Source organism: Anoplophora glabripennis, unplaced genomic scaffold (assembly GCF_000390285.2).
Source record: "Anoplophora glabripennis isolate ALB-LARVAE unplaced genomic scaffold, Agla_2.0 scaffold172, whole genome shotgun sequence".
In the NCBI taxonomy this organism is placed as follows: domain Eukaryota; kingdom Metazoa; phylum Arthropoda; class Insecta; order Coleoptera; family Cerambycidae; genus Anoplophora; species Anoplophora glabripennis.
In genome coordinates, this window is record NW_019416503.1 from 622,870 (window position 1) to 726,204 (window position 103,335).

General features: G+C 31.5%; 4 protein-coding genes and 2 long non-coding RNA genes across 10 annotated transcripts in view; 2 read left to right on the top strand and 4 right to left on the bottom strand.

Annotated features, from left to right (window-relative positions):
* LOC108905251 (trehalase-like) overlaps nt 1-7,609 on the bottom strand; it is an 8,897-nt gene extending 1,288 nt beyond the window's left edge. Inside the window, exon 1 of the mRNA XM_018708052.1 lies at nt 6,704-7,609. Coding sequence (XP_018563568.1) covers nt 6,704-7,609 — 906 coding nt within the window. The remainder of the gene's footprint in view (nt 1-6,703) is intronic.
* Nucleotides 7,610-12,569: 4,960 nt separating this feature from the next.
* On the bottom strand, nt 12,570-13,497 carry LOC108905258 (transcription factor MafK-like). The gene is made up of 2 exons (XM_018708058.2): nt 13,322-13,497; nt 12,570-13,255 (listed from the first exon to the last, which is right to left on the bottom strand). The coding sequence occupies exons 1-2, from the start codon at nt 13,352-13,354 to the stop codon at nt 12,890-12,892; spliced, it is 399 nt and encodes a 132-aa protein (XP_018563574.1). The 5' UTR covers nt 13,355-13,497; the 3' UTR covers nt 12,570-12,889.
* A 1,508-nt stretch (nt 13,498-15,005) lies between these two features.
* LOC108905265 (trehalase-like) lies at nt 15,006-76,901 on the bottom strand. 3 transcript variants are annotated; one of them, XM_018708069.1, is made up of 3 exons: nt 76,755-76,901; nt 21,547-22,498; nt 15,006-16,833 (listed from the first exon to the last, which is right to left on the bottom strand). In XM_018708069.1, exons 2-3 carry the CDS (start codon nt 22,450-22,452, stop codon nt 16,069-16,071), a joined length of 1,671 nt encoding a protein of 556 aa, XP_018563585.1. In that variant the 5' UTR covers nt 22,453-22,498; nt 76,755-76,901; the 3' UTR covers nt 15,006-16,068. The 3 variants fall into 3 exon arrangements, with proteins under 3 accessions (XP_018563585.1, XP_018563583.1, XP_018563584.1); XM_018708067.1 differs by lacking the exon at nt 76,755-76,901 and adding an exon at nt 25,447-25,531 and having other exon boundaries at nt 21,547-22,500; XM_018708068.1 differs by lacking the exon at nt 76,755-76,901 and adding an exon at nt 25,443-25,486.
* On the bottom strand, nt 33,883-69,478 carry LOC108905264 (trehalase). 3 transcript variants are annotated; one of them, XM_018708064.1, is made up of 3 exons: nt 69,377-69,478; nt 41,114-42,065; nt 33,883-34,679 (listed from the first exon to the last, which is right to left on the bottom strand). In XM_018708064.1, exons 2-3 carry the CDS (start codon nt 42,017-42,019, stop codon nt 33,888-33,890), a joined length of 1,698 nt encoding a protein of 565 aa, XP_018563580.1. In that variant the 5' UTR covers nt 42,020-42,065; nt 69,377-69,478; the 3' UTR covers nt 33,883-33,887. The 3 variants fall into 3 exon arrangements, with proteins under 3 accessions (XP_018563580.1, XP_018563581.1, XP_018563582.1); XM_018708065.1 differs by lacking the exon at nt 69,377-69,478 and adding an exon at nt 57,395-57,568; XM_018708066.1 differs by lacking the exon at nt 69,377-69,478 and adding an exon at nt 49,880-49,900.
* Nucleotides 48,444-49,542, top strand: LOC108905267. The gene is made up of 3 exons (XR_001964263.2): nt 48,444-48,775; nt 48,843-49,052; nt 49,114-49,542. It is a non-coding gene; the product is annotated as an uncharacterized LOC108905267 (long non-coding RNA).
* Nucleotides 76,902-81,885: 4,984 nt separating the features above from the next.
* LOC108905268 lies at nt 81,886-87,442 on the top strand. The gene is made up of 3 exons (XR_001964264.2): nt 81,886-82,974; nt 83,463-83,540; nt 87,343-87,442. It is a non-coding gene; the product is annotated as an uncharacterized LOC108905268 (long non-coding RNA).
* The last annotated feature ends 15,893 nt before the right edge of the window (nt 87,443-103,335 follow it).

Sequence of the window (103,335 nt, forward strand, 5' to 3'; positions counted from 1 at the left end):
TATATATATATATGATTTTCAAAAAGCTTTTGATCAAATGATCTATTTGATCAAAAGCTTTGCTATTAAAATTAGAAAGGTTTGGTTTTTCTAATACTTTATTGAAACTATTTTCATCTTACTTGTCAGACAGAGCAAGTTATGGTTAGGTACCAAAACTTTTCTTCCGATGCATTTTTTCCAACGTCAGGTGTGCCCCAGGTTTCTAACTTGGGGCCGCTATTATTTTTATTCTTTATTAACGATCTTCCGGATATGGTTTCTTGTGAATGTTTGCTTTTTGCTGATGACTTTAAATTGTTTTCTAATATTAACTCCCTCTCTGACTGGCTTCACCTGCAGCAATGCATAAATTACATGACGACGTGGTGTAACTTAAATCATCTCAATCTCAATATCTCAAAATGTAAGAGCATGACTTATACACGTAAAACTAATTTTATTAGTCATGATTATTTTATTAGTGATCATGCCATCAGTCGAGTGGAGTGCTATAAAGATCTTGGAATAACTTTTCACAGTACGTTTACTTTTTCTGAACACATTAATAATATAGTATCTAGTGCCTTTAAAACTTACGGTTTTCTGTATAGGAATTGCAGGGACTTTTCTAATATTCGAACGCTCGAGTCTCTATTTGTACCCTCGTTAGGTCTAAACTTTAATACGGTTCCATTATATGGTATACTATCTACGAAGTTCATCGTCAGAGATTGGAATCTGTTCAACGACAGTTTCTAAAATTTCTTTGTTTTCATCAAGATGGTTTTTATCCACCTCGAGGATGCAGTCATCCAGATCTACTAAATAGATTCAATTTTGATTCGTTGGAGATTCGTCGTGATATTTCTTTGATGCGTTTTCTGTATAATCTCCTGCATGGTAAAATTGCCCAGCTCTTGTGTGTAAAATTAATTTTATTGTACCTCGGGCTAACAGAAGACAACATGAAACCTTTTATTGTTCTTCCCCCAAATCTAACATCTTAGTCAAAAGCCCTATCTCCTGTATTTGTGATTTATATAATAAGGTCGCGGCAAATTGTGATATATTTTACGATAGTCTGAATAGTATGTGGGAACTTGTTCGTTAAATTAGCCTTAATCATATTTTGTGTCTTTTTTCTTCTTTCTTTGAATGTATTTAATATTGCATTACATATTTACAGTTATTGTAATTTTTATATCGGACAGTACTTGTATGTAGGTACATTATTATTAGTGTTTTTTATTCCTGTAATTGGGTATTTCCTGTAGGAATAAAGATTATTATTATGAACGGGGTAATCCAAGAATACCCGGTAAAATCCACTTAAACAATGAAGCGGAATTTAATACTACCCAAAATACATGTTGTAGATGGTTTTGCACAATACACAGATTGATGTGGTATACACAGATTTCTCCAAGGTTTTTGACACCTTTAGTCATAACATACTGTTTGTCAAATTTCTCCACCTCATTAGTATAATTTTTTAGAACATACTTAATAGATATGTAGGTCTTATTACATCGTACATGGTGGGTTTGAGTCTCGGCCTTTCTTAGCAGTATCAGAAGTTCCGCAAGGGTCATATCTTGGACCTCTCTTGTTTTGCTTTTTATTGACGGACTCATGAATGGTCTTGATTGTCATAGGCTGCTTTATGCAGATGACCTTAAAATTTATTGTAATATATAGGGTGTTTATTAAGTATTTGTACAAACTTTTAAGGGTGAATCTTCGATTAATTTTAAAAAAAGTTCATATGAACATGGACCCGGAACGGCTTGATTATTGATACTATTTGGACCCCCTGTTCCAAATAGTATTTTGATTATGTTTTTTTTTTCAATAACATGGCAATTTGACGAAATTCGGGCAACTGGGATGAGAAACTCAATTATTTACCTACTTAGTTTTTTTTGTTTAATGTTAAGAGGGCGCCACACAGTGTTGTACTTGGATTTAAACAACCACAACGTACCTATTCTTCTTTCAATTTTACATACAAAAGGTATATACTCTTAGTATTTGTGGCTGAAAGCAGCCGTTTTGTAAAAAACGGGTTTAAAGTTAAACTTGCTTTGGAATTTTGTATGTTGAATCATTTTTGAAAAAACAAGTGAAAAAATGTGACATTTATTGATTTTATTGCGATGTGACAATTTTCAATCATTTAAAAGACTAAACTACTTCTACAAATAAGTTAACAACATTTATAATAATTGCTGAAAATGACCGCCGCCTACTGCAACGCATGCATTAATTCGCCTTAACATTGATTGACGAAGTCTTTCGAATATACCTGGTGTCTGATTAATAATGGCACACGATTCAAATATCCTGTTTCTTAGATCTTGTTCATTTTGGACTGGAATTTTGTAATCTAGTGACTTCAAGTGACCCCATAGAAAATAATCCAAAGGATTCAAATCTAGTGAACTGGGAGGCCAGGCTTACGGTTCTGCTCTTCCTATCTAACGGTTAGGGTAATTCGCGTCCAGAAATTGACGTGCAACCAAACTAAAGTGCGGCTGTGCTCCATCGTACATCCACCACATCTTGTTTCTAATTTCTAAATCAACTTCTTCTAAATGTTCAGGAAGCTCGTGTTCCAAAAACTTTTTTGCCAGTAAGTCTTTGTGAAAGAATGCAAGGTCCAATAAGATGATCACCGATAATTCCAACCTAAATATTTAGAGAAAATTGTACTTGAAAATGATTTTCTATGATAGCATTGGCATTATCCTCAGCCCAGATATGGTTATTGTGAAAGTTAATGATGGCATTTCGAGAGAACGAAGCTTCATCTATGAAAAGCACATGTTTTAAAAAATCCGGGGTTCTTAATAATCTATTACGCAACCAAATGCATAAATCTGCTTTGACGAAAAAATCTCTAGGTACTAGAATCTGCACACGTTGCATGTGATAAGGATAAGGTTGTTGAGATCTTAAAATTTGCCACACAATACAGTAACGGTTGCAGATACGAAAAAAACATAAGTTTCTCAACAAAACTGAAAATTTAATTTGTATTTTAGAATCTACCAGCGGCGCACCGCACGAAAGTTCAGGGACATGCCCAAAGATATAAGCCCTACAGCGTAACCTATATTCCAAATTTGAGCTAAATATCTCTAAAAATTGTAAAAGCTATAGAGAAAAAAATATATATAAAATTTTAACACCCTGTAGATCGGTAACGAAGCGTTTGCGAACATATGTTTATATGAATTTTTAGTCACGAAATAAGCCAAAGAATTGCCCCCTCCAGTATGTACAGGATTAGTCATTATAATCTGACAACTTATTGTAAGTTTATTATTGAAATTACAAAAAAGTTTTTAATACAAAAGTTTTAGCTTTTTTATGAATTTTTATAATACAGTATTAGAAAAAAAAATTGAATAATGGAAATCACCAAATTAAAGAAAAAAAAATTAATGGAACACCCTATACAGGGTGTATCTAAATAACACGGAAAAAATTCAAGGGGCGATTCTCCGATGAAAATTAATAGGGGTCTTTGGTATAAAATTTTTTGAAAAAACCCTCCCCTGAAAAGTTACGCCCCTCCTAAAATTACAAAAAAAAATTGTTTTTCTTTTTTATCTTCCACGTACATCAAGCTAAAGAAACCAAACTTGGTGAACATTATCTGTCAATAAAACTACACTTTTTGAATTTTTTTCAACCCTGAACTATTTTTGTAAGGGGTTGAAATAATCAACCCCTATGACATTTTTTCTTATAATTTTTTTTTCGATAAAATTTTTTCCTTTTAAAAAATATGTCTAAAAAACCCCATTCATTTACTAACTTTTTGATCTCTTCAAGTTTCTTCGAAAAGTTAAGGATTTATGACAAAAAAAAATAAATGTATTGTAATGTATTTTTAAAAAGATGAGCTGTTTAACGCGAGTGTATTTTGCCGAAAGATCTAGTGGCCTGTTCTTTACAATGGAATCCGTAGAAACAAATGTCAATGTCATTTATTGTTACTGTTTCTTACTATTTCACAAGTTTCATGATTTTGTGTAGAAAATATTAGTTAATAAACCGAAAATATGGTTAACTATTCGAATTTAGAAATGGCAGATATGCATTTTACATATGGGTATGCTAACGGTAATGCATTGGAAGCGCAAAGACTTTATGCTGAACAGTACCCAGAGCGTAGATTACCCCACCATACTACGTTCACAAATATTCACCAACGCTTGCGGGAACTTGGAAAATTTGAAAAGAGAAGTCATGACTGTGGCCGTAGCCGAGAAGTTAGAACTGAAGCTGTCGATGAAGCCGTACTTAATTTAATTGAGGAATCCCCAGAAACTAGTACCAGGAAAATAGCTCGTGTCCTAAATGTAAGCCATTCGGTAGTTTTTAGAATTTTAAAAGAACAACAGTTATATCCCTATCATCTCCAACGGGTGCAGTCGTTACTGATTCGAGATTTTTTACCACGTGTGGTTTTTTGTCAATGGCTTATTAATATGATCGGCCAAGCGCCGCAGTTCTTAAGAAATATTTTATTTACTGACGAGGCGAATTTCTCAAGAGACTGTATTAGAAATTTTCGTAACAATCATATTTGGGCTGAGGAAAATCCTCATGACTTTTTTGAAGGAAATCATCAGTATCAATTTTCATTAAATGTGTGGCTCGGAATTATCGACGATCATTTAATTGGTCCCTATTTTCTTCCACGACGATTAGATGGTGACTCATATTGTCATCTTCTCGAAGAATTACCTATTATTCTTGAAGAAGTTCCCATTCAAATTAGGCAACGTTTATGGTTTATGCACGACGGTGCACCAGCCCACTTTAGTATACGTGCAAGACGTCACTTGGATGAGGTGTATGCCAATCGATGGATAGGTCGAGGAGGATATGTAAATTGGCCAGCCCGCTCCCCTGACCTTAATCCTTTGGATTTTTGCATATGGGGATATCTGAAATCTTTGATCTACTCAAGGCCAGTTGAAGATATCAATGATTTGCGAAACCGCATTGTAGCAGGGTGTGAAACGATAAAAAATTCACCAGGAATATTTGAACGCATACGCAATTCTATGAGAACAAGAGTAGATGCTTGTATTGAAGCTGAAGGCAATCATTTTCAACATTTTTTGTAGATTGTATTGTCAATATCCGACAGATTTTTATTTTTTGTTACTGTTATAACATTATTCATCATTTGTTCACTTTTAGTCTAAGTTCCAAACTTCTTAGCCTAGTAGAATCATAGGTCAACTATTTGGTTGAGTGTTTTTTAATAAAATGTTATTTAATATGACAATAAATGACATTGACATTTGTTTCTACGGATTCCATTGTAAAGAACAGGCCACTAGATCTTTCGGCAAAATACACTCGCGTTAAACAGCTCATCTTTTTAAAAATACATTACAATACATTTATTTTTTTTTGTCATAAATCCTTAACTTTTCGAAGAAACTTGAAGAGATCAAAAAGTTAGTAAATGAATGGGGTTTTTTAGACATATTTTTTAAAAGGAAAAAATTTTATCGAAAAAAAAATTATAAGAAAAAATGTCATAGGGGTTGATTATTTCAACCCCTTACAAAAATAGTTCAGGGTTGAAAAAAATTCAAAAAGTGTAGTTTTATTGACAGATAATGTTCACCAAGTTTGGTTTCTTTAGCTTGATGTACGTGGAAGATAAAAAAGAAAAACAATTTTTTTTTGTAATTTTAGGAGGGGCGTAACTTTTCAGGGGAGGGTTTTTTCAAAAAATTTTATACCAAAGACCCCTATTAATTTTCATCGGAGAATCGCCCCTTGAATTTTTTCGGTGTTATTTAGATACACCCTGTATATTTGTTCATACTTAGCTTCGTTAAATGTTTCTCTTTTCAAAAATATATAATATGATAGTGTTTGATTTATGACTTTTCGACATATTTCAGTTTAAAACTATTTTTGATAAAACAGAAGAGAAAATGTCTGACGGATCGCAGTGGCTATGAACGAGGCACGCGGAACAAACAAATGACTAATAGACGTTTATTTATCGTCATTAATTTATTTCTAGTAAAATAGTTTATTATAGGAAGTAAATTAATGATGATAAATAAACTTCTGTCAAAGTCATTTGTTTGGTCCGCGTGCCTCGTCCGTAGCCACTGCCGTCCGTCAGACATAAATTTCCCTCCTGTTTTTTCAAAAATAGTTTTCAACTGAAATATGTCGAAAAGTTCTGAATCAAACAGTAACATATTATATATTTTTGAGAAGAAAAAAATTTAACTAAGCTAAGTATGCACTAATTGTACATTAAAACAATTTTTTTCTTTAATTTAGTGATTTCCGTTATTCAATTGTTTTTTCTAACACTGTATTATAAAAATTCATAAAACTTTTGTATTAAAAACTTTTTTGTAATTTCAATAATAAACTCACAATAAGTTGTCAGATTATAGTGACTAACCCTGAACATGATATTTAGGAACACCCTGTATATTTAAACATTGTGAAATGTTTAGAAAATATTTATTTGAATCAATCTGGACTTTCTGATAACGTTTTCAAACTGTTGGTTATGTATAGTCTCAAGAGTACCTACTTTAAGAACATTTCTAAAACGTTTAAAACATGTTTCAAAATGTTTTGAAAATATTATTTTTGTCATTTTAAAAACATTTTAAAAATAATTCTCTGTGTGGGACAGTTTTGTATCACCTTATATTACCTGTTTAGACTGTTGGTGGAATACCCTACAAGTTTCTAGATCTTCATAATACGATTCTGGGCGGGGCGTTCCGCTACGACATCCATAATGAGCCAAAGTGTAATTAACACCATTTTTTACCACAGACACGGTTCTGTTAGCCAACCACCAGCTCAATTCTCTATCGAGCACCTGTACGTTTGTTCGTAGCCATTTAAGATCGTTCGTGGCGTCGATGTATAAACTAACCATTAAAGTCAAAAGAGGAGGTTGAGATCGGTTAAGGTAGTACACTCTGCTTCCATTCGCAACGAAACCGTATCTCTTCACTAGCGACAGAAGATTTTCCAACATTCCTCGAGCGGTGCTTTTCATTTCGCATATGAGAAGGCCTTTGATTATCCAGTACGAATCCCAGTAGTATATTTCTCGGTAACGACCTCCAGGGATTATGAATCCGTTTGGTACGGAGATGAAGGAATGTCTGTCTGGATTGTCAATAACGTCTTGTCTCACTTTTCTCCCTAAAGTTGGCCAAATGCCTATGAGGTTTTGGGTAAAATTTTTCACCTTTTCATCTTTGATTAACTTCAAGAAAGCAGGTTTGTTTTTGTAATCAGGTGGAGTCCATGGTTCAAGCTCACCTTCCAAGACAAAATTATTATTCACGAATTTTCTTATATTTTCTTTAGTTGGATTATTTTTGGTTTCTTGTTTGAGTTTTTTGAAGTTCTTCAAGGTTGTGGTAGACGGATTGATTTGCCTCATGTCGACAAAGGTTTTTGAATCATCAAAAATTCGAGCTCGCTGCACCGTGTCTAGCAGATCTCCCTGACAGTAGATTAGGCTATCACATGTTTGTTGAGTCGTGCAAAGAACCAGTTGGCAATTTAATATGCAGGCTAACACGAAAGTAAGAGCTTGCATATTTGAATCTCTGCTGTTATGTGATAACTGATAATTTTTTATAAGTAGGAATTTAATTGTACGACCTACGTATAAATATTAAATACATTGTAGGTACCTACACTGAGAGAACGAAGTAGAGGAGGCTCAGTAGAGATGGCGTATGTATATTTTTTTTTTTCATGATAATAATGTAAAAAGTATAAGATAATTCGGGAACAAAAATTTAAGGGTATCGTCATCTTTTTGTCTGCGCTATTGAAATTTTTGTAGAAATGTAGCATTTTCTAAAAAAGCAGTATTCTCTTGTCGATATTACACAGTCTTCAAGAAAACGGCAAAACAAAATTTTAAAACTTTTCTGCAAAGGAGAAACAACGCTTAACTAGTAGAAATAAAAATATACACAATGGCTTAAACCAATGCGGCAACTATTGAGTGTTCATTAAATTGCTCTGTCTCCTATACCATCTGACGCGTGCACTGTAGATTACATAAAACCGGCTTTTATTTACCTGATAACTTAATAAACTCTTTTAGTGTGACGTCACATATTTGCAACCTGCAACAAATTGTCATAGTTGAAATTGTTCAGACCGAATCTGAAATTCGTATACTATTTACATAGATATTATAAAAGTAAACAACTTCAAATTAATGTATTTCTACAAGGATTTACAATAGTAGTTAAGAACAACCAATGCGCGTTTCATAAAATTATTCCAAATGCGCATTGTCGTAAAGAATAGCCTCATACACAGGTGACATCTTGGTGATAAGTCTGTCATCATTATCTTTTGTTTAATCTTAGTATTTTTATTGTTTTTCTTGGTGCTATGCTGTGTCAGTGAGTTTATCGAGTTTATTTTCTTCAAGTGGTTTATTTATAGACGGGCTCTTAACCAAAACCAAACTTTTATTGAATGATATCCTGTTGCGAGGCTACTTCGCTTACATGAAATTATCTTTAATGCCCATGCTCAGTAACATTGATGTAATTTTTATCTATTAATTACCATAAACGTCAATATTGTTCTATAAATTTAAATATATAAATAAGTTTGTCACTTTTGGTCTGAAACTTCTTAAATATTTCTAATATTGCCAGAATATCGCGATATTTAAGATCATGGCAAAGAAGACATTTTTTTGGCACTTATCTCTAAAGTACCGAAGGTTGAAAATCGATCTAGTCAAAATATTGAGAAATTCTTCATGACAATGTGTACTATGCTGATGGGGTTGCCTCTATTATTTGGCGTATGTGACGTCACTACTAAAAAGGTCTATTGTAGGTACCGATCCAAAGATATTCGGATCTTATATCCCAGGGATATTCCAAAAAGTATATAAGTACGCTATTAAATTAATAATGGTGTATCCTCTGTATGCTACAAAATAAAATACCCGGTATATACGAAATGGTACGCCCCAAGAGATATACGCCATGAATAGGACATACACTAAGGAAATATCCTGCGGATAACTAGTGCTATTTAGATCGTTGTCTCTGTATGCTAAGATTTATCCATCTGCTCGAATATTCCACCAGACTTTATCACCAGTGGATAATTTGGTAAAAATGTTGTTGACTGTAGAAGATCTAAATCTGTTATAACTTCCAAACCCGCGGATGACATTTAATTTTAGGCAGCATTCAACCTTTTCAGGGGTGAGACAGGATTTCTGAGGGACAAAATTTTCAATTTTCATAATAACCATGTTTGTACTGAACAGAACATACATGGTGTTATAGAAACCAGACGTCATGCATGCATCAAAGCTTTGGTTTAGATGTTTGGATTGGTGCTGTGAAGGATATGTTGTATTTATATTTTTTAATGGTGTTATCTCCATTATTTGAAGACGTATCATTGGATGTTAAGTGTGGTTTATGTTTCACACGTGATTGGTACTCTTCATTTCTCATTATTTGTTCAAGAGTACCTAAATGAAACTTACAATGTATCGGACACGGTGGACCAGTAGTGTAAGGCCTGTATAACATGCAAGGAAGACAGATTGAACACCTCTAATAATGTGTATTTTTCATGGAATAAAAATATTAATCTCTGCTATTCTGTTTACCAAACCATTTTCACCAAATTTTCAACACCCGGTATGAAACAATTTCATAGGAACCCTTTTTTCATCTCAAGCAAGGAGGAGGACATTTCAAATGTGAACTACCGACAATTTGTATAAATATACGTTCTATTGAAAAAGGATATGAGTACTTCTTTTAGTTTCCCCTGCTCGTTAAGTTCAAGTACTGTAATGTAGAAATTCGAGTGGCATAGGGATACTGCTAAAAAAGATGATTGACGACACCTCTATTCTATCTCCGACTCTAAATTATGACATTTATTATCTCCAAGTTTTATCGAGTAGTCTCCTTATCAAATTTGAATTTATGTAGTCAACACGTTTGGAAAATATAGTGTTTTTTTTTTTCAAATAATTGTAACTCCCTGTATCTCAAAAATTAAGTTTTTTCTTAGTTGGATTATTTTGCTTTTAGAGTTTTTACCCTTTTACACCCCTTATATATAATACAACACAAAGAGAATATATTTTCACGTAGTCCAGTAAAATGTGTCCTCTTAGTGTAAATAATAACTAATAATGGGTATAGATTAAAATATTACTCATATTATTTTTAGTGGTAATAAAATATTTGTTACATTTAATTCGAATATTGCTATCGTATCGGCAGAAATGTTCATATATTTTATTGCCATTTCATAAGATAGGCAACCAGAAATTCAGCACAAAAATCCTCTTTAAATGAAAATTATTCCTTGTAAAGACTAAATTGTCTTCTGATATTTTTGGGAGTAAAATATTGTATAAGGGTACGTTTTTATATAGATTTTTTTCGAAAATTGTGTCCTTGAGGATCTTATTTACATTTTCAACCAACTTATTTATAAATAACTTGGACATCTGGAAAATAATTTCCATAGCATTATTCAAATCCCACCTTTCCCAAGGAAGAGTTTTAAGGGGTGGTAACACACTTCATTAAAAAATTATTTATTTCATTTATATTCATAATCAAAATATTTGTTTTATTTTGTCACTCCTACACAAAAACAAAATATTTGAATTGTTACCAAAAGTAAACAAGGAAAATAAATATGTATACTTTATACTTTAAACAGAGAAGCTAAAAGTATATATATTATATCCAGAAAACGGGGGCCAATCATTGTTGACCTGATTTTGTGAAAATAATACGAATTTATAAAAAATTTTCCTCCTTATAGATTTACTAGCTCTTGAGCATTGAAAATCAATTTTTTTAGTTAAATTGAATGCTCCAGTGATGGCTCATAAAATTGATCATATTTTGATGATGCATGGGATCCAGCAATGTTTAAGGGATGGTTTTATCATCATAGGAGTTTTATTTTTACAAATTTAAATTTTCCTTATTTACATTCTCATTCAATATTTTATATTTCAACATTGACAATGTAAGTTTAGAGAAATTAAAAATTTTGAGGAAAATTTAAAAACGTCTGTACCTATCTCTGTTGTATAGGAAAAACCATCTTCGAGATTTCAGGGTAAACAACCTCAAATTTTTTCTGAGCAATTTTTTTTTTAATTTTTTCATTGTGAAATTTCTTTGTGGGTCTAAAAATCATTCTCTAAAAAATGATATTTTCCACGCTTCATTACAAAATACGACATTTTCATTACACTCGCTGCCATTCTAATACTTTATCCACATTTAGTTAGAAATCAAAAATGTATGACAAAAAAATGATTTTTAACAAAAAGAAAAAATGAGAGACTGCTCTCATATTCTTTCGCCTTTTTTCAGTGATATCCATTACTGTGTGGTGGACAGTCACATAAATAGTTTTTAATGCTCACCTTTGAGAGCTATATAGAAAATTGTGACATCATTTGCACAAGATCTGTGCAAGTCAAAGATTGTGCACAATTTTCTGACCACCCTGTACATACATCTATAGTTCCCAATCTTATGCTCTCCAAAATAATTTCTGATGAGTTTTTTCTTATGAAAAATTATAATTATTAATAAATGAAAAACAGTGGTCATAATAAAATGTGGGCCCATACCATTACTTAGACTATTTCTACATCTACATATAGAACTTTCATAAAAAATTTTTGGAAGAATAAATGAAATTATGACATCTCAGAAAGGGTTACATAACTAATACATTTACTTGAATATTATTTTTTCCGTAATCAACCGATACAAAACGGTAGTTTTTTATTTTTTCCACAATTTTCATAATTTATAGTTACAGCATTACGAAGTTTGAAGAGAATGTATCAAATTAAAATTTAAGTATAACCAAACCTAATTTAATTTTGAGAAATATGAAAAAAAGTTTGTATGTATCGATCAAGAAAAAAATATATTTTGTACATACAAGTGCAACCCTTATTTCAATTTTTTTATTTTGCCAATTCCATTCGAAATTTTTTCGTGATATTCTCTGTGGGAACATAGAAATTGTCATCTTAAGAACGGTATAGGTGGTATAGGTCCCTTGCTCAACAAAATATGATTATACTCGACGGCCAAAATTATAGATAGTGATTCATCGCTAGCTCTTGGACTAGTAAGGGGGATGAAGCGTGCCGGGAACAAAAATCCATTGGCGTGTCTGTGTAAAAGGCAACAAGATATAGAAAATATTGAAAAAAACATAATAAAACATAACATCTAATATTTTTTACGGTTTGCTATAACCGGCACTTTGATCAATTTTAATTATTACAGCATTTTAAAACGTCCCAGTTGTGCTTTACACCCACTAAAAAAGCATTTCCCTATTCCCTACCAAGTGCAAAAGACAGAGATAAAATATAGATCGATGTTCAGTGTAACTCAGTCCATACACGATTATAGATTGTACCGATGTGCATGGCGAGTGGCACAAAGATAAATAATATTGAACCATATAGAAATCATTTTATATTTTATACGCATTATGGTAATAGTGTTTTTATATTATGTACAAGTCATTCTTTATAATTTCGGCCGCCGAGTATAGGTACTTTAATTTTCACGAGTCGCCACTGCTGAAAAAGTATTATCTACTTTTCCCCACTTCACTCTTTAAAATTATCCAAATACGGTTTAGAAGAAATTGCAATTTATCATGACTTAGAAAATCTCCTCTAAATACTTGGAGCAATTAGACATCAGAAACATATTTACTAAAACTTTTTATAATTAAATGTAATTACTGCTTTCTCTTTAAAACAAGTGACAGTACAGTATAATACTAAAGAAAAAATGCATCGGAGATATTATAAGTGTTCTAATTCTCGTGGAATGGGAATTTTATTAGCAGTAGCAAACCGCTTCAGCGCTTCATATCGACTTTTAATTCCTGTCATTTCGTCTCTCATTTGATGAAGTTCTTCCTGCATAATTTCCATGTCTCTCCATTCTTGTGATTTCTCAGTTTCCAGCTCATCTTTTTGTTCTATTCTTTTAATTCGACAAGATGCAGCATATCCCCTATTCTTTAATGTTCGTCTCCTTTGTTTTGTTCGTACTATTTCTTCTCTGGAGAGTCCCCGCAATTTCAGCTGTCTATTTAAATCTCTCACCGAAATACTAACCAATTCGTCATCAGAGATGTCATGCAAAGGTGATGGGGATAAAGGAGCCTTAAAAATTGAAATGTGAGACTTGGTCTTTGCCTTTTTTAAGATATGGTAACTGTAAGTACTTACAAGTTTCCCATTCTTTTTGGTTTCCTGCGGCATTTTAATTTTTTTTAATTCCCGTCAAATGTTTAAATATTCCAAGTATGTGCAGCATTTATCCAACCTTTCATTAAATTTTTGCAAGTCATGCTAGAATCTAGAATAAAAAAATAGATATCAGGAGCCAGGAGCCATAACCACAAAGTCTTAATAACAAAGGAGAATTTAACAGATATTGGCCAACAATATTTTACGTGGCGTCTCCTAGTGGTTGTATGGACAATTAAAATAACCTTGGAAATATGTTACCGGCCGATATCAAACAAAAAATGATGTCAGTTGCTGGTTACATGTGCAGTTTGGTTAAATTAAAAAAAGGATCAATTATATTTAACGGACTAATTGCATTAGTAGACAGGTTTTTTATTCACGGTATACTAAGTTTCAGCTGCTAAATTTTTAAATTGATTAAAAAATATATGGAATGAAAAATCAGTGAAATTCAAATTTATTTTCGTATAAACTCTTATTTACATATTTACATGTTTAATATCTTTGGTTAAAATGAAAATTAAAAAAATGCAACTTTATTGGGAATTAAATTCAAATATTTATTCAAATGAGATGCTTTAACTCTTAAAATGTAGTAGTAATAAATAGTAAAGTAAAATAATAAAGTAATAATATAATAGTAATTTTTTTAAAATTATTATAGACATGTTTGAAATTTTTATTATAAATGAAATTACCGAACCTAATTATAAACTCTACATAAAGACCTTATTGGCTAATCTCAACAACCCAAATAACCAAAACTAGGCACTTCTCAGTTGAAGTTATGGTCCATTGGAGTGATATACTCTGCATTTAAGATATCGTATTGCATTAATTTAACTGATATAAACTATAATAGTTGATTTAATTTGGGAACGTCATACAGATGCTGCTTGGAAGTGAATAGGCAACATTTCAGGGTAGCTATATTGAACTGAAATAAGCATATTCATTATAACTACTTTACTTTCTTAAGAACTTATAGGCCTTAAAAAAAATATATACGTTTACATACAGAGTGTATCACGAAGAGGGCCCAGTAGGATTATCTCAAAAAGGAGTCAAAATTGAAATCTAAAGTATACAGGGTTTATCAAAAAGATCTTTTCAATGAAGACAGTCTCGCACTTCCGGTTATACCAGAAGTCATCATCAACTCTGTTACCAGTTAATGGACAATAGATTATTTGCTAAGCTTTCTCTGAAATCATGTATTTTAGAGACATGCAATATGCATGAAAATTTAAAAATCCTACGCAATAAGCCGAAGAAAATAAATTATTTTTTTGAAGGGTGGAAAATTTTGAAGGAAGCAATATTGTGCCTATAAAGGTAACCTATACTAAATTGGTTTATTTTCATTCAAAGAAGCTAACCTTTAATTATGCTCATTCGCTTTAGAATACCGTGTATATTATTGCATTCCTCAATTATTTATCAATTTTAAAACAAGTGTAATACAGATAATAGGAAGTAAACAATAGTAAGGAAATTATTGATATCAGGTAGTCAGAGACTTACCTTACCTTACGTGGATAGGTGATGTAGTCCACACAAAATATATCTATTAATTAGGTAAATAAGCAAATAGTGGAAAATAAATATATATATTTATTTATAGATAAAAGATTTACTTAACAATATACTCTTTATTTTTTTACGTTTACATTGGTATAACTTGTTTTGCCTATCTATAAGCGTATTCTTCGATCTACTTGACTAGAATATTTAACAACTAACAATTCTAAAAACAAAAAGGATTTATATTTCTTCCAGTAAGCTTCTATAGATATATTTCATAATTTTTTACTCTATCTAATGGAGTGTATAAGGTAATAATTTATAGGAGGAAAATAGCAAGTATCTCAGTTCAGTTAGTGTCTAACATTGTATCTAACAATATGTACGCAGATATCTCACCACTTGATAATAAAAGTTTTTTTGGTACTTGGCAATTATAGAATTGTATTAAGCAAGAAGTAGGTACTTAATGAGTGATTGTGACAATTATCCAATTTAAATGCTTGTTTTCGTTAACATTTTATCAATAAAATAAATATAAAATAAAATAGTTTTTGTCATTCATATACACAAGTATGGCGATTAAGTTTTAATGCGCTAGACACCAAGTGTCTAACATATTACTTTTATGCACACACGTTTGGCTATATCTGCCTTCTTATTATTGATAGATACATTTATGAAAATATGACTGTAAGAAAACGTTGTATTCAACCGTGTGAACCTGTAAGGTCTTTAGTTTAATAAATAATTCTAAATCTACTTGAGATTTCAGTTAAAACTTTTAAAATTGTTGTGTACCATGAGCTGCTGAAATAATAGATGTTTAGATCCATATCTACCCGTAGTTACTATGTGCATGTATCTCAAGAAAATATTCAGTGATTTTGCTGAAATACATCATGTAAGTCATTTTGGAAATGATATATGGAGATCTTGGAAACTGTTATGAGATGGAAAAGTAGTTCAAGAACATTTTATACCATTTTGGCACACAAACAGTGTTTACACACTAGCCTTAACTTTTTGAAGAGACTTAATTTCCTTCAGTTTTCGAGATCCCAGTACATTTATGAACAAGATGATCCACCCTGTATATTAATAAATTAAATTTACAATTAAGCTAAATACTAGTTTTTTATGAATATTTGCAGCCATTCGAAGTATAATTTCTTAGGCAGACAAATTAAAATCTATTTTTAGCACCTCCTATAGAAAATATCTATAATAGACAGTGCCACGCCATTCGTCCATCCAAATCCATCCTGGACGTTATATTCCCCACCTTCGCCGTATCTGCCCGAATTAATAGTGTCATATTTCTCATACATCTTCTTGCTGTTGATGTAGCCTATGATATTAGCGTCTACCCACCGTTTCGCGAAGTTCTCAGAGATCTTCAACGCCTCCGAGTCGCCGGTATTTTTGAGACCTAGGATGACCATCTCCTGTAGAGGGGGCCAGGCATTCGGCATGTCCCACTGCTCTCCGCCCTGCTTCAGAGATGTTGGTATGCCTCCTTGATACTCGTTGATTCCTTGATCCACGAAGTACTTGGCCGCCCTAGATCCGTACTTCTTACGGAAAGCAGTGTCATAGCAGTCGCAGTAGAGAGGGGCGAAGTTGCTAGGGAAGAACAGTTTTCTGGGCTTGGAGAGGACAGTGTCGTAGTCATGCCATATTCCGTCTTCCTTATCGTACAGGACTCGTTCTATTGATTTTTGCCAGGAGGAGGATTTTTTTTGCCACTCGTAGGATTTTTTGTCGTTTCCGATTCGGGTGTACAGTTGGGCCATGACTTTGAATGCTTTGCAGAGGTAGGAGTTGAGGTCCACGGGGACGACTCGTCTTGTTTGGATGCCGGTGAGGTTGGTGTTGGTTCCGCTTTCGGCGTCGAAGAACCATCTTGTTGAGAAGTCCCAGCCACTCTCGGCGCCGCTCTTGATGTCCTTATAGCAGTTTTCCTGAAAAGGAAAGAAAAAAAATAAGTACCTAATTGTTAAAATGATTTATGTGCCGATTGCATTAAAAGTGCGGAAATTATAGTTATTTTAGGCACAATAACCGTAAAAACTAATTCGTTGTTGCATGAACGGCTAGATTAAAAATACGCACCTACAAATCGTATAAAGGACTATTAGTCCAAGCATTATTGAGAAATGCTTACAGAAATTATTACCTGGACAAAAAAAATATGGCCGTATAGAAAATTAAATTTTAAATCGAGTTTTTTGTTCTTTAAACTCGATCCAAAATAGCGAACACGGTTTAAAAAAATCGTAAAGTTGCAAAAAACGGTTTTTCTAAAATAACTAAAAAAATATAGCACCGATTGAAGATCTATCGATTAATTTTTTGCAAGTATCGATTGCTTTGTTACTTTTCGAGATATATCAAAAAAACCGTTAAAAATATTCTCCTCCTCTTGTATAACTCATTTACATCTACGTTCCCATACTTACTATTTACTGCAAGCATAGCCCGCGGCAAGCCAAAAAAGTACATTTTTGAAAAATTTAAAAATATTAATTATTTTTCGAGATATATCGATTTTTTGAAAAAAAGGTGCTCTCGAAAATTGGCTAGTTCTTCTCAGCGGAAAGCCCTACAGTAACGATTTTGGTTTATTTTCTTCGTAAACAGTCATACTATCATGCTGTTAAAAAATATTGACTATTTTATTAATTTTAAGGATCAAAAAATGACTGAAAAAGTTGCACTTTTTTTTTGGGTATGTTTTTTTCAAATAATTATTTCAATTTTTATTTTATGCAAATACTACCTTCTGGAGCCGAGATAATTTTTTATAAAAAAAAAATTGAGGACGCAATTAACATTTTACAGCGATGCGCTTGATGGAGGTTAATATTGAATACTTATATTTTTTGGAATTTATCATCACTTTAATAATTAATAATATTACAGTATTTTTAGTGTAATAGCTTATTTTTTTTGCTTCATTAATCATACTGACGTTGTACTTGTTGCTGGCTTTTTAACAATTACTTCGTCATTTCAATAATTAATTAATTTTGATAAGTTTAAAGAATTTAATTTATTTACAAAAATATTTAATAATTATACAACTATGTATAAAATATCTATAAAATTATTACAATGAAAACTAACAAGTATCCTATACAGGGTCGGAAATTTCCCACGGTTCATCGGCCGTTACGTGAGAGCGATAAAGAAAGTCATAGAAATCCGTGCGATAGAGAATTATGGCTATAATGAAGGCGTCTAATAATCACCGCCCATTTCGCCCTTCTACAAATAAGATCCACTTCTTATTTGTGGAATGGCGAAATGGGCGGTGACTATTAGATGCTTTCATTATAGCCATCTTTCTCTATCGCACGGATTTCTACGACTTGCTTTATCGCTCTTACGTAACGGCCGATGAACCATGGGGACTTTCCGACCCTGTATAGATAAAATTATTTATCGAATAAAATTCTTCTTTTCTTTGTCGGATTGTCTTTTGATTCATTTTCTTGTTCGTCGTCCATATTTTCGTGAAGAAGTATAATAAAAGTAAAATATATATATATATATATATAAGTTAAATAAAAACTAAATATTTACGGGACTATTTTGCTTCTAAGGCGAAAATGACTATAATATTCGTGTTTAGCTACCCCAGATTAAGTACAAAAGAATTTTTGTATGTGGTCCAGAAGCCGAAGATTTTGCAAGCGCGAGCCATTTTGACTGCATGTCATCAGTTTTCAGAGCGAGCGCGCGCCGCTTCCCCCTACTCCTCCGTTCGGTCCAGCTGACGTACTTGCACGCTTCAGTTTATTAATCAATTACTAATACTAAAAATCAAGTAAACATCCTATTTTTTTTTTTGAAAATATAAATATTCAATATTAATCTCCATCAAGCATCGCTGTAAAATGTTAATTGCGTCCTCATTTTTTTTTTAAATAAAAAATTATCTCGGCTTCAGAAGGTCGTAGAAAAACATTTTTTTTTAATTCGTGAAAAAATGTCAGCAGTTTCTTTCTTTAAAAGTAGTTTTCATAAAATAAAAATTGAAATAGTTATTTGAAAAAATAACATACCCAAAAAAAGTGCAACTTTTTCAAAGTCATTTTTTGATCCTTAAAATTAATAAAATCGTCAACATTTTTAAACAGCATGATAATATGACTCTTTACGAAGAAAATAAACCGAAAATCGTCACTGTAGGATTATCCGCTGAGAAGATCTAGCCAATTTTCGAGAGCGCCTTTTTTTCAAAAAATCGATATATCTCAAAAAATAATTAATATTGTTAAATTTTTCAAAAATGTACTTTTTTGGCTTGCCGCGGGCTATGCTTGCAGTAAATAGCAAGTATGGGAACGTAGATGTAAACGAGTTATAGAAGAAGAGAAAAAAGAAGATTTTTAACGTATTTTCGATATATCTCGAAAAGTAACAAAACAATCGATACTTACAAAAAATTAATCGATAGATCTTTTTAGAACCTACAACTTTCTCATTTAAAATTTTTCAATCGGTGTTATATTTTTTAGTTATTTTAGAAAAACCGTTATTTGCAAATTTGCAATTTTTTTTAACCATGTTCGCCATTTTGGATCGAGTTTGAAGAACAAGAAACTCAATTTAAAATTTAATTTTCTATACGGTCATATTTTTTTGTACAGGTAATAATTTCTGCAAATTTAACATTAATACGTGACAGAATGCTTGGCGTGTTTTTTAAAAAAAGAATACTGTTACAAGAAAAGTGTCCTTTACTTATCTTGTAGAAAAGCAAATCATATGAAACAATTGAGTTTTTAGTCGAAGTATTTCATAATAAACGCTGTGATATACAGGTACAAAAATACAATCTTAGACATTTTTCTACATTAACGGCTTATTTCTTTATAAAAGAGACTAATAGAATTTTCTAATTTTGCGTCGTAGTAATATTTGCTGTTGCCTGTGCAGGCATAAAGAACAAGGTTCATAAATTATGCGTTTGTGATCCTCGAATTTGTCTTGTTTATATGGTGATCTGCAGTCATAGTTGCAGGAGTTTTAAAGTTGAAGAGTTATGGTGGTTGGAAGTTTTCAACGATGGCTAAATCTTACGCAAAAGAATTAGTTCAAAACAAAAAAGTGACATCATATCCAATTTTGCATAGAGATATATTTTTTATCTGTTATTATTATTTCAAAATTGTTGTTTTTTGTAACTTTAAACTTTAATTTCCAGTGGAATAAAAAATATAGCCCCGTAATAACTGATTGTTTATTTATAAATAAAAATAATATATTTTTTGCAAAACTGTCATTAAAAATGACATTTTTTAAAAACGCTATTAGCCTGTAATACTTGCTTATATCTACGTTGTTCTTGATTTGCAAACTAGCTTTTATCATAGAGAAATTAGACCATTGTCCATCCATTTTTTTAGCAACAGAATTTACAATATTTATGAACAGCTTCAATTGTAGTTACTAATAAACGTTAAACAACTTGAAACTGTTTTACTTAGTTACCCTACATCCAGTACCTGACATGATATACAGGATCGGAAAGTCGTTACGTGAGAGCGCTAAAGCAAGTCATAAAAATCCGTGCGATAGACAAGGATGGTTACATTGAAGACGTTTCATAATCTGAAACCTCTAACCCGAAACGGGCGGTGACTATTCAGATTATGAAACGTCTTCACTATAGCCATCCTTGTTTATCGCACGGATTTCTTTACTTTACTTTATCGCTCTCATGTAAAGGCAGATGGACCACGTGGATTTTTTAGCCCTGTATACACTTTATTGGCACATATAATTATTATTGATACGAACGGGTGGCTCACAACAGTGCCAACGCGTCCAACACGTAAGCGATAGATCGGGAATTCAAACCCACAGACGGCATTTTTTTTAACAGTTTTACTAAATATTGTTCGTGGACTCGCTACTCTCGTTCCGCAAGATTTCCCACCCACAAAATAAAATGTCTCTTTTAACACTTGTATTATAAATTCTTACTATTAGTTAATAAATAACATTTAATTTGCATTTATCTTATTTTTTTGAATCCAGTGCCTGACATCCCCGTAACATTTTTATACGTGCGCCTGTGTTTGTATTCTTCACTACAAAATTAAATTTTAGAGATTTTCTGTCAATGTAAAATATTGATATCTGTCATGAACTTCGATTAAAATAGATAAAACTGGAAGAGTTGATTGGATACAGTACTTATATTTGAAAATTTCGTTTTCTCGTTTGCAGGAGTGAATCTATGTATAAAAATAAGAATAATGTTTATATGAACATACTTCTTAAAAAGCTTTCCCAGGGTAAGTACTACAGCGGTTCAAGAAATGTAAAAATAGACTGTTATTTGGGAAACTTTTTTAACAGACATAAAACACTTAGGAACTAAGTTCTAATGAAATTTTTTCTTATTTTTTAATAAATATAAATATAAAAACGAAATTTTCGAATACCCTATATTTGATTTCAATCAACGCTGAAGATTTCACAAAAGATAAAATTTCTGATTTAGATTTTTTTTAAAACAGACGTAAGTATAATAATGTTAAAAGTTATGTGAAAAACAGGTGAGTTTTGTACACACGTTTATTTAAGAAAGTCAGTTTATTTTAAATTAAACCTGCTCCTTGTACAATGTACAAAGCAAAAAATTAAAGTATTCGACATACCTTATCAACCTGATCTTCGAATGACAAACAAGTACTAATATCCTCGAAATACGATTCGGGTCTTGGAGTACCGCTTTCGGACGCATAATGAGCCAAAGTATAATTGACACCGTCTTTTTCTACGTCGATTACCCTATTGCTAAGCCACCACTTCAACTCTTTTTCCACCACGTCGATATACTGCCTCAGCCAGTGGACGTCGTTAGTATTTTCTATGTACAAACCAACCATTAGCGCTAGAAGAGGTGGCTGTGATCGGTTTAAGTAATACACTCTGCTACCATTAGGAATAAATCCGTACCTTTCTACGAGCGAAAGGAAATTCTCTAACATACCACGAGCTGTGTCAGTCATTTCGCTTAGCAGCAACCCTTTGATGATCCAGTAGGAATCCCAGTAATACACCTCTTGAAACCGGCCCCCAGGTACAATAAAACCGTTTGGTAGAGGGATCAGGGAGTACTTGTCAGGGTCCTCGTTAACCTCACTCTTTACTTTCCTGCCTAGATCCAGCCATATACTGACCAACATCTTCGCGAAGTGCCTGACGACGAGGTCGTCTATAGACTTCAAAAAGGCGGGGTTGCTTTTGAAATCAGGAGGCGTCCAATCCTCCAATTCTCCTTTGCTGACAAAATTTTCTTCTACGAATGTTTCCACTTCTTCTTTAGTCGGCTTGTTGTTGGTATTGTTCATCAATTTCTCGAAATTATCAAGAGTTTTGTTCGCTGAGTTGACTTGGCTCATGTCCACGAAGGTCTTAGAGTCTCTGAATATTTGGAATCTTTGAACTGTGTCCAGCAGGTCTCCTTGGCAGTATACGGGGCTGTCGCACGATTGGAGAGTCTCTGGTTTGGCAATGCCGTAGCTGAACAGAGCTACCAATACTATTGTTAATCGTTTCATGGCTGACTAGTGAATGAACGATGAGGTATCTTCGTTTATTTATAACCTGAAAAGCGTCAAATTAAATTACTATTTTTTTAATAAACGTGGTTACCTACATTAATAATTTAGCTTTAACCACAAAGAGTCGATGTATATTCAAAATAATATGTAAGTAATAACATCAAGTGGAAAAGCCTATGATAAGTTGCAGTTTACAGTTGAAATGAAAAAATAGATGCTTATCAAAAATGAGGAAAGCTAGGAAAAGTATATCGAGGAAATCATACGTTGCAAAGAGGAAAAGCATATAAAGTAAAAATAAATTTTCAGTTTATATATAGGGTGTTTAATAGATAATCTAAAATATACCAAGAGGTGGTATTAAAAAGTTTTATATTAACATTATTAATATATCTTCAAAAACCAGTAATGTGTGTGTAGGTAATTATTTAAAGAAATATTTGAACGCCATTTGCAATCTTCGCTTATTACCTGACATAATACAGGTATGTCTCTTAACATTTTTCCATTTAAAGCTTCTGGAGACAAATATCATTTGTTAGTCTAATCGCTTAAAGTTTGAGAAAAATGAAGTACTCCATTATTGAGCAATAGAAAAAAAGAAGAAAAAATAACGCCCAGTATTTCGGAAGGAGGCAGTTAATATGGGCTTTTTTCATAAAGTAATATGAAAAATTACCATCTGAAATATAAGCTTAGGAAACACCATGAAATGTATTTTCATTGATTTTTTAACAAAAGTATGTCTGCTTATTCACGTTTTTTAATATTTCTGTTTTTTATGTATTAACAATGTTTCCAAAGGATTATTAAATTTATTGTCAACTACTTTTACGCAGCACTGTAGAAAATTGAAATAAAATTTGACATTTTTAGGACACATGTTCATAGAACAAAAAAAGTCACATTTTGACATGTACAACCCACCATTTCATTTTTTACCATCAATCTTGGGACATCCTATGTAACGTTATTTGATGAGAATTTAGCAACACTTTTAGAACCAGAAATTAGTTTAATTCAATTAATACAAGTTGGTGGCTATGGCATTCAACTTTTCGACATGTCCCAGGTATTTTAAAAAGTTTATTTCATTGTCTTCGTTTCTGTTAGTTGGACATCATCAGAAGACTTATTTCCCATTTATATAGGTGAAGATTTCTTTTTGCTTTAAATAACAATTATAATAAGAAAAAGCAGTTATAAATAATTGCTAAATGGTCAACGTCATGTTTTCTAAAAATGTGCTTTAATTGGTTTAAAAACAATTGTCCATGGTTGTTTAGGTATGTATGTATTTATTTGTTATAAATTACTAAAAAATGTTTCTCCTCTGTATTCCATTCTATTAAAACAATAAATATTTATATTTTACTTCACTTCATTTTTGAATAACATGTCTTCATTATTAATAATTTGTAATTTCATTAAGTAATTATTTTATATACAGGGTGGTCCCAAGGGAATTGGCCAAAATTCATGGATAGATTCCCCAAACCAAAATATTGCGATTTAGCCGAACTTACCTTAGTCTAAAAGTTGATAGTTAAAGAGATACAGGGTGTTAAATGTAAAATATTATTTCAGTTTTTTTTCATTTATTCCTAAACAACACAAAATGTTGGGGTTTGGAGTTATTTGGGTAGAGGAATTGAAATCTGTTCACATTTTGGTTAAAGTTCATAGAGGGCGCTAGCTGCAGTAGATTGAATGTGTTAAAAACGACATAACTTTTTTGTACTTGGAGGTAATCATCTTTGGTATCAAATTCTTATTCTCCAACTTTTTTTACACAAAAAAGCTATACTTTATAAAAGTATCTCGCACCGTTTTCGAGATATTTGACTTTGAAACTTCCACTGTTGTTGCATTAAATTACAATGAAGTACCTACAGGTATTATTAATTGAGCGGTAAAGTTTCTTAAGTAGGATTTGGACGAAAATCAAATAATTGACGTTTTATACTTGCCTTTTGTCATTTGTATCCTCATTTCTATTAAGTATTATTCGTACCTAATTAAAATTACATCTTAGCTTACAATTTAAATTGTATACTCGTATACATAAATGTGAGATAGAATGCCGAGATTTTCGTTTTTGGAGTTACATGAAATCAGTTGTTTATGGAGAAACTATAAACACCTAAGACGAACTTTAGCAGCAGGTTTTAAATGCTGCAAAGTAATTTCGCATTAATGTTTTAGGTTTTATACTTAAAAATAAGACATTCTTTTAATAAGCGCATTGATAAATGTATTGAAGTTAGAGGTGGATATATTAAGCAATTATTGTCAAAAAGGCATATTTTTTACTAATGTTTACTATTTTACTGTTCATTACATTTTTTAATTCTAAATAAATCCTTGTTTTAGACATTTCTAAATTATTTTAATTATTTCAACTATTAGCATTGGAAGTTGCAAAGCCAAATATCTCGGAAATGGTGTGAGACAGCTACTTTCATAAAGTTTACCTTTTTTATATAAAAAAGTTGGAAAATAAGAATTTGATACCAAAGATTAGATACTTTAAAGTACAAAAAAGTTATTTCGCTTTCAACATATTCAATCTACGGCAGCTGGCGCCCTCTATGAAGTATAGCCAAAATGAAAACAAATTTCAATTACTCTACCCAAAGAACCCCAAACCCCAAAATTTTGTGTAGCTATTTGCATTTATTAAGAAATAAATGGAAATAAACTAAAATAATATTTTACATTTACTAAGCTAAGTTCGGCTAAATCGCAATATTTTTGCTTCGAGAATCTACCCATGAATTTTGGCGCATTACCTCGGGACCACCCTGTATTTTTTTAGATATACCTAATAAAAAAATTCATAAATCCCCTGATCAGGAATGACACGTCTATTTAAAACAAGGTTTTGACATTTTATATTAAAAACCACACCCAAGAATAAATCTTATTAAAAAACAAAAAAAGACAACAATACCCTAAAAAGAAGACAAATTATTTAAACTTCTCACCTTTTTTTTTTTTAATTCGTACAAACGCACAAACTTGACTACCATATCGCACCTGTACTCAACACTTTTATAAGCAATTTTTAATATTGCACCACAATTTCGTTAGGCTAATGGAAATTCTTCTGACGTATTTAAAGTTTTACATATCCTCCCGCATTTAGGTTGATAAGATGCGATATGAAAATGATGGCAAGTGGATATATACCTCTGTTACGTCATGAAAGTATCCAGTGGTAAAAATAGCTATAATAAATGGAATCTCTGCAACACTTGGTATGCTGTTTCGCAATAGATAACCGATATTTGAAGAAAACTTCTACACGAATTCACTATACTCGTTGGTTTTTAACATATTAGAACAGTAGGTACAACGTTTTTTTTTTGGTATGTGAAGCGAAATTATGTTCACACAGTTCACAGAGTGATTCAGGTTTAAATTAACAAACTTCGAGACTAGATGCAACTTTAAAAAATAGTCTGAAAGCAGATATACTATTAAGATTTAAAAAAATAATGTTGATTAATTCACCCTCTAATAAATAAAAACTTTTTCATTTTTCAGCTGAATTAATATCATGCATTATGTATTTACTAAACTTAAATAAATAAATAATACTTTTATGTTTACATAAAATTACATAATTATACTCAGTTGTATTCCTGAAAACTGTGCCGCGTCAGAAGTAGTATGAGACACACCCATTGATATTGTTTACGCAATTGGATTTCTCCTGAATTGATAAAGCAACTTTTTAAGGTAATTGCGGTTTTCCTTGGTTTTCAAGAAATTGTTACGTAAATTACTATCAAATTGGTCGTGATTTGTCGATGAATACATTTTTACGCAAATTTTTTCTTTTACTGAACTCTGGATGCAATAATTTTTATTTTGATATCTTCAAGAGCAGATAGATGAAGTGAAAATAAGTTGACTTTTTTATATAAATATGTGTCGAGAACTCAACAGTTTCCGAGATAACAGGGTCTTCGAGTTAAGTGAAAAACATTATACTTTAATAAACCTCTAAAACGAACGACCTAATATTTTTTAAATTGTTTACAGTGTTTTATAATCACATAAAACTTTAGCATAACAAGTAACACAGCAAGCCAATGGTCTGCATAGTCGATATAAGTAGGTATCTAATTAAAAAGACAACAGTTACGCAAGTGTTTAAATTTCAAATGGACCTTTTCCAGTATCTCCAGATATTTTACTAAAAACATTACTCTTGCCATGAATCCAAAATAATAGTTATAATGTAAGTTGGCTGGAGTAGCTACTAATAAATAATTATTAACAAGTTAAGAAAATTGCACAATTGAGGCAAAATAAACAAGACACAACACATATTTTTTTGTCTAACTTGAACACCCTGCGGACCAGATTTCACAGTACTTTTTTACAAAATGGAAGAGTGAGTTCCTTTTGGAAAAAATAGTGGGAGTAGTTTATACAAGGTGTTAACGAAATAAGTACTCAAAATTGGAGAGTTTGTAAAATATGTCGAAATATGATGAAAACCTTAGCAGTTTTTGTCAGTGGCGACCCCTAAGGGAGATACATCCCCTTGAAGGGGTAACTAAGGAAACAGTTTTTATTGCATAACTAAATTAAACAAAAACGGTTTAATATTAAATCGCTAAATTTTGGGGTTGTATTACTATTTATACGCTTAATAACCGGCATAATATACAAATCAAAATTTGCTACAGGGGTGTAAGAAAATGCGGGACCAAGGACCAAATTTTACGATTTTTTTTGTAGGTACGCATTTTTTTTTACTTCCTGAACCGAAATTATGAAAATTTATCATATTTTGCATAAAAAAGGTACTCTTGTTAGATTTTAATAGCATGAGCCGTTTTCTAGTAAAAACCATTTCAATAATTCATTACGTGCTCAAAAATTCCTGCTGAAAATAAATGTATCAAATAGTACCTTTTTATGCAAAATATGATAGATTTTCATAATTTCGGTTCAAAAAGTAGAAAAAAATTGTGAACAAAAAAAAATTGTAAAATCTGCCCCATGATTCGCATATTCTTAGGCCTCTAGCAAATTTTGATTTGTATATTATACCGATTATTAAGCATATAAATAGTAATACAACCCCAAAATTTCGTGATTTAATATTAAACCGTTTTGAAGTTATGAAATAAAAACTGTTTCCTGAGTTACCCCTTCAAGGGGCTGTATCTCCCTTGGGGGCCACCACTGACAAAAATTCAACTAAGGTTTTCATCATATTTCAACATGTTTTACATACTCTCCAATTTGAGTACTTATTTCGTTTATACCTTGTATAAAGTTTTTCTCATTAACGTTACTTTTCCGAGATGCAGGATGTTAAAGTTGTTACTTTCAAAAAGGTTTCCTTAATTATCTTTAAATTGACTAAAGATAAAAATGTCAAAATTAAATGTAAATATGAACTATGTATTGAGAAAACGTCTATATTTTATTCCCAATGGCAGTGGCGTGGATAGGGGTAGTTTGAGGGCTATAGTTGTAGGAAAAATATGTTAAAAATTAAAATGTCACCATGACAATGCGTCAGCACACTCAGCTTCGTCAGTGTTGTTCCAAAAATCAGATTACTGTCCTCTCTCACTCTCCTTATTCGTCAGACCTGGCTCCTTGCGAGTTTTTCTTATTTCTGAAATAAAAATCAGTTCTGAAAGAATACTATTATCAAACTATAGATGATATTAAAGCAAATTCGCCAGACTTTAAAGACTATTTCAAATGAAGATATCCAGAACTACTTCGCGAAATAAAGTTTGGTTATTTTCTGAACAGATCACGTAAAATATTTTTCCAATCACTGACTATTCAAGTCAGTGTGAAATCTCGAAAACAGCTTTTAAGAGAAGTTTCTTGGTGTTAGGATCCAATCCGGGAATTTCACATTGGATTCAGATTCAGTGGGTCAAAACACTATGGTATACACTGGTCTGGTCCACGTCTGTGTTATCTTTCAGAAATCCCATTAAAAAAAAGCGTTTGAGTATTCCTTACTAAGTAATCAAAGATTCCTTACAGTAGTTGTCAAAGCATAATAAGTAACAGCAAAATTATGATCTTTGAATTCGTCGCGCATAGAACCTATGATCTTCAAAATTTGTGCAAAACTGTAATTTTGTAAAGGTTATTTAAAAATAATGTATCTCTTTATTACACAGGCCGATAAAATAAAAAAATGTGTGTTTTTGAGATGTGACCCTACCTATCTGTAGTAAAATTTTCCACTGAATCCGAAAATGATAAAAAAATTTCTGACGTGTGGATTCCCCCCTACACACTCAACTCCCCTCAAAAATTAAAATTAAAAAAATTCAAACTAGCTATCAACCCATCTAACTGTAGTAAAATTTTCCGCTGAATCGAAAATGAAAAATGTCTGAGTTTTGGATTCTCCCATACACACCCTCAATTTCCCCCTAAAAATTTAAAAAATCTAAACTAGCCATTCATTCTGAATTCGAAAATGATAAAAAGACAATTTTCTGACTTAGGGATTCAGAATTTCCACTAATTTATTAATAAAAGATGGAAAATATGTTAATCTATAAAATGCATAAAAAATATAGTTGAACAGAGAAGAGATAACACAGTACTACAAGATAGACATACACGCACATACACACAAAACAGTGCAATTTAAAAGAATTAAAAGAAATTAAAAAAAGATTAATTGAATTAAAAGAAAAGGCGTACAGTTACAGTCCTAAACGTGAGGAGGCGCAATTTCATGACCACCACATTCTCCAGACTTTAACCTGATGGACTTACGTCGGGATACTTGAAATGTTGAGTGTACGCAACTCCAGTACAGTCAAGGAAGGAATTGTTACGAAGAATTAATTTCCATTGTAATAATATTAGACCTATTTCAGAAATGCCTTTTCGTGTACAAACAAATAACATTCGTATACTTAGGAAGTGTGTGAAGGTGAAAAATGCCCATATTGAAAATGTATTTTGATAGTTTTCTTTCTCCCAATTTTTTTTTAACTTACTTTAACTTATTCTTGTTTTGTTTTTCTATTTTGTATTAAGCGTAAAGTGTATTTGTCAAATTGTGTTAGTGAAAGTTACATTAGTACCACAGTAAGATTTCCTAGGCTCTTATTTTAAAAATATGTACGGTTCTAACATAGTAATTATGTTCAATTAAAAATTTAAAACAAAAAATGGTGGAGGCGCCGCTCGATGTGCACTGTGACATAAAATCACAAATATTTCTAAATATTTCTTAAACTGTTAATTTTACCGAGTTGAACCAAGAGAGTATTATGGTTGGCAAATTCTTCAGGGAACTAATTTTTGATACAGGCAGATTGCGATCGTCATCTATGCAAAAATTCTAGGTTGTTAACCATTGGGCATAGTCCGTACCTGGAGTTCTGGGCATAATGAAGTTTCACTTACTACATCAAAAACAAGCTGTACGCATGTGTTATCGATCACCAAATTTGGATCATGCTGAAGTTAATAGTTTAGAGGCTATAAATAAAAATAAGATTTTAAACTTTGAGGGCCCGTAACTTGTTAACGAAGGCCCGTATGGAAAAAATTTATTTGAAGAATTGATATTATTTTGACCTCATCTGTCTGTACTTGATTTTTTTTTATCAAGTACCGGGACACCACGTATATGTTATAAGTGGGGTTCCAGGTAACACTCGCAAAATTTACTGTAAATAAACGATTTTCATTGACTTTTCATCCCTAAAGTCATTACATGTTCTTATTATGAAACCTAGCATTTTATTGCACTGATTACAAATATAATCTATATGTGGAGCAAAACTCATCTTACTGTCCAAGTACACTCCTAAATCTTATACAACGGTAACCCTATGCACTATTTGGTTATTTATAAAATTATTATTATTATTTTGTTAAATTTGCAGCTTTCTCTGAAAAAATGCGTTTTAGAGACATGCAACATGCTGAAGATGAAAATCTAAAAAACTGACGAAGTAATCCGAAGATAATGCATTAATTTTTTGATGGTGGTCAATTATTAAGGAAGTAACCCTGTGCTAAGGTAACCCGTTCTATATTGGTTTATTTTCATTGAAAGAAGCTACCCTTGAATTATCTCATTCACTTTTAAACATCCTGTATATTTCCGTATTCTTTAATTATTTATCAAATTTAAATCACATTTAAGAATAGGAAGTAAAGAATAGTTTAAAACAATTAGGAAATTGATTGTTTATTACTTTTGCATAAAATATTTTTGTCTTTCCTTCATTGATTTCAGGTAGTTAGATACTCACCTTACCTTATGTGGATTAACTATGTAAATAAGCAAATGGTGGAAAATAAGTATATATTTATTCATAGATAGAAGATTTATTTAACAATCTACACTTCACTTATCTTACATTGAAATAGCATGTCTTACCTACCTATAAGCGTATTCTTCCTTCTACTTAACTAAAATATTTAACAACTAATAATTCTAAAAACAAATGAAAGTATATTTTCGACATAATATTTTTTCTATTAAGCTTCTATAGATATATTTCATCATTTCCTTCTTTATCTAATATAATGTAAAGGTAATTTCTAAGAAGAAATTAATATTCCTTAGGTTATATCCATCATAATATCACTTTTGTATTTCATGTATAGAATCCTTAAAATATTTTCGAAAAAATATTGTCTACACACTAAAAAAAGTGATAGTGTTCTATGACATACCTACTACAACGTTGAATTAAATATTTTTTTTTCAAGGAAATATCAAGTTAGGTTTAAGGAACGTTGTTTCAAGTATCTTAATTTTTAATTTATCTGTGTAGGAACTATTAACGATAAAATTAAATTATTATTTACAATAAATGGTAACTGTATTTTAAAAAATCAATTACCGGTATACTTTTGGTAAATTCAAACAAAAATTTTCTATTGGATTATATGATTAGTAAATCATTTTATTTTAATAAATTGAAATTAACAAAAAAGCTATTTTAGATTATTTAGTATCTTCTAGTGAATTTACTGATAATACCTGTTTTTATTTCAATAATACTTACATCTTGTTAAAAGCAATATACCTCAGTTAGTCAATTAGTGTCTAACATGTAACTAAGTACGCAAATTTGTCATCTGATTATAAATTGGATTTTTTTGGTACTTGGTAATTTTAGAATTATTTTAAGCAAGAAGTAAGTACAGAATGATTGTGAGAATTATCCGATTTAAATGCTTGTTCTCACTAACATTCTATCAACGTTCAAAATTGTGAAAATAGACAAGATTACAATAATTCGCATAAAGCTGAAAATTAGTACGAATGTTGGGAACACCATTATAAATGAAATGTGAAAAGTTCCCCATCGATCCCACATCTGCACAAAAATTTATTCAAGGTCAAAGTTCGCAAATATGTTTTTTTTTTTGCATTTTTCATCCAAATGTGTTTTATCAAGAAAATATGAAAAAATTGCAGATCATGCAATTATCTACAAAAATTGTTTTTGTACTTTTTTCCTAAAAATCACCATTTCTGATATAGATAATTTTCAGGAGGGGTAAAACAACAGTTTTTTCAATTGTTTGAAAAACAAGATTTACTTAATTGTGCTAAAGTTTTTAAAGAGAGTAACTGTACTCCACAAGCTGTAATCATCAACGGAATTCGCTTACTTCTTTCTGTGTACATATGGGGTTCCAAGAAAAACTACCTGCTTAGATAAGTTAGTACTTATCTTTTGTAAAAAATAATCGTAACAATAAACGAGTGCAATTAGCTTGTCTTCGCCCAACCTCTGCTTCTGCTCATCAATATCTATTTCGTGTATATTATCAAGTTCAAGTGTGGCTTGGTAATCAACTGGACCCAGAAGACTGGGGTTGGAAGTTAATTGACAATACATTGGAACCAATCCAGACTTTACTCCCACATGCACCGGAAAAACTTCTCAATACCATTTTTTGCAATTGCAAAAAGGAGTGTAGTGCTAAGTGCGGCTGCTAAAAAGTTTGATTGTTTTGTTCATTAGCATGTAACAGTTGTCAAGGCCAGTCGTGCTCCAATGTTGAATCGCCATCAGAAGAGGATTCTTACGATATCAGCGAGGAAACATCTGATGCATCGCTGTTAGAACAATTTACTTGTATGCAGCAGGAAGAAGAAGAAGGAAGAGAAGAAGAAGAAGACATTACACTTGAAGTTCCTTAGATAATTATCAATCAAACGAATAGTTTTCCCCAATTATTCATAATTCACACCGCTTTCATCATTTCCAATAGTACCATTTATTATTTAATACAATATTATTTAATTAAACAGGACCACAATAGAACGTGGAATATGCTTACCGGGGAAACTACGTCAAAAAAAAAACGCGCCAAGTACACTATGTCATAGGTGGCATATGGAGAACACAACTTTTCAACTTTTTGAATCGCTATATCTCAGAAATGGTGATTCTTAAGAAAAAAATGTGTAAGAACTATTTTTATAGATAATTCCATGATCTTGTCTGACTTATTTTTATGATAAAACTTAAAGTTTGGCTAAAAAATGTAAAAATCCCATATTTGCGAACTTTGACCTTGAATTATTTTTTTTGTAAATGTGGGATCGCTGGGGACTTTTCACATTTCATTTATAATGGATTTCCAATATTCGTACCAATTTTCAGCTTTATGCGAATTAATGTAAGCTTACCCCTATTTTTTGAGCTACTCTGACCAACTTATTTGCCATCCATATAGACAAGTACGGGATCAATTTTTAATGTGCTAGGCACTAAGTCTCTAACACATAACTTTTATGCACACACATTTGACCATGTCTTCTTTCATATTATTGATAGATTGATTTATCAAAAAATCACTGTAACCCTATTTAACTGTGTGAACTTTTACAGGGTGTTTAGTTAAATAAATAATTTAGTTCTCCTCCTATTTTTAAAGCTGACAAATTCTACTTGAGATCTCATTTAAGACCTATTTTAAATTTCTCTTGTAAATCCATTTGTTGCTGAAATATGGATCTTTAGATCAGATAATTCATAGCTGCCCGTAGTTATTCTGTGCATTTCATATTTCTACCAAAGAATCTCGAAAAAATATTCAGTGATTTTGCTGAAATACATCGTGTAGGTCATTTTGGGGACTGAGATCTCGGAAACCGTTAGAAAAATATTTCAATAGAGAAAATTTTATACCATTCTGGTACCAATTTATTGGTGTTCGGAGACTAGCTCTAGCTCTTTGGAGAGACTTATTTTCTTTCAATTTCCGAGATACCAGTACATTTATCAACAAAATGATCCACCCCGTGTATTAATAAAAATTAAGTTTGCAGTTAAGCTCAATATTAATTTTAATCATATGTGATCAATGTTGAACTTTTTTATGGATGTTTGCAGCCATTCGAAATATAACTTCTTAGACAGAAAAATTAAAATCCACTTTTAGCGCCTCCTAGCTAATTTATATTTCTCATCATTGACATAAAAAGTATTTATAATAGACAGTGCCACGCCATTCGTCCACCCAAATCCGGCCTGGACTGTGTACTCCCCACCTCCTCCGTATTCGCCAGAATTAATGGCGTCATATTTCTCATACATCTCCTTGTTGCTGATGTAGCCTCTGATATTAGCGTCTACCCACCGTTTGGCGAAGTTCTTAGAGATCTTCAACGCCTCCAAGTTACCGGTATTTTTGAGACCTAGGATGACTATCTCTTGTAGAGGGGGCCAGGCATTCGGCATGTCCCACTGTTCTCCGCTCCGCTCCAGAGATGTTGGTATGCCACCTTGATAGTCGTTGATTCCCTGATCCACGAAGTACTTGGCCGCCCTAGATCCGTATTCGTTACGGAAGGAAGTGTCGTAGCAGTCGCAGTAGAGGGGGGCGAAGTTGCTAGGGAAGAACAGTTTTCTGTGTTGGGAGAGGACAGTGTCGTAGTCGTGCCATATACCGTCCTCCTTATCGTACAGGACTAGTTCTATTGATTTTTGCCAGGAGGAGGACTTTTCTTGCCACTCGTAGGATTTCTTGTCGTTTCCGATTAGGGTGTACAGTTGGGCCATAACTTTGAATGCTTTGCAGAGGTAGGAGTTGAGGTCCACGGGGATGACTCGTCTTGTTTGGATGCCGGTGAGGTTGGTGTTGGTTCCACCTTCGGCGTCGAAGAACCATCTTGTTGAGAAGTCCCAGCCACTCTCGGCGCCGCTTTTGAGGTTTTTGTAACAATTTTCCTGAAAAAAGAGAAAGATAAATTAAGTATCCAATTCCTAAAATTATGTATGTGCCACCTATATTAAAAGTGCTAATAATTTCTCGCAGATTATAGTTATTAAAGATAAAATCAGCCTAAAAATTGCGTGAATGGATAGATTAATAATAATTAAATACAAACGAAGTGAATGGTGTTTAAAAACAGTATCTAATATTTTTACTGGCGTGTTTTACAGTGTTTTAATTTCGATTGTGCAAATTTTCGTGGGATATGGTCATCTTTTTAAAATATTTATAGAAAAGTATATCAATCTTTTGTAAATAAGCGATTCAACGACTGGTGTGCTTCAATAAAAGTGAAGAATGTTATAGGAAATGTGCCATTTCTTATTTTTCAGAAAGGCAAATCATATAAAACAGTGACGTGACCAGATTTGTTTTGACGCTCAGTAAATTTTATTTTCTTAAGTTGGTGTTTCAGAAATTACTAAGGAAAATTACCAACTAGGGACCCTAGATGATATGACAATCCACGGGCGTTCGTAATTTTTGGTGTTTTTTTTATGCCTATTGTTTGTACAATTTTGCAGTGATTACTAGAATGTCTGTGTTTTTCTTCTTTAACGCACGTTTACTTGGTCATTTGTTGATCGAATCCATTAAAAAAATTCAGCGTATAAAGAAAGTCTTCTACTTTACAATGAGCCCAAGTTTATTGCAAATTATTAAATAGAACAGAAAGAATACCGTTTTTTAAAAAAAAAATTTTCGGCTTCTATTGACCGGATCAAGACGCTTTTTTTTAAATGTTTTTTTAAGCACTATTTGATGCAATTGGTTTGAAATCTATATATTAAAAAACCGTCAAGATAAGGACACTAGTTACCGTTTTTTTTTTGGTTTTTTGTTAATGACTTTTTTATTTTAAAACTTAAAAATCTGAAATTTACACAGACGCGAGATAATGTAATTACTCCGGATTGCGAGTATTTGTTGAGCACCCCAACAGTGATCTTTTCCTGTAGTTTCATCCAATTTCAGTCAAAAATACAGAAAATTTTGCACATTTTTTTTACACCGTTAATTTTGCAATGTAAAAAAAAATTTGCGAGCTTTCGCTTCGCAGAATCCTATTCTTTTAGCAAATTTCCTCAGGAATAAAATCGATAAGTATACCTCATGTTGATTAGAGGCTTATTTTTGGAGATATAAGCAATTATTATTATTTTTTTTTTGTTATAAACAATATGACGCTCGACCTCTACAAATACACAAATTCAGGTTTTTTTTTTAATTTTAAGACCATAAAATTCGAGTTAGGCCCGATTTTTGAAATAGGCATGTGTTTGGTCTAATTCGCCTGGATTATAAAGATATTCGACAATAAATAGTTTCGCACTTATCTAGCAAACAGATACTGCGATATACTTAATATACTTTGAATTATGTAAATTTAACATAACGCTAAAGTTAAAAAATAATTAATAATTAAATAATTTAGAAATATTTTTAATATTATAATTTCTTTAGAATGTATTTTTTATCAACATATAAAATCCAGCGCTGGTTAATTTGTGTATTTACAACAAGTGTTGTCAACAAGACTTGTCACAAGACATTAAAGAAACAGCGGTATGTGTCCCTATAAGGTTTTTGTTGTGCAAGAGTTATGTACCTATGTGATCACAACCAACGAGTACGATATTGTAGATGTGATTTATTGAACATTTAAACGACGATAATTCCTTAGATCTGACGTTTTATTCGGATGAAGCATGGGTACATTTATCTGGATATGTAAATATTCAGGTGTATAGAACTCGTACTGCAGAAAATCCACATAATTTTATTGAAATATCGTTACATCCTCAGTCTGGGGTATCAGTGTAACAGTTTCAAGAAAACGGATAAAAAACTTTGTTTATGTTAGCATTGCATGGTAAATTAATTAACCTATAAATTGTATTTAAATATTGAAAAAAAAAATTAATAAAACACTGAAATATTTTATATTTTATTAACATTATTTTCATTATCCTTGAATGAAAATGGGTTACCAAAGAGCCCATAATTTTTAAAGGACAACGTTCAATCAAAGAATACTTTTTCAATATACAGGGTGGGCCACCAGTAACGCCTCGGTCGCTAATGACTAAACGGCAAATGTTACAGGAACCTGTTTAGGTGGGTATGTGTAGGTTGATTACGGCTACATTTTAAAAATATTTTGAAATATACAGGGTGTCCAGGAAAAGCGTACCATATCAAAGTTATGTTTTTTTAAATGGAACACCCTGTATTTTACTGCATTTTTGAAAGCACCGTAAAAAAATAGGTGAACTTTATTAAAGGTTCTGCATACCTAGGACTTACAGTTTGTGAGATATTTCAATTTTAGTGAAAATGCAGGCATAGCGTAGAAATTTAATATTAGCAATAAAAAAATAATTTTAAGGAAGCAGCTTTGGAGGGTCTATTTTAGATCCTTGAAGTTATAAATTGTTATATTTGTCGTCACTTAGTATTATACAGGGTGTTCAAAAAACTGCTGAATACTTCTCTCAACTTTAAACAGCAATAACTTGGTTATTTTAAATGGAACACCCAGTATATTTTTACTTTGGGAGTTGGGAAATTTAAAACTCTTTCAAACTGTGTATAGGTTCCCTATACCTATCTCTAACGGTATTGGAGATATTTGTGCCGTTTCGTTTTTTATCGATTTTTTTTTTAAGATGTATCCACGTGTCTTTATCGAGGTCTTTACTGAATTGGTTTGGGTTCTTCTTGATGACGTCTCTTTAAATATAAGGAGAAAAATGTGAATGCAATTAGATGGCGCACCTGCACATTTTTCATATTCAGTGAGGAATTATATAAATCGATAAATAAGTAATAAATGAGTAGGTAAGAATGGTCCATGTCAGTGGCTACCACAGGTGTCCAAACCTCTCGTAATAGACTTCTTTGTTTCGGGCTGTATAAATATATATCTTGTACACAGTGTTCCACCTACTACTTGCGATGATATGAAGAAAAGGATTAGATATATCACCCCAAATAACTATTCTAAGGAATGTGAGAATATCATTTGAAGATAGAATAAGATGCTGTATTCAAGAGAAAGGTTATCAATTCGAACATCTATTAAAATTTTTCTTTGTTTCTTCTAAAAGTAAAATTTTCTTTAATAAATATTTTTCTTGTTCATAAATAATTCAGTTACTTACTACAAACATATTTATACAAAATTAATAACTTTTTATAATCATTCTGCTTATAAAATAATATTTTTTATTAGAAAACTTTTTTGAATATTTTCATGATAATGATAAAAGGAACTTTTACTTTTAGAAAAAACAAAGAAAAATTTTAATTGATGACGAATTGATAACCATTCTCTTGAATACATCATCTTATTCTATCTTCAAATGATATTCTCACGCAAATGCATCTCTAATCCTTCCCACCAATATCATCGCAAGTAATAGGTGGAACATTGTATACAAGATTTTTTATATAGCTCGCAACAAAGAAGTCCATTACGGTGAGGTCTGGACACCTACGTGGCCACTGACATGCACCATTCCTACTTATCCATTTATTACTAAATTTTCAATTTAAATAATTTCTCACTGAATATGAAAAAATTTGCAGGCGCGCCATCTAATTGCATCCTCATTTTTCTCAATATATTTAAAGCGACGTCATCAAGAACCCAAACCAATTCAGTAATGACCTCGATAAAGACACGTGGATACATCTTACAAAAAAAATCTATAAAAAACGAAACGGCACAAATATCTCCAATACCGTTAGAGATAGGTATAGGGAACCTATACACAGTTTGAAAGAGTTTTAAATTTCACAACTCCCTAAGTAAAAATATACTGGGTGTTCCATTTAAAATAACCAAGTTATTGCTGTTTAAAGTTGAGAGAAGTATTCAGCAGTTTTTTGAACACCCTGTATAATACTAAGCGACGACAAATATAACAATTTATAACTTCAAGGATCTAAAATAGACCCTCCAAAGCTGCTTCCTTAAAATTATTTTTTTATTGCTAATATTAAATTTCTACGCTATGCCTGCATTTTCACTAAAATTGAAATATCTCACAAACTGTAAGTCCTAGGTATGCAGAACCTTTAATAAAGTTCACCTATTTTTTTACGGTGCTTTCAAAAATGCAGTAAAATACAGGGTGTTCCATTTAAAAAAACATAACTTTGATATGGTACGCTTTTCCTGGACACCCTGTATATTTCAAAATATTTTTAAAATGTAGCCGTAATCAACCTACACATACCCACCTAAACAGGTTTCTGTAACATTTGCCGTTTGGTCACTAGCGACCGAGGCGTTACTGGTGGCCCACCCTGTAGAATGGAATAAAAATTCAAAATATTTCAGAAGAGTATGATTATTTTGTAAACAAAAATGTAAAAAATGTTTCTTTTCTATTGAAAAAAAAAAACAAATAGATTTTGCAGATTAAAGTTCAACGTTTGTAAAGAATTGTAATATGTACTTCACTGGATTCTATTTCTACAATTAGGGAATTTTGTGTTAATCATTGACTCTATTGTAAGTTTGGTTATCTAACAGTAGCGATCACGTGGGACTCGAGTATTTATGAAGGCCCTGTAGAATCTTAGACATTTTTCTACATTAACGGTTTATATTTTATAAAAGCCACTAATAGAATTTGATAATTTTACGTTGCAGCAATTTTTGCCATTGCCAACGCATTCATAAAATACAACTTGCATAAATTAAGCATTTGTTATCCTCAAATTTGTCTTGTGTAGATGATCATCTGCAATCATGGTTGCAAGAGGAAACGTTTTAAAATTAAAGAGTTACGGTGCTTGGAAATCTTTAACGGTGGCTAAATCTTACGTAGAAAAATCTGTTCAAAATAAAATGGTGATATCATATCCAATTTTGCACAGAGATAAATGTTTTATCTGTTATTATTATTTCAAAACTGTTATTTTTCGTATCTTTAAACTTTAATTTCCAGTGAAAACAAAAAATATGGCTCCGTAATAATAGATCGTTTATTTATAAACAAGGTAGACATTATTTATAAATAATCTATTTTAGTTAATAAATAACTTTTAATTTGATTCATTCACAATAGACTTGCACTAAAAAATTGTGACTTAGAAATCAATTCTAAAATTACTAAATAATTTTATGGTCTGTGGGTGTTTGCGGGGATATAAAAAGCTGAGATTATTAATATCTGTGTAATATACTATTAATTAAATTTACGATGGTACTATCAAGTATCCCAAGCAACCAATGAGGGAGATGTGAATAATTGACTTAACTGCTATGGATTCTATTAAATTAGTTAAACTCACTGATCTGATATTACTGAATATTAAGGTGTTTTAAGATTATAAAATGTTGGATAAGTGCGTACAAAAAATTCAGGACTGCATTCCTCGGTAAATTTTAAGGAAGGGGGAGGGGGATCTTTCATAAAAAAAAATTCAATTGGATCCTCCCCTAAAAAATTACAGTCCATTAAAGGGGAAAAAATGACGTTACGCAGGGGAAATGAGGCACACAGTATAATTGAAAATAATTATAAATTGTGAGGACACTGTTTTGGTTTAACTTTTATTCGAAACACTTTTATATTACTGTTACCACCTTTATACCGGGTAGAACAGTTTTTATCTTGATAAATGCGATAATAGGTAGACAAAGTGAATATGAATTGACTTTATTACATAAACTTATATGGAAAATTTTCGTTTCCCAGATGTTCGCGAAAAAACATTTGTTGAAACAACTTTAAAGTGATTTGAGCTAGAAATTTAGATGGTATGTGTCTTAATTTATTTAACTATGATATATTACTAGAATAATATGTAAGAAAATGCCACATAGACCGTTATTTTTCGGGATTTCCACTCCTTGACAATCCTGTGCGCCTGTGGTTTACATTCTCTACTACAAAATTCAATTTTATAGATTTTTGTACATGTGAAATTTTGATATTTGCTAAGAACTTCGAATAAAATAGGTTGGAGTTGATTCTGATTTACAGGACTTGCATATAAATAAGAAAAAAGTTTATATATGAATAAGCTTTTTAACATGCTTTCCAGGGTTCAATGACATTTCCGGAAATATAAAATAAAACTCATACATATTTGGAAAAGTTTTTAGACTAGCTTTAGGGATTGTGTTCATACGAATTTTTTTTTATTTTTATGTATAGAATTACTCCTTTAAACGTAAAAGCTAAATTCTTGAATAGTCTTTATATCAGTTAAATCAATGCTGAATGATATGTATTACTCGAAATCCATAATAGATTTCAAAAAATCTCTTAAAACAACGATACGTTTATTTTTTTGTTCTACTTACTCCTGAAGTTATCAAGGTATAAACTGGCACACACAAAGTAAAAAGTTAAAATATTTAACATACCTTATCAGTCTGATCTTCGAATGCCAAACACGTAGTAACATCCTGGAAATAAGATTCGGGTCTTGGAGTACCGCTCTCGGACGCATAATGAGCCAAAGTATACTTGACACCGTCTTTTTCTACGTCGATTACCCTATTGCTAAGCCACCATCTCAACTCTTCTTCCACCACGTCGATATACTGCCTCAACCAGTCGACGTCGTTAGTATTTTCCATGTATAAACCAACCATTAGCGCTAGAAGGGGTGGTTGTGATCGATTTAAGTAGTACACCCTGCTACCATTAGGAATAAATCCGTATCTTTCTATGAGCGAAAGGAAATTTTCTAGCATACCACGAGCTGTGTCAGTCATTTCGCTGAGTAGCAACCCTTTGATGATCCAGTAGGAATCCCAGTAATAAACCTCTTGAAACCGGCCCCCAGGTACAATAAAACCGTTTGGTAGAGGGATCAGGGAGTACCTGTTAGGGTCCTCGCTAACCTCACTCTTTACTTTCCTGCCTAGGTCCAGCCATATACTGACCAAGGTCCTTGCGAAGTCCCTGACGACTAGGTCGTCTACAGACTTTAAAAAGGTGGGGTTGCTGTTGAAATCAGGAGGTGTCCAATCCTCCAGTTCTCCTTTGCTGACAAAATTTTCTTCTACGAATGTTTTCACTTCTTCTTTAGTCGGGTTGTTGTTGGTACTGTTCATAAATTTCTTGAAATTGTCGAGAGTTTTGTTCACCGAGTTGACTTGGCTCATGTCCACGAAGGTCTTGGAATCGCTGAATATTTGGAATGTTTGTACTGTATCTAGCAGGTCTCCTTGACAGTATACGGGGCTGTCGCACGATTGGGGGGTTTCTGATTTGGCATTGCCGTAGCTGAACAGAGCTACCAATACTATTGTTAACCGTTTCATGGCTGACTAGTGAATGAGCGATGCGGTACCTTCGTTTATTTATAACCTGAAAAGCGACAAATTGAATTACTATTTTTTATAAATGTGGTTACCTGTGTTAATAATTTAGTCTTAACCACAAAGAGTCAATTTATGCTCAAGGTATGTAGGGGATAATACCAAGTGGAAAAGCTACAGAGTGATTCTTAATTTTATTAATTATCCTCATTTTTTATATGGGACAAAATTTACCTAATATTGATGAGTTGGCAATATGGTAGCGCATCCCTAAATCATAAATCTGAAAAGTTACAGTTTCCTGTTTATAAAGAGTAATTAAATGAAGTAACTATTTCTTAGCGCGTGCAAAAGTCATCGAAATTGACAACTGTCAGAATGTCACATGTGGTTTATGTATATTTATCGTATTTTTGTATAAAATAAAAAGTTGCTTGGAATTAAATTTTATGTTTAAATATGAAAGCATGGCCTTCTAGTTAACACTCGACATTCTGGGACATTCTAGGACTCTACTTATTTTTTAATACTTTCGGAGAAGTCATTTTATTTAAAAAATATTGCTTTATTGAAAAACAGATACACATGTTTGCATATTAATAATTTATATTGTAGACAGGGGGATCAAAAACCTCAAAAATATTAATCCAACATTTATTTTGAGAACACAGCAGAATCAGTATGTACGCGCCAATACAAAAATATTCTACACGAAGTCCACCAAGTTCAACACACCTCCAATCTTTTTCTAAATGCAGCGTAGATCGAATGTATCATTTCTTCATTTACTTGTGACAACAGCTTCAATTATCCTGCTTTTCAAGAAATCAACATTGTGTTGCACTGGTTCTCTGTACATTCTTTCTTTCAAGAAACCCCAAAGGAAATAATCAAGTGACGACAAGTCAGGGGACCATATCTTCCTATCCACTTCTCTCGAAATTTTCTGTTAAGCCAATTGCTGACTAGAATTGTTGAGTGAGCGGGACGTCCGTCTTGTTGGAAATACGCTTTTTGTCTATATTCCAAATGTTCTTCTTCTAATTCTGGCCAGAAAAACGTGTCTAGCATCTCCAGGTAAATATATTGATTTAAATTTGCTTAAAAAAGTCTGACCCAATTATTCGGTTGAAAGTAATCGCGCACCAAACATTTACTTTTTTGAACCTTTAACTTCTTGAAGTAACTGTAAAGGAAGGATTTTTTGCGACCAAAAACAACAATTTTGCGACGATACCACTCCATTGGTAGAAAAAGTGGTTTCATCGGAAAAAATTATATTTTTGTGAAAATGTCTATCTACCATAATCCTTTCTCCTATCTTTAAACAGAACTCCAAATGATGTGCATCATCACCAACTTTTAGAGTGTGAATTACTTTTGGTTTGAAAGCCTTAAACTTATTTTCTACCAAAATCCTCTGAATATGTGTCTTGCTAACATCGATTTGTTTAGATATCTTCCGTATAGTGACAGTCTCGGGTTTTCTTCTAGCGAATTCAAAACTAGTATTGTGGTTGCATCATCGTCATCGTGTCTCTTTTTTGACCTTTTTACGTTTTTTACATCACCAGTTCAATCAAATTTAACATCTGGATATTTTTCATGAAACAATTCAATTGCTTGGCTATAAGAAATTTTACCGATACCGTAACATTTAACAAAATAAATGCGATACTGTAAAGTAAGCATTATTTGAATAAAATTAAATATCAACACCTAATGTCACACCTAATGTCAAACAATTATTGATAACAATTGCCTTCTACAAATTTATTGGTATTTTGATTATTTCCTTTGGGGCTTCTTGAAAGAAAGAGTGTACAGAGAACCAGTGCAACACAATGTTGATTTCTTGAAAAGCAGGATAATTGAAGCTATTGCCCAAGTAAATGAAGAAATGATACATTCGACCTACACTGCATTTAGAAAAAGATTGAGGTGCGTTGAACTTGGTGGACTTCATGTAGAATAGTTTTGTAATGGCGCGTACATACTGATTCTGCTTTGTTCTCAAAATAAAAGTTAGATTATGTTTTTGAGGTTTTTGATCCTCCTGTATAAAAAATAAATTATTAATATGCAAACCTGTGTATCTGTTTTTCAATAAAGCAATATTTTTTAAATAGAATGGCTTCTCCAAAAGTATTAAAACATAAGTAGAGTCCTAGAATATCCCAGAATGTCGAGTATTAACTAGAAGGCCATGCTTTCATATTTAAACATAAAATGTAATTCCAAGCTACTTTTCCCCATTACTTTTTCACGTAGCGTTAAGATTTAAGGTACTTTACTCTTCACTGTTTTTACCTTTTCCAAATTTTTGAACACTCTGTAGATTAAATTGAACAAATTACTATCTTGCCAAAAATTGTTTAAGTGTTTAATTTTAATCTAGTGTAGATATACCATAAGTTATAATTTTAATAATTATGATTTACCTAAATTAATTTTAATATAGTTAAGTAAATTCTTACTTGTTTATTTATATTTTAACCATGAATAGTTGTTTACTATTTTCCTCTTTGTAATCACTTTGGTTATGACGTTTACAACCTGCACTAATCTTACGTGAATAATAAATAAATATTATACTATTGTACAATATATTTTCCATACTAATGATTACAAACTAATTAATCTACACATTTTAAATAGTCGTCTGTATTATTTAGAAACGTTTATTTGTATGTGAGGATAAAATTATAGCTTTCTTTGATTATTTTTGTAATATTAGTCACATAATCATGATATTCTGTAATTTGACTTGAAAACTAGAGTAATAGTCTTAGTAATATTTATTATCAATATCAATAATGTTGTCAATTACCATAATCTTGTATGCTATAAACTTAAGAAACAATTTAATTTTTTTATCACGGCAGCCATGACAAACTGGGATTCCCGCAACCCATTATTCTTTAACTATAAATGTCATCAATAAATAACCAAAATCGTGTATAAAATTTGGTACCAATATGTCAGTTGGTTTAGAACTTACGTTATTAAAGAAACCCATATAGAAATATCATCTTCAAGCTGCCCGTCATTTGGAATTTTTATTTTAATTCCGACCAAGCAATACCCTGTAGAATAAAGGGACAAACGTAAATAGATATTCAACCTGAGGAAAACCAAAAACAGAAGCACTGTTATTTTAATGTGGTTAATAAAAATCATATGAAAAAATTATTTTAACTGATGGATAATAATCTTATTCCACGTAGTCCGGAACTCTGTACTAAGGTTTCAAGTTTTATTAATCTGATCAACATACAATAGAGGTAGGTAGGAAAATCCAGGTATTGTTTTTGAAACCGAAGTTTTCAATTTATAATTTGACAGGTGCGATAACATCAGTATCATTGATGACTAAACGGGATCTAATTTAGTTGTAAATCACCGATGCAAATAATAATAGAAGTGATTATTAATAACAGCAATTTTGTAATAGTGATCTACAATTTTTTTCATTTTCATTTACATTAGTTTATAAGGCGGTATTTTCGACATAACCTTGATTTATTTTTTTTAGTTACAAATCTTATTGTAACAAGTTGTTACTTGATAAATTAAATTGTTTTGTTATCAAAATATAACTCTAATGTTGCCTGAAATTAGTTATTTGTGGTACATTGCCATCTATGACTAATATTATTAAAATAACCTTTACAGAAGTATATATGTTTTTTTGTCTGCTATTTTTAATTGTACATTTTTTTAATAGGTAAAATAGTTTCATAAGAGCTGCTTTGATTATTTTTTTTACATGTGTAAAAATATCCAAATAAATAGAAGGAAAACAATTAATGTTTAAATATCATATTACTATAATACGAATGATTATTCTGATATGAACAAATTTCTCTTTAACTTTTAAATTTAATTGTTTGTTTGAAGAAAAACAACTTACCGGTTAAATAATAGTCATTGGTGAACTAAACACTATGGATTTTCACTAAATTTTGAATACATTCTGCCATGATTATTTAGATCATAACATATTGTTTTGTAAGATCATTGATTCAAAGTTTTTCTCAAAAGAGGTTAAATTCTAGTGCAGTGTTGTGATAAAATTTAATATCGGTTTTTTCCTAGACTTAACAGACTAATTTATTAAAGAAACTGTTTATCCGTAAAAGTGATTAATTTTAATGGGCATATATTATCGTGGAAGTATTTTTAGATACAATCAAAGATGAAACATAATGAAAATAAGTTGTAGATACAAACACAATTACAGGCGAAGAAAAATGTTTGCTCGATTATTTGTCCCATTTTTTTTTGTTTTTTGTGAATGCTATTTGGCGTTTGTCTGTCTTTTTGTATGTGATATCTACATACTTAATAGTTTCAGAAGTGTTTGTGAATCTATAGTCAGTTGTTATCATAATCATTACGTTTTTTTATGTTTTATTTATACATATTACCATTAAGACGGGAAAAAATATTTTCAGCTCAAGAGAAACTTAACTTTTTGAATAACTTGTGCCTCTCGTATATTGGAACAGGTTTAAAAGTTAAACACGTTTTTAAAAATACATTTATCAGTTTAAATAAATTGGTAACAAATTATTTCTTATAAGATTTAAAATAAAGTCTATATAAATCTTTGTTTAAAAAAAAAACTCGTTCTACTTTCCTTCTGTTATATTTAAGGCTATAAACAAAATATAGAGTTCATAAAGGCGAAGCCCTTTCTGTACCTATATAACTTGGTTTGTAGCAATTTTTTTGCAATTTCTACATTTACATTTAATATCTCCTGAGCAACCCTAACATAAACTTCAAAAACTAATTGAGATTTATAAAGTTACGCTGTCTTAATATTAGTGCATTTGCGTGAAAAAGCTTGAAAGGTACACAGGGGCTCTAGGAAATAAAAAATAATATATTAAAAGAGGAATACTAGCTATATTTAATCCAAGCTGTTCGAAAGTCTTGGTGTGGGCTGTTATCCGCATGAGGTCAATGAAGGATTTTTTCAAATATATGCGAAAATAAGGATATCCCCACCGAAAATAAAATGTCGAATTTATGATGAAAAGAAATGTCAAAGAGGCAGATGTACTGAAGTGCAAAGATTTCAAAGGCATGTAAAATGCTGCAAGTGGCGCCCTCTAATAAGTAACAGCAAAATTATGATCGAATATAAATTCATCGTTTCAAAGAACCTCCTATCCTCAAAATTTGTGCATTATCTGTAATTTTGTGAAGGTTATTTAGAAATAATGAAAATAAAATTTTCCCCTTGACATCCTGTATGTTTCTAAGTATTAACTTTTGGACTAAAGCAAGTTTGGTTAAATCGTAATATTTTAGTGAATAATTATTTCGTTTTGACGCGTTAAAATAGGTTACGACATGCAAAATTAGCACTGGTTAAATAGTATTTTTTATTCAAACATTAATTTTCTCAGCAAATTTTGGAAATGGCTCTTATAAACAGCCAAAAAATCATTCAAAATCATTTAAAATGCTTTGTTAGAGTACCTCAACTGTTGGTATTTGTTCTGATTGTGAGTAAATAAGTGACTTTAGTAAATACCAATAATAAAAGTCAAGTGGATTACGCTCTGGAGATTGAGGTATCATAAATTATAAAATTTGCTAGGTTATCATCAGCATCATCTTGCATAAATCATCCTTGTTGGACTACTCCTAAAGCTATATCTTTTAGTACAATGTTCAATTCATTTTTTAGAAAATTTAGGTAATTTTCTCCGTTTAATATGAGGTAGAAAAAAAACCTTATCACGTGATCAGCAACAATATATTTGCACTGAACTGCTGATGATGCCAGCAGCCTCCTGTAAACTAGATTTTTTTTTGATTCAGAATTAAATAGAGCACACTTAAAAACATAAACTCACAAATGCTTCAATCTTGACTCGTATTCAAAGAATAATCAAGAAAATCACTTTTCTTTTGAAATCTGAAAAATTGTAGCTTGGAATGGGTCCTTTTTAGGACACATGTTCATAGAACAAAAAAGTCACATTTTTACATGTATTTCATTTTTTACCATCAATCCTGGGACACCCTATGTAACAACATTTGGTGAGAATTTAGGAACATTTTTAGAACTGCAACTGTTTTAAAGCAAATACTTAAGATGGCTATGACGTTCAAACTTTTCGACATGTCCCAGGTTTCTCATATTTGTTTCATTGTTTTCGTTGGACATCGTCAGAGAAATTATGTATTCCTATTTCATATACGGTGAAGATTTCGTTTTGGTTCAAATAACAAAGAAAAACAATTATAATTAATTGCTAAATGGTCAATATGATATTTTTCAATGTTTTTCCACATTCCTTTCTATTAAAATAATAAATGTTTACATTTAACGTCACCTAGGCCCAAATTCATAGATCTCACTAAAGTTCCACTCACACTTATCTCATACTCAACTCGTATTCATAAACAATTCTACTTCAATGAGTCACTTAAATCATACTCAAATTGTCCTCACAAATGAGTACTGGGTGAGTGACATATTAGTGATGTTTGACATTTGCTTAAATGTCCCTAATTTATTAATTTTGTGGTTTCATAATAGTATAGCAGTATATTTTACAAACAATTAAGTCAAGGTATTCAATAAAGGATATTCTATACGTGAACGATATATAAATTATAATTATTTTTTTAAAAATTAGTTCTGTTACATACATACATATCCTGTAAGATGGAAGACGATTTTTGGGAATTTTTCAATTATGTTGAAGATGTTGATGGTTTTTTACCTGTACCTAGGTAAGTAACTAAAAGTGTTTACCTATTGTAATTAGCAGTAATACTAATATTTCCATTTTATTTTCAGAATTTTATTGAGAGATAATTCTAATACTTTTGAAAGGTACACTAACAGTGAATTGATACAACGTATTAGATTCTCAAGAGATACTATAGAAACTACAGTACTTCCAATGGTTTATCATAACATTAGAGATGGTGATAATCGTGGACTACCAGTTCCCCTGCATTAAAGTTGTATGTGACATTGCGGTTTTTTGCAACAGGGTCTTATCAGGTATTGATGACTTTTATTATTATTCATATCTTGATTTAAATGTAATTTAATTTCTTTTCAGCAAGTTTATGCTGATGTAGCCACAATCAGTCAGTCCTCGGTCTGCAGAATTGTCCGAGAAATTAGCGAGGAACTTGCAAGAAGTTTACCAAGACTAATTAAATTTCCAGCCCACACGGAAATATTGAAACGACAATTTTTTGAAATTGCGAGGTTTCCTAGATAATTAATTAGACTTTAATGTGATCTTGATTATTTATTATTTAAATGTAACTTATTATGTACCTATATATTTTCAACATTCAAATTCAAAATAAAGAAAAATGTGACATTAGGTTTTCATTGATGTCATTATATTTTTGGTAATATTTGAGTAGCCAACTGTTCCCTTATCTAGTAATTTGTGGTTTGATGCACACTTAAGTTAGTCACTCATTTAGACACATTTCTGAATATCAGAATTGAGAATGAGATGAGGGCACCCTAAGTTGAGTGGAGAATAAGTTTGATATGAGTGAAAGGTTAGTATAGATTTAGGGAAGTCTCTGAATTTGGCCCTTAATTTTTAATAACACAATTTTTTAATCATTTTTCCATTATTAATATATTGATGATTATTATTTGAAATTTCGCTTAGTTAAATATTTTCATATTTTTCTTAGAAGTAATAAAATTTTTAATAATGTTTCTGATCAAGGACGAAACGTTTGTTTAAAAAATGGTTTTGATATTTTATTTTAAAAATCTACTCAATAATAAATCTAAGATAAAAATAGATAATAAGAAATATACCCTGTAAAAAGAAGGTATTTTTTTATACTTTTCACCTTTTTTAAAACATTCACACAAACGCACAAACTTGACTATCGTATCGGACCTGTATTCAATGCTTTTATAAGCAGTTTTTAATATGGGATCGCCATTTCGTTAGGCCAGCGATATCTGGTAATTCACGTGACGTAGGTATTTAAAGTTTTACATATCTTCCCGCATCTAGGTTGATAAGATGCAATATGAAAATGGAGGTAAGTGGATATACCTCTCTTACGTCATGAAAGTATCCCCAAGTGATGCCACTTTAGTATAGAATCAGTGGTAAAAATATAATAACTGGAATCTATGAAACACTTCGTATGTTGTTTTGCAACAGATAACCGATATTCGAAGAAAACGTCTACACGAATTCGTTATACTCGTTGGCCTTTAGGTAACTATAAGAACAGTAGGTACAGCGTTTTCCCGGTATGTGGAGCGAAGTTGTGAAATTTCATATCGTAGTGCTATATTTTTGTAAGTACACAGAGTGATTCGGTTTTAAATGAACAGACCTCGAGACTCGACGCAACTTTCAAAATTAGTGTCGATATATTATACTCTGAAGTCTTTGAAAGAAAATATACTATTGAGGTTTATAAAAATAATGTCATTTAATTGACTCACCACCTAACCAAAGGAACTGTATAAACTCACTAATTCTTGTTTTATGCAAAATAAAAACTAACATTTTTCAGATGAGTCATTATTTATTTACCAAACTTAAATAAATAAATAATACTTTGATGTTTACATAAATCAAAACCACAGTTGTATTTCTGAAAACTGAGCCGCGTCAGAAGTAGTATGAGACACACCCATTAGTATCAGTGTTTATGCAATTAGATTTCTCTTGAAATAATAACGCAACTTTTTAAGGTAGGTAAATGCGGTTTTTCCTGATTTTCAAGAAATTTTTGTATAAATTCCTGTAAATTGTTGTTTTTTAATACACTGGATGTAATAATTTTTATGAACAAGTAAAAATAAGTTGACTTTGTTATACAGTGTGGAACAGTCAAATGGAATAAATTCAGACACGTCGATTTTGGATTCTGAAATGATATCCTGCAATCGTAAATGAAAATGTTTTCTAAGGTTTTCCACATCTGAGGCGTGACCGACCTAACCGCAACCATTATTATTTTTCTTTTTTTCAATAAAATTGGTAAGTTTTTATATCTTCTTTTTAGTTGAAAATGTTGAAAAAGAACACTGAAATTGTTTTTGCTAGCCTGCAAGAACAAAACGCCGTTTTTATATTTTTGTTTATTGTAATAAATTTCATTGAGCAGACCATTAATTTTTGCAACAAATATTAAAACCATAGTATATTTGAATAAGCAATGAAAATACCTTTCAAATGAGGTATCACAAGCTCTTTCTTCTCATTTAAAAATTTAGGGGTTGCAACTGCCACTCGATCGAAGAGGGTTGAATTTGGGGATGAAATTTTTACGTTGCAAGATGTCATTTCAGAATCCACCATGTCTCGGGATTTTTTATAAATGTGCACAATAATAATTGAGATACTGAATTTATTCCATTTGGCTGTTCCATACTCTATAAGCAATTTTTTAAATTATCTATACTACTCCGGTGTTCTATAATCACAAAATTTTACCGTAATACCAGATATTTTACAAAAAGCAGTACTCTTACTTTGCATACAAAATAATAATTTTAATGCAAGTTGTCTAGAATAATAATAATAATGAACGAAATAAGGAGACTTTATTGACACGTTTTTGTAAAGTAAGTTACAAAAAAACTACCTTCACACTTTAGCACAAAAAATCAAAAGTGTTTTTTTAATAAAACATCTGAAGATATTGAAAAATATGCATTTCTTTATTTTAAGCAGTAACGTAGCAATATTTTTTAAAGATTAAGCGTTCGCAGTTGTACGGCAATGACTGGCTATATTATGTTCAAATTTTGCATGATTATAGAATTATGTATGTACAACATTTAAAAGAAAATCAGTTTCGGAGAATTAATCATCTTTTTTCACCTAACATGAACACCCCATATTTCCTGAAGTCTTCTTTTTCTGGATATCGTGCAGCAAATTCTCTACCAGTTCTTGAAATTACTTTGTCACATTGTCCATAAACAACAAACAAATGAAAATATTCCTCATTTGTGTAATTTAAATGATCCCCAGGCATTTTTATTTAAATTTTTGGTAAAAACTATTACTCACACAACAATAGTTTGATATATGTCAAACTGTTTTGATTGATTTTGGAGTGTTTTTGATCGTGGCCAATTTGATAACAGGTCTGATACGAGAAAAAAATACTAAAGAAGGTTTTATATATTTCCTTAGCAAAAGAATATATGCTTCCGAAGCAAGTGCTTGACCAGTGCTAAACTTGTGGACTTTATTTGAAATTAAAAAATGTATGCGATGGAATGCAAATAGGTAGATATATCACACTCACAAAATAAGTTATCAATATCCTTGCAGACACTCTCAACTGTAAATTTTTATTATTAATATTAATGATTAGTGTGTTAAAAAATGCTGATTGATTGTAACATTATATGGAAATGGACACTATCTATTCCTATTACCCAAATGGTAAAAAACGTAACCTTAAAAAAAATAAAATTTAAAATGTAATAGGAGTGTAGCATAACTAGCGCCCTTTATGAAATATTAAAAAAATAATTAGACCAGCGTATTTGGCATCCTTAAAAACGCCAGAATACCAAATTTGATAAAAATATTTCGTACCGTTTGGACATTTTCGTAAAAATTGTATTTAAATTTTATTTTGTGAGGAGATAAACATATGGTTCATAAGACAAAAAATTCTTATTTTTTTGTAGTACAATTACCCCCTGTATTTATGGGAGGTCTTTCTGAAACATCCCACATACTTGCTTCCAATTTTAGTCGAAATTATTCTTCATATCATATTATCTTTAAAATAAACAGATTTGTAGTAATAAAATTTTCATATATGATTTTCAGTTGAATCTAGAATTTTGTACTCACAAAAGAAACATTATTTTATTTTGATGATGAATTACGGTTACGTAAAATAATACCGCTGTTGCATTTTCTGAAAATCGTGCAACGTCAGAAGGAGTGTGGGACACACCCACCAACACACACAGTATTTATGGATTTAGGATTCCCCTGAAAAGATACCACAACTCACTATTTGTGTACATATCTATTTATAGAATGTTTAAATCCCCCAGATTTTAATCAGAACAGATACCCTCAAATGAAATTGTTATTACCAAGTATTGTCGAAGGTAATAATTTCATTTCACGTTTTATATTCTCATGTTTCCTATAAAGTCAACCACAAACCGTAAACTTGTAGTGGTGTCATTTCAAGGTAGATGGAGTGGTACTATTTCGCTCATATATTCTTATGATAAACCGTTCATCAGCAGCTGATGAACATTTTTATTTATCTGACAACTTTGATTGAAACATAAAACTACATTTTTTAAAGTGCTTCTAACTTCTAAACAAAAACGAATCGGATCTATGTTCATATAAAAAAATGAATTGAAATTAACCCAGCTAGGATCTGTCAAAGTTTATCAGAGCTTGTAAAGGACCATGTACACTTTTTTAACTTAACTGTATCCACAAAGAGCAAGTCGTTAAAAATAGACGGTAAGTTTAAGTGAAAATTCGATTTTTGAAATTTCTTTTCAACTTTTGAAACGCATACGTCAATAATTGATTACTAGTCATCGAAATGTACTTGTAAATTGTTTTTGATATTTCGGAGTATGAATTTTAAATACACCATTGTGAATTACACGTGCATGTCGCTAATGTAGCTAATGTATCATAATATTAGTCGATACTATAGCGCCTTATATGACTTAATAGGGTAATTAAGTAAAACGATAATTAAAAACAGGAAACAGCGCAACGTTGCAGGCGGCAAATTTTTATGCAAATAAATATTGTTTACGATAATAGTGTTATCACTAGGTTTACAATTGTTATTTTTAGACCCAGTCTACTTTCTTTGGACTTAGTTATCTACTGGATAATCACCATCAGAGAGTTTCAATCAATATTAGATTGTGTTGTACCATTGTACAAAATGTGGTTTTAGATAAAATACTATTTTTGATATTGCCCAAATGTACCTATAAAGATGATGTAGATAATCTTCGCTGAAACTGATAAAAAAAATCGTTCTTTGAAACTGAATGTAAATAATATTCGTACTTCTCAATCATACGAGTAATTATAGTAACATTTATTATAAGTAGGTAGGTATATATTATTATTCGCGTTTATTTTTTTATATAAAACCTGTGCTATATAATTATTGTATACATATAATATTTTACACAATCATAAAAAATGGTAGACGGACATATTTATAGCTAGCATAATTTTATCAGGTACACCACAAATTGATGGTAGTGGAAATAATTGTAATCTTGTGTCGACTCTTTTTTGGGGGAACGTAGTTTAAGTGATCTTCTAAATGACTATAATTTTAAAAATTCAATTTTGGAATAATTATATTGATTCAAGTTTTTTATTTATGGCAAGTTTTACTTTTTCTATACTTATTTGTTTATGCAAAAATAGTTTCATAAAAATCACTTCGTTTGGGGGAAAAGTTATTCTCCTAATACCAATTAAACAGAAAAAAAATGTGAATATATTAAGATTTTTACAGAATATGTATAAATATTAATGTAATGGTTTTAGTTTTTTCCTGACATTTAGTTTACACAGGTCCAACAAAATCATATACTTTTTAACAGAGTATGATATCCCTGTATTTTGATCCGCTGAAGACGATGGAGCCATCAGGAATGCTCCATCACATCATGAGTTTTCCCTAACCTCAAAAAGTAGCTCAAAATCTCGATTTTTGTTCAAAATGATTTAAGATTTTGAAGTTAGACGTGATAATAGGGTCAGAATAAACACTTTTTATTCGTGCACTTTTTTCTATAAATTGCCTCCTTGTGGAGATACAGCCATTTTAAACCAATTTTGAGCATCCTGAAGGATGCATTTTAGAAAAAAAAAGCAAAAATAAATAGTTTTTATTTTGACTCAATTAACACCCCAATTTTAAAATATCGAAATACTCGGATTTCCGTTTCCTATGTTTTTTTCCTTAGTATTTGTTGGTAGGTATTCCTTCCGTGGATGTACGTAATTTTTTATATCACATAATTTTCTTTATACAGGGTGTTTTTAAATGAAGTAGCAAAAATGGTACCAGTGAATATATAGCCAAAAATATTGAAGTATTGAAGGTGTGACATACCCTCTTCAAAAGTCACATTTTAATTTTTTTCTTTAACATGAGGAATGCTAGAGACACGAAACTTGGTGTGAGCATCCTACTAATAAAGAGAAAACTTTTCAATATCTGTTCGATCATTGGCGTATTTTATAAAGGAGTGTAACAGTCAACCCCATTGCAATATTTTATTAGAAATTTTTTAAATGAAGCAAATTATTTATTAATAAAATATTTATTGGGAAGACTGATTTATTGTGCAACTTTTTTACCTCTAGTAATTTTTCGATAAAACCGAGTAGGCGGATGTCATAACAAATAAATTGTTATTTATCATATTAATAAGTTGACAATTTCTGTCAACCAATAATTAATACATTTGATTAATTTAATATCATAATAATTAAGGCAAATAATATTTATACCAATGACGAATATGTCGACATGCTTCAAGTGTTTTTCGAATCCAGAAAAAATAGTAACGATGTAATAAGATTATACCACCAAAGATATTCAAACCGACCGATTCCTCATAGACAAACATTGGCCTCGGTGGAAAGAAGGCTTCGCGAAACTAGTAAACTTCAGCCCAATCGTGAGGGTGTCGGAAGAAGGCGTAATATCCGAACTGTTGAAACTGAGGAAGCTATACTGGAACATCTAGAACAAGCACAAAACAGGTGTCCAGGCAACTGCAAGTTTCTCACAGTCTTGTGTGGAATGTAGCTCATGAAAATTTGTTATACCCTTTTCACCAACCCGTGCAAGAATTGAATGATCCTGATTTACCTAACCGCGTGGGTTTTTGTCAATGCTACATTAATATTTCCAGGCATGACTTAAATTTCCTAATGAATATACTTTTCACCGATGAAGGAAATTTTCCTAGAGTAGGCGCAGTAAACCTTCATAATGTTTATTCATGGTCGGAAGAAAATACTCATGAAATATTTGTTTTAAGATGTCAACATAATTTCAGTTTAAACATTTGGATGGGAATTGTATGAAATACTCTAGTTAGTAGGTCCTTTTATTCTTCCACACAGGCTTGGAGCGGCCGAGTATCTTAGATTTTTGAACGAAAATCTTCCAACATTACTTGAGGATGTACCCCTCGCTACACGTCAGGTGATGCACGATGGGGCGCCTACACATAGTACACTTGCCGTTAGAGAATGGTTAAATTTAAATTACCTGAATCGCTGGATTGGTCGTGATGCCCCTGTTTGTTGGCCTGCACGTTCACCTGACCTAACGCCGATGGATTTCTTTTTATGGGGACACATAAAAAGTATTGTTTATGCCACTCCTGCTGCCTCCTTAGAAGAACTAGGCTTAAGAATATTTCAGGCAGCAGATGACCTTCGCAATAACCAAGAACTATTTGTGCGAGTACAACAGACGTATTAGGTGATGCTTGCACCAAAATAGAAATTATTTCGAGAATATCCATTAAATTTAATTTTGCATTTCTTATTTTTCGTTTGTATTATATTTTATTTCAGATAAATAGCTTTACCTAATACATGTCCGATGGTCATAAGTTATCAAACATTTTTCATTAATTAATAGCAAATTATTGTTAATGTTATTATTAAATTACCAGCTTATTGACAGAAAGTGTCAATTTATTAATATGATAAATAACAATTTATTTGTTATGACATCTGCCCATTTTATTTTTACAAATATTCGCAATTACAAAAAAATTACAAGAGGTAAAAAAGTTGCGCAATAAATCAGTCTTTCCAATAAATATTTTTAAATAAATAATTTGCTTCATATAAAAAAATTTCTAATAAAATATTGCAATGGGGTTGACTGTTTCACTCCTTTATGAAATACGCCAATGATCGAACAAATATTGAAAAGTTGTCTCTTTATTAGTAGGATGCTCATACCAAGTTTCGTGTCTCTAGCATTCCTCATGTTAAAGAAAAAAATTAAAATGTGAATTTCAATTCCCTCCCTTAAGAGGGTATATCACCTCAGGGGTGCAACTTTCATATAAGGCATTGTTACTTCAATCCTCTTATTTTTGGCTCTACATTCAATGGTACCATTTTGGCTACTTCATTTAAAAACACCCTGTTGTATAATATTTCCACTTGCCGCAATTCTCATGTGTTTACACCAAATGAGTGACATGATCATTGTATTGTAAACATTTAACAAAATTTTGTGCATTCTGGTTCTAACCGGTTCTGGTTTTAAGAACAAGCATCGCTAAAGTAAAGGGTAAGCTACCTCTGCAATGTTAATCTAACTTACCCCTTGTCTACATCCTATTCAATTATTGAATACACATCCTCATACGTTCGCGGTCAACTAAATTCTTGCTTAGTTAAATATGATTCCGCTTATAGCATATGTTTAGAAAACACATTAAATGCAAAAAATGTATCAGATACATAAATTTTCAAGAGGCATTCAAGTTTAACTACATTAAGTAACGTATGCAGCCACGAACTTGCACACATTAAATGTTAGTTTAAGTAGGCGGTGTGTTTATATACAACGTGTTTAACTGTTGTATCTCTCTTTCTTGTTGTAAAAAGGCTAAAAACGAGATAATCTTGATCTTTCATTGATCCAAATGTTGCGCACGTGGTGCATTAGTGTATACATAATTTACAACAAGAATTATTTAATTACTGTAGAAATACAATATAATAATTGCTGTTAGTTCAAACACGTTTTTATTAACTACAGGTTGATGTGTTCGTGACTTGGTAACGCAATAGGTTTATTTTTGTTCTGACTTTATACAGTCGCAGGACGATTTTGAGTACTCATATGAGTTTTATTAACTGACAAGGAATGCTGGGGAGAAGAAGACTGATACGAGTATAGTTTCATATTTTCCGGCTAACACACTACAACTTATTCAAAGCACAGGTTTATCTCGGACATAATGACAAAATCAGTCCCGATCTGATATAGTCTTTCCGATCTCAATTGAAGACCAAAGAGCTAGGCAGTATGTACCAGGTTCGGTCGCTACGCAGCAACTCGGCATTGAAATATTTGAAAAACTTGTTCCTATATTTATTTAGCCATACCCATATGCAGGTCTGGTCGAACTAAACGTAGGGGTGGTAAAAATGTACACGCCCAGTTGAAGAATGCGCGCGCGGGCAAACAGCGCACAAGCACAGCTGCACTGGGCAACTGGATCATAAATTTCAGTTGTTGACAAATTGCCTAGCAGTGCAGTGCAGCAATGCGGAATTTGGTGTGATTCAGGTAATTTTAATTTATTATATGCACTTTCTATTAATCAGTCATATTACAATTATTGCGAAAGGGAGAAATAAGAGGGATATTTTGTTTACTAATATTATTACAACATGGCATTTTGGAGACCTTTTGAAATGAAACAAAACGAAATACCGCTAGACAATATTGAATTATTAGATCCGGTTGTTGATGAAACAGATTTAGAATTTAAAAATAAAGGTTTACATGTTCAATGTCAACGTCTCATTTTAAATATTTACGATTATTTAAAAAAGGAAAGACATGAAAAATCAGATAATGAATTTAAAAATAGAATTCACGTATTAATTATAATTTCAGTGCCCACAATTTTTCGTGTCATTAAAGTGTTGCGTAAAGAGGAAGCGAAAACAAAAATTTAAAAATATCGGTGATAATATATTTTAATGAAAATGTAAATTTTTTTTGATGTCATAACCAAAATTTACCATCAATATAATAAAATGGTTTGAGGACATAAATAAGCAAAATATATAATAGACATCTTCTACACATTCCATAGGTACAAATTATTATTTTTTACCTTTGGCAGAAAGCTTTTTTAGGGACACCTATGAGACTCATTAAATTTTATTGCTAGGCATTTTTATACATGCTCAACTGACTTCGAAAAGACTATAAATTTCAATTATTGATGAATGTCCTACTGCCTAAAGTTCATAAATTTGCCACAACTTTACATTTAGTGGGTTTCTATTTGGATGCAACTCTACAAATGAGTTTATCTGCACCTGAAATATTTCTGTAATTTTTATTCCTTCTCTGTGCTCCTTTCTATCTTCGGACTAGAGGACTTCTTTTTCCCTTTACCCGCAGTTGAAATGTTGCAACAATAGATCGAGTCTTTGGATACTCATAATATTCAATGAGCTCACGAATTAGACGCGTGGACTCGTCTCCAGGATTATGAATCGAGGAGAAATCTACTGAACGCTGAGTTTTGGCTACTTCCTAGGTTTTAAGAATAGTTTTGGCTATTTAAGAAAACTGGAATGTAATTGAGTCCTTTCCATGCAGATTTGGTTTCTGGGGATTCAAAGACTTAAAGTGGTATGGATCAGATACGTCAAACGAACCACTTCTTTGCGTGGCTGAATATTTTATTTGTTACACAAAAATACAAAATATGAATTAATAGAAAATGTAATAAAACTCTTAGCCTGATAATGCAAAATATTTGTTTACAATGCTTGCACATAAATGTGTGATAAATTTCTGCAGTTGGTAACTGTGAGAAGTTTTATACATTTTTTTAAAGCGTTCGTAGTCAAAATATTCCAGTTAAATTTTCAGATTTTTTATTTGACTTGTATCCAGTCCTCCCCAGTTTTCCCTTCAGTAGCCAAAGATTCATAAAGTTGCAGAACTGTTTAGTGTAGAAAGTGTAAACAGAGGGGGGTGGTAAAATAAAAACACCAATTAACAGTATTTGAGTGTTTTGTTGGCTGCTTTTTATTTTGACAGTACATCTACCATGAAAATTCCTTGTTTCTTAACTGTCATTCTTGCACTCTAGTGTTTCGGTATTGGTCTAGTATGGACAAAATATTGTACAGTCAAGATTTATTGTTGATGGTGGTTAGTATTTTATTTCAATGATGCATAGTTACGTTTCATCTGCGACAACAAGATCATCCTTTATGTGTAGGTTCTTGCAACTTGCTTCTAACGATAATACTAATATATCCAAGCCCCAGTTTTACTCTCAAGCGAAATGATTTCTACCCACAACGAAATTTTTAGTGTGAGTAATACGTAGCCTTTTCAGAATTTCTATACTGTGTCGTACTAATTTTCCATATTGCTTCTCAGTTAGTGTTTGGGCTGCTATAGTAAACAATGTTTTAATAGATCTTTTTGTGTTGTTAAACCGTTCACTCAACAACTTTTCGGTTTCACAGCTTTTTCCATTAGTTTTTGATTGATTGGTGATATTAAAAATAATGGTGTGCGACAGACAAGTCAATGATGTTGGAGAACTATCATTCCAAATTGTAACTAAGAGGTCTGTTAAAAAAATATAAAAAAAAGTATTTTTTTAGATATTTAGTCATATGGGGTTGGCAGCATTGTCTCTAACCACATGTTCTTGGATTGTTGATTGTTGATAACTCATTTAGTAGTCGTCAGTCAATTGAAGATGATCCTCGACGAGGAAGGCCTTCGATTTCAGATTTCAGATCAGATTTCAGTCAAAGATCTGGTGCGTGCTGTCAGAGAAATTGCAGAAGAGGCTAGCATCTCAATTGGGAACAATCCAATGACGATGAAATATTCATTCAAGGGATCATAACGGGAAACAAAAGGTGGATTTACGTCTATCATAGTGAGACAAAAGTTCAATTATCACATTGGATTGGCAAAGGATCTTCACGTCACAAGACAACACGTCTGTCTCGATCCAATGTCAAAGTGATGCTCAATTGTGCATTTTTAATTCTTGCCTGAAGGTGAGACAGTGAACCTTGATAGTATCAAGGCGTTTTACAACGGATAAGTGAAAAAATCCGCAAAAAGAGACCGGAATTGTGGCGAGACAACTCCTGGTTCTTGCACCATGATAATGCGATCGCACACGACTTTGTCAATTCGTCCGTTTTGTGTCTATAATCAGATTACTGTCCTCTCTCACCCTCCCTACTCGCCAAACCTAGTTCCTTGTGATTTTTTCTTATTTCCGAAATTAAAATCAGTGCTGAAAGAACGCCGTTTTCAGACTATTTCATTTCAAATGAAGTCATCCATTCGCTTGGACAAAATGGGTGAATAAGGAAGGGGACTGCTTTGTAGGAGACAAGGACCAATAACGTATAAAATTAATAATATAGTTTCAAAAAATAAAGTTCGGTTATTTTCTGAGCTGACTTCGTACATCACAATAGTGTTAGTTTTTGTAAGTATCCATGGTTGTTTAATTCGAACTCACTTGTCATATTTTCTCGCCTCCATCTTTTTGTTAAGTAAGGTCAGTGTTTATCTATTCTATTTTTTACTTTTTTTGCCAGTTCGTTTAATGTAACAAAATATGCTAAATAATGATTTTTTTTTGTAATAATGGCATTTATTTACCCTACTTTAATTATTAATTATATCGATAAATGAACTGAAAATGAAATATTTTATTTTCCTAAATTACCAATTATGTATTTTCATTTACACTATACTCAAAATAAAAACAAATGAAGTAAAACGTATTATATTTCAGGTATAATAAAATAACAATGTAAAATTATGTCGCACATACAACTAATTATTATGATAATTGAGTCATATTAATTAATATTTTTATATTGTCTGCTTTGATGTATTTTATTTCGGTCACAAAGGGTACCTATTTTTCTTTTTGTTTAAACTGGAAATTTCTAGGGAATCCTTATTACGGAATTGCTATTTAATATTAATAATTACAATTATCAGTTTAATGCTGTATCATCAAGGAACATAGAAGTAAATTTATTGATGAATAGAAATTGTCTAAGCTCATTGTTGGGTTTAGCGTTTACATATACTTTAATAGGAATTGTACAGAGGCAATTTATTTTCTTTGTTTTATTTATATCTGTAAAAACCCAATTGATAGTTGTAAAAGTACTGAATATCATTAACTTAGTTTTAGGAACAGATAAATATGAATCAGTACTTATGAAATGGAAAAAATATTAGTCCAATGCTTATGTAATTTATTAATATTTCATTCATTTCCGTCATGAAGATATAGCAGAAAAAATATATATTTTTTTACAAATTTTAACACCCTGCATCTCGAATACCGAGTCCCGCAGGAGAAAAGTTTATAGCAGTGGCGGCTCATCAGGTGACCTAAAATTTCCGGTTGGTTGTGCTATTTAAAATTATTTTTAATTTTATATAAATTTTATATTTTAGATATAATTCTATATTGAAAATGTATTCTGTTTGTTCGTTTAATACGTAGAAATAAACAGAATAGTTGCACGGTGAATGCTTTCTAAAAAAATCGCGCGAACATCAACCTCGTAGCATACAACGTATAGTATACGCAAGTGACGCAGATCGAAATCAGTCTGTATTCCGCTTCTCTTCGAAGCGTTGTTTACGGTGGTTGTCATGACAACGAGGCGGCCAACACGAGACTAAACTACGGCGTGGGGGAACGAATGACGCCAGAAATTGAAGCAGCATCGCCCATCGCCTGCCTTTAAGGGCCCCATATTCTTTAAATAGTGTTTTCCGCAAAGACAAATAGTTTCAAACATTTGATAACTGAATAATCTAAAGCTTATCAAATAATAGGAATGTTATGTCATGCCACCTGAGTATTTTCAAAGACGCCGCAGTAAAACGAATAAACAGGTGCAAAAAACGAGCAAACCATCAAAGTTTTAGGTACTGAAATCTACGAAAATACTAACTTTTTTATATATAATTCCACATGTAAATATTCTTATAACATTTACTTGCTTAGTCCTACATATAAAATTGTTTACTTTTATTTATAAGTACGTGAAAATAATTCTTAAAATGTGGGGTTAGAATAACAGCAAACGCTTTTTTTAGTTATTATTTTATTTGAGTAACATCAAGCATTTTATTTTTGTGCTTACTTTTGTTCTACACGTTTTACTTTTAAAGATTTCAGTAACTAAAAACGGCAGCAATTTCACTATTTCTCGGCCAGGAATATGGCCACCTTAACAGTTTATACGATACGCGTCGCCCAATGCACGATTATAACGGTTCTTAGTTAATATTTGTTTTGTATAATAATTGTAGCAATGTTTCCTATGTATGATCCAGTATGTATTTTATTGGAAACGCCGCAACAAATTGAGGACAAAAAGTATTTTTTAAATTGCCAGAAACCTGTGCCCTATTTTCTCAATATTATATAATATCATGGCGAAGTCAAAAGACAATGTGTACTTTCAGAAGTTTCGGAATGAATGGTATTCGGAGTGGTTGTGTGGAAGTGTTTATTTAAAAAAACATTTCTGTATGCCGTGTTTGATTGTGGGTGTAAGTCGGGCGTGTGGAATAAGGAGGGATTTAACAATTTTGGTAACATCACACGAGGTTATCGTAACTACAAAGCTTCGTTGGAACATACATGTATGGTGTGCGTTAATGTTCATAGAAATACACAAGGCGAACTAATATTTCTATTTTTTATAAAATCTAAATGATAATACTTCTCACAAACGTCAGTTTTTCGGTAATATTACAAATGCAACTAAAAATTTCCAGATTAATTTGAAACCGTTTGATCTTGAAAATTTGAAAATTTTCGCCAGCATTTTTTTTGTCAGACCTATTCTCAATGTCACCAGCCGCCACTGGTTTATGGTAATTTATTTTTTGGCAATGAACCTAATCCTGCAGTTTCTGTATTTAAAGTGAAATCACCCTGTAGATCCTAAACTTCCCAGAACAATTATTAATTTGAAGCGTCAGTCAATTTTGTTTATAAAAATACATAATGAATTATAATTTCAAGAAATCAAAATGTGTGTAATTCAATTAAAAGTTGTTAGTATTCATTAGGTATTTCATGATAACGAAAAAATGCAAGGCGAGCAACTTGTCCAACAAGTTTTTTTTTTGTTTACTGGATTTTAAAATAAATTTTGCAGAAGCATTAAATTATACTATTCAATTTATATAACATAATTACGTATTGGTGTTAAACACATAAGTTATTTATTATAGTAGCATTAAATAACTTGTAACTAGGAATACAAAAGATAAATGCACATATCCTAAATTTTCATAAATTTTATGTTGTCAATAAGAAAGCATGAATATGATAATATTTAATATATTTGCGCAATTCCAGGATTATACGAATACTGGATTGTACTTAGTATTAGTAGATATTCATTCGACAATAATAGATACTAAATATTTACGAATAGTGTGCATATATTATAATTACTGAACAATGCATTCTGTTTGCTCAAGTCTGCTATAGATATTAAAAAAAGATAATAAGTTGGGAACCGTAAATACAGCTCCAAAAAAAACTTTAAAAACGATGTCCTAAAAATAATCTGTCAAAATAAAAAATATGAAAGGAAAAAAGGGTATAGAGTAAAATGTATAATCCAGAATTTTAATTTTGTCACTTTTTTAATGAAGCACAATGTTTTACTTGTGAGGCGTGGCAGTTTCGTTTCTGGACACCCTGTAGGTATATTTTAAGCTGTTGAATCAAAAAAAATTGTTAAAAGAAATCGTTATATTATATCATGTATTGCTGTTATTAGTACTTACCTAATAATTTACTCTGCGTATTGTTTTGCGGTCATGAGATTTTATGTATAGTGTTGTGGGAAATACCCGTTTATGTAAGAAGTACATAAAAAAAATATGTAATGATTTTCTTTGTTTTTATATAATTTTATTAAACGAGAACCACATCTTTGGCAGATTATTGTATTATTGTTGTTATTGCATATTTAGGTTTTAGGGCAATTTATGTGAAAACGTATACGAGGTTTGATCAAAAAGTAAAGGAATTTTCTTGGTAGCACTGTCAATGGCGTACCTTAAATTTTTATTCAGCTGTATGCTTAATTGTGTTTAGCGAGCGAATGACTTAGACTTACCTCGGTGTTTTTGGCGACTTTTTGTGTGGCGAAATGTCGGTTCATAGAGTTTATCTGATGTTTTGTGTTAAAAACAGAATTAAGGGCAGCGAAACGTTCTAAATGTTAAAGAAGGCCTTTAACGATGCCACGAGCTTATCAATGGTGCAAAACTTTCCAGGAAGGCCACGAAGACATCCAAGGTCTGGTCTAACCGTTTTCTTCGACTACAATGGAACATTTCATCATGAATTTTTGCTATCCAGTCGTTCAGATAACAAGGAGCACTACAAGTTTTGCGCGATTAGCATAAGGCAATCAGAAGAAAACTACAAGAACACGAGAGACAGCTCGGATTTTGCAATAAAAGGTACCGCCACATACCGCTTTGTTTCCGTTACTTTTTTAATCAAACCTCGTATAACATTTGTTTGTTGGAGAAAATATTTCAACTAACAGTAATATTTCCGTAGAATATCTGACGAATATTTCTACTTTAGGAAATTTTCATGAAAGAATCTTCGAACTGTTGCATATAAAATTTATTTATCGCTACACAGTAGTTACAAATGTTTTCAGAAACTGATGTAAACAAATTCATAAAAACAGGTGCATTATCAAATCTTTCGAAATCCCTGATTATCGAATACTTCGCAAATATTTGAAACGCAGTGAGTATTTTAAGTACCCATTTTTGATAAACAATCACAAAATCTGATCTCCGATATCGGTTTTATTGTTATTCATTTTGTCGGTTATTCACTTTTCTTAACTGGTCGATATGAAATTAGTCCCTGAACACTACTGGGCTGTGGGCAAATTTCCTTTCTTGTGGTATACCACAGAGCACAGGCAAGTATCAAAGTAGATATGTTTCGTAGAAAAATCTAAATTAAGATTAACACTACACTATGACTACTGATTGTGCAAGGTAGTTTGTAATAGATTTAAGAGAATGACTTCCAGCATTGAATTGTCACCAGGTCATAAAACAAACAGCGTGGTGTCTAATAAATTGTACTTCAGGTATTAAGAGTAAATTATCAGTGTTGGTACTCTACAGGGTGTCCCGAAATTAATGCAACAAAATTTGGTCATAGATTCTTAAGACAAATTTAGGGGACCCGTATTTTTTCTTTTTGCCAACTGGCCCCCTCTTTCGGAGTTACAGCCCCTGAAATTTGCCCCTAAGAAGTCTTTTTTATATCTCAAAACCATGTTGTACGAGAATCACTAAATTTGGTACACATGACATGTGGAATCTCACAATGCTACGCTTTTTGGCGAGAAACCTCCTTAAGACACTTTTTCATGGACCCCCTTGTCTTTGAAACCAGAAAAATTTGGTCACAAATTTGATTTTTTTTTAATTATTAGTTAGCTAGAAAGCCATTGAAATTAGAAATTTTTTTGTCTCTTGATATTTGTTTCATAAAACGCAATGTTTTTGAGGAAAATGCTGAATCACGATGTGCATTCGATCACATTTTGACATATGTAGTAACATATGAATTAATCACAATTATTAAGTACTTCCTATAAAACTCTCGACAAAATGGGGCAAGTATATTTTTCGATGTTTACGTGGGGGGTCATATTTTCTATGATCTTTAACTACACAAAATTAAAGGAATCTTATTTAAACATTTCTATAGATTAGATACTGTCAAAAATTGCAATGGCGATTTTTTTTCTATTACTGTCCTCCTTGTTTATAAAACGCCGGTCTTAAGGCAGTTTTATTGAAAACGACATAAATTTTCAAATTCAACCAAGTGTACTTTTTTACATAGATAAGACACCAGGGCAAGATGTTGAAGTGAACTGAATTAGAACGTTTGTTCAAGGAAAAGAACAAGATAAATTAATCATCAGATGATAAATTTAGTAACAATGGGTTAAGCGGTACTCTAGTTATGACAAAAAATAAAAACGAAAAAATAATTTCATTTTAACATCCTGTATCATTTTTCCAAGCAACGTTTTACTAAAACATACTAAGATAGTTAAATCTTCATATTTTGATGCAAACATTTTGCCCCATTATTATTAGTTTCTTATAGGAGGTCTGTTCAGAAAATAAACGAAAAATACGCAAAAAGAGACCAGAGGTTCTTGTAGCATGACAATGCTCCCGCACACTCAGCTTTGTCAATTTGTCAGTTTTGTGCCAAAAATCAGATTACTGTCCTCCTTCACCCTCTTTACTCGTCAGACCTGGCTTCTTGTGATTTTTCCATAATTTCCGACATTAAAATCAGTGCTGAAAGAACGCTGTTTTCATATTTTTGATGACATCAAAGCAAATTCGTCACAGAATTTAAAGGCCATTTCAAATGAAGCTATCCAGGACTGCTCCATGGAATGGAAAGACCGCTGGGAAATAGGGGAGGGAAATACAAGGACCAATAATGTATAAAATTAATAATAAGTTTAAAAAATAAAGTTCAGTTATTTTCTGAACAGACCTTGTACATTTTTTTATATAAATAGAGAGCTGTTAAAATTAAAACTCCACTTTCAAAACACCCTATATAAAGTTTGGTTACTTGACAACATTTCCAGTAATTCGCTTTATGTATTTACACGAATGTAATGTAAAATAAATATATTAAAAGCCTTTTAGTTTAAAGATGTTAGAAGGGTAGAAACGTTTTTGTAAAGTGTGAAGAAAATGAAATTTAAATTCAGAGAGGTAGCCTAGGGTGGGTTTTCTACACATTGGGAGAAAGTATTTTCGCAGTTTATTTTTAAACTCAAAACTTACAGATAAAAATATGTTGGAAATTTCCGATTACAAATATCGTAAGAAGTTTCACTGGTTAAAAGATTTTAATCACTTACTCCATTTGAACAAGACAAATATGAATAAAATAACGCATTTTCTGCTAAATTAGAAAATCGTAGGATAATATGAATGTGAAAAATTAAAAGAAGTTACTCTAGTTTAGCATTACGCTTCGTCACTTCCTGGATGGACTTGTTCTGTGATTGTCTTACTAAAAGTACGATTTCTTGTCTATAAAACGTCAGCCTTAAGAGAAACATGTTACAAGTTGAAAATAAACATTTACATAATAATACAAAACGAGAAAAGGTAAATATAAGCAATGTTCAAAATTATCTCCCCGTACAGTTTTATTCTGTAAACGATTTATTATACCAGTGCACATGAAATAACAATCCAGGATTGTTAGGAATCTGATTATAATTCTGTGATATGTGTGTGTGTTTTGAAATGGCACTGGTTCATCACCAAATAGCCAGTCTTTGTCATGTTCTGCTTATTAATTCATTTGTTTAACTGAATTTTTTATTAGCAAAAGATATTTTCTAATATTTACCAAGTGTTAAATAAATTCGTTCCTTTGGATGAGCCCATAAAGTCTAATGGATTTAGGTCGGATGACCAAAGTGTCCATAAAATAGGTCCAGCTCAATCAATCTAGTGATCATTAAAAAAATGTTTATTTTGCCTAATAAATCTTTAACTTGTTTCTTTTTCGGCTGTTTTAAAGGTTTTTGCACTTGTGAAGTTAACTAAATGCATGAAACAATTTGCAAAAAATTAAACTTGAACTGTTTATATCCTAACTGATTGACTATTGCTTCAAAAAATATTGTGGTTTTAAGGTTACAACCCAAAACGTAATTCTCTAAAGACTCCTTTGTGGCCCGATATCTCCATTAGGAGGAACTTTAGAAAAAAATGGAGGAAGTAGTAGTGTTACTTTGATTTATCTTAATATGTATAAAATAATAAAAAAGCATATTTATTGTGTACTATTGTAGTTGTAGTTGAGAGCAGTTCATTTATAAATTAATTTCACGGTAAACACAATACATTTCCCTTAATTTGATATAGAATGCTCATTATTTACACAGGTACTGACAGTGAAGCTGAATGAAATGAATAAACTTTTATATTATTTATTATACGTTTTCGTCATAATTATTTTATTGTTCATTTTGCATCGTCTTTAAAATAACCTTTTTTAATTATACATATACGGGATATATCTAATATATGTAAGTATAATTTACTAAATACACAACATTTTTGAAAAACAATTCAGCGGATCTGTTTAGAAATCCTTGCTTATTTTTTAAACGTATGGCAACTTGACACAGATAGCCATTCTCTGACATTTATAAATCTACTTACAGATATAATGGAATAGATAGCGTTTTGTGGAATATCACCTTCGATAGAAAACTTGTGACAAACTTCTGAACGTTTGCAAAATACTGCTACCTCTACATATGGCATTATTTACATGCAAAATAGTATTTATCATAATTATATCAGTAATTAACGTTTTTAATTTTCATGGTTGTTATCAGCTGTTGTAGTGAAATTTACGATTCCATTACTATCTAATAACATAAAGTACATAAAATATTCACATACCTGAAACTGTTATTGTTCGCAGGTATAAATAAGCGACGAGGATCACACTCGACACCTGTCAATGTCCAAAAACTTCCGCTGACTGACTCTAGCGACAAAGAATTTATAGATCATGAACGATGATAACGATAAAAACAAACGACATGTTTACGATGATAACTTTTCGCTTTTCTGATAAAATGTGCATAATGTAATCTGATAATGTTTATTAATATGAAATATGACGAAATATACAGGGTGTCCCATTAATATTACGAAAAAATTCAGGGGGAGTTTCCTTGACCAAAAATAAGAAAGAAAATTTCTATAAACTTATGTCCGAAAATGCTTCGTTTCGGAGATATAGGGTGTTGAAATTTAGAGAAAATGCAAGGGTTTTTACTGACATCTGGAGAACCCTAATTTCGATTCTTTTGAAATTTGGTATGTTTGTTTATAAAAACGGTAGATGTCTTCTGACGTAATTTGATTTAAGTATTTTATCTATTCCAGCGGCATCCGGGATATTAATAAGTAAACATATGAGACGTCACTGCTTATTCTTAAGTGTCATATTTTTTTCTAATTATACGATTAAAAATACAACTTTTTTGTCTCTTTACTTTTTTTGATATCTTGCTTCGTTTTGGAGCAAAAAAATAATATCCTTTCATATGCATATTCTTAAGGGAAGTAGAAAACAAAAATATAAATTCAATGTTTTAGTTATTCACTTTAACTATACATTTGAAAGAAAAACAATGTAACAAGCTGAGAAACAATAACTCACTAAATAATATTTTTTAAAATAATTAATATTAACAGAAACATAAGAAAAAATAATTAACAAATAGCAATGATATGAATAATACTTTACATACACAGGCGTTACAACAATTGTTGAAAATGTGCACCTTCAACTCTAATACAAGCATCTATCCTACGACACATTGATTGGCGAAACCGTTCAAATATTCCGGCTGTGTGTCTAATTGTTTCACAGGATGCGACAATGCGGTTTTTTAATTCGTCTACGAGTATAAACCATAAACGAATTAACACTGGACACTGGAGTCGTATAAACCAAATGTTTGAGGTGACCCCAAAGGAAAAAATCCAACGAATTTAAGTCGGGAAACCTCGGGGCCAGGGTTGAGTGCCTCCTCGATCTATCCAGCGATTTGGGTAGATATTGTTCAAATATTCACGTGCAGCTAAACTGAAATGAGGTGGAGCACCATCGTGCATAAAATACATATTTGCAACCTTAATGGCAATGGGATGTCTTCCAAAAGTACGTGCAATTCATCCTTAAGAAAACGGCGATAAACGTCTCCAGTAAGTCTCGGTGGTAAAAAAATGGGCCTATTAAGTGGTCTCCCACAATCTCGACCCATACATTAAATGAAAATTGGTGTTGATGACGACCTTCTAATATTGCATTTGGGTTCTCGTCCGCCCATACATGATTATTATGGAAGTTCATTATAGCTTTGTTTTGGTTCTCTATTTCTGAACAGTCTAGAATCATCGCAGAACTATAAACGCAATAGAAAAAATTCTGAACGATTCGGAACTATCCGGAGTTATTTGAAAACTAGAACGCATTACAAAAATATACTCATAAAACCCAATAAAAAGATACTTTTCTTAAACGAAAAATAGGAAATGAACAATTTATGAATGACAAATGGAGCTTGGGAAAATGGGAACAACTACGCATGCGCCAATAATACAGTTCTAAGCAATTCGTGCTACGGAGCTAAAACTACTTCGGATGATTAGAATGGTTCCGAATTAAGTTCGAATAAAACCAAAACTAACATCTGCGAAATTCCGAACTGTTCAATGTAAACTCGAACACATATTTCAGACTGCGCATGATTAGAATGGTTCGGAACCGAATTTTATGGGAACCAAAACAAAGCTTATGGCTTTTGTAGAAAAATTCGCCTCATCCGTGAATAGTACTTCTGCTAAAAAATGAAGATTTTCCCCAATTTTTTGTCGTATCGACATAATCTAATCTTAACGGAAAATTAGTCGGTAAAAGTGACTGAACCCGTTGGATGTGATAAGGGTACAGAATATTATTTTTTAAAATCCTGAAAATTGTAGAACGACTTGCATTTAAGTTTCTAGCAATCTGTCTGGTACTTGTTGTTGGAGTGTCCTCAATTTCATGAAGTACATCTTCCTCCAATTGTAGGGTTATTGCTGTGCAGAGTTACCCGTTTCCTGCGGTAAGTTTTCGAAAACAGTTTCACTAAGACATTGATGAAGACGGGTGAAGATAGTATGATGAGGAATTATACGATTAGGGTATTTCTGCTCATAGAGGCGCCTGGCGGCTAATGCATTACCGTTGGCAAGACCATAAAGAAAATGCATATCGCACATTTCACTATTTGTGTAATTCATTTTGACAAGCAGGAATTGACAACTACACAGTTCAAGTACTTATTAAAATCACACACTTAAGCTATTAATTTTTTGCTCGAAAACGAAGCAAGGTACCAAAAAAGTAAAGAGACAAAAAAGTTGTATTTTTATCGCATAATTAGAAACACATATGATACCTAAGAAAAAGCAGTGACGTCTCAGAATACGTCTGTCGCTTTTATAAACATACCAAATTTCAAAAAAATCGGAATTGGAGTTCTCCAGATATTAGTAAAAGCATTGTATTTTCTCTAAATTTCAACACCCTGTATCTCCGAAACAAAGCATTTTCGGACATAGGTTTATAGGAACTTTCTTTCTTATTTTTGGTCAAGGAAACTGGCCCTGAATTTTTTCGCAATATTAATGGGACATCTCGTTTGTACTGTTTTTCATAAATACATTATATTCATCCAAGCGCAATTGATTGTATCAAGAAGCGGTTGATTACAAAGAAATTAATTTTAATGATTATTTTGCATAAATATCATGTATGATATTGTCGCGGATCCTGGTAGGTCAACTGTTCGTTTGACAATATAGCCCCACATTAAGCGCCATGTTGCAGATTTATGTAGGTCTGACTAGCTTACGGTGGCTTTGATCTACCATCATACCCCTTAGCATGTTCAGAGGGTCTGGATGGATCGTCTATGTCTAGGTCCGTTTTCACCTGCCGTGTGGGACATTAGTCGGTAGCTCGCCGATGAAGGGTTCCCAAGTATCTCCTACGTTTCCCTTTTCCCTTCCTCCATTGCGAATTCTAATTTTGCTTCGGGTTGATGTTCCACGCTCTAATTTGTTTTTGTTTGACCAAAGACGCACTTTGGACACTTCCACATTATTTAAATAAATATTTCTATTACTTTAAATGTCTTGTGTAACGGGTTATCACCTGAACCCTGTATTACACTGGCGGGTACTGCTACTCTAGTGTCTGAAAATCACTGGCATTGCACTGGCTAAAAGCACTCGAGTTTGATAGTGTACGGCCTCCTTAGAGTACCGGTATGTTAAACTTTAGAAACTTTGTAAGAAAGTTGTGCATATTTAATTTTTAGAAGAATTATAACTCAGAATGCGATTTTAAAATTCGTAAACTTTATTTAATTACTTATATAGTAATACAGTGTACGCAATGCGGTGGTTGCTATACAATAGGAATCCTTGAAATTATGTCAAGTACACACTCTGGCCATGCATACATGCTCTGGTTAATAAACTGCTTGTATGTGCTTTTGACCAATAAATAGCATCCTCTTTCATTAAAGGTCATTTTTAAAACAAATTTTTGTGGACTTTGTGTGTGTGTGGAAGTATTTGATATCTATCCAGATCTGTCAAATATTTTTGAACGGTTGAAATTTCTCTAAAGTTTTGAGACACTTGTTATATTTTGTAAATAACTGCGGGATAACTACAAAAAAGTCTTCTTGTTCTTGAGTAACTGACAAAAAAACCGTTTCACATCTTGTCGTTGAAGGGTTATTATTTTTTAAATAGAGTAATAGTTTTCCCGCAATGTGGGCATTTAGACATCTTGTGTGTGGAGTTAGATATGTGTTTTTTAAAAAATCACATTGCTTATTTATTACCTAAATTTTAAATAGGAATATAGTAGTTACGGATTAGAAATTTCACAATTTGGAGCAAGATTAACTTGTTTATTTCTTTAAATGAAACTATGTGTTGAATTTGCCATGTTAGTATTTTTTTTATTAAAGTTTTCGAGATATTCCAGGTTTTCCATATTTTTTGGTACTATTTCAGCGTAAAGAAGTGGTTGGAAGAAACGATTTTGAGTAGTTTCCAGGCCAGGATAAAGCCACTGAAATTTTTAAAGTATCACCTACTTCAGATCTTGATTTCAGGAGGAATATGTCCTGATGGTTAATATTTTACTGGTATACTATTCATTAAAATATTATTACGTATTAATAATAACATTGTTTTTATATAAATTCATTTAATAAAATATCTGCGGTAATAAAATTAAACTAATTTCTGTCCCTTCCGATACGCGGGGCATTTGGATTACACATGATTAATATAATTTTATCAATAATGTAAAACTAATTATTTGATATACATACATTGCGGATAGTAGCGATAAGGTATTCAATACATTTGTAATTAGCTTGTAATTGTTAATCAATAGAACGTATATTATTAATTCATCAAATTAACAAAATATGCGAAGGTTAAATTTTGGTCGATGGTATTGTTGTCATTTTTAGCTCTGTGGAATAAAATTATATACATATTGCATATTAACTGCCGCTTCATCTATTTCTATCAAATAAAATATGGTTTGGAGCTTTTTAACCCAGTAAAGATAGATTAAATTCACAAATGGTAGTAAGTGATAGACATGGATTAAATAAAGTTGCATTTATTTGATTTAGTCTATATCACATAAAGCGATAAAAATAAAATAATCAGAAGTTTATTTGAGAAAATACAAAAATTTATTTAAAAATATAATAAAATAAACTCTAGCTTTTAGTATTTCATTATCATTATATAATAAATAACCTCTAGAAGTGAATTTTTCAGACCATTGAAAGAACAAAAATAATATATAAACTAATAAACAGGAAAGAAGTAGTAATAAAAATAATGTTCTGCAGATACAAATTGTATTGATTTTTTTTCTGATTTTGGAATTAATTATTATACTTTGTCATTTGGTTTACCGAAATAGAGGTAATTCGGAAAATATAAACTTATTTGTTCGAACGACGTAGCAATAACTTTTTCATTAGGGAATTATTGAATTCTCTGTTGTATAAATTCAGCAATTAATATTTTTGAAATCATTTAACAGTTTTAACAAGAACTAAGTAATCATTGTTTTATCATGTTTTGAATGCAATACGCTTTTATGGAATTATATCTTTAAATTAATACATTTTTCGGAGTTGTATGATTTACCAATTATTTAATTCTTAATAGAGCCCAAAATTGGGTTGATAAAATCTTTAAGATGTTAGTAATATACAGTTTGTCCAAGATAAGGATGTGATAGCATTAGGATGTAGGAAACGATAAGAGATACGGGGTGGCTCAAATAAGAAAAAATGTCGTGTTTTTTATAACTAATAATATGCCATATAGAAAGTTTTAAAATTCCAGGTAGTTCCAGAAATATCCGGAAAAACCTGAAATTTTACAAAATCGTTATATTTTTTTTGGCTTTATTTGAAAACGAATTTGAAAATAAATAGCATATTTATATTGCCACTTCTTTCGCTCTATCCAATGGCGTCAACATTTTTGCAATCCAACGTTTTGTCTTCGAGGGGCTATCATCAGGCTAATTTTTTTAAATACATCGCTGCTATTTTTATGACAAAAAGGTTTTTAGGTTGTTTTAGCTGTTTTCCTGAGTACGGCTCTGAACAACAAAGTCCATGCTTTGAGCCTTATAATAATTATTGGCAGCTTGCAATATACAGCGGAAAGAGATGAGCCAGTATTTGTTCTCATCCTTAAGAAACCTGTAGTATGTGGTGTTTACTAAATAAAAAAATATAATTTTCTGGTTTTAAACATCATGCTATTTTTTTTAAACTGAAAATTCGTTGTATAATATTAATTAAAACTAAATTTAATTTTGAAATTGTCATTGAAATCTTTGTCGAAATAATATTTTTTAACACCAAAAATATTGTTTCCCGCAATATCATCAGTTAAAAATCTCTTCCTGGATTTTTTAGTATTCAGGAACATCGTTTGACACCAACTGATAGGATTTGTATCAATTAGTAGAAAACCTTTAAAAATAAAGTGTCAAGAACGAAATATGGGCGAATGGTCACATAAAGGACAACATTAAGAATAAGGTAAAGAAACATCGTAATGAGGAGTATGTATTTGTTAAGAAAGATTCAAATATAGAAAGAAATAAACAAATAACATTCGTAAAGTACAATACCAGGACTGAGACAGAGAAAAACGTTTACCTAAAGAATAAAATCAGGATCAAGGAAATGAAATAGAGAAGATTTTTGTCTTCAAAAATAACATCAACAAGGAAACTTGCACTAAAGAACAAAATTAAGAACAAGATAAAGAAAAATCTAACCACAACTAAAAATGTATAGCGAGACATAATATTCGAAAAGGATCGAATAAAGAAAGAGGTAAAGAGTAATTTTCAGGAGATAAATGGTTTCAGTTGAAACTATGCTAGATTTAAAGAAAGAATTTCTAATGGTAGGTAAAATAAGCATTTTCATTAAACAAAATCATTGAAACTGCAAAACGGTGCATAAAATTAATTATATTCATAATTGCTAAACATATTGGAATCGTTCCCGACTTAATACTACACAAAAAGGGGTGAATAGTTGTGGTCATAAATAACGTGTCATCTGCTATTTTGTTCCGTTCTTTGTATAAATAAGAATAATTGCTAGTCCAATTTTAGGTTCTACTTTAGTTTTCATTACAGAAACCTGTGTCTTTTATTGTGAAAATTTTAAGTAAAGACATTTATTTTTCCAAATTATTTTAACCGTGTTTTTCCTTTTTTTTTTTGTATAAAGATGTGTCTGTGGTGCATGTATTAATAAGTAGCCATCAATACAGTAATAATGTAACAATACGGTAGTAACATACGAAGACGTTTATGAAAACTGCTCGTCTTTATGTATAGCGGTTTCCAAGTAGGCAAGCAACATGTGTAAACAGAAGCAGAGCTATCAGTGGCGGTTCCAAAAAGGTTTTATCATATCAGTGTGGTAAATCACTAGGTATTAAGGAAAATCTAGGTGCAAAAAATATTCTGCTACTCGAGTTTTCGCTTTTTATAAAAGTTAAAAATTAAGTCAACCCGTAGAGACACAAAATCAAGTCAAATAGTAATGATACGCAATTAAGTCAAGTAATAAATTGAATAAAATTTATTTCAAGCTATACAACTTGATAGATCCTAATTGAAAAATTTACTTACATATGTTTTTCCTTTCGTTTTTTTTTTATTAAATCGGTTGCATCTCACAAATTGACTTCACAAAACAGTTCTCACTTGACCACACCGGATACAGCCTTAAACTAACCTACCGTTACTTTAATTTTCCTATAACCTTTATATTTCAGTTCGTTGTGTACATTTCACTCGTTCTTGAGGCAGACACCGTACCCTCGAGTTAATTTAAAAAGTCTTATTACTCTCGATTTCAAGGTGACGCTACCATTAAAGAGCGAACGACTAATTACATGGATCAGTTATTACCCTGTATAATGCGGAGGAGAATAAAAAATCTGGACAGTTTCATTGAACTACTAAATGTATACTTTTATGAGTTCTTTTATATATTATTGCGCAATTCAACGAGATTTAGTTTATGGAAAGTTTGAATTAAGCAATATTTACTTGGAAATCACTTTCTACTGGATGTAGGAAGGAAGGAACAAAATAATTTAAATTACATGTTGTTTTGGTAATTGTTTTTTTTTTTTCATTTGTTTAAATACTGTAACTGTATCGATTTACCAAACCAATGCAATGGAAAGAAGAATAGTTTTATAACAGAGCAAACCGGAATAGTAGGTACAGCAGTGATCCTTGTTTTACCGACATTGATTGCAGCTATAACATAATTAAAATTCTTATTTTTAAAAGTACGTTCTGCGAGATATTTGTTTTAAATACAATGTGTCCATATACCATATGGGATACTATTTTTATTATTGATGTTATGAGAAAAAGTTATTCGTGATAAAAAGTTCTGCATGACCTAAAACCCAAAATGATATAATTAGATTTATATTTTTTGCAGTTGCATACGACGTTTGTTGAAAAATGTAAATTTTGCTCAAGAGTAAAGTACCCCTTTATTTTTTACAATATCTACAATCGGTATTGAGAAAAGTAGATCCCAATAAAAAACTACTGTCAGATATCCAATATTTTCCACCTACCATTAAAAACAATCTTTAATAATTTTTGGATATAAACATACTAGTAAATAAACAAATAAATTATGATTTAATGTTACAAATCATAAAACATTTATAGTATTGAATTCATTGTTTTGTCAGTGCATCCTAGATTTAATGTCGATCTCTAGACGTAAATTATTATCAATGTGAAAATAACAAAATATGTTTTTTAATGGTAGACGCAATAAGACGCAAAAAATTGAAATTGATTACTTCATTTTGGGTTTTAAGCCATGCAGAACTTTTTATTAAGAATAACTTTTTTTCATAAAACCAATAATAAAAAAGTTTCCCATATGGTGCCGACTTAATTGGACACACTGTATACTGTATGTGCGACAGTGATGGCGTCGTGGATGTTTTTTTAAATACAAATGTCGGTCATGAGATATGTCTTGTATTCAACCATATCAATTAGGTTAGGTAATAGAATTTTGTATAGTGCCAAAGTTAAAAAAAAAACTAAAATTTCAACAAAAAAGGTATTTTTAACAACCCAAGTACAACAGATTTTTAAATTAACTGCTCTCAGTGGGAAAGACTAGCACTAAACTCTTCTTGAACTTTGTCTATAACTTCCGGAGTTATTTGTTGTGTCATCTTCTTCATCATAATCTTCTACGTAAAGGCAAATATTCGCATGATGTATCATGGAAGTACAAACACTCTGTACATATTTTCATCTATTAACGCTACAATAGCGTGAATGTGCGCTACGACATCTTTTTAATTGACAACACTCCAGAGTGTACTGAATGAAAAATAGAGAGAGGTAGATTGCACGTGGTACACCCATACCATGTCCAAATTTCACAGCTCAATTAATTAGTAATGAGCATTTTTTATTTATTTGTTCTTTCAGTGTGAAATTTCTGATTAGCAAAACTGATTTTATAAAAATGACCCGACTGATCCTTTAGAGGCAAGATTTTAGTGGTGCTTTTTTTACAAGTATAAGTCTCGGAAATGTTGAGTAAAACTCCCCAACTTTTGAAGTTGAGTTCAACAGAACTTTTTTCCTTTTTGATTGATTTTTTGATAGTAGAACGTGTCAATGTCTTTTTAGTGAATTCATGAACGATTAATCACCTTTCTCAGTCAGATAAAGAAAAGTTCATAACAACTCCTTTAAAAATTTTTATTTAACTCAATGTTTATCACTTATTATTATTTTATTTTTGGAGTAATTTATCATTTGTCATTGTGAAAAAATGACCAATAATTAACTTCTAGCTTCTAAGGGTAGCGCAACTAAGCATGAATATAAAATATTATCTTGGGAATAACAACTTTTCACGACTTGCATCTTTTCCTCTTCCAGATATTATGCAAAAGCGATAGCAGATTACCTTGGTTGCTCATATTTCAAGAACCATGTTCGTGCATTAAGTACAGTTTATGAATAAAACGCGCTTAGTTGAAATTGAATTATCGATAACACGCAATAATGCTCTTGGTGTAGTAATATTGTTTTTTCTCTAGTTTTCTATAGATACACGCGTCAGTGCAATTAGAGTCGTATGGTAAAGAAGAAATAGGAAATGTAGTTATTGTGAATGATATTCAGTGTACCTAACCTAACACATTTTTTTTATTTTCAACTGTACCTTCGAATGTTATTAATGAAAATACTAAAAAATTAAAACGAAAAATGAAATGCTCAGTATTTTTCCCTGGAAGTTTAATTTTTCTGAAAATTTCATTTAATTCAATAGACTGCACTTCCAGTTATACTGGAAATTAACTTTTGTAACACTTATTAATTTTTTAAGTATTGTAATAATACGAATCAATATATATTTTATTATGAAATGAAAACTATCGTGGTTGCTTTGAATCAAACCTCAGCTGTTCATACGGAATGCGCCAGCCAAGTGTTTATTTGCCCTTGAGATAATGTAATTTATGCCGAAACTAAGAGAAGTTGTTCTTTGTGACAGTGGTGCCTGGCCAGCGATCGAATAAGGTTGATTTTAATATCTGTGAGATAGCTTCAATACGTTTATTTAATGAATTGTGAATTTTTGACATACTCGTTTATGTTTTTGAAAACCCTAAGGCGCGCTACGTGTTCCCGGTCTTAATGGCTGTAGGTCCTTCGACTTCGAAGTGTGCCTTGTAAGTTCTACGGGGTCTTACCTGCGCTTCGATTGACACATACTGGGTGGTGTTGAGGTAGGTGACAGAATATTATATGACTCACACACCTGGTAGTTGGGATGCTAACTAGTTGGCGTCCGAGGGAGCCTCGACTTATTTCAGGTGACGAATGATACATGTTTGCTAATTAATGGAAGGATATACCTTGAATCCTAAAGTTAGGTAGGGGGGAGTGTAACCCCCCGGTGAGTTACCTATTACTTGTTTTTATTGACAACTGTAACTTTGATGTTTGTTTCATATACCCTCTTCATTTCTAGCGAATGACCCAACAATACCAACAATAACATCCATTTTACACTTTATTTAGGGGTTATTATATATTTGTTATTCAAGATGACTTCCATCAAATTTTTAATTTAGCTGCTTTTTTATATTTGATTTTCTTTGAAATTGTTTGTTTCTGCTTCGTAATACTAACAATAATATTGTATATGTACATTTTGTTGAGGCAAATGAGTTAGTTTTGTGAAGATAAAAAGATAACAATTTCGCTAATTATTTGTCGATGTTGATAAACATTTCCTAGAACAATAACGAGTTTTGTCATAAGTATATCTTGTAGTAAAACAAGCCACTTATTGTCTTTATTTGGTTCAAGGCAATATGATTAAAATATTTTGTAATACCACACCCTTCCATAAAGGATTTAGTGATTTTAAGATTACATATAAATTATTCTTTTATGCATAGAAAAATAAAACTTATTCAAACGCATGACATGGCATATAATTTTTTTATCTATTTTTCGTTTTTATTTACTTCAGTTACTTTTTTTTTTAGGATTCATCTGAAGCGTAGGAATCATAAACTATCCTATACTATTATGAAGTTCGTTTTGTACTACAGCTATTTCTATTTAAACCACGTTCCAATATTTTCACTGTCAATGTCAGGGCCTCATTAAAACGTTAATAGCATAGCGTATGGTTCTCAAGTCGTCAAGGTTACACAAATATAACATATGAATATATTTAAATACAGACAAGCTGTCTGTGATATAATTTGAGTGGATATTTAGCTTTTCCAGCTGTTTGAAACCAGGTGGGTGTAGTGATGTAAATGGTAAAATGACAAATTGTTACATACACAAATTACTGTAAAATTACCGTAATATTACGCACCGCGAGATAACGGATGTAATTTATGTAATTTTTGTAACTTACGTAAATTACGTAATTTACTGTAATTAATGTTAATTTACACTTAATTTTAAATATCGCGCCAATTTCAAATTTGACATTTAAGATTTTATAACCTTTCTTTTAGTTTAGCAATATTAGCATTCATTCTGAAGAGTATGGTGATAGTGAGGAAGAGCACCAGCATTATACAAGCTCTAATAGCTGTTTTACATTGACAATTTATTCATGAATGAATTAACGAAGTTCTTCATGAATTAATTCACGAATTTATTGGTAAACAGTGTGGTTTTACACTGCTACAGACTTTGTCAAGTTTTTTTACGCATAAATCAGTTCTACCAACAAATCAAAGAAGCAAATAAACTTAAAAAATGTCACCTTTCCACTCATAATTGTAGTGACACAACAGCGGTACCGTTTTGACATATATCATATAAACATTAGTTTTTGTAAGTAACAAATTAGTAAAAACAATGCAAAACTAGTACGACGCCACACAATTATTTACATATTCCAATAACATAACCTCATTACTTATCTGAGGCAGGAAATCTGTTGGGTTGGTACTTCTGAACTTCACGAAGAAATTGACGAAAATTAGAGCATGTTCTAATTCGTCAAGAACTTGATGAATAAATTCATGAAGTTATTTGACAGTAGACAAGAAATTCGACAAGTGTAATGCACCAAGCATTACACTTGTCCAATTTCTTGATGAAGCGACTTCATGAATTAATTCATCAATAAATTGTCAATGTAAAATAAGAATAAGGTATTACCTGAAAGAAATGAAGGATTTGAGGCAAAATGTAATGAAAAAAGGCGTGTTATTATTATACAAAATATTTCACTTGAAAAGGTTTGTTTTTCGTTGTTGCATTTTTAGTTCATAATTTTGACTAAAATTTAGGTTGACCATGCAAAGACCGAACTGACAGAAATAGATAGAACAAAAGAGGTAGAAAAGGAAACAGAAATAAACGACGAAGAATTAATTACTGAAGAATTAAGAACTGTTAATTGTAATTAACATTCTACCAAAAAAGGCCTATGTCCCGGAAAAACAAATGCTTAAAGAAACGAAAGCTGCTTTACATAGAAACCTAAATATTTGTATTTAGATTTGATTTATTTTATTTTTACTGCTGCACTTATATGAATATTACTTATATGAATAAAAATTTTAATTTTTTTGCTTAAAAATCGACAAATATTATTTTTTAATCATTGAATTGCAGGATTAGTTTTATAGAAGCTGAGTACTGAGAAGCTAAACAAGCCGAGTACACTTTAAAATGTCGTAAAATTTAAATGTCATAAATTACATAAATTACAAGCTAATTTGTAAATTACATGAAATGTTACCAGTAAAATTACATTTTCATAAATTACAAGTAATTTAACATCACTAGTTGAGTGCTGCCAGAAGTAATATGAGATATCACGTAATTTTTAGTTTTTCTAATTAAATATTTTGATTACTTGTTAGTTTTAATTACAGTTAGCCCTTAATAATTACTATTTATAATCATTTTGTCTAAATGTTTCTACTGATGTTACACTGTACTCAAATCCGAATTACGGCTAGCTATTAATTGAGCGACTTTTAACTCTATTCTTTGTATATAAAGCCAATTTAGAGTTGACTTTTTATCTAACATGACGATTACTCAGACTTGGTTTTTAATTAACTAAATATTGAGTGCAAAAATAAATCACTCATAAATGATTAATTAGGATATACAGTGTTGAAATTAATTCACTACGCGCCCTTCGCGGGGCGTCTTTCTGTTCTGGCTGAGGCTGAGACTCGTCAGCTGAGACCCGCCGCCGCCGGATAAGGACTGTTCTCCTAGCGATCACGCTTTTCTGGAGCATCTAACGGACACTTATCAACTATGGTCGAGATTACAGCAGCAATAAGTAAGTGGTACCATCTTCACGGCGCCATTCAAATTATTCGAAATTAATATACATTTAAACTCACTAAGTAATGAGGACATTTACTCTGATTTATGTACAAGTGCACCAAATACGAGTCTACGTCAAGAATTTATTTAAGAAGTACCTATATTGCAATTGAGTAAAATGATCAAAATGCCCAATATTGAGTGAAAATGTACACAATAATTTCACTCAATGGATTCAATCTGTACCTTTATTGCTTTCACTCACACCGATTTTTTTACAATGTAAAAACTGAAAACTACTTTTATTTATTTGCTTTTTTGTTCTGTCAATGAGGTAGTTCTTTGCGACACTTTTTACTAATTCTTCAAAATCCAATTGATTCGTTTGGTCGCCGCTGAACAAATACTATCTTGTGACATTGTTATGTGCTTTCAATGCATTTCATGCATATTCCTAGTGCTTGGAAACATTTTTTTTGGATTACTTCTCTTTGCATGTAGTGTTCTGCAAGCGACTGCATCCACTGGGCACAACCTTCTTCGAGAGGCGCCTCTTCTGGCAAAACAACAGCGATAAGGGTAAGTCGCTTCCTTAGGCTATCTCATTATTTATATTTTTCCCATTCCTGTTCTCTTAAAACATTCACTTACGGAAATTTTGCGATATAATCTGTTTTCCATTTTGAACTTACGTAACAGCTATCCTAATGGCTAATACCATTAATAATTATTACCACGCGTGTAGCAATTAACTATTAAAGTATGTAATCAATTATTTAAATGTCAGCCAGTTTTGCATTTTTCTTATTACGTTTTATTACGATAATACGTTTTGACTTCTGGGGGAAGCAAGAAAACGCATTGAATAATGTCATTATTTTGTTTTGAATACCGATGTTATTTATTTGTGGCAAAGTTTTTTTCTCTATTTGTTAGAGTATTTTGTAACATGTGAATAAAAAATAAAAAGGTAATTGATCAAACACTTGCACCAAAAGAATTATTCAAGGGTTATTTGATGAACCCATGTTTGGCTAAAAATATTACACTGAAAAAATCAGATATAAAAAATAAAATAATACTCATTACTAAGAAACCAGGCACTACAGCTAGTTAACGTTTAGAAAAATAAATCTGAGTTCGTTCTCAAGACTAAGAATGACATTCCTATTTGAAATATATTTGACAGCTTAAGTTTTTGTATGTTACTATTTTAGTATAGGTAACTGAAATCTATTATTCAGATATTTTCACTAAGTTTATTAATTAACAATTATTTTAAAAAAATAGAAATTTAAAAACTTTGTAATACAAATTTGATTTATTGTCATTTTCGACCAATGCCTTATAAAAATATAAATGGTAAAGAAATGGTAAAAATTTTGAACAAATTATTATAACTATTCTTCTACAACTTTTATGTAGACGATTTTTGGTAAATCGACTTTTTTTACGAGTTCTACCAGCTGTTAAAATACCTAAATGACTCAACTTTGAAAACACCTTGTATCAGGCAATTTAAAAAAATATATTTTTCAAATTTATATTATTTATATTTATATTTCCAAAACTTCAAACAGTTTATTGGCAACGGCCATACCACGATGTAAAATACCAGTTCTCGTCCGATCACTGAAGTCAAGCATCGTCGGGCGCGGTTAATAGTACTTGTAGTCCAAGCATTCTGTCATGGATTAATGTTAAATTTGCAGAAATTATTACCTGGACAAAAAAAATATGACCGTATAGAAAATTAAATTTTAAATTGAGTTTCTTGTTCTTTAAACTCGATCCAATATGGCGAACATGGTTAAAAAAAATCGCAAAATTGAAAAAACGGTTTTTCGAAAATAACTGAAAAATATAGCACGGATTGAAAAATTTTAAATGAGAAAGTTGTAGGTTTCAAAAAGATCTATCCACTGATTTTTTGAAAGTATCGATTGCTTTGTTACTTTTCGAGATATATCGAAAAAACCGTTAAAAATCTTCTCTTTTCTCTTCTTCTATAACTCGTTTACATTTACATGCCCATATTTGCTATTTACTACAAGCATAGCCCGCGGCAAGCCAAAAAAGTACATTTTCGTAAAATTTTAAAATATTAATTATTTTTCGAGATATATCGATTTTTTGAAAAAAAGGCGGTCTCGAAAATTGGCTAGATCTTCTCAGCGGATAGCCCTACAGTAACGATTTTCGGTTTATTTTCTTCGTAAAAAGTTATATTATCATGCTGATAAAAAATGTTGACGATTTTATTAATTTTAAGGATCAAAAAATGACTGAAAAAGTTGCACTTTTTTTGGGTATGTTTTTTTCAAATAACTATTTCAATTTTTATTATTTTTTTGTACTTAATCTGGGGTAGCTAAACACGAATATTATAGCATTTTCGCATTAGAAGCAAAATAGACCCGTTAATGTTTAGTTTTCTTTCTTTAAAAGTCATTTTCATAAAATAAAAATTGAAATAGTAATTTGAAAAAAACATACCCAAAAAAGTGCAACTTTCTCAAAGTCATTTTTTATCCTTAAAATTAATAAAATCGTCAACATTTTTTAACAGCATGATAATATAACTCTTTACGAAGAAAATAAACCAAACATCGTTACTGTAGGGCTATCCGCTGAGAAGATTTAGCCAATTTTCGAGAGCGCCTTTTTTTCAAAAAATCGATATATCTCGAAAAATAATTAATATTTTTAAATTTTTCAAAAATGTACTTTTTTGGCTTGCCGCAGGCTATGCTTGTAGTAAATAGCAAATATGGGCATGTAAATGTAAACGAGTTATAGAAGAAGAGAAAAGAGAAGATTTTTAACGGTTTTTTCGATATATCTCGAAAAGTAACAAAGCAATCGATACTTTCAAAACATCAGTGGATAGATCTTTTTGAAACCTACAACTTTCTCATTTAAAATGTTTCAATCCGTGCTATATTTTTTTAGTTATTTTCGAAAAACCGTTTTTTTCAATTTTGCGATTTTTTTTAACCATGTTCGCCATATTGGATCGAGTTTAAAGTAAAAGAAACTCAATTTAAAATTTAATTTTCTATACGGTCATATTTTTTTTGTCCAGGTAATAATTTCTGTAAGCATTTCTCTATAATGCTTGGACTATTGGATGGGTGACCGCTTGGGAACACCGCGTGTCGTTGTTATTTTTTTTGCAAATCTTAAAAAAATTATTCTGAAAAATAAATGGAAATATCATGTGTTCCTTTTTATTTTTCCTTAAGACTTTAAAACGACAGCACATTGTAATGAGGTTATTATACTACTGCTAAAATATCTTTACAGTATTGCTATAAAATAATGTTTCCTTTCAAATAGACTGGTTGAAACCGAATCCTAAATCTTCTATAATAAAGCAGTAGCATACACAGAAAAGAAAGTTTGGGGAGCCGAAATGTAGTAAGTGAAATATGTCTTTCAGAAATAGACAAAGCCTCTTCAGTAACAACAAAAAAAATATAGATTTTTTGTGTTTAATTTTGAATACGTTATCTTAATTTTGCAACGATTCGAATTCCATACTAATATCCACTATCCGTTAAGAAATTTACAGATTTTTAAATTTTATATTAACTTTTGATGCGATACAATACGGTTTATTCTATTATTTATTATTGAAAATGTGGTGTTATCCATATTTTATGAATATGTATTTTATAACATAAGTACTTGGCATAGTTTACTTATAAATGTCTGTAATTCAAGTAGAATAAATATTTACGCAATTTTTGCAGGTGTTGCGTATAAAAAATCTACCATTGTATATAAAAGTAGAGCAGGTCATATTGAAAAGTATGTTTTATTTACAGAATAACTGTAGCATTCCTTCTTGTTATTTCATATACCGGGTAGGAAAGTACCGATAGTCTATTTGAAGTTGAGAGTGATAATGTAAACCATAGAAATCCATGTGATAGACAAGGATGGGTAATAGTGAAGGTGTCTAATTGTCACCGCCCATTTCGCCCTTCCACAAATAAGAAGTGGATCTTATTTGTGGAAGGGCGAAACGGGTGGTGACTATGAGATGCCTTCATTATAACCATCCTTCTCTATCGCATGGATTTCTATGGCTTTATCACTCTCACGTAACTTCAGATAGACCATCGGTACTTTCCTACCCGGTATGCAGATATTTAATTTAGTTCTTTGTTTAGAATTCAAGACAAGAGACGATTGAAAAACTTTAATCATAAATACGTTTTTTCTCTAGGAAATACCTTTATAGTTATAGACTTTAGTTAAGAATTTTTGTTGACTTTTAATATTAAGCTGTTTTTTTTAATTATCGCGAATAAAAAGTTATTATAACGACCATTTGACCATTTAGAGCTCTAAAATGTTTTTTTTTTTTTCACAGATGCAGTTTGTTGTCAATAATAAGTGTAGGTACCAAAGAGAAAAAACTTTAAATTAAAGAAAACTTAAGACAAATTTATTAATCAATTTTTGGGGTTATGTAACTCCGTTAATATTGAGCTTTTAAAAAAATGTCACGTGAACTTGGTACTATTATTTTTATGAGTAGATTCACTCCTAAATTTTTTGCTCGTAATTTATCAAATCATAATTTATATACAGTACTGTATATTAGAAACCTTTTAGCAGACTTTGAGCCAAAACTTTCACGATATCCACGAGTTGAATCAAGTTTCTTTACTACACACTAATATAATTGTATATGAATAATAATAATGTCCCCACAAGTTGTGTAATGATTTTTTTCAATAAAAAAAATAATAATAATTTTATGTTTCATTCATCACCATATGTTCATGTTCTAGTTCTAGTGACCTCCTACATCTAAACAATCGAATAGATAATGCCAATAACTGTATAATTTTAATACAAACCTACTTCCAATTCAAGTTCAATTCTTTTTTAGAATTTTGCATTCAAATGATTTTCAAATGATTTTTACCATCTAGAGATAGCTTTAATTTAATAGACGCATGTATTTTAAAAATGATTTTTACCACATAACTTTAATTTCATAGATAAACCAATATAATTTTCAAATAGTAGTAAGTTTCTTTGTTTCCTATTCCTTGAAATATTTGATTGATAAATTAATACTTTTGACATCATATTATCGTCTTCTGTTTATAATCTTAATACGATAATCATTTTTTTATTTTTAATTAGGTAAAGCTCATTGCTCCAACTAACTATTAATAATAACCTCAATAATTTCCTAGAATTTAAATTAATTTTCAGTATTATTTATATAAGAAAAGTAAAATTTCCAGATATATGACTATGAATATTTTTAGTCGTTATAGAGACATTCCATATCTACGTCAGAAGTTTGTTTTTTGCAGGAAAAATATAAATAGTTTGTTGCACGGGAAGACATACGAGTATTTAAATGTTTCTGAGAAAGTTCTTATAAATAAGTTTTTTAATAATGCCACATAAAAAGTTAATAACAAAATTCTTGAAATTGCTACAAATGATAAAATAAATACACATTAATTTGTTTATGGAATAGCAGTTTTATGGTGATGTTTATAAAATTTAAATAGGTGATTAAGTAATATTTATATGAATACAGTAGTTATAAATCTAGTATCTGTAGAATTACACAACCCCACAAAAAATGACAAGACCATGGTGTCTACAGGGTGGTCCGAATTTTATGCAGGAAACTTCGAGGGTAGATAGATCTCTTTAAAATAGTAGGTGTTTGCCTTATAAACATAGGTCCGGAACGGCCTCGTTTTAGAGATACAGGGTGTTGAAGTTGTTAAAAAAAATTGATTTTTTGTTTATATCTCCGGAATCCATCGACCGATTTCAATAAAATTTAGTACAGATAATGTATGATAGTAGGCCTTGTATTCCCTAAAATATGAGCACTAAAGATTCAACCAGTGGTTTACAACCGGACAGGGTCACCTCCTCTTTTAAAAAAAAACCTACGCCACTGTATTTTTTACAAGCTATTGTAACGAATTTATATTCTAATGCACAAAATACGTAAAAAAGGTAACTTGAATTTTTTCCCTAAAGTTCACCGTTCTCAAGTTATTCATACCAATACAATCCCCTTGTGGCAGACACTTCTAACCATAATATTACAAGAATATTTATGTTTATGCTTAAAAGTAAGTGCAATTTGTAAGCACATCAACAAAATTCTTTACACTCATCGCTTTCATCTTTTTGGATTAAAACAATATTTGGAAAATCACGACAAAGGAATGAAAGGCACAGAAATGAAATTTTAAAAGCATTTGACGACGATCCTCGGGTAAGTACACGAAGAACGTCTCGGCAACTTGGGGTGAGTAAATCGAAAATTTGAAAAGTTCTACGTAAGGATGGCAGAAATCCGTACCATTTACAACCTGTGCAAAATTTACTTCCGGGAGATGCAGAGAGACGCCTGAATTTTTATCAGTGGTTGTTTGAATTCTTACTAGAAATACTTTGGACCGATGAGGCTACGTTCACAAGGCGAGGGGTAGTGAATTTTCACAATCTGGATATTTGGTCACAAGAAAATCCTCATGAAATTCGGAGTCATTTCTAAACTTTCTAGAAAACCATCTATTTGAATTATTAGAGGATGTTCCATTAAATATACGACAAAATAGCTGGATACAAATGGATGGTGCTCCTGCGCATTTTAGGAGAATAATACAAGAATGGCTTAATGAAAATTATATGAGATGATGGATAGGTAGAAGACCAAATGCCAATGTCAACCATAATGGTGCCGAGGGTCCAGTGTCTTGGCCAGCCAGATCGCCAGATCTAAACTCCCTGGACTTCTATGTTTGGGGTGACCTACTTGAAAAGTTTACTCTACTCCAATAGATACTAGACCACAACTAATGCAGCGAATAGAAGACAGGTGTAATGAATTAAAAGAAAACCACCACATGATATTAGCTTCAATTAGTTCCATTAATAGAAAATGTCAGAAATGTATCGATGTGGGTGGTTCGAATTTTAAACAATTGCTGTAAATACTTAACGTTAATTTTGTTTCTTGTTTAGTTGTTGTTGCTTGGTAAAATACATGTATTTTTATTATTATTTTGATTTAAATTGTTCTTATTTGTAAAGATAATGCCTCCAGGGAAAACTAAAACACACCAGGAACACTACCTCACAAGTGATGTGGAAAGAATTTTGTTGATGTGCTTACAAATTGCACTTACTTTTATGCATAAACATAAATATTTTTGTAATATTATGATTGAAGTGTCTGCCACAAGGGGATTGTATTTGTATGAATAACTTGAAAATGGTGAACCTTAGGGAAAAAATTCAGGTCACATTTTTTACTTATGTAGTGCATTAGAATATAAATCCGTTACAATAACTTGTAAAAAATACAGTGGCGTAGGTTTTTTTTATAAAAAGGGGGTGACCCCTGTCCAGTTGTACACCACTGGTTAAACCTTTAGAGCTCATATTTTAGGGAATGCAAGGCCTACTATCGTACATTATTTGTACCAAATTTTATTGAAATCGGTTAATACATTCCTGAGATATAAACAAAAAATATATTTTTTTTAACAACTTCAACACCCTGTATCTCTAAAACGAGGCTGTTCCAGACCTATGTTTATAAGGTAAACTCCTGTTATTTTAAAGAGATCTATCTGTCCTCGAAGTTTCCTGCATAAAATTCGGACCACCCCGTATATGTTTTTGGAGTTGTTGAATCCGAATCCGGTTTTCGTTTGATCTAAGCAGCTTTGGGTTAAGGTCAGTTCAAGGTTAAATGTAGAGAAACCACTGCCAACAAACTAAACTTACATATCTATACGTTTTTGGGTTTGCTGAATTCGAATTCGGTGTCCGTTGGACCCGATCAAGTGTGAGTTAAGGTCAGTTTAAGGTCAAATTGGCAATTGGTTCTCTAAGTAATATTAAATAAATGGGGCGTCGGTATCAAGGTAGATGGGATATACACATGTTAGTCGATTACTGGGGGTCGTTAAGACGATATTTACCATTGAAATCGTGAAGACGTAAACGAAATCTAATTCGCAGATCTTTTGACAACAAAATATTTCGGTACCACAAAAGTGAGTAGTAGTCTTCATACCATAATAGTGAGATGTGATTTCATGCGTGCCATCAAGGCAAGAATCTTGAAAAGCTTACTTAATTAGGCCTATTGTTAGCAGAATTTTGTCATGTCAAAACAATTAACTCGAGAGTCACGAGCTCAGAGTTAAAACTTTCATTCTTCTTACTTAAATTTTAATACGCGTAAATACTTAAATTGAGTGTTTCCAATTTAGACCTTGAGAATATTTAGCAGACCTGATCGGATCAAACAGACTCCCGATTCGGATTCAGCGACCTCAAAACCGTATAGATGTATTGGTTTACCTTGTCGGCAATTAATTCCGTACAATTGACCTTGAACCCAGAGCAAGTCGGATCAAATGGGTACTGAATTCGGATACAGCAACCCCAAAAACGAATACATATATAGGTTTACTTTGTTGGCAATTGATTCTCTACATTTAACCTTGAATTGACCTGAACCCAGACTTGATCGGGTCAAAAAGGACCAGGTGATTGTTTAACTAATTGGAAGAAACACATTTGGAAAAAATCTAAACCGGATTGCTTGTTTTTTGGCATTGGACACCTCACTGCGGACAAGGACTTTTGCCCTGCTTTAGCAAATATGATATGAGTAAAAAGACATAATGGTGAAGAAGATGATCTACCGTGGCGGAAGATTATTTGGCAAAGAATGCTGGAATTGAAGCCCTATGCCAATCCTGTGGTGAATACTAGCAGTTGGGTAGGCAAATCCTATATTTCTAGTAGTACAATTATATAAAAGTCAATATAGCACAAAATATCCAACATTCTTTTTTAATCAATAATTTAAAAAAAGTTGTAGGTACCTAATCAAAAAATAATACGAATTTATGAAATGTTTTATTATTTCTAATTAGTATTGCTAATAGTAGTAAAAGAAAAGTTTTCAAGAAGAGATAATGTTGGGTGAAACCATTAATAAATATGTAACAAGGGTCCTAAATTAGATTCCTGAGTTGCATCAAATCTGAACGAATTAAAACTATCTATCTGTTAGATATGATGTAATAAACTTAATAAGATTATTAGTCAACCTAACACAAGTTTATTAAGCCATACATAAGGATCGACTTGACCAAAGCCCTTGCATGAAACATCATATTGTCTTGACAATGCAATCCATGGTTTCACAAATTAATTGAGATATACAAGCTAAGTTTGTTAATAAAACCATGTTGATCCAGCGAGAAAATATACAGGGTGATTCAGAACTTATCCAAAAAAAAATTCTGAATGTACAGGGGACACTTACAAATACAATTTTGTAAAGAAAAAATCAAAAAGGGCAGTTCGAAATTGATTTAAAAATACACTTCTGCACGGCACTGGAAACTGGTCCACTATAAAACCTGACCCCGCACAATGCGACCGGCATGGCGGTGTGATAAAAACGGACAAAAACTTTCGCAAGGAAAGAAATATGTAAATAGAATTTTATCGCACCTATTTTATATCGGCAAATTCAACTGCTTTTGCCTTTATTAATTAATAAAATTAATTTGTGTTTTTAAATAATAAAATCATTTGACATACCCGAAGTTACAACAATTGTTCAAAATTTTATCCACCAATGTGTAAACACATTTGGGTTCGTTGTACAAGTTTCTACGATCTAACACAAATGTCGTCTTGTTTCACCATAACACAAATGCTTCACCATAAATTAAAACGATATCCATCAACTCCGAGTACACGCAAACCATTTTTGACACTAACTACCCATTTTTGACACTAACTACCCATTTTTGACACTAACTACTAAAAACCTATTGTAAACACCACAGATAAAAGGTAAATATCGCAACGACGATTGCAAAATCCGAATTCATTATTCGGAATCGCTGAGGCCACGTGGCGAATGACGATAGAGACTACAGTTGTCCAGCTATGTAGTGGTTGAATGTACTATAACTTCAATATTTTGTTATGTTACAAAAAATTTTTTACGATATTAATTCCATTTCTCATGCTGCATCTATTCCCAAATTTTTTTGGATAAGTTGTGAATCACCCTGTATTTAGTTGAAGCACAGCAAATATTTACAACAAACCTAGGTATATGTAGAATCAGGACCAGATTTATGGTATTACAATACAGCATCATAATTACTATCACATTATGATATAGCAGCAGAAAAACATTTTTATTATCTGTTCATATAAAATAATAATCCCACGAAATACTCATATCATTGCAATTCAAATGGGTAGTACTAAACGTCAGCATGCATTAATCATTTATCAAAAGTCTACTCTAAAGTCTACTTACGGCTGCGAGATCTTCGTTTCCCGGGTCACCGCACAGATAAACAAAACACGGAGACTGTCAAACGCGCTCGGTTTTGTAGTCATTCGATTAAGAAATTTTACCAGCCCGCCGTAAAAGTAAAACAGTGGGACGAGTCACGGTTTTAATGCAATCTTTAACGATGGTCTTAAGTAATTGGCGACTATTAAGACTTTTATCTTTCGCAGCAGGCCCGCCGGCCTGGAAGGAAGGAACATTGTTTTGTCTAAGCCGAGAGAAAAACAGCTTGTAACGCTAATTATGTTTAGGCTACATGCTGCGTCAAATAAAAAGTACTTAACGTCAGTTTCAAATAAGAGGAATAGTTGTAATATGAGGGTGAATCGCATTTTAACACGAGACTTGTTTTACTCTATCACATCAGATGTTTGATAAGCCAATAGTGCGAAAAAACATGGTTTTTCAGTATATCTGACATTATGTTACATTTAATTTCCTTTCCGCTGATAGCACATTGCGCGTTAGCGAGTTCCACAGTTCCACATGTCAAACACATGATTCGGCAAGAAACACAGTCTTGTACGGGTGTGACAATATTCTTCACTTAACTTTAAATCTTAAATCATGACCTCGTAGTCCTTGTTATGACATCACCATTTATCCTCCTACCCTCCAAAGACTACAGATTTAGGTGTGTTAAACGTATACCGTAAGGAAGATGATTAAACCCAATGTTTAGCAACATATTTTCAGACACCTCCTAATTCTGACCACAGATCACCAAGAAGTCAAAGACATTATACTAAATTTAAAAAATAAAAAATCTTCTGGAATTGACAACCTGAAGTCAGAGGTAATTAAACATATTGTGGAGTTTGTGACTGAGCCGATAGCATACATTATAAATGAGAGCATGAAAACTGGTACTTGGCCATCTGCATTTAAAAACTCTGTGGTTACTCCTATTTTTTAAAAAGGAAATAGTGCGTTATCAACTATCTATAGGCCCATTTCGTTAATAACAAATTTCTGTAAAATATTTTAAAAAATTATTAAAATAAGAATAACGTCTTTTTTAAATAAATATGTTACTTTCACAAAAACAATATGGTTTTAAGGAACATACGTCAACCCAAGATGCTATTATAACGCTCACAAATAATGTCTCCTCTGCTCTAGATAAAGGCCAGCCTTGTTTGTGCACTTGCATTGACCTTACCAAAGCCTTTGACACTGTTAGTCATCCTATGCTTCTAAAATCGCTTGAAAATATAGGAATTAGAGGTCAATGTCATAAACTTTTAGAGAGTTATTTGTCAAATAGAAAACAGTGTGTAAAGGTTGGAGGTGAGTGCAGTGGATGGTTACCTGTCAAATATGGTGTTCCGCAAGGCACGATTTTAGGGCCCCTGTTATTTTTAATATATATTAATGATTTACTTGGGCTACTTACCAGTGGAGATGTTATAGGCTTTGCAGACGATACAGCTATCTTCCATAAAGGTAACACTTGGGACGAACTGAAAGAAACTGTGAAAAGTGAAATGTCTTATGTAAAAGATTGGTTCAGTTACAAACTATTGACAATTAACCTGGAAAAGACGAGCTACTTGCCTTTTACATGCAATAAGTCAGTTTCCCCATCTTTTGATTATCTGAAATTAGAAAGCCAGGGTCATACAATTAGAATCTTACCTGCAACAAAAACAAAATATTTAGGTGTTTTTATAGATTGTCGTTTAAAATGGGATATACATATAAATTATGTTATAAAGCTTCAGTCCATTTTATATACCTTTAAGTATCTCTGTACGATGTTGTCTAGACAATATCTAAAAATAGTCTATCATGCTTTAATACAGAGTCATATGAATTACGCTGTACTATCTTGGGGTTCAGCGGTTAGAAGTCACATTGAAACACTCACAATTATACGAAAAAGATTTTTAAAGATGATGTTGCTAAAAAAATTAACTTACCCTAATAATGAGTTGTACCTTGAAGCTAAAGTCTTCGATGTAAGACAACTTTATTACTACAACTGTGTTTGTAGGTATCATTATACTGATAATAAGCATGAAATGTCTCATAATTATGAAACCAGAAGAAAACAAAAGTTCTTGTCTCCCTTTATGCAAAAAAATTTGGGGCAAAGATCACTACTATATTTAGCACCTAAACTATATAACACTGTACCTGATTCCTTGAAAGTAAACAATCTATCAATGTATGCATTCAAGAGAAAAATTAAAATGTACATATTAGAAACTCTTCGGGCAACAATAAGTAAATATTTTTATTAATACAATTAATCCGAATTGACTGATTCCGTAAACATATACATACTTTTCTTCTCTCTGTATAATTATGTATTTTTTTCCTATTTTGTTTTATTATATATATGTTTGATGTTTTTCTGTGATAGGCATTTTGTGATGTATCAACATATTTTACTTTATGTTCTTAAAACAAGTGTAAACTTATCAAATATTGTTTATTCGTATAGCTTTTAATATTGATTTACGTTTTATATACTCTGTATTTTTCTACGAATAAATTATTATTATTATTATTAATTGCAGAGTGTCGTCTTGCTTTAAAAGACCATATAGTAATTTAATTAGTTTGGAGTATTTGTCCATATTCGAAAATTGAATAGCATCTGCTAAGACTCAAAAAGAGAGACCAATCAAATCATAAACACCCAGTTGGTTCTCCAGAATTTCGAAAGTTTGTCGATTTTTTTTCATTTCTAAATTCCAACATTTCTTTTATTCCATCTGCTATATTTGATCCGCTACATTGAATTTAATAATTTTGACATCAGATTCGTAATCAGCGACTCCGAAAGCCTGACGTAATGGAGCAATTCTGAGGTCGGATTGGGATTGAGTGCGTCAAAGAAAATTGGTGTAAAATTTTGTCGGTTTATGAAATTATATGTTCACTTAGTCTTCTTTCTAAGGCCCCTACAGGCCCATATGTGTATGTTCCACATATAGGGTGTCCGGAAATTCCTTTGAAACAATTGAAGTTGCGATTTAATACAGGATAACATAAAAAAATTCGTATGGACATAGACTCTAAACTGTGTTATTGATACAAATATTCCGTTCTTTCAATTAGTCCTTCACGGGATAATAGTTGCTACCAAAGCCTCAACCCCGATGAATTGGGTTACTTGGAAACAACGTACCGTATTCGGCCTTTTTTCGTCTGAAACTGACTTGACACCTTCTCGATATAATTTTCCATTTAGACCTTCGACTGAGTCATTTTGCACTGCTTTGTTTTTGAGCACTCTTCATTTGAGCCTTTTTGTCATCTTTCGCTGTCTTTATTTTTGGGCTATTAAGCACTATTATGTATGAAGTGAATTTTGTATGGAATACATATAATTAGATTATCTGAAATTATTAGTGTATAATATTAATTTAACTACATGCCATAGGGTATTTACAGAAATTGAATAGATAGCCATATAAGGCCTACTAACCAGATACTTCAATCCTAGTTAATAAATCGCAAATGCTGAAATGAAGGAATTTCTGTCTTCTGTCCAAAAATTCCAAATATCCATATCCATATGTTCTTATCTATCCGCTAACATCATTGGGTTTTGTGGGTGTCATCTGCTCCGTCTTGATTTGTCTGGAATGGTTTTAGTCCAAGCATTATAGAGAAATGCTTACAGAAATTATTACCAAGACAAAAAAAATATGACCGTATAGAAAATTAAATTGTAAATTGAATTTCTTATTCTTTAAACTCGATCCAAAATGGCGAACATGGTTAAAAAAAATCTCAAAGTTGCAAAAAACGGTTTTTCTAAAATAACTAAAAAATATAGCACCTATTGAAAAATTTTAAATGGGAAAGTTGTATGTTTTAAAAAGATCTATCGACTGATTTTTTGTAAGTATCGATTGCTTTGTTACTTTTCGAGATATATCGAAAAAAACCGTTAATAATATTCTGTTTTCTCTTCTTCTATAACTCGTTTACATTTACGTTCCCATATTTGCTATTTACTGCTAGCATAGCCCGCGGCAAGCCAAAAAAGTACATTTTTGAAAAATTTAAAAATATTAATTATTTTTCGAGATATATCGATTTTTTGCAAAAAAGGGGCTCTCGAAGATTGGCTAGATCTTCTCAGCGGATAGCCCTACAGTAATGATTTTCGGTTTATTTTCTTCGTAAAGAGTTATATTATCATGCTGTTATAAAATGATTACGATTTTATTAATTTTAAGGATCAAAAAATTACTTTGAAAAAGTTGCACTTTTTTTGGGTATGTTTTTTTTCAAATAATTTCAATTTTTATTTTATGAAAATGACTTTTAAAGAAAGAACCTGCTGACATTTTTTCACGAATTTAATAAAAAAAATGTTTTCTACGACCTTCTGGAGTCGAGATAATTTTTTTATTTAAAAAAAAAATTGAGGAGGCAATTTACATTTTACAGCGATGCGCTTAATGGAGGTTAATATTGAATACTTATATTTCAAAAAAAAAATAAATAAAAAATAGTAGGATATGTTTACTTGATTTTTAGTATTGGTACTTGAGTAATAAACTGAGCGTGCAAGCGCTGAGTGCGTCAGCTGGAGCGGACGGAGAAGTAGGGGGAAGAGGCGCGCGCTCGCTCTGAAAACTGATGACGTGCAGTCTAAATGGCTAGCGCTTGCAAAATCTTTGATATCTCGGGTTCTGGACCACGTACAAAAATTATTTTGTACTTAATCTGGAGTAGCTAAACACAAATATTAGTCATTTTCGCCTTAGAAGCAAAATAGTCCCGTAAATGTTTACCCATTTAGACTGCACGTCATCAGTTTTCAGAGCGAGCGCGCGCCGCTTCCCTCTACTTCTCCGTCCGCTCCAGCTGACGCACTCAGCGCTTGCATGCTTCAGTTTATTACTTAATTACTAATATTAAAAATCAAGTAAACATATCTTACTATTTTTTTTTGAAAATATAAGTATTCAATATTAACCTCCGTCAAGCGCATCGCTGTAAAATGTTAATTGCGTCCTCAAATTTTTTTTAAATAAAAAAATTATCTCGGCTCCAGAAGGCAGTAAATAGCAAATATGGGAACGTAAATGTAAACGAGTTATAGAAGAAGAGAAAAGAGAAGATTTTTAACGGTTTTTTCGATATATCTCGAAAAGTAACAAAGCAATCGCTACTTACAAAAAATCAGTCGATAGATCTTTTTAAAACCTACAACTTTCTCATTTAAAATTTTTCAATAGGTGTTATATTTTTTTAGTTATTTTAAAAAAACCGTTTTTTGCAACTTTGAGATTTTTTTTAACCATGTTCGCCATTTTGGATCGAGTTTAAAGAATAAGAAACTCCATTTAAAATTTATTTTCTATACGGTCATATTTTTTTTGACCAGGTAATAATTTCTGCAAATTTAACGTTAATCCGTGACAGAATGCTTGGACTATTTGGAGCTCTATGGACAGCAGATTGTTGGATTCGAAACATATTATAAGAGAATAGGCTCTATTTCAGAAAATGATGCAACGTTGTTCCAAATGAAAATAGGCACTTAAGGTCGATCCCCATCAGACTGGTGGGATATGACATGAGACACGGATTCTGATTTGATAAGCATCCAGCAGTAAGCAGGCAGCAATAGCGACAATGTTTTGTGGTATGTACATTATTCAGCTTCAATCAGTCACTTTTCTATTGTAGATACATAGCTAAACGACAAAATTTTATTGATGTTGCTACTGAGTATATACTTTCTTGTGCCACGCCATACCACGTTGTTCTAGTGGGAATCAGCCTTTTGGTACAGATATGATGATTTTGGTGTACGAATTAATATCAATGAAGTAGATTTTTTTTAATTAGCCATTACTGATTCAGTGACGTTTTTACATAATTTTAAATTTATTGTGTTTCAAATCCGACACAGGAATGGAAACAGATAGCATTATCTTGTATTTGCTACCGAAACTTTCATTTCACTCCAATAAATTTGAAAAACAAACTTCCGTTTCCATGTGATTCACCCTCGTATGAGAATTAACCTGCCTTTGTACTTCGTTAAGCTATTAAGTAATCAATTCAAATGAATGAAATCAAAACAATACCAAATTTAATTAAATCTCAGATATTCGATCTGACATTCCAGGGGCTGACATTGCCTTGATCCTAAACTAATTAAAAAAAAAATTAGATGTAATGTATATTTGAATCTATGTAATATTCAAACTATTTTTTAAATGTAAGTAGAATATAATAACAAACGTAATAATAATGTGAATAAATTGCATGTAGAATAAATCTACCCACAATTTTTACTACTCCTTAGTCTGTTGAAATAATTTGGTGTATTCTTTGCAAGGAAGATAATGCAATCGCTCATTGGTTGAATAGAATAGAAAAATTACAGCCGGTGAAACAGCACTGAAAGAAATGGGTTTATTAAACTGTGTATCTAGAATAATGTGTATAGCGCATATTAAAACTTTTATAACCAATATACGACTTTTATTAAAAAAAAAGCAATCATCTCCATACTCATTATAGAATGAGTTTAACTGGGAGGTGCTTAATACACCTTATGCATCTATGAAATAAAGGTTATAATGAATTACTTATACATTATTAGGTGTTATAGACTTTATGTTCCAATTGTATAGTAGGGAAGATTTGTTGTATAAAGACCAGTATCCGAATTTGTATATAACAATTATATTAACAGAATTATCCGTTCTTATACTGATTATGTTTCCGTTTTTAACGTGTAAAACGCGTCTTATAATGGTTAAGTGATCGTCACCTCTCCGTGCATAATCGGTTATGATCGTAAAATTTCCGACAGTCCGCTGTGCATCGACTTACGAATATTACACGTCTAGTTTGATGAAAATAGACGGTATAGGCACATGTTTTGTGGGATACATGATCATATCGCGTTGTGTGAAATGGAAAATTATGTAAGTATCTAATTGTTTTATGGCTTGTAATTGTTTTGTTTTTCAAATGTAAATCTTGTCTAAATCTTAAAAATTATTATCTTGTAGGTATGCCCTATTAGAAACAGCTGATGGAAGTTTTACATAAGAAGGAGGAACAGAACGCTAGCGGTGACAAAGAGGAGCATGGGTATAAAGTCAATCAACCAGAGGGAATAGAATTAGAAGGAAAGATATTCAACCTATCAGGGGATGCTTCATTCTTAAGGTGGAAAAGTTATAGTGCAAATTCTCATGTAATACAAGAAAATACGGGTGCATCGTTACTAAGAAAATAAACTGGACAATTTTGGGAGCGATTTGTCATCATTTTTAATGCTTAAAAGTATGTTTTGTGTATGTTTACATTAGAACCTTAGCTTGTAATTACAGTTATCCAATAAAATTTCTGAAAACTTAGTCATATATTTTTAACTCATACAGAGTATACAACAGTTAAAACATTTATTATTATAGAACTTATAACCAGTACTAGATGTTCTAATAACGATATGGAGCACTTTAGTAACAGTTATTGCTATTATTTCGTAAAGGGCATAAAAAACGTTGTATATTAGTTATACAATAATTTAATAAAGAATAAGGTTTATAGTCACTATACAACTGTGCTAGCAGTACGCGTTTTATATCCAATATTCACCTGTTTAACTGTCACATATAGTATACAATGGTCTTATAAGGGCATATAGAATTCTAATAAAGAATACAGCGCATTTCTTTCAGTGAGAAAGTTGTGTTTTAATATAATATTGATCTTGTTTTAATAACTTTTAATTTAACCTAAATTTAATTGCCCCCATGAATGAAATAAAATTACTGTTCAAACAAAATTACTGGTTACGTGTCTTGTAATCATTTATGAAGCGTCTCTATATTTGCGTATCATGTACAAATACAGAGGTCTGACTTTTGTTTCCATCTGAAGCGTGTCAGTGCGTAACATAGGCGTACAAATAACACAATCGCGTTATTAATTTCATATTTTGGTTATTCCAATAATGTTAAAAGTATAAGTATGTGTGGATGTTAGTAGCCAATCTGATAATCAGAATAGTCTTTAACGGACAAATTTAACAGATCGAGAATGTGTATCAGTGAATTCGATTTCGAAGCGCGGATAGGTCGGTGAGTGATGGAGTGGAAATATGCAATTCATTCAGAAGTGGTTGTCTGGAATTGATGGAAGTGTAAAAGAAACAAAAACTTCATTTTGATGGAAAAGAGTTGAAATATGCAAACCGTATTAAGATTTGCGGATTTTATTTTAAATTTTCATTATTAATGAGAATTAAAACTGCAATCGTAGAAGAAAATTTGCCTAGGCTGTTCCAAAAAGATGCATGAAATTAATTTTCTTCCATAAAGAACTACACGGTTACAAGACTGATTCTGTCTGTGAATTTCTAGAATATGTCTGTGTTATTGAATGCAAGCGAAATGATTTTGTGTACAGGCTCTGTGCGTTAGAAATTTAGGTCCATCTCCCATTAAATATGCTCATGTCTTTTACTCATCTGCTATGTACGTTTCGTAGATCTCGCTGTCTTCGGACTGTAAATCCGTGTTTTGAGTTTGGGACTTGAAACCGTCGAATGAAGCTGAAGGGGTTGTAAGGGCCGATTGAATATTGAATCTGAATATCCAAGATATACAATGAGCCCTACGAACTCTGCCTAAGGAGAATCTTAATTCATGCAACATTTCGGTTGTTTTTTAGGTTTTAGGTGTGATTTCCGAAATTAAAGGTAATTTAGGATCCTGTGACAGATTTCGTTTCTGTGGTTCAAATACATGAGATGGCATAGATCTCATAGGTGAAACATACCACTTTTTGTCTGTCTGTATTGTTTTTTACAACGTTTACAATCTACATGATTACTGCATGTTTTCACTTATAAAAAAGGATTTTATTTGAAATATTTTACAGATGAAATACAAGTTAGTTTGAGAATTTCTGGAACTGATATTATGACAATAAGACACAAATTATATGACCATAAGACACAAATTTAGAGGAAAAATGTCATAAAAAATAAACAATGTTAAATTTCAAATCATGGCAACTTTCTTAATTTATTTACCATTATTTGACAACAAAATAATGCTTACTTTAATCCAAAAGTTGATGCTTAAAAGCCTAGTAAAAATTTTGAATTAAAATTAAAAAAAAAATCGCAATGAATTGCTTTGTAAATTTGGATTCGGTGGTTCTCTGGAATGAGAATCATAAATCCATATCCTAGATGCCAGAGGGAGGATAAAAAAAATTGTTTCTCACTGTATGTATAAAAGTTTTAATAGAAAATATTATTCTCTTAAATATTTTACTCAAATAAGGTACACTAACTTTGTGTTGCGAAATTTAATCGTTTCAACAGTATTTACTGTTTTTTCATTGGATGTAATTTAATTTTCAAGACAAAAGTTTGTGGAGGTACTTACGCAAAACTATCATAGTTACACTGAAAAAACAATTACTTTCTATTAAAGGAATCGGTTGTTTTGAATGCAGTTAGTTTACATTTATGCTAGTTACATTGAGATAAACCTGTTACATTCAATACAAGTCATTTGATTTGTTTGAATTAAAAAAAGAAACAGTTTGCAACAGATTTGTCTATAATTAACAAATTAGATTTAATATAACCATTTATGATTTTAGAATATTTGTTAGGCGAATTAAAAGAATAAATTTTTAATACAAATTTATATTCGTTTTTATTTAATAAATATTATTTTATATTGGCCTATCTAACGTTACAATTAAACTTTAAAGGAAAATTATTCCAAATATATAATTTCTTAAATGTGAACCAGCTGGTTATAAAAGTTAAATTTTTATATAGTTTAAAACTATTATCAGTTCAATAGTAAAATATATTATTTAAAAATTATTCCAATCACGTGACCAAGTTGTGTTCTCCCCTGACAGTCGTATCTTCGCCATCATGGCGACTATGTATGCAAGCTGCCTGTAGTGTATTGTTTAGTTCAGTAGGCTAGTATGGACCTCGGT

Excerpts from the sequence above, each read along its gene's own strand:
- LOC108905258 (XM_018708058.2), bottom strand. The coding sequence starts at position 13,354 with ATGCCGCAGGAAACCAAAAAGAATGGGAAACTT. Across the intron at positions 13,256-13,321 it reads CCAAAAAGAATGGGAAACTT|GCTCCTTTATCCCCATCACC; the intron begins GTAAGTACTTAC and ends TCAATTTTTAAG.
- LOC108905265 (XM_018708069.1), bottom strand. The coding sequence starts at position 22,452 with ATGAAACGATTAACAATAGTATTGGTAGCTCTGTTCAGCTACGGCATT. Across the intron at positions 16,834-21,546 it reads TCGAAGATCAGGTTGATAAG|GAAAACTGCTATAAGGACAT; the intron begins GTATGTCGAATA and ends TTTCCTTTTCAG.
- LOC108905264 (XM_018708064.1), bottom strand. The coding sequence starts at position 42,019 with ATGAAACGGTTAACAATAGTATTGGTAGCTCTGTTCAGCTACGGCAAT. Across the intron at positions 34,680-41,113 it reads TCGAAGATCAGACTGATAAG|GAAAATTGTTACAAAAACCT; the intron begins GTATGTTAAATA and ends CTCTTTTTTCAG.